General features: G+C 40.8%; 5 protein-coding genes across 9 annotated transcripts in view; all 5 read left to right on the forward strand.

The window, feature by feature from the left end:
- The first annotated feature begins 20,005 nt into the window (after nucleotides 1–20,005).
- On the forward strand, nucleotides 20,006–50,107 carry LOC141955916 (uncharacterized). 4 transcript variants are annotated; one of them, XM_074895583.1, is made up of 11 exons: nucleotides 20,006–20,499; nucleotides 29,931–29,990; nucleotides 30,993–31,083; nucleotides 32,536–32,604; nucleotides 34,478–34,693; nucleotides 36,156–36,230; nucleotides 37,812–37,910; nucleotides 44,910–45,016; nucleotides 45,726–45,845; nucleotides 47,316–47,445; nucleotides 47,829–50,107. In XM_074895583.1, exons 1-11 carry the CDS (start codon nucleotides 20,194–20,196, stop codon nucleotides 47,900–47,902), a joined length of 1,347 nt encoding a protein of 448 aa, XP_074751684.1. In that variant the 5' UTR covers nucleotides 20,006–20,193; the 3' UTR covers nucleotides 47,903–50,107. The 4 variants fall into 4 exon arrangements, with proteins under 4 accessions (XP_074751684.1, XP_074751685.1, XP_074751687.1 ...); XM_074895584.1 differs by having other exon boundaries at nucleotides 47,906–50,107; XM_074895586.1 differs by lacking the exon at nucleotides 37,812–37,910.
- A 7,053-nt stretch (nucleotides 50,108–57,160) lies between these two features.
- LAPTM4A (lysosomal protein transmembrane 4 alpha) lies at nucleotides 57,161–70,804 on the forward strand. Its single transcript, XM_074895588.1, has 7 exons — nucleotides 57,161–57,344; nucleotides 64,159–64,279; nucleotides 66,488–66,564; nucleotides 66,652–66,774; nucleotides 67,984–68,079; nucleotides 69,430–69,528; nucleotides 70,030–70,804. The coding sequence occupies exons 1-7, from the start codon at nucleotides 57,246–57,248 to the stop codon at nucleotides 70,102–70,104; spliced, it is 690 nt and encodes a 229-aa protein (XP_074751689.1). The 5' UTR covers nucleotides 57,161–57,245; the 3' UTR covers nucleotides 70,105–70,804.
- Nucleotides 70,805–72,870: 2,066 nt separating this feature from the next.
- On the forward strand, nucleotides 72,871–89,793 carry MATN3 (matrilin 3). The gene is made up of 8 exons (XM_074921942.1): nucleotides 72,871–73,081; nucleotides 75,050–75,619; nucleotides 79,206–79,328; nucleotides 79,750–79,872; nucleotides 81,121–81,243; nucleotides 83,215–83,337; nucleotides 87,126–87,233; nucleotides 89,021–89,793. Exons 1-8 carry the CDS (start codon nucleotides 72,919–72,921, stop codon nucleotides 89,074–89,076), a joined length of 1,389 nt encoding a protein of 462 aa, XP_074778043.1. The 5' UTR covers nucleotides 72,871–72,918; the 3' UTR covers nucleotides 89,077–89,793.
- A 2,335-nt stretch (nucleotides 89,794–92,128) lies between these two features.
- Nucleotides 92,129–139,789, forward strand: WDR35 (WD repeat domain 35). 2 transcript variants are annotated; one of them, XM_074895589.1, is made up of 28 exons: nucleotides 92,129–92,267; nucleotides 92,896–93,013; nucleotides 93,739–93,810; nucleotides 96,342–96,434; nucleotides 97,943–98,071; nucleotides 98,289–98,422; nucleotides 99,547–99,712; nucleotides 99,809–99,954; nucleotides 104,016–104,141; nucleotides 107,354–107,539; nucleotides 108,109–108,141; nucleotides 110,273–110,333; nucleotides 119,596–119,740; nucleotides 120,997–121,066; nucleotides 122,381–122,434; nucleotides 122,943–123,052; nucleotides 124,620–124,830; nucleotides 125,409–125,489; nucleotides 125,617–125,753; nucleotides 128,331–128,534; nucleotides 130,365–130,511; nucleotides 131,701–131,833; nucleotides 132,777–132,887; nucleotides 133,986–134,150; nucleotides 135,155–135,295; nucleotides 136,091–136,247; nucleotides 136,888–137,128; nucleotides 138,542–139,789. In XM_074895589.1, the coding sequence occupies exons 1-28, from the start codon at nucleotides 92,244–92,246 to the stop codon at nucleotides 138,687–138,689; spliced, it is 3,543 nt and encodes a 1,180-aa protein (XP_074751690.1). In that variant the 5' UTR covers nucleotides 92,129–92,243; the 3' UTR covers nucleotides 138,690–139,789. The 2 variants fall into 2 exon arrangements, with proteins under 2 accessions (XP_074751690.1, XP_074751691.1); XM_074895590.1 differs by lacking the exon at nucleotides 108,109–108,141.
- Nucleotides 139,790–139,923: 134 nt separating this feature from the next.
- Nucleotides 139,924–143,241, forward strand: part of TTC32 (tetratricopeptide repeat domain 32) — a 3,819-nt gene continuing 501 nt past the window's right edge. Inside the window, exons 1-3 of the mRNA XM_074895591.1 lie at nucleotides 139,924–140,078; nucleotides 140,155–140,315; nucleotides 141,370–143,241. The exon at nucleotides 141,370–143,241 is cut by the window's right edge and continues 501 nt beyond it. Coding sequence (XP_074751692.1) covers nucleotides 139,924–140,078; nucleotides 140,155–140,315; nucleotides 141,370–141,497 — 444 coding nt within the window. The 3' untranslated portion in view covers nucleotides 141,498–143,241. The remainder of the gene's footprint in view (nucleotides 140,079–140,154; nucleotides 140,316–141,369) is intronic.

Raw genomic sequence — 143,241 nt, forward strand, 5'->3', positions numbered from 1 at the left:
TGGCATCTCACCAGACAGAAGGAAGTGGCAGAGGAATTATCTAAGACAGTGGCACAGTCTCTTGTGGGCTGCTTCCAGACGAAAGCAAGACAAAATTATCCTCCAGGTTTGAGGCTCTTGCTGTCCAAGGAAGAGAAAAAAATACTAACAAATGGCTTTTGGTGAGCTACGTATCCGAGCATGTACCTGTAGGTAAATGCACGTTAAGTTGCTTGAGCTGGATAACAGTTACACTATTGTGAGTAATATCAGCTGGATTATCACTATTTCGCCACTCCTGCAGACACAGAGGATGTCAAGCCAAAATCGTTAGCCTTATCTGCTCTGCCTGTTTGCTCTTGTGAAAAGCAAGGGACAGGCTTTCGAGTAGGACAGGTTTTTGAGGGTTATTTGTCAACAGCTGTAACTGCTTTCAGCACAGTTCACACCCAAAGGTAGGTGAGCAAGCATTATTTTCACTTCCCTTGGAAATGTACTGAGAAATGTCTCAAATGAGGTTTTATGTAATGCAGCAATGTGGTACAGCACTCCACACGCAATCTACTGGACCTTGTGATTTAGACAAGCATGAAGAAGCAATGATACTTTATTAAAAGTTCACTCCTGCTTCTTCAGTATCACTGAAACAGAAAGTTTTACATGATCTCAGCATCAGGCATGTCAGTTTTCAATGGCAGCATGATGCACTGATGTGCATGGGAACTCCAGTTTCACAGCCAATGCATGTGCCATAAATTCACGAAAAAAATAGGCTTTCCCTATATTTATAGGGTCAGGATGTTGCCATGCATATGACTGTATTTTTAGATTTTACAACAGTTCCCTTCTGTGGGCAGAAGCCTTATTGCCCCCAAAATAAATATTACGAAACCAAAATAAATGCCAAGGGAATACAGGCTTCAATATAAACTGCCTAAATTCTGGTTCCTTAACTAACAGGTACCTTGCTATAATAACCACTGAGTCAGATTATGACCCTAAATGTTCGGTCATTACCTCCCTGGGTGTTGTGGGGAAAGTGGAGGCTCATCTCCCCAGCTGCTAATTCTCTAAAGTGTGTAGTGAAGTATAACACATGAAAGGGCGGGACTAAGCTTTACATCATTTTTTAATTCAACGACTCATTCATTCATATAAGATTTACGACAACATTATGCAATTTTGCTGTATGCAGTCATCAGGGGTGTGTAATGAATATATAATTCACAGACTAAGAGATTTAATAGGATGTAGATCATCTTATGACCATGGTCAGAAAGCAAACAGGGACTGTGCACCAAATGAGCTTGTAACAAAATCTGTTGAAGTCTCTGACTCAGTTGTTGTCTTACATAAAAGAGAAATGCTAGAGAATTGTGAAACCTTGTGGATTATGCAAGGAGGGAGTTTACTTTTATTGAATTTATAGATTTTTTTGCACTGCTAGTAGCTTTTAATTACTCATTACATATTGAGTGCTTGAAAATCAGAAATAAGAACTACAGGTAAATTTGTCCTTGATACTGCTTTTAGAGTAATGGAAAATTGAACCTACCTGTCCAGGTTATTTTATACCATGTCTTGATTTCAGCCGGGATAGAGTTACTTTTCTTCCTAGTAGCTGGTATAGTGTTGTGTTTTAGATTTAGTATGACAATAATGTTGATAACACACTGGTGTTTTTAGTGGTTGCTAAGTAGTGTTTACACTAAGTCAAGCATTTTTCAGCTTCTCATGCCCTGACAGTGAGAAGGCTGGAGGGGTACAAGAAGTTGGGAGGGGACACAGCCAGGACAGCTGACCCAAACAGGCCAAAGGAATATTCCATACCCTATGACATCATGGCCAGTATATAAACTGGGGCCAGTTGGCTGAGGGGAGCCGATCTCTGCTCAGGGACTGGCTGAGCATGGGTCAGCATGTGGTGAGCAATTGCACTGTGCGTCACTTGTCTTTCACAGAAAAACAGAATTGTCTAGGTAAGAAAAGACCTTGAAGATCATCCAGCCCAACCACTAACCTAACACTGACAGTTCCCAGCTACACCAGATCCCTCAGCGCTGGGTCAACCCGACTCTTCAACCCCTCCAGGGACGGGGACTCCACCACCTCCCTGGGCAGCCCATTCCAATGCCTAGCAACCCCTTCTGGAAAGAAATGTTTCCTAATATCCAGTCTAAACCTTCCCCAGCACAACTTGAGGCCATTCTCTCTTGTCCTATCGCTTGTTACTTGGTTCAAGAGACTCATCCCCAGCTCTCTGCACCCTCCTTTCAGGGAGCTGTAGAGGGCGATGAGGTCTCCCCTCAGCCTCCTCTTCTCCAGACTAAACCCCCCCAGTTCCCTCAGCCGCTCCCCGTACGACCTGTGCTCCAGACCCTGCACCAGCTCCGTTGCCCTTCTCTGGACACGCTCGAGTCATTCAATGTCCTTTTTGTAGTGAGGGGCCCAAAACTGAACACAGGAATCAAGGTCTTGGGCTTTATTTCACTTTCTTTTTGTTACCTTCCTTTTCATGATAATTATTATTATATTATTTTTACTAGATTTTATTTTTATTTCAATTATTAAACTGTTTTTATCTCAACTGATGGGTTTTACTTGGTTTTGATTCTCCTACCCATCCCACTGTGGGGGTGAAGGAATGAGTGAGCGGCTGCATGGTGTTTAGTTGCTGGCTGGGTTAAACTATGTCACATTTTAATTCATACATTTAATTCATACATAATATCATTAAAGAGAAAAGCAACAACAACAAAAAAATTCACCCATTTCTTCCTGAAATCTTGTCAAAGAGATTAAATAAACATTTCTCAGCAAACATGTAACAGCATTTTTACTTTCACTAGAAATGTTCTCCCACTTTGAAAAACTCAAAACTAATTATTTATGTTACCAAAGAGCATTTCAGAAAGTTCTAATTTACAGGAATTTATTTTCCAGCCTGCAGTTTACTGGGAATGCTGACACATTTTCTTGCAAATAAAAGGTGGGAAAAGGATAAAAATATAATATTTATTGCTAAATGTATAAAATCTAATAATAAAAACTTGACACATGGATTAATTGGAAGAAAAAGCTCTTTTTTTCACATTTAAAAATTCTAAATATATCATCAAAAGGGAAAACCAGAAACTTAAGTATGCCTCATTATCTTCCAAAGCTGTTCAGCACTAATGGAGTGAAAGATACAGTAATTTTAATTTTTTACATGGACATTCTGCAACCATTCATTTTATAGAAAATACCAGAAGAAAACCAAGTGAAAATGCTTTTGATAATGACTCACACTTCATGTAAAATGGCATAAGCACTTGACACAAGGAAATGGAAGGCAGGTCTGGGGAGCCATAGAAAGAAACATAATGTACTTTAGCCCAGAAAATTGCTGATTATTTCAAGTAATGCTGACCCCACTCTCCCTCGTCCCTTAATATAGCTTGTCCGTGGCAATGGCAGTCACTGGACTTAACTGAATTCTCAGTTACATTTGTGTTGCTACTATTGGGTTTCATTTACTTATTTGGTTTATTAGGTAGTTAACTAGTTGTGTGAAACTAAGAGTGGAATTTATATGTTTGTGATTATTAATACCAGTATTCCTCAATACTTGGGATTGTGTCTTCATTGATTTTATTGACCAGAAGGGACTACATAGCCTAAATTGTGGTAACAGGGAAAAAAAGGTATCACATGTCCCTGTATTTTTACAGTTACTGATTTCCACTTAGTCTGCACTCTGCACATCCTCAGGGTTGCAGCGATTGTTGCTGATGGCTGATCTCAGTTTAGTAACTGCATTTCTCTGCTTCTCATGTAGCACAGTGATGGCACATATAAACAAAGCATGCCAGTTTGATTTGCGTATTTTGACATTTCCTCTAATGTTTTTACATAATGAGAACAATAATAAATCACTACCATTATTGATTATTTGAACCCAAAATCCTTGGCCAAGCTCAGGAGTTGACTGTAGTAACTTCTTTCTGCATTAAAAGTGATGATTAGGTCTCTGCCTCGAAGTTGCAAGATGACTATAAAAAATAATGAGCATAACTTCAAGGTTTACTCCTGTAGCCAGGTTCTCCTGGTAGTCAGGAGGAGATGACAGGACACAGAAGGTGTTTTGGGGCTAGATATGCCCAGGTGCCATGTGAGATAGCACAGTGTCCCAGGCCAACACCATGACAAGGGTACTGGTGCCTGTGTTTGGACCTGCACCCTGCAAGCATGGAGTTTGCTAGTGCAAACACGCCCGACAAAGCCAGGCTTTCAGCTCCGGCCACCCACCCCCAGTAGTTTACAAACCAAGCCCCAAATTACACAAAGCTCACTCATCCCACCACCACATATTTATGCAGTCTTGCCACTCTTGAGCAAAGTTTTCAGTTGAGCGGTGAATTTGATGCTAAACGCTGAAGCAAAAATAAAAGGATAAGAGCCAGTGGCAAAATGTTGCAAATCCCGGCAGTCTGCGGTGCCTCTTGCTTGTTTGCCCCAGTTTTGGGTTACACCACGTCTGTGACTCAGCCAGGGAGAGTGAGTGCTGGGAGGGGTCGGAAATAAATGTGTTTGGAGGAGGAAACTGAAGGAAGAAGTGTTTGCTGCAGGGGAACAGAACGGTATGTAGGACTGTGTGGTTGAAATCCAACATAAGCCTCACGCAAGTCTAACTGCTATGATCCCCCATGACTGTCTTCTCATTCCTTAAGTAATTGAGGCTTCAGTTCAGCAAAGCATTTAAGCTCAGGCTTCATTTTATGCTGTCAGTAAGTGCTTTGCTGAACAGAGGCTTAAAGTATCAAGCTTGTTGCATGAGATTTATCCCACCTAATTTTAGACATTTACAGGGTGGGTATCTACACCAGAGCTAGTGACCCGAGGTTCTCCTCATTATTAATGGGAAGAAATAAGCATTTCTGGGGTGCTGTTCATTAGGCCTACTCTACCTTAGAATGAGAAACACCATTCAGTAGAAGTGTTTGCAAGCAGAGATGTAAACACCTACAATTCAGGTACCTACATTCATATACCTGAACCACAACAGCCTCTGATGACAGATAAGTAGAAAAGAACATACCAATTGGAAGGTATCAGGCAAATGCAAACCAAATTTTTACCAGCAAATGAAACTGAAAATTATTTTCTTGGTGAGAAAGCTAGTTTTAATTGTGTTTAAGACAAACAGAGGAAGAAAAGGATAGACCACTGTGATTTCCTTAAGGCATTATTTCTTTCATACTTTCATTGTCTGAAATTGCTCCTCTGCCTCCATTGGTTACTGAGGGTTCCTGCTCACTAGCCTAACTTTTAGAAAGTTGCAGCTAGGTAAAGTTAATCTCCTCTTGTGTCAGACAGATATTTTTGAATCCTAAACATTCAAGAAATTTCTGCAGAGTTGTTTGACTCAGAACCTGTGTTTCTCTGAACGTTGAAGACTGCTGTTCTCCTTCTGTTAGGCAACTGGGATGTAAACTTCTGGGAATTGCTGCAAATATGGGAATGCCTGGAATCCCTGTGGGAAATAACTGCAAAACCTTTAATTCTTGTTATCTCTGAGAGCACATATTTTTGTTTGCCTGATTAGCAGTGGGAGGGGATGACTGATTATGTGTTGGGCAGTAAAGCATCGCACTGTTTCTCTATTTGCTCGTTGTAGGCTGCCTCTGGGAAGATGCTGGCTCCTGGGCAGACACCACTGAACAGAAGAGCAGCAGCAGTCCTGGGTGTGCAGTGGTGGGGGGATCAGGGAATGTGTGGCAACTGCAAAACCAGCAGCAGCAACTGTAGTTGTTGAAAGTACAAAACAGCGGCAAATACACTTTTGTTAAACTTCAGGAGTTGGTGCTTAATGTGGTCTAATGCCTACAGCAGGAGTCAAGGATGCCTATTCAAGCACTAACTGAGGCAGTAAGTTAGGGGTAAAATTGCTTGACATTTCGTTCTATGAGCAGTGTAGACAGCTCCAAAAAGCAATTCATCCTATCCCAAGGAAAAGATTTTAAAATTTGTGCAAGGAAGTCACCAGAGCCTTAACCAAGGTGCTTAGTCCCGTCATTAAATGTTACTAATATAAATTATGTGCTTCTTAGCACTGGAAAAGTCTTTTTCTCTGCACTTCCATGACATCTACCAAAAGGAGGACCATGCTGAGATTGCTGCTTCTATGTGCCATCACAGGGCAGCTGATAACAGAGCTCTGGGCTCTGTGAAACCTGCAGAGGGAAAATTCATGTACAGGACCACAGCACGTCTTTCTCTTTTGATGTTTAAAGCTTTCAAATTCTAACACATGTTAGAGCTCCTACCATAAGCAATAGCCTGGGAGCTACATGGGGACTGAATCTGGTAAAGAGTTTATTTTACTTGGGGACAGATTCTGTCTGGGTATTTTGTGGGACTCGAAGAAGAGGAAATGATTCACTGACAAAGGGGGAACAGATGCCTTTACTCACAGTTTCCTGATCTAACCACTAGACAATTCCTCTAGCAATTCCTTAGTGCATCAAAAGGATGGATTAGTTTTCTTAATTCCTTAAACATCATGAAATGGTTGTCCTGGATTATACATCCAGGATTACCATAATGACTACTGAAGGAAGTTCTCTAGGTTTTATTCTGCAAGTTTGTAGGAAATGTGCCAGAATAAGTGTATTTGCCCAACAATCTTGTTGATGCTAATGGAACCAAAGAGTCTGCTGCGCTGCTTCTCTCATATGTACCCGGGGGGGGGGGGGGGGGGGCTTTGAGATAGATATACTCAAATCTCACTTAGTTCATAAAATTCCAAACATAACAGAACCTGGGTTTTATGCCTAATTCTGTAAGATTCTGGATGATGGTTAAAAAACACAAAAGGATTAGGTATGCATGAAAGCAAATTTAAGACATTACTGTTCAATTTTCAATTAAATCATTCTGGAGTTTCACTTTCCTTCCAGTAAATAGAATTTATTTGTATCTATGGCCACTATAAATTGTTTCTAGATCATATAAGGATAATTAAAAGAGTGCTTTATGAGGCATAGATGCCAAAAAACTTATAATTACATTTAAGCTGTCAGCTGTACTCAAGAGTCTTAAACTAACTCCGCTGCTACCAGATTGTCTCATATATGCAGTTTCTTTTATACATGATTTATTTTAAAGAGAAAATACACTATTTTCAAAACCAGTTTGCTTACGTTGCCAAATCTGTAGACTCACTCCACAGGACCCTCTTTCAGGAGCTTTCAGATTGGTAGCCCAGGCGATGTTTCCCTATGGCTGCCTTGCAGGCTGATTTTAGTTTTAGGACTGTGCCATCTGCTGTTGGAATTGCAAATTTCCCTGGGTCTGCACAGCGGGCAATCACCAGCTCCGCCTGTCTGGCCACCCGTGACTGTGATTTGTTCCTATGTGGGGGACAGATGTAGCGTGACTCTGTCTGACACCCACATCGGAGGCTTCAACCTTCCCAGGATTGTTTAGTCCGCTGTTTCGAAGGGCTCTGCTTTGGCACGGACATGTAAGGGCCTTCCTTTGTCCCTGTTGCTCAGGAGTAATTTTATCAAAGGTGGTATGACACACAAAGGATGCAGGGCCGTATTCTGCCATATTAAATTTTAACAGAAAATTGAACTTCCTTTACGCTCTTCAGTTCCATGAGCAGAGAAGTTGCACAGACAACCAAGGAATGGGTAATTTCAGCTTCCCAGCGTATTTGCTAGCTCTAGGTACCATTGTGATTGCTGTTGGCTGAGGCTGTAACTCCAGGTGAACTGAGCGGGGATGGAAGAGTCATGTTGGAGGCTGGCCCCACAAAATGAGGAGCAAAGGGCACCACATGTTCTCAAAGGTGGTGGGAACATCCCTTAGCAACAGGGGGATGCTGGGTCTCAAAAAGTGGTTTAAAACCAAGATACTTCTTAAGATGTCCTATGGCTTAGTCTGTCAGTGACTCTGCCTGATGCTCATGATGGGGCTACTGCCTAAGACTCAAGAAATTCACTTGCTCACAAAAGTGTTTTCCCGAGGTGAGGAAAATATGGCCCACTGGATTGCATTAGCCCTTTCTGCTTTTTTCTGGAAGAAGCTGTCTTGGTATATGAGTTAGCAACACAGTTACTTCAGCTGCATTTCTGATCACGCAGGTGGACTCTCTTCAGTCTCACACAATGGTCCTGTGGGTCCAAAATTTTCATCTCACTTAGGGCTGTTATTTGGGCTCTACTGGGCAAGAGGTCTGGGGTTGCAGGCAGTGCTCTGCTTTCAAGGTCTGATCTTCCAAAGAGTTATTTCCACACTCTTGCAATGGCATCTTAACATTCTGTGATGCCCTGACTCCTCATCCGTGTATTCCCACAGGACCACGTATTGAATGCTTTACATGCATAACGCACATGCTGTACTGTCTGCTGGTGGCTTCATGTAGCATGGAGTACCTCCTTGGGCAGTCAAGTGCAGACCTCCTCACTAGTACCAAGCAAGCCATTTCTTGGTCTGGAAACAGCACAGGCACATCACCATAGTACTGGAAATAATCCAGTTGGTCCTGTTGGGAGGCAGAGCTGGTACACTTGTACAGTAAGGAGTATCAGTGCAGCACCCCAGGGCAGCATTTCACCTTCCCGCGTTTGGAGCAAGCTATGACAGCTTTAATGTGGCAATGAATCATGTGGCAGAGACATGAACCAAATGTTCTCCACTGGGAACCAGTGCTTGGACACAGGGCTTGGACACAGCCAGCACACAGCAGGATTGGACCATAAGGGCATGTTGAATTCCCAGTAAGAAGTGCTAGCAAAGTTAAAAATGCCATCAGGTTTCTGAAAAATTAGTTCTTGGAATAAACTCTCTGCTCAAGTGAGTATTACCTTAGTTGGGACTTAGATTGGTGCCATGTCCAAAGCATCCAAGTCCCCTCCCATAAGTACTAACTTGGCAGTGGTGGTTTGGTCAGCAGTGTGATAAATGAGTCTGAAAATTAGCTGCTGAGAATTGAAATAAAGTACTAGTTTCTGTTCTTGGAGGTAGTTGAAGACTCATAAGTTGTATCTCAGAGGGGCTCCTTGTGCATGAGAACAAGAGGATCAAGAACAAGGAATGAACTCCAGCCACTGCCTTACATTATACTCTAGTTCCTGTTGTTCATATGCTAGTGGGATCACAGAGCTATTAAAAACTAGACCGAACAATAGAGATATTTATTACTGAAACTGCATTACAATCTTAACCACAAGTATCTCTTATCTGACAACATGAAAGCAATACCACTTTGGGAAAACTGAAAACAACTGTGCATTTGGGTAGTCAGATTCCTCACAAGAGTAACCCACATCCTCTTCAGCAGCATTTCTAAGTTCAAAGGTCTGCCGGGGAGGACTGGTCAAGGAAATCATCCCAAAAGTATTTTCAATTTAAAAATTTCAACAAGGGGCATCTTCCTGGCAGACACTGCAGAACAGGCACGCTGTGCTCCATACCTGTCGATGTCAGCTCAGGAAACCCATACAGATCAGGAAAACTCATACAGATGAGTTCCCCACAGGGACAAAGACGTATTTCAAGAGACACAACTGACCCGGAACTTTTTAATCCCATTTCTGGTTCCTGTTACAATTACATGTGACTGCTTCACATCACTATCATGTATATCTACTGACACTATTTGGGAAGCAAATGTCTTACGTTTTAGACACCAAATTATGTTAGAAGTTAGTTAACAGGATTTTGTTACTGAGACTTGTAGGACCTGGCATCTTTGGCATCTAGACTGTACAATGAGGGGGAAATATATGCCTAGGCACCAAACCAAGAAAGCCCAGCACAACACGCAAGAAGCTGTTTTAACAAGCTGGTTAGAAATACTAAGAGACATATGCCATAAATCCCATTCTGTTTCAGGATTTAGGCAGTTTTTAAGGCTTGTTTTTCTCTCTACAGCATGAAGAACTCCCAGATTAATAAGCAGCATTAATACTCACAGTTGGCACCACACCAGTTCTCCTTCAAGTACCTGGCCCCAAGGCTTTATGTGTCCATCCTAACATCAAAAGCTCCTGTACTGGAACAACTCTCCACTGGCCACGCTAGCCCACGGCTTGTGGGAACTTGCCCCAATGCTACTCACAGCCACGGGAAATTCAGAAATTAAAACTGAGGCTCACAGGGAGAGCAAAAGGTGGTGTTGTCTAGAAAACTGTTGACTCTTGTAGCCCATGGGCTGATGGAGTTTGGGGAACACTGATCTGAGGAGACAAGCAGATGAAGGATGTGAAAGCAAAGCCATTAACTCCTGAGCTGAAATGGCTTGGCCAGAGTTACCTAGCAGAGCTGAGAGGTGAACACAGCCCCCGAGGGGCATGTAAACCAGAAGGTTATGTTTTCTAGTTGAGAAGTAAATTGGAAAATATCAAGAACATTACAAAAATCCCTTTTGCAGACTGAAAATGTGGCTAATATTGCTGTCCCTCCTCTGCTTCATTTAACCATCTTAGAACTTGCTTCTAACTGCAAATGATTCATTTTCAGATAGAAACATGATGAAGTGTCAGCAGAGACCCTTGACACAACGATGGCCAGTACTTCCTTTCAGGATTTGAGCTTTTCCCACAGGACATGCCATCCACTCCAGCCCCTTTTTCTATGGGAGCTGCCTTCCCCCCATCCCCGCGCTGACTGTAACCTGCAGCCAATTAAAGGAGAGCTGTTAAAGAGGTTACAACATGCTCAAGACCTTTCCCAGTTTCCCTGACTTCACGAGGTTTTCGAGCGGGCCTTGGATCAACGGCAGGACTACAAATGAAACAGGAGGGCTGAAAGCAGGAGGCAGAATTAGCTGCGACTTTTTGACTGTGAGGGCTTCATCAAGAGCAAGCCATGATGGGAATCAGGCTCCTCCCGGAGAGAGGCCTCGGCGTCCAGCCCTCACTGCCGATTTCTCTTCTGTGGGTAGACCCGGGCATGGACCCGTCTGCCCCTCTCCTGCCTGTCCTGCCTTGCCATGGCTGCCTACCATTTGCAGCCTGGATTTTTTTCTCCTGAGATACTTTGCTACCCACATTCCCGAGCTAGGCTTAAAAATAGGACTGCCTCTGATCCATGCTGGGTAAACAGATTTTATTTTCCTGTTTTGCATGTGTTGAGTTGCATAATTTGCATGGCATCTAAAAATCACAGTAAGCTGTGGGCAGAACAGTTACTGACAGCTGAGAAAAGAGCCGTCTCATCTCTGGAGATGCCTTATACAGTGAATTTAAGCTCAATACCCTAAAATTAGGAAAATTTTATGTGAAAGGAACCTGGGATGTAGGGAACAGCTAAAGGACTTGAGCTTGGCTTAAACACACACCCCTACAGAGGCTTGAAAAATTACAAGATACTTTCTTCTGAAAAACACCTGCCAAATACAGCCTCCCTTCGGAGATTGCTGCATTATTTGAGAAGAAATGTGGAGGAACAAATCCCCATGGGACTCTCCAGAAGTGTTGCTGCAACAAAATGTTGTATTGCACAGCTGGCAGGGTGGTGTGAGAATGGAGTGATGAGATGGCTTTGAATGCTAAATTATGTCATGTTTTAAGAGACACAACCCCAGAACTTAAATGTTGCCAGTCTAAATTACAATATAGTTGTCATGGCAATTATAAAACGGGAAACCATTGCCATCATTGTTTGCATTGTCCCATGTGTTATGGTGAAATCATGGCTCCCTGGGTTATGGAAGGAGACAAAAACTGTCTGTTTCATCCCAAGAGGCTGTGGGTTTTTGTGCAGGGTGAGCAGAGGAGCAGCAACCCCAGTGAATCCCGCAGGTTGCTCTGACTGTGGCTGGATCCTTGGGGTGCAGCTCAGGGATCTAGATAAAAGAGCAATTTGAAAAACCTCGGGGCTTAGTCATTAACAGAGATTTCTTCTGCAAAGCCAGATCCAAAAGCTTCTTTGTCATGACTCCAGGCCTTCAACCTGGCTGCTCACAGGACAGAGTCTTCAATAAAGCAACATTCACATCCCAGGCAACTACCAACCATAGAGGAGACCCAGCCCTTTGCTGTGACATCTCCTTTAAAGGAACAGGGTCACACATTTTGTCTTACGCAAAGGCCAGAAAGCTCCCTGGGCATGAAAGGTTCACTCATAGGACACTTAGGAACTGGACACTCACTTCTGGAGACCAGAACAGTCCGCAGTGTCCGAATTTTTTGGGTTTGTCTCAACAGCAATGACCAAGAAGGATGATCTCCTTCAGGTATAAGGAGACCTGGGATTAAGGGAAAAGAAGACAAAGACCTGGTTACATCTGGGAAGCAGCATCCCCAGAAGTCTCAGGTCTGACATGCTGAGATGATTCACCTCCACTCTTCTGGACACCCCTCTTGAGCATAAGCTCCAGTGATAGGCCAACTGTGGGTACTTCACTGTGGTCTTTTACAGCCAGACTCACAATTTTTCTGCCTCCAATGTGAAAACATTGATCACAAACCAGGTCTGAGCAACCATCTGCATGTATACTGTGGGTAGAACAAATAGGCATGTACCTACAGAGCACCATGTAAATACAGCCTCTGTAAACTACTTATATTCTCAGGGTGTATGCCAGGAATATAAGAAATCAAATGCATTTATAATTATCCTTCATTACAGAAAGTGATACTGCAAACAGTGCAGAAGCAAATTTCAATCCGCTGACCACACCTGCTGTACAGATATGATGAGACAGACTGTCTGAAAGCAACGCTAATGCATCAGGGTTTTGTCTGCTAATGTTGTCATAATGACCAAGGCTACAAGCCAGTGCAACAACCATAAATCTCTTCAGTATCCTCAAAAAGATCTATCTGTAAGTGCTCCAGATTCCCTGTTAATCACAAAAAGATTAAACTTCTTCCCAACATTGTGGTGAGATTAGTCTGAGCTGACAAGATAGACTAAGTGCTGTAGAAACATTATTTCTCCTTTGCAGAGGAAGAAACCAAGTACAGGGCAGTCACCTGCTGGTAACCAACAAGTCCTGCTAGTCTGTAGATGTCATTTACTCTAGCAATCCAATCAATATTTTTGAATTGAAATTAGCAAACTGTCCAGGAAGCAGGAAAAACATGAACAGGCAGCTCCACTGGAACCCCCAATGCATTGGTGCAGAAAAGAGGCTAAAATGATTCCACAATGTATATACTAGGAACAAGTGAATGGGTTCAAGAGGCTGAATGCTACCTCTCTATACGACCAAAATAAGAGCCTCCAAAAATAGCATGAGACCTGGTGGAAATGCTTTTTGGTGAAAACTAGAAAGAGATTTAATATCTTTTATTTATCGGAAGTGAGTTTAAGAGGTAATGTACTTGTGACACTGAAGCACTTTCTTAGGAAGAATACAACAGCTACAAGAAGGATAGCTCTGTCAGAGAAAGTCACAGAAATCAGTGGTGGGAAACTGAAACTAGATAATATTAAGTTAGTGACAAGATGTAGGTTTTTTTCACGTGGAGGATGACTAAACATGGAAGAAACCATGAAGGATGTGGTGGATATGGTACATTTTTCAGACCTTCATGTCTCCAGATCAAAGTGGAAGATCCTCTGTAGATACGGAGGCTACGTGAGCAGATCTAGGGAAAACTTTGTGGCCTTTGATACCTAGATTGCATGAGAATATGAATGGTCTGAACACCATAGTGTAAGCCACACTTTTACCAGTGGATATGTATTCATGCATTTCTGACACTAAAGCCTCCTCGAGGGTAATGATTGCTTCCCTCCAGTGTGTCAGCTGCATCTCTCTGAATGCTGCTTTTGATAGCAATAAACTGTGTGTCATCACTAATTTACTCTGTGTTCACTGTCGTGTGCCAGTTGGGAACAAAGCAAGGACAGACACTTATCTTGATTTTAGGAGACTTCCTTGTAGCCATCATTATCTTGAAAAAATGCACGTGTGCTGCTCGTCTCTGATGAACGGACCTAGGAAGTTCTTAAAGCAAGAACTTGAACTGCCTGTCAGAAGAAATAGAAAATTACCAGCTGGTTTCCCAGACAGCTGGATCAGAGACACAGGCCAAACAGCACTGAGAACAAATATGCATGTAAAGAACATAATAACAGTCCTGCCTTCTGCTGCTAGACAAACTCATTTTTTTATTGTATAAAATATTTATAATAGTATGTTGTAGATTGCACTCAGCTTTTTTGTGGAGGGGAAGGGAATAAACTCTCCTGCCAGATTCCCAGATCTCCGCTGCTGATGGGATGTGCAGAAGACCTACCAGTGCTGCTATACATTGGTACAGCTCTGCACAGACTTTCATCCAGGGGACGAGTGGGTGCTAAGGGTACAAGATCGACCTGGGGCACTTAACAGCTTCTTTCTGAATTGTTTGACAGGAATGCAAACCTCTTTGCCTTCAGGAAAGCCAACTATGCATATTTTTATGTCTATTTCTGCTTTGCTCACAAGGCCTTTGATTTTATCTTTAAAACAGCCTTGTTTATAGTTCTCAAGATGATCATGTACTGCTAAACAAGTTCCTTTGTCCCATACTGTTGCTGACAAATCTGCTAGTGAAACAATTTTACTATTCAGTAACTTCAGTTTTGCCTCCAACTTTTTCTCTGTACCCTTTGAACTGACATTGTTGCATTAATGCCTGCTATGACTTTGTCTACCATGCATGTCATTGCTAGAGCCTATTAAAAGCAGTTGCAGCCGTGCTTGCTGCTGGCTTCCTCCTTCCTTTTGAAGCAGTTTTCTTTGACTGGTCTTAATTAACGCAGAAGCTGGGAAAGTGCCTTCTTTCCTCCTTTCAAGATGTTTTTGTTTCTTTGTTTTAATTTCACATCTTTAGCTGAATAGATGTTTCCAGTATGTTCTTTATGAAAATGAAAGGGAAATTGAAGCTTACACAACTTTTTATTGGTGAAAGAAACCCAGGCCATGTTTCTTCTTTGACTGCATTGCCATTGCGTGCTTATTTGACTCTATTTTTTTTTTTTTTCCCTATTCAGAAAAGCCAAGTAACATGATTAAAGTCCTCTTCCAACTTTGACTGTGACAGCAAACAAAGATGGATCACTTACCAACCAAATGAATCATGTACAGGAAACCAAGGCAAGTGTTAAACATATTTACTAGGGGAATCAGTTACGAATGGTATGTTGAAGATCTGCAATTAATTAACACCAGTTCCACGTACTGAAACAAGAGATTGAAAAGCTATTAGATAATTAGTAAAAATCTCTAAAGCTGCATTCCTCAAAGCAGCCACAGATGTCGAAAGGAAATTCCGGAATGTTAGGCCAGATATCAACTTGTCAAGGAATTAATCATCTTATTAATGGCAAATACCTGGCAAATACCTGGCCATGTGGGCAGCCATGCAAAGACCTGAATAGTCTGAACAGATGGAGCACTCCTCTGTCATTACTGATTATTGTCACGCTTTTGCCAGGCGTGCAGCTGGTACATTCCTCAGTTTCCTCACAGGTAGGCTAAACCAGCTCTGTAATTCATCAGCTTCACATGTGTCCATGGAAAGTCACTAGTGTACCAGGGCTTCAGACTGGAGAAGAAATGGGAAAAGCTCATGAATTAGACAAATATGCTATGAATACATCTACACAACAGCAGTGAACCTTGGGTTTCGGTGTGAACACACCTTCGAGCCTGTAAATAAGCCACAGGTTGTGAGATCAGCTCAGCCTGTAAATTAGCTTCATTACAGCAGAGCAAGAGGGTCGCAGCCAGGAGCAGGGCCCCGCGGCAGGAGTCGCTGCCCAAGGGACACGTCCTCGCTCTGTGTTTCATTACGCACAAATGCCTGAAATGGAGACCTGTGCTTTGATCTTGGCCGCGTCCGAACATCGTCCTGCCTGCGTCTGCAGAGTGTTCACCAGACACAGCTCCCAGCTGAGGGCTCAGGAACCAGCTACTGAGAAGAGAGCTGCTCCATGTCACTTAAACCGTGCAAAACCTCATTGTTTTCCATTAGTTACCCCAAATTCCCCACAGTCTCAGAGAAGGGAGGATGAAGCCCTGTAATTTTATGGGAAGGGTCTGTTCTGAACAGTCTGGTAAGCACCAGTTGCTTCTAGTAGGGAAGACACAGCTCGTTCTCTCTCCTTACTCAAGGCTTTCTGAGCAGTTGTTAGAAACAAAATTTGCTTGTCTTGTTTCAGCTATAGTTTTCTGAGCTGCCAGTTGAGGGAAGCTGATTAAAAAGTATTAAAAATGGCCAAGAGGTCTTCTCTCTGCTCCTCAAAAAGTGTTTTTTTTGGTGAGGCAGCTTAAAAGCTTCCTCTTTACATCTCTGACTTTGTTTGAAATACTAATTTTTCTATCATATCTGTTGCTGTTGCTTAAACATGAGCAGTGTCAGAGTAGGGCACTTAGCTTCCATGGGTGAATCCTTAAGTCTACTGCTAATACATCAGGTCAAGACCTTCTAACTTCTGTGAAAAGGTATTAAAACAATTATTTTGTTCCCTACTTTCTCAGAAAATTTCATTTTTTCACAATTCAACAGAAAATTGAAATAGAAGTTTATGCTTTAATTTCAGCTAGAAAACTCTGGTTTGCTTTTACCATGAAAACTGCCCAAATCAGGAGTTTTTGCTTTTTTGTTTTTAATTGTGATCTGCTTTTATCAGAATCAAAGTGGTTTTAGGAAACATTTAAACATTAATAAGACTGATTTTTTCCCCAGAAAAACTTCCAAAGTCTACCTTCATCACTTCAGCACCCTGAATGACTAACTCTGCATGCAGAAGCAGACGAGTTCGAATATATCCCATTAGGCATTAGCAACTGCAGTATTTTGTCAGTGTACATTAATTGCATTTTGATCTGCAACAAATAGGTGGTTCCAGCTCCTGATTATTTGACTTTTCTTCTGAGTCCGAATGGGAACAACTGCTCATCAGACATTTACAATTAGTTTATGTCACACATCAATGGAATCATAGAACGGCTTGGGTTGGAAGGGACCTTTGAAGTTAATCTAGTCCAACTCCCCAGCAATAAGCAGGGACACCTTCCACTAGATCAGGTTGCTCAAAGCCTTGCCCAGCCTGGCCTTGAACACTTCCAGGGATGCAGCATCCATTACTTCTCTGGGCAACCTGTGTATCACCACCCTCACAGAAAAGAATTTCTTCCTTATATCTAATCTAAATCTGCCCTCTTTCAGTTTAAAGCCATTACCCCTCATCCTATTACTTCACTCCCTGATAGAGTCCCTCCCCATCTTTCCTGTAGCCCCCTTTAAGTACTGGGAGGCCACTATAAGGTCTCCCTGGAGCCTTCTCTTCTCCAGGCTGAACAACCCCAACTATCCCAGTCTGTCCTCATAAAGGAGGTGCTCCAGTCCCCTGATCATCTTTGTGGCTTCCTCTGGAACCACTTGAGAATGTCCACATCCCTCTTATGTTGGGGACACAGCACTGCAGATGGGGTGTCACCAGACCAGAGTAGAGCGGGAGAATCCCCTCCCTCGCCCTGCTGGCGACTCTTCTCTTGATGCAGCCCAGGGTACAGTTGGCTTTCTGGGCTGCGAGCACACATTGCTGGCTCACAGTCAGTTTTCCATCCACTAATACCCCCAAGTCCTTCTCCGCAGGGCTGCTCTCCATCCACTCATCACCCAGACTGTATTTGTGCTTCGGATTGCCCTGACCCATGTGCAGGACCTTGCACTTGGCCTTGTTCAACTTCATGAGGTTTGCACAGCCTCGCCTCACCTCTCCAGCCTGTCAAGGTCCCTCTGGATGACATCCCTTCCCTCAGCGTGTTGGCCGCATCACAAAGCTTGGTGTTGTCAGCAAACTTGTTGAGGATGCACTCAATCCCACTGTCCATGTCACCAACAAAGATGTTAAACAGCGCTGGTCTCAGTACCAACCTCTGAGGAACAGCACTCGTCACTGCTCTCTTTCCTAAGAAGATCTAGAAAAATGTCTTCTCAGGCTTGAAATATAATTTCACGCTTTCCATGAAACATGACATCATGATAATTTGTGCTATTTTCATAGACCAATACTCTAAGTGATATGCTGTTAAATAAGCCTGTATTAATGCTAGAAAAAGCTCTAATATGGTGATGTTTATCTTTGAAAATAAATGCCATTACAGGCCAGCCACAGTAATTGCCTTTATTTTGTGGAGGAAAAAAAAGAAATAGAAAGGAATTGTGCAAAGCAGTAATCTCATAGTCAATTAAGCAATGCTGACTCCTGAAATGTCTTTCAGTTTATGTTTCCCTGGGAAAAAGAAAAGCAAACTAATTTAGACAGGCTAAAAGTAGTGATATTTATTTATGATCTGAGGTTAGATTGTATGGTTTTTAATAGCACAGACCTGGAGAGATGTATCTTCATTTTATGAGCAGAGATATCAAGACAGGGAAAAAATAAAAGGCAAGTATCAAATTTAAATGTTCTAAAACTAATGACATAACTGACATTTTTTAATTTCAGGGGAAGCCCCCCTGTCTCTGATGTTTGCATGTGACTACTCAGTCACCAGTTTAGGGCTCCAGATAGGTACAAGATAGGCATATTCTCAGAAGAAATCAGTATCAAGTCTAGGAAAAAAACCACCGACATTTCTGAGGTTTCAGACCACAAGATTAGTCAGTGCTGAAATTCAGAAGATAGGCAGGACAAGACAGGCAGACAGAAAAGAGATAATCTCTGGGATCCATGTTTAAGTGGAAGGTTCCCATCCCAACAACAGCATTCAAAGTATCACCATACTCCTGCGGACCTCTCCTGTGTAAGCATTTCTCCCTCCCTTCCGAAACCTGCTTCTCCCCATAAAACCATTCAGCACATCTTTTTATCGTCAATCCTCCTGTATTTTGTCTGGAAATTTCTAGAGTGCTATGACACCTTACTGTGCTTTCGAAACCTCGACTTGTTCAGGATGAATTGGAATTAGGCCCAGGACATGCAAATAATAAATCTTTCATTCCTGAAGAGCTGGTAATCCAGCGTAAGGATGGATAATGAGCCTTTCCCATTGCTGTCTCTTGCACAGGTGTGTATTTGGGGTTGAGCTCCAGTGCTTGGATCCACACTCAGGAGAGAGCATCCTCACTGGGTGTGACATAGAGCCAAGACAGGTAAAGGCCATTCCCTTACCAACCCCTTCTCTGTGCTGAGTTTACTATAAACATGACTTTTTATGCTGTCTATTTAAATAAGCTTTACTTACTGTCTTCCTAGTAGTAATGCCTCCCAACCCTGGTGAGTCCCAGTGAGTTTGTGCCAGGTGTGACACACGACAACGCTGAGACACACACTACTGAATGAGGGGTTTATTCCTTCCTTCATTGCTATTCACTGCTTATGTCGCAGAGGTTGTCTCTCTAGATTGGCCAAGATAAAGTACAATTTGTCTCTTTAAAAGAAGCTCTATGACTTTGAAAAAAACTTTCTGTGAGCATCACCTGCACTTATTCATCAGGTGGGTGGAAAAATTTTCCATCCAGCAAAGAAAAGAGGTCTGTGGTTTGAGGCACTCTGCTTCGCGTTCTGCTAGCGGTGGTAAGCTGTTATTTCTCTGAGGATCAGTACTAGAGAACACATCACGCGCTGCACGACATAGGCAATTCTTGTAATCCTCACAGGGATGCTGCTCGATAATGACATATTCGTAACGGCGCCCGAGAACAGAAGCACATTCCTGAAAACTCTTCTGTCTAGACTGGAGAATTTTACCGAAATGCGTCACTTGTGGACATCCCTGTGCGACCCCATCCTCAACCAAACATCTGCTCTCAAATTAATGCCGATGTCCGCCGCTCCGCTGCTTTGAACCGCATCGCATTCGCGGTAAATCTACCACTTCCATTCTGACATGGAAAAGACCCACTCGGTGCATTAACTCCTTCCTCCACCCTCGGAACAGCCCCCCCGCAGCCACCGCCGCCGCCCGGGGTCCCACGCCCCCCCGCGCCGCACCGCACGGCGCAACCGCCCTCACGGCCAAACCCTTCGCAACGAGACTCCCGTAAGCACCGACGTGCCCGCGCCCCCCCGAACCCCCCCCGACCCCCCCCGCTCCTCCGCCTCGACCAGCCGGTCCCCGCGCCCGGCGCGGCTCCGCAGCCGCACTGGTGCCCGCTCCTGGCTGCGGCAGCGAGCGCGGCTCCGGCACCAGCCTCCCGTGCGCGGCGGAGCGGAGCGGAGCGGAGCGGAGCGTCCCCGCGCCCCGGGGGAGCGGCGGCCCCGGGGGCGGCCATGCTGGGCCCGGCGGTGCGGCTGGCGCTGGGCGCGGGGGAGCTGGTGCCGGCGGCGGCGGGGCTGCCGGGGCGGCTGCTGGCCCTGCTCTGGCCGGCGCTGGTGCTGGCGGCGGCCGCGCTGCTGGTCCTGCGGGGGCTGCGACGCGGCCAGGCCGCACCGGGGACCCGCCGCCGCCGCCGCCGAGCCGCCGGGGAGGCGCAGGAGGAGGAGGAGGAGGAGGAAGATGGCCCCGCGGGGGCCGGCGGCCGGGCGGCCGGGGCGCTGCCGGCGCGGCAGCCGGAGGAACAAAGGCGCCCGGCGCAGGTAAGGGCGGCGGGGGGCTTGCTCCCTGCCCGGCACCGCGGGTCACCCAGGGACGAGCATCCTTCCCTCCCTCCTCCCCTGCATCTTTGCCTCCTGCCTGGCTTGCTCTCTGCAGCCCCGCCGGGCAGCCCGGGCTGAACCCCCGGCTTCCAGCCCCAGCTGGGCTACAGCCGTCCCATCCATCCCACCCCATCCCACCCCACCCCATCCCACCCCATCCCATCCCACCCCATCCCACCCCATCCCATCCCACCCCATCCCACCCCATCCCATCCCATCCCATCCATCCCACCCCATCCCACCCCACCCCATCCCACCCCATCCCATCCCATCCCATCCCACCCCATCCCATCCCATCCCACCACATCCACCCCACCCCACCTCATCCCACCCCACCCCATCCCATCCCATCCCACCCCATCCACCCCACCCCACCTCATTCCACCCCATCCCACCCCATCCCACCCCATCCACCCCACCCCATCCCATCCCACCCCATCCACCCCACCTCATCCCACCCCACCCCACCCCATCCCATCCCACCCCATCCCATCCCATCCCATCCCACCCCATCCCATCCCACCCCATCCACCCCATCCCATCCCATCCCATCCCATCCCACCCCATCCCATCCCATCCTGCACACCTGGGCAGCCTGTCCAGCCGCGTCCCAAACCTCTTTGGGCAGTTTAGGGGGTTCAACATTCCTCTCTGAGCCCTGTGGTGGCATCAAGGTTATGGTGCAAGGCAGCAGGTTGCTAGAGCACCTTAGCTGGCCAGGGACCGCTGGTATCGGCCTTTCTTCTATCACTTTGTCTAACACCATAACTCCATATGGGCTTGATCCTGTTTGCCAGGAATTAAGAAAACTCCAGTTAGTGTCCATCATATTAAGAAGAAAGACATGAGTATAGTATCTCTGCTATGTTATTAATACAACGTGCTAATGATGTATATTTACTCTGAATCAAAGCTTTGTTATTTTTGTATTAAGACGTGATAGTAGCTGTGAGCTGACGACTGTAGCCACCTTGTCGGGTATATGTTGTGAGTTTGATATGATGCACCAGGATGAAGTTTCCGTGTGGCCTTGTCATGATTGTGTCTCTTTGACTTGCTGTAAGCTGTCTGTAGCAGAAAAACTCAGCATAAATTACAGAAAACAATTTCACCAAGGTATTGCAGTGTGGAAAGTAAAGCTCTCGGGAGAACCTACTGAACATAAGTAAGTATGTACTTTATGCATCAAGCATTTCTGAACATTTTCATCTGTAATAGTATCTCCTAGGTCTCACTTCTGAGAAAGAGAGACAAAATTAATTCACAGGGGTTTTTTTAGGTGGGCTCTAAGTGGTTTTGTTCTTCATGAACACAAATGTGTCAAGCTTTCCATCATGACACTAGTTTTCAGGGCTTTATTATTTAGTCATGGGAGTTTTAACTTCTAGTTGTATTATATTTTAATAGGCTATTCCATTTTAGGGGATTTTATCTTTCATCGGTGAGAACAGAATCTTGGCCCGACAGCATAGGTATCCCTGAATTAGTAAACAATTAAAAAGCAATCCGAACAGAACTGCCCATGTCAAGGGGTGAAGAGGGATATCAGTAACAATTTTATTATAGCTTTATAATTCTCAATAGTAGATAACTTGGCTGCAGAACAAATTAAAATTTTGCAGAGCTACCAATTATTGGAGGCAGTGAGGAACAGAAAGGGGTGGACAGCCACGTTGTTGTCAGAGACAGGCCTGGTGCTGTAACGGTGTTGGGGTTATTAGTTCCAGCTGAAGACATTGATTCAAATAGATATTTTCTGGTCAGAGATGCTGTACATCACGGGCCTGAATAACAGAAAGCAAAGCAGAGGAGGAAGAGAGAAACTGAAGGGATAAATTTGTTAGATAGGAATCTGCAGTTTCTATCATTAGTCTCATCTTTTGCTGCACTGAGTGGTTCCTACTCTTCAGGGGCTAGAGTTTAGCAGTTGCATTTACACAGAGTAGCATCATTCTCTATATAAGAGCCACTGATTATTCTGTAAGTGCAGAGGAGGCAAAATATGGTCCTAAGGAGGTGGAGAATGAGAAGAGGATGGTCAGGAAAAATAACTTAAAAGATCCTAAAGAACGATAACCTGGGAAAACCATCTTACATGCTGAAATGAAAAAATCAGGCTTGTCCTCCCATGATGATACCCTGCCCTTTCTCTTCGATGTTTCTTTTGTTTTCCTTTCCCTACCCCCCTTCTCCACTGCTCCTTGTCATTTCCCATCATGTTATCTCTGTCTTTGGAACATTATATCCTTGAGGCAAAAACTTTTATCTCCTTACGTAAGTGTAAAATGCTGCATGCTGCCTTGGCACTTAGCTGGTGCAAGGATGCCAGAACAGCAGAACACCTTTAATATGCCAGAATTTGCATATGAAAATCTCTAGCAAGGCAGCATCAGAGATATTATTAATAACAAGGTCTTCCATCCATAGACATGGCCAATGCCATAAGCTGGGGTGCGCAGGTATTACAGGATGGGAGCCCCTCTCTGCTGCCTGCTGAGGTATGAAGCCAAGAGATGAATTGCCTCCAGTGCTCAGGTGTGTTGATACATCCCAGCAGCCAAACATCTGCATATCCTGGAGTTGTGGATAAGTCAAGATCTTAATTAAAAGAAACTAGGTGGTTAATTATTTTTTCAGTTTGGGAATGCGCGTTTGCCAGTGATTCCCAGCCGCTGCCCCATGGGTGGGCTGTGAGCCTGCCTTCCTCGGAATCTGCCTTACAAGGGCCGCTTGTTCCTCTGGTGTAGGGCTGAGCTCCTTTCCTCTGCGTGCCCCTATCCCCTGCAGCAGTGGGCAGCCAGTGCCTGCCCAGGGTGCCTTCACCGGAGGGTGCAGCATGCCCTTGGCTCTGTGCGGGGCTCCTTCCCACCCTGCAGCTCCCAGCCACAGCCCAGCCCTCCCAGCCACCTCCATCCAAATGCTTCCAAGGTTCAAGTCACTAAAATGCAACAGTGCACGACTATGTTAGTCTCTCCGGATGCCAGTGGTGCTGGCAGGCAGCTTTCAAGCCTTTCATCTGACTACTTGTTAGCTTGGCATACAGCAGAGTAACAGTATGGAGTGATTTCTAGTCTCAGAGCAGGCTGTGCACTGTTAAGACCCAGTCTGAATTTCTTTCGCAGCCCATGTGAAATAAGTCTGTTGAACAAACTTTGTTCAAATGGATTCATGGCCTCAACACAATCATACAAGCATATTTTGAATGTGAATCTTATTATGCATCACACATAACAAGTTACATTCTGGCTGTTGTCACACACAAAGAAATCTCCAGAAATGATGCTAGAGGTTGTTTAGTCATTTTCAAAATAGTCTTTTACCTAATAAAGAGTCTTCTAGGAAATTTCTAACAAGACTTGCTGAAAGCCAACCGAGCTGAACAAGATTGCTGTTAAGTTTGGGGGTTTGTGTTTATTCAGAGTTTTTGGGATGTTCTGCTAATTGGACAGTTCAAAATAAGAGCATTTTGCACAAATGCAGTGATACCATCTTCCTTAGGCAACTTATACGAATATGTATTGTCTTACACATCCCAAAAGAAAGCTTTCTGCTTTTCACAAGTATCTTTATAAACTGGAGATACTTTTTGCCTCTTGCAGGGGTGGCTTAACATCACCAGAACTAAAGAGCAATCCTCTCAGCTCTAGAGGTATGCAGATAGACCTTTTCAGGTTATAGAATGCTCTTCATGCCAATGCAACACAGTTGCACAATTATTTTCGTGCAGTTGTCTTGGATGAGAATTGAAAACTATGCTGGAAGGTGTTGGAGTTTGGTAATTGCCTCAAAATGGAACCTTGATCCCTTGTTGTAATGCTGTTCTAATTAATTCAAAGAGCAAATTCCAGGAAACTAATTTCTTCATCCCTCCTTGCAACAGTGGTTTTAATCTGCTCACACTAGGGAAGCTCTTCTCTCTTTCCCCAGACATCTCATCAGATGACAAGAGCAGCTGAGCCGAGGCAGGTGCCTGTCAGCTCCCCGTATTTATGGCTGCGGTCTATGGCCTCTTGTGTATCCTGGGAAGGCTGGCCAGCAGGAGCATATGTAATGTAGGCAGGAGCATTTTAGGGCTACTTCTCTAATTTTTCCTCTCAGAATTGCCTTTGGATATGAATAGCCACAACTGCAGTTCCAGCTCCTGCTACTTGTCATCAGCCTGTATTTGTTACCTGTTAGTGCTCAAGGGACAACTTCATCCCTGGGAATATGTGCAGAGGAGCAGGTTTTCTGTGCTGATGGCTCGGATCCTCTTCCCGAGGTTGTCGGAGCATCCACTTGATGGGAGCACCACCTCTTTCTTTCCTCTGCCAGGCATTTTAAACGAAGGGAGAAATTTCACATATTCCCAGTGCGCATGTGCCATATCATTCTGTCTATTCATTGCATGTGTTTCCCGTGTAATTTTCCCTTCCAACAGACTCTTTCCTACTGGGAACACATTTATCTGAAGTGATTTTGTCAGGGAAAACTTTGTATTAACATATATCAATAATAGCTATTAATAAGGTGATTAATATCTACAGTATCGATCACAAACCAAGATCCTGCTCTTTTTTCCCTCTCCTCTGCAGGTACGTGTGTGTAGTGTTGTGAGTAGGCATGGCCCAAAGAAGTGCATTTATGTTCCTCTGCCATGCATGAAGAGCCTGTTTCCTTTGCTAACAAACCCAATATGTTTTTGTGGGTTCCCATTGTCACCTTAGCGAAAACTGCCATTGTGTTATCCCTTCTCTAGCTATTAGGAATGAATGAGTAATTTTCTTTGAAGCTGGTGCCTTTCTGTCTCTGGTGGACTCCTGCTCTGCCTAAACCCCATCCTCTCTACTCTGACAAAAGCAGGCTTGTCCTTTCTCACTCACCTGGTTCCCATTGGCTTGGGAAATAAGTCTCTCAGGCTGAAGTCCATCATCGGCACAGGACCATGTGGCAAAGCCAGACTGGCCAGGATGTCTGCTTCCATTTATGAAAATCTGATTCAGAATTAATGAAACTCAGTGTGCTGCTTTATTTCCCAATGCATTTGTCATGCAGATTGCTCATTGTCTGCTGATGGAGCAATACAAGTGGTTGGCTGGCAGCAGCACTTTGGTTTGCTTACCCTGTGGCTGAGCCTGTGCTTCTGTGCACAAGAAAGGACCCATCTTCAGTGAGCAAACAGGGGACTGCAAGGGGTATTGCAAATATCCGACTCAGTGTGTGTGGTGTAGGGAGCAAAGACCAGATCTTCCAGAGGATGCTGAGAGAGATGAAAACATCCTGCTCAGTTTTCAGCTTGTTGAAGGTCTACCGAGAAAGCTGAAGAGTGCAGTGATATCTTGTTCAGTAGTAACACAGCATGCTTCAGGGACGTTATTTAGTGCCCTGGTTAGAAAGTAATTTTCTTTTTGTTCTTTTCATCCACATTCCACCCCCCCCCCTTTTTTTTTTTTTTTTTTTTTTAATTTAGTGCATGTTGGTTTTGCTGTACCAGTGTAGCCTTTTGGCTTAAGTCCACCACATTTATCTTCTGGTGTAACATACAATGAAAAAAAAAAAAAAAAAAAAAAAGGTGTAGTTTTTGTACTGGAAATGAGCACTAGGAAACAGTTTAATTGAAGTATTTCTTAAATCTGGAAATGGTTTTGTGTTCACAGACCCCCTGCCAGGATGGGGTAGTTTTGCTTCCTTTCATTTCCAGTGTCCAACCCACTTAATTTGAGTTTTCTGAAAGTGGTAGCTGAAAACAATTTTCTGAATCTTTATTCATGTTCTTAAACGAATTCCCTGATTTCCAATGTGTGAAGCATATAATAGCTCCCCTTGAATTTCATACGCTGAGTTTATTTTGTCCTAGTATCCCTCTGCTGGGGAAACCTTTGCATGCGGTCTTAAGGAAGGCAATTTTAAGCACCTTCCCCAAATGGGACAAAGGGCAGTTAGTGAACCTGAAGCTAATGTTCACACAATTTTTAATTAATCCTGTAACCACTTGGTGGTACTGAGATTTGAAAGCAGGTTTTCTGAGCTTATAGACACTTACAAAGGTGTTCGGTTTTGTAAAAGTCTCTAGTCTTATGAAACTATTGAAGAGCATAAAGGTAAGTGTCTCGGGGTACAGTTTTATGGTTTCAAATACATGATTTTTATATTAATCATTAAACCCAGTATTTTTTACATTTGAGGTGCTATCACTTTGCCGTCTTTCTTTGTGACTTTATGTAGAACTATATTAACAATGTAAAATAAACTAAGTGCTAGCTCAAGAGAATAAAGGTTTCAGAGCAATCAGAAATACAACCTTAGGTTACATAAAAAGGAAAAAAAAAGGCAGGGGGTGGGGGGGAAATCCTGTTCCACTGGGTCACGAACCAAATGGCCATGAACTAAAAATAATCTTTCTATTGTTCCACAGAATGTGAGTAGAAATTAATATGCTAAGTCTGATTCCACTAAAAGTCCCGATTCTGTTTCTCTGCATATATTTAATGTATTTGGAATTTCAGTGATGACTCTATACAGTCACTTAATGTGGTGGCTTTAGATGTGTTCTCCCTGTACAAAACTACATTTTTCATTAAGAAAAAAATTACCCTGACAAAATTCATTTCTCTTTAATGAGTCCATCAGGCTAAGTGCAATAAAATAATGAAAATTCCTTTTTCCTTTTCAGAATGGCAAAACGGCATGGTAAAGTGGCATGACTAATCCTGTATCCTAAGGGCTTCAAAAGGGAAGAATGGGGTAGGGTGGGGTTCCTCAGCCATACAGCCGGTTTACTGCCTGAAAAGGGGTTGGATAGAGGCAGGATTTGATGCAAAAGGTCAGGCTAGAATAATACCTTTCCCCTGAAAGGAAGTTGAACTCTGTAAAAATACTTGGAGGTGAAAGGGAGTTGTTGCTATTACTGAAGGGTGGTGGGGGAAGCAACAGATACTCCAGGTTGAAAGAAGAGCATCACCGGAGTAGTGGGGTATTTCGTGATCATCAGTCAGAGGTCTGGTTTGGTGTTTTTCTTGCACTCAGCTGCTCATTAGGAAGGATGCAACAAGGTTCAGGAGTCCCAGGCGGGTATTTAGGGCTGAATAGCCGTTCAGTCAGCATGAAGACCCCTGGGATACAGTAAATGCCTGTCAACAGTATATTTTTAACCTCTTAGTCAGTGATGGAGAGAGAGAGGGATGTCTGCCTAGCAGATGAAATATCATTTAAGTAGGAAATGTTGTGCTTGTCTGGTAAAAGTATACAGCAGTCAGATTGGCAAAGCATTAAAACAAAGTGCTGCAATTTTTCCAGCTTCTTGCTTGCTGTCATTTATATGGCGAGAAGGCCCCAGCTGAGACAAGTCTGTCAGAGCCAATATAATTTGTGTCTTCCCTAATTCTCTATTGCACTCAGCATTTTCCCTCTGGAGTTCTCCCTGCCTCTGTGAGGGCTCCGTACAGCCTCGGGCTGTGCTTACTTATGGCAGCCTGGGGGAGGAAGACAGTTGCATGTCCTTAATCTTGACACCTCCTCGTCTCTGTAGTCCCTCATGCTTGCAGAAGTGTCTTGATGTAAAGAGAGGCTAACAGAACGTGGGATGTCTCATCCTCTTCATGTGTCTGAAAGAAGGCAAAAAAGCATCCTCCTCCTTGCCTCACTGTTGGCAGTGCTGTTTCTTTTGCCAATGGTAGCAGTCTGAATGAAAGTGCCTTAATTTGGGAGGTCCATTTGCAAATCCTCTAGGAAATGGTGAAAATTTCCTTATGAGAACTGGGAAATCACTAGGGTTTGTTGAGATTGGAAAGGAATATTGGGCTTACATGTTGTGTGGCTTCAGCCAATCATCCCTTCTTGTATTTATCCCATAAGGTTCAGTTTTTCTGAAGTCCTGTGTCATATAGTGAAAAGTCACCCCCCAAAAACATTTTATATTGCATAAGAATTGTTGTTGGCTATGACGTGATCTATTTATATTTTCACACATTTAATTGGACAGAAGCATATGCTGAGAAAGACAGAATATTGTAAGCGAGTGGCTCAAATTTTCACCAAAATTCTGCTGGTTTTGTATTTTATGTCTGCCATCCTATGTGAGAAGCTGCTTCCCTCCCTGCTGCAGGCAGAGTGGGAATTTTTTCCTTGAGCAGAGCAGGATATGGAAAATGGTCTGTTTTGTGGTGGGCTTTATGGAGTGCGTCTAGTAAATGAATCTGAGCGTCTCAGAAGAGAGATGACTGCTCGGAGGAAAAAAACAAAGATGGCCTTGCTAACTGTTAAAAAATAGTGCTGGGTTTTAATACAGAAGTAATTATTTTACTAGTGAATATGCAAAAAATATAATTGTAAACAATTATATTGTTTACAATTGACAGCTAAGGGAGATGAAAGAGATGTGGACCACTTGGTTTAAGCTTCTAATTTGAAGGTGGTGGAATTACTGATGTAATCAGGCAGGGATTTTGGCTCCTGTTACTGTGGTATTCACTGGAAGACCCAGAATCAGTGTTGTCTGTGTGTTCAGAGTAGTATGTTGCACAGTCCGAAATTTTGGGGCTTCCCCTCCTAATGACTGCAGTGTGTCAGTTGAACACCAGCCTGCTAGGTCCATGCTACACCCTTGCCCATCACAAGCTTGCAACTGTCCAAGTTTCCAAGCCAGCACCTTCAGGGATGAAGATTTGCCAGCATTCAGGTGCCTGTCCAACTGTCTTGAACAGGGACTTCAAATCAGACCTTTCTGAGATTTGTGAATAATAGTTCTAAAATCTCCCAAATACCAAAGAGCTAAGCATTTACAGGCTGAAGGACTGCAGCTGTCTCAGCTGCAGATTTACATCCTCCCACCCCTGTAGCTGGAGGTTGGCCATTGAGAGTGAATTTTGAGACAGCCGAGACATTAATCAAACTGTAATTTGAAAAGTTCTTAAACTTTCATGATTTACTTTACAGGATCTAGGTAGGACAAAAGCTATGCTTTTAGTTGGTCAGATACACTTGAGGGGGAACATAAGATCCACCCCAACCAGTAAACAAGAATTACAATAAGCCTTCTCCTGTCTATGCTGCTTTTTTAAGACAGGCTTACCCTGTTTGAAAAACAACTTTGATCCTAGACAGATCTTAGGATAAACCACAAATATGTCTGCTTTGGAATAAATCTATGTGGGGTTTCTGGATTTACATTCATAAAGGTTTAACTAACACTAATTAATTTGGAATAAATTAATTCAGATTGGAACAAGGCCATAAATTCCAGCCCAGATTTGTACTGAAGGTTATTCAGCTGTGTGTTTCAGCCTATCATATGTATTATAGGAATGTATTAATCATATGCATATATATATTTACACATACACGCACATGCACATATAAATTCCATAATGCTTTTTTTACTGTCCATCTTCTAGGTTCCAGTGAATGGCCAGCTTATAACATCAGCCAACAGCAGAGAGAAAAAGGTCCTCAAGGTACCAGTAAGAATTTGAGAGTTAAATATTATCTTTCAAGAGACACGTTTTAAGAATGCTTCTTACTTGATATCCTTTTTAAAGATAATTCATTGTTTCTGTTGTTGGAGCACTTAAGAGATCGCTTAGGAACATAAGACCGAGTGACTCTCTGGCACAGTCACACTGTGGTCCTTGTCACTGCCACCACGAGTGGGATGGTCTCATGGTCCAAGCCCAGAAGTGGGAGCTGGGATCTCCTGTTTTTCAGTTCCAGGGACATTTCCTTGGATCTGGGCAAGGGTTTTCTCTTGGGCATTGAGCATTTTTACTAGGGTTGAGGAAAGTGTCTGTGTTTTACAGCCACTTCCAAGTGAGGAGCAGGCCCCCAGCTTGGGCAAAGAAGCGTGTTCCTAGCAGGGGTATCCTGCCTTGGAAAAATCAAGAACCGCTGTGTTAAAACTAGAACATTCAAAATTGAAGTCTTAAGATTAGCTCTACTGTTTCATCAAGCCATATGAAAATGGCCTCAGCCACTGCTATACCTTTCAGATTAGTGTAAACTACAGAAACCTTCATTAACAATAGGCTGTTCCAGGGTTGGGTGTTTTGCTTAAGCATAGGCAGGGTCCTAGCTCTTGTTTTCAGTGTGGCTGATTGTAAAGGGGGTAAGTAATTTTAGGTTTTACTCCTTTATAGGAAGACAATTAGGAATGATGAATGCAAATCTTACTATAGAGTAGGTGCCTGAATTAAAATGTGAGCTTTTTAGCCTAGCAGGCTAGAAAGGTAAGACAAATTTTGTAGACCAAAATCTGTAACATGCATTGGTTTGGAGTTTGCAATAAAATCTGCTCAGGAAGACTTCTGCACCCACTTATAGACTCCATTGACCTACTGCTCTCTAAGTACCACCATGTGGTCTCCATTTCAGAACTATTGCTCTGACTCTTTTTTCCTTCACGATGAAATGTAACAAATACCTGTTATATCTTTCTGCCATGTATCTCCTGTATTCTGTAGCCTAAGAAGAAGAGGAAAGCCCAGTGCTCAGACAAGGAGGTCCCAAAAGATCTGCTTTCTGTGGAAAAAGACAAACTGCAAGAGGAGGAAGGTAACAAAAGATTGGGTTGTTCTGTTATCTGATTTATATTACTGAATAATAACATGGGAAGAAATATGCTAAAAGCGAGGTCTTCTCTACTATTCTAGCATTCTATGTCATGGGGAAAAATTGCCAGTTTGAGAGCTATTACTACATGTAACTACACAGACGGGAACCTTGTGCTTTCCTGCCACATTTGTCAGGTACTTACTGCATTCACGTGGATGGCAGATCTGCAGATGAGGAAGCATCTCTGAAGTGGCCAGAGGTCCACTGGGTAGCGGGGTCCTGTCTTCAATGCTGTTACTCTAATCCTGTGGCCTCTGCCAGGCTGATACACAGCTGAAGCTATGGTCTTCTCAGGCAGTGTTTTGTTGTGCCCATGATTGAGGCTGCTAAAGGTGCTGGGGTAATATACAGCCAGTTTCTAGCATGCCTGTAAACAAAGCCAAGATCTTTGGTTGCAAGCAAATCTGCAGAGAAATCTAGCAGAGGCTAGCAAGGCTCAGACAGCTAGAATTTAATTGGAAAACACACTGCATCCCATGAGCCCCCCCTCTGCCTCCCCCCACCAAGGGTCATATTGAAAACAACAAATTCTAAGCTTTTCTGGGCTTAAAAGATTATAATGTGATTAGCGTGGTGGTGAGAGCAAGAGAAGCCCTTGCTGCTGTTGGACTGGAGTCCTCCCAGTGGGCCCTTGTGTCAGGGGCAGAGTGCCTGCAAGGCTGCTGGAGGAGAAGGGCAAAGAGCAGAGGCTTTCTTCAAACAGATGTTTAGGCTTCTTGAACAGATGAGCCAGATGAAATGTTTCATGTGTTACTGTTACTTGGACACGCTTCGGAGAAAGGTATTTGTCTTGGTGAAATCCAGGGACTGTGTTTTTCCCTTTATTAACCATTTGTGCCTGTCCCTCCCCTGGCTTCTTGGGTCATGGAGAGCATGTGGCAGAATGTGGCACCACTGGTGTGGATGGATGTGTGTGGAAATGGACTGCATGGCAGAGGGTCTCCATATTGCAGAACGAGTCTTAGGGTATGTTCAGGGCTAGAGAAAGCCCGTAAATTGAAGCCTTGCTTGATAGTTAAGATTTTCATGAACTTCTCTCTGCTGTCAGATATACAAGGCAACTGATGCTCTGTTGTGACATCTCCCCTGAGGGAAAGGGGTGTCACATCAGGCTGACAAAAGGACAGAAGAATATGTGCAGTTACATGAGTCAGGACACATGACAGACAGGTTTGTGATGGTGATTTCTTATGTAACATGTTTCTGCAGAGACAGCAAAGGCTGCACACAGGGGAGATGATACACAAGACCAGGGCAGCACTCGCTGCCCTGATGTTACTTTTACAGCCAGCATCAGAAACTGTCAGCTAGCTATTGACCTTGGTGCTAAGCAGTAAAGGCAGTAAAGGAAGTTTTTCGTTAACTTCAAATGAACTTTACTTTGTGTTGTAGGAGTTTGGCAGACCAAGATCAGCAGCCGAGAAAAGAGACATTTAAGGAAGGAAAGGCTGAAACAAAAAGGTAAATGTACAGGCTCAGTTTACACACCTGATACGGCTGGACTTGTCACCCCTTCTCACCTCCCAGAAAATCTTTCTGTTTGCTCTGTTCATCATTTGGCAGCAAAATCTTTACACTCATTTAGGCTGTTTCCTCAAGAAAAGACAGCTTTGGGAGCTCTTACTTGGGAGCTTCCCTTTCACTCCAGGCTTTCATTAAAACAGAATATTATTTCATTAGAACCCATAGGACTTGGAAAGCAAATGTCTGCTAGATCTGAGATCTGCTAAAGTTTTGAGGTAATATGGAATAGCCACTTTTGTGTGACTTGATAGACAAAGTTTTTTGACAATGGCTGTATAAAAACTTGTGTGATTTGCTCAGTTCCAAACAGGTTCTTTAATCCAGGCCTTCCTAGAGTAAACAGCTATAAAGAGGGGATAACTCTTATCCTAATGAGATAAAATGAAACAACGTTTTGTGCTCAATCCACATTTTTCCTCTGGGGATGTCAAAGTGTCTGCCATTCACTTCTGACTGTATACATTTCTACTCATTATGTTATAACATCTGTATGAAAGCAGGTCATGGAATGAAGGCATTTGGAAATGCCTTAATTAGCTGTGATAAAATGATTAATATAATAGAGAAACCTGAAAGTTTAATATGTTAGTGTAATTTAGAAGCTAAGGTAGAAGTTTGGAATTGGGAGACAGAGCTGGATAAATGTGGGTGTTTGTACACTGTCTGCAATAAGACTGTCTTAAAGTGCTCTGAGATGCTCTACTGAAAATGAAGATCAGGGTAAGTGAACAGCAAATTTTAATCTAAAAATATGCAGGGATTTTGGGACCACTTTATCATTTCGATTATATTGAGTTAAATATCAAGAGTTTGGATTCTCAAGAGTTAAAGATCCACGTGACAGGCTCTAAGGGCTTAAGAGGCTGAGGTCTGTGCTTGACCTCCAGCAGAGTAGGTTCGTCCACATTTGGCTTTATTGATGTAAGTTGTCCTGTTGGCAGGTAGTGCCAGCTGCCTGTGCAGAAGGTTAACCATGCATGGTTTAACACTGAGCCCATGCTGGCGTTAAGTTCTTTGCTGTCCCAGGGCAAGGGAGCTCAGCAGACTAAGTCACAGTTGAAGCACCAGAAGTCTTTGGTGGAATCCTGGGTTGTGCACGAGACTCAACCAGGTGATCATGGTGGTCCTGCTTAGTGTGGACATTTACAAAGCAGTGAAATGTGCTCTTCCAGAAAGAAGTCCTAACCCTGCTGAGTGCTGATTGCTGTTTCCTAGCAGGGAAGAAGCAGCAGCAGCAGCATTAAGGTGTGTGAAGGTGGAGTTCATGCCAGCAGTGGTCCCTTCCCCACCAGAGTCACAGGAAAATGGAGTCCTAAAGCGCTTTGAGAGTCCTTTGAAACAAAAGATGCTGGAAATTGTTGTTGTTATTTATAATATCCGTATGCCTGGCACTGATTTATCTAGCAGCCTTGAACTGCCAACATCCAAGAGGTTTGCTTTCTTTTTCCTTGGAGGTCCTGCTGTCCTCTTTCTCTCCCTTTACTGCTCAGGGTCCCCAGCTGGACTGGAGGCCTTGAGCCACCCTTGCAGTCAGGGAGGGATGCCCAAGGCCTCTGTGGTCTGGCGTCATCCCCTGTGGGACTTGTTGCTGGACTGTGTGGTGCCTTCCTTCTCACATGTTTGCTGCTTCAGTGTCCCATCCCAGGGGCTCTGCTTTACTGTCATTGTATCTGTAAATAATTTCACTTGGAATATAGCCATTACATCTGATAGGTTTAGATCAGGCTTTGCTCTGTTGTTTCCCCTGTACAAACTCCTCACTGTAATTAAAAATAATGATGACCCTGTGATAATGTTTATTCCTGAGAAGATCCCAGCAGAGCATCCCTGGGTAGCTCAGTGGTTGAGCCAGCCTTTGACTGGGATGAGAAGGGAGTGCTGTGGTCACTCACAGAGGACACCAGTGGCAGTGGAAAAGGTGTTGTCATTGCCAAGGCAGAGTGTGGGACTGCGCTGAAGGCCTCAGGAGCCATACGGGAAGAATCAGCACCCTCCCAGTCAGAAGAAGATGTTTTCTCCAATGTAGGTGAGTGTTGACGTTCAAGGGTTTCAGAGGAAAAGCTCAATGAATTACTGCATCCCCAGAGTACAGCCCCACCAACATTCACCCTGCACACACACAGTGTTGTTCACCCCCTTTGAACCCTGACAGCTGTCATTTATTTTCCAGAAATGTGAAAAGACAGGTCTTTATGGCAGGAATTTCTGCTGTGTTGAAGACTACCTGCTGGGTGCAAGTTGTTTTCTACCCACAGCTATTTAGTGTTTGGTTCCTTTGCAACCAAACTCTGTCCTTCCAAGGATGCTTACACCTAACCATCAGTTAGACTTCAGGGTGTATCCATGAGTTTCAAAGCAGTATAAGGCATGGTATTCCTAAGTCAGTTTGGGTATTTAATAGTGGGAAGTAGTCTGTTTGTGTCAGTGCTATGCTGTACCTACAGTTTGCCCAGCTTCCCAGCTGATTCACCCCTTGTTGGCATCCAAAAAAAGTAATTGAGAGCAACTTTGGGTATCAGTTGTGTTGTTGGAACATTCTCTGTGTAGCATAAGCTGGAGGTGGGAAACTTTGTCTCTAAAGCCTCAGACACCTTTAAAACAGTGAAGGGATGGATTGGCAGGTCATTAGGCTAGCAGTTAGGAGGTGCTGATACCAGCTCTCTCACTGGTATTTGATGACTTTTTGTTTCCATCATGGTTTAATTTTTAGGGCTAAGTTATGTCTCACATTGTATTTCTTCTGTGGGTGATACTGTAGATTCTAGAGCAATACCAATAATAAATAACTATGTGGTAATTGGACCTTTGTATCTTTCTTTATGTCTCTCTTCTTGCCTTCTTAGTGGGGTGGGAGAGTTATGAGTTAAAAGTTAAAGTGGTTAATACTGCTTCTTGGTTAATTTTCAGAAGCATTTGATTTTCATTACACTCTCACTGATTAATGAAGCTAGATGGCTGGATTGATTGGTATATAAGGCCATATGATGACTCACCTTCAGTAGCAGTAATCCAGTACTCTGGTGATTCAGAATATGGTTTTAGGTTGCCCTTACATGAGTTGTTTTCTCTGCTAGAGTCCTTTTTTTTTGTAAAGTATAGCGTTGGCAGAGGGAGGATGTTAGTACCATTTTTTACTTTAATGCTTTCAGAAGGCCAAATTCCAAGCTGACACATGATGACAACTTCTGCCATAAAGGGGACAACAGTTCAGATGAGTGAGGAATTTAATTAAGTCCAGAGAAGTGCCATGCTGGTGTGACATGCACTTTGAAGGGCTAAGAAGGGGTACATGGCAACTGGGCTGGACTCTGTCCATAGAAGATGATAATTTCTCCTTGCTTGATTCTCCTCTAGCAACAGCAGGCTTGGGATAGAGAGAACATGGAAGGGCTGTAATGAGATTAGGAGTGTCAGGTAGAAACTGCAGTCGCCAGCTGTGAATGTGACATCACATTTTGGGTTACTGTTTGTTTGCTTTTTAAATGCAGGAACATGGGATATTGCAGAAGTAAAATCTTGTCCTGTGACCTTTGGGACATTATCAGAGCTGTCCCGGGAGTTAGGTGAGTGGTCTGTCTTTGAACTTCTATCTGAATTCTTCTATTGCTTTCTTAGGTGCTTGGCTTAAAAGTACTCTCATTGCTCACATATGGGTCTTCTCCCTTGGAGCCACATTTCATTAGTCACTCTGCCTTGCAGAGCTTGCTCGCATCTGCAATCCAGAGTACCAGCATTTTAAGGAGTGACATCGGAACATTTTATTGAGTGCTTTCCAAACTCATGTCTCATCTTGGAATAAATAAAAAAAAAATTGCCTCCCCAGCAAATTCTTTCTGTTAGGTTTACTTGCATAGAAGGTTTCTGTTGTGTTCTGATGACCAACAAATTCAGAGCATTTCAGACTGAGGGAGGGAACAGATGCCCAGGTTGGAGAGGCCCTGTTAGAGGCTGCCTAACCAGCAGCTTCCTCTCCAGCACAGCGAGGGATTTTCAGCTTGAGCCTCTCCATGCATGGCATCGAGAAAGATGGAAGATCTCCTGGTTTTGCATTAACTTGAGCCTCATTTCTGGACTTTACTTTGCCTCTATGCAACTGTCAGTCCTTCTCACTGCCTGACTATCAGCACTCCTGGTTTATACATTCTCTGCCTACCAGAAGCTCAGATTTGTCTGGAGCTCCAACTACCTGACGAATGCAAAGTCTGGTCCTGAATCTTTTAGAGATGCTAAAGGCAAGCATAGATACATATAGATAGACATCCATTCACAAAACAGCATGTGCATTGTAAGCCAGAATGCTGAAGTTTGCTTCTAAAGCCTGGCGTGGTAATCAATATAATACACGCCATATTTAATCATCTGTTTTCCAACACTGCATCCAGGGATTCAAGCAGTTCCTGAACAGGGAGAAATATTTGTTAACATCTGCATTTATGCAAAAAAATAATCAAGCTGATACAGAACAAAACTGCCTAAAAAAGGGAAATATTTAGGTGAAAGGAAGAAAGGAAAAATCCGAGATGTGGAAAAAAATCTGGTATATGAAAGAATTTAAGAAAACAGTAGTCGATTATGTACAGGCCTTAGAAAGGGTCTAAGAGGGGTCATTCAGGGAGGCATGTGAATCCTACTGGTTGTTTTAGTTGTTGAAAATAATGAAAAATAGGTTAACTTATTTTTCCTTCAGCAGCTCTCATCTGTGCTCTTTGTTGGAGTAATTCATTTGGTAATTATGGATTTCTGTTAGAATGAGCAGAAGCCCTCTCACGGAAGGTGATGTGAGTTGGAGCTGGATACATTGGATACAGCTTTTGTTCTGCAGGAACTATAGCTCCCTTCTTACTTTCCCAACAGAGATGTGTCAGCAGTTTACATCTCCGAATATTGTCAGTGTAGCCACTCCTGAGTGGGTTGCTTTTAATAACTTATGCATGCAGTGTCCTCGTCCAGCTTTCATTAATAAATCCATTGTGCTGATCAGCACAGATTAATGTGGTTTAAATTACATAGGTATCATGACATTGTGAGCAGATAAAGGCACAGTTAATTGGTTTTAATAATATGAATATACCTATGTGATTACCTTTTAGGTTTGGGGTTTTTGTTTGTTTTTACTTTTTAAAAAGACACTTTCCTGTATGCAGATAACGTGAAGAGTAAATCCTCTGAGGACAGTCCTTCCAGATGCTGTTGGCACGCCAGCTCGACTTTCCTCCCTGCAGATGATGCATGGCAGGGGCAGGGTACACCTCTTTGCTCTTTTCCTATTGAAAGACAAGTGTACTAATGCTGATATTCTTTTCAGTCTGTTTCCTAAGTCTCAAAAATGAGGCTCCACTTCCCATGTGGCTCATTAGCACAAGGCTAGTAGAGGTAAGGGAGAAATTCAGTCTGAGTCTGGTTTTGGGCAGGTGCCCAAAGCTGCTGTGAGCTTGGTCAGAGCAGTAGGCGCCCTGTGTGGGACCCTTGAGAAGGACAAGAATGTGCATTTTATTTATGTTTTTACTTATAAGGTGACAAAAAAGGGATGCAGTAGGTACAGTCTTGTTCGGTGCATACTGCTGTGCAAAGTGTAATTAGAGCTTCAGGGCAGCCAGATGAGCTGTAGGGAGGCTGTCTGAAGGCTCCTGTAGCCCAGTGTCCTCTCTCCAACAATTGCACATAGCAGCTGCTGGTGGATAAGCACAGGAACAGGGCAAGCACAGGGCGATCCCTCCCCACACCCAGCAGAGAGTGGTCAGGGACTTCCTGAGCCGGAAGCAAAAGTATGGGCTCTGTGCTTCAACAAAGCCCCACGTGTTAGCAATCATCTCAGATTACTGAATTTGTGAAATGAATTCAGAGTTGGGTTTGGTTTTCATAACTGAAGCATCGTGTTTCCCTCCCTCCCATCACTGGGTGGGGAAGGTGGAGCTGAGTGGTCCCTTTCCAGGCAGCCCCCAGCCTGGGCTCAGTGGGGTGGCCGCGGAAACGCCACAGGGAGGACAGGGTGCTGTGAGAGCATGAGGTACCTTTGCCAAAACTTAAAATTTCATCTGTAATACCCAGAACCCAGATGCAGGATCCTACTGCAGTGGACTGGCAATCAGGATTTCAGTCTTTTCATGACTGGTAATGTGTTGGGTATTTTTCTTCCTTTTAGAATCTGTTTGAAAGGCCATCATGAGTCCTGAGTGGCTGGAATAATTTGGCATGAACAGTGGTGGGTATTGGATGGCCTTTTCTCTTGACCTTTTGGTCAGGATTGAGTGAAGTATCTATTTATACTCCTGTTGAGAGGCCTTACCCTGCTCTTGCAGGAATGATGGCTGTCAAGCCAAGCCAGACCCCTTCTTGCTCTAGCTGCTCTGATTGCCTTACCTATAGGAGGACCCAGAGTGGCTGAATGCATTGAGGAGAAAAGACTGTGGTCATCTTGCTTCTCTGCCCAGCAGTAACTGAGACTCTGCAGCAGACACACCAGTTTGGCCAACACAGGAATTTATAAATAGAACAGTTTGCTTTAAAAAAAAACCAAAAACCACACAAAAAACTCCAACACCAAGCATTCCCTTCCCTTAGCGCTGTGTTTGTTTACCCCCACGTTGCTGCTGGTGAGCGCCCGGCCCTTTGTAACTTCTGAGCCCAGGCTTGCCTGTGCGGGAAGGAGGGAGGCAATGTAGGTACCTCTCCAGCAGCGTTTCCTTGCATTGCATTTAGCACATGTCACACTTGGCACACTCTGGATTTGATCTTCAGTTGCGAAGACAGGCAGAGCTCCCCTTTCTCGGTATCATGTCTGTCTGAGAGCAGAACAGATAGGGGCAAATTCAGCAGCTTGCTCTTGCAAACATAGGAGCAAAAGTATTTTGATGGAAAGCAGAAGTGGAAGGATTTCTGCCTGCCTTACAGTTTCTTAGTAGTAGTAATTTTTTTCCTTTGAATCATCAGCCTTGATATTGATGCAGAGGGGAGTGTCACAAACACATATTCCCTGAATTTAGATGAGGTAATGGTTGGCATTAAGGTCTGCGCTGCAGGCAAAATGAGCTCTTTGACAGTTAAACAAGGCCTGTTAGCTCTTGCAGGCCTGTGAACTAAAAAAATGCCATTCATAACCTGAATATGAGCTGGGGTCATTTTATCAAACCCAGATCAGTACATTTAATGAGTCTCTTTGTTCCATGATGGGCTGGTACAGAAGAAGGAGCTGGATGCTGGACTCCTGCCTCTGCCCCAGCTCACGGAGCAGCCTTGGCCAGCTCCCTACTCTGCACTGGGTTATGTTTTTGTGAAGTACCAGTGGTAATAACAACAGCCTAACTCACAAAAGGTTTGAGGCTTAAGTGTTGTCACAGCTGAAAGCTTATATACATAGAAAGAGGGAGGGTGTAGGTAAGGGAAATGAGTGGTCACCGTGATATGGGAGTGTTTAAAAGACTGATAACTTGGGCCGGTTTCAAAACAACACACTGCTAGGTTGACATTCATAATGATATATATTGACAATGGTCAGTCTGAATCATTGTTACATCAGGAATGTATGCCCAGTTCTGGGCTCCCCAGTACAAGACGGGCAGGGACATACTGGAGTGGGTCCAGCAGAGTCCATCATGTGTATGAACCCCTGATCGGGTGGTTGCCACTAGTCTGCCCGGAGAGTGTGGGCAAGAGGCAGTGAGTGGGTAAGAAGTGAAGTATGGGAAATTCCATGTATATGTAGGACAAAGCTTTTTCTAATGGTGAGGCTGGTCAGGCAGCAGAACAGGTTGCTCAGAGAGGTTTCAGAGTCTCCACCCTTGGAGATACTCAAAATCCAGATGGCTACATCCCTGAGCAACCTGCTGTAGCTGAGCCTGCTGTGAGCAGCAGGGTGGGACTAGACAGTCTCCAGAGGCCCCTTCCAACCTCAGCAATTCCGTAATCCTCGTTACAGGATCATGACTCTGTCATCAGCCATTGTCTCTGCATATTCAAACAATCAGTCCTTAGCAATCTCAGCCTTCATTAGCTAGGGCTATTCAGTGTCTTGGAGCTGAAGCCACATGGTTAGCACTGATGGCTGCAGTTCCTGCAGTCCCACCGGGAGATTGAGGTGGCCAGGACTCTTCCATGAGAAAAAGAGGCCCCAAAGTGAGGAACTTGTTTCATCTTCATTTTTCCCTGCTCATCATTAGTGTTTGCATACTTTTCATCCCTGCCACAAAGACAAAATAAAGAGGGGTGAATCTCTTCTGCTCCTGGCATAATTCATGTTATTTTAGAGCCTGGGAGCTGCTCTGGTTTCACCAGGCACCTTTCTTGCTTGTTCTGCAAGGTTGTTCTGGCTCCTCCTGCTCTGCCTCCTGTGCTCCACTTCAACAGCTTTACTGCTTGCAGGTGTTTCCCAATAACTGCCTTTGTGCACCTATACCACACGGCTGCTGCTGCCCCTTTGGTGACATTTATGTACTTATGCTTAGCTGCCTCACAAAACGCATTATAGTCTGTGGCTGGTTTTGCTGTTACAAAGTGTGTGACCTGCGCAGTGCAGCTGACTGGGCTGTTGTAGAGCGCTTGTGTCTGGTTCCAAGGCCAGCAAATACTAATTTTGTCCTGTACGTCTGCTTCTGAGTGCAGTGGACCTGTGCTTTGGCAACAGTGCAGGGCAGTCTCGTAAGATGCACATTCACAAATGCAGTGCATCTCATGACCATAAGGGCTGTCCTTTTACCTGTGACTTGGCATCTTCCCAATGAATCCTTCTTGACTGCCAAGGAGATTTTCCCTGAAACCTTCAGAAAGCTCCCATGTCTCCCAACTCCTATCCTTCCTTCTGTCCTGGGGTTAAAATGAATTTTAATTCCTTTGTTTCGTGGGAATAAGCAACTTCTTTCAATTAAAAGAAATCTTCAGTCTGGGATTTATTTGATATTTTTGCATCTACTGAATTATGCTGGAGGAAGGTGCCAAATGAGGGCCTCCCACATCCAGCTGTTGGTAGTAGAAATTTTGACCTGTAATACATAAATACAAGACTGGAAATTGTCTATCTATTTGCGCTGAATGGATTTCACTTGGGCTACAAGTGAGGGCTCAGAAAAGATCTGCGCTAGAACCATGCTCATTACAGCCAACTGCCCTTTGCAAAGGGATGGGATTTCTACAGCAGCCACAGAAGGACTTAGCACCATAGACAGTATGGAGTCCACTGATGATTTTGTGCTGCCAGATGAAGGGTTGCTTTCCTTTAGGTTTCTGCTGACCATATTGGAGGAGATCGTGCCAAAGAGGGATGCTGATAGTATAGGAACTGAACCTACTTTTAATCCCCATCTTGGTGACACAGTTTTGCTGCAGTAGTTTCCAGTTTTGTTTTCTAGGCCGGATAATTAGGTTCAGCCTGTAGAGTACTCTACCCTATCTATCAGCTGGCATAGAGAACCCATTGACTGTGTCCTCTGACCAGATCCTGCTGCTGTGGGGCCCTGTTTGCCTGCTCCCCAACACCTCCCAGGGTGCAGCCAGCTGCTCCTTGGCATTGCCCAGGCAGCTGGAGACCAAGGGCATTTGGGTGGTTGGCACTGGGATGGACTTTCTGCCTGCAGAGGTGCTGGCAGCCTCCCTGATTTCTGAAGACACCTTCAACGTAGTGCCCTTCAGGATCTTAGAATTATCTTCATTACCTGGGGTATGTGGAAATCACCTTGGCCCTGAAATGTGTGCTGCAAATGGGACATGTTTACTGCCAGCAGGGAACAGAAAAATACAGCTCTGTGTGGAGCTGTTGGGGACAGAGGTGGGTTGCAAGAACCTAGTTGAAAAATCGAATTTAACAGTACCACTTTTGTAAAAATGAACAGCAAGAATTACCGAGAAGTTGGTTTATAGATGTGCTGGGAGACATCATCTGCATTAGTGCCAAAGCCATCAGGGGAGCAGGAATACTTGCTGCTGCACAGCACATTCCTTTTTGTGTTCATGGTTTTCTCCTACTGAAGGAATTACTGACCAGTTTTAGCCTGTGAAAGAATTTATGACCCAAGTATAACTGGTTGCTGATTTTTAAATATTAGACAATATTCAAAGTTTAAAACCATTCCAGGAGATGTCACTGTAGAAGGGAAATATGCTACACAACAGGAGAGGTTGTAAACCAGGCCTGTAGGATAAGTACATTTAATCCAATTTTCCCATCAAATCCAACAAATTGTAAAGATTCTTATATTGCACTTAATTTTACTCTGAGTTGATTTTAAACACCCCTGGGATATGGTGCTTTGGGAAGACTAATTCTGAGACAAGGCAGAGTCACTGCTGCCTGGCCAAGCCTCATGCCTACCTGCATGATGAGGGCAGAGAAGCATGAATGTAAGCCCACTGCAGGAAGTTGGCCATTAAAACTATTTTCGTGCTTAAAAATAAATACATAAATATATTTTTTGAGAGATCAGAAGTTAAGTGAAAATGACAGTCATGTTTTCCAGTGTGTCTTCTTTAAGTGACAGTCTGTTTTGTGGCAGAGCTGCTGCCGTGCAGCTCAGGAGGGACTGCCATTCCTGAAGTCTTGGTGCCATTTCACCAGTCCCTGTGTCATGCCAGGTACCTTTGTGGTAGCCAGAATTTGCATCCTCTTTAGCAGTAGCAGCATGGTTTTGCCTTTATTTTTTGCTGCCATGGCACACTTGTAGTATATTGGTGCAGAGGCAGAGTGTGCACTGCACAGGCTGAGGAGCTGGGACTTGCTGTGTCCTCACCCTGATGGACCTTGTGTAATAGTTATGGGGTGGGGAGTGCAGGTTGGGTATTGTCTTCAGCCACGACAGCTAAATTCTCCAGAGTTTGTGAGCCAGACCCTCAGATAAATGGGAGAAGCAGCAGAAGCTTTTTGGTGATGCTATCCCATGATACAGCTTACACAAACTATTCTTCAGACATTTGACTCATTCACGTGTATTGTGCATCTCTCAAATATAGACGCATTCATTTGCCTAAAATACTTAGACTATAATTTTATCGGAGATTGCATGCAAAAATACTTGTTCCTGTCCCTTTCGAAGAAGGAAAGAAATGCTGTCTACGTACAGGACAGGGATTTTAAACTGAGAAACTTGAACGATGTTTATAATCATGTTTATAACATTTGGCAGCGAACTTGACAGAGCAACATTTTGGAAACAGTCTTCTTTTATCATCCCCAGAATGCTTTTAGTTTTGGCCCTGCTTCGACTAGAAGTTTATCCATCTAGCTTTGGACTTTTTGTATTTGTTCTTATTTTAAGAGACGTGATCATCTAAGAGTTATTATTATATGTTGTGTTTTCAAAGTCTTTCTCCCTGTTGGGATAACATTTAAGATTGTTACATTCAAACCACTAAAAAATAATCAAATGGTCCTTTCAACATCTTATGCTGATTTATCTGTGTTTTTGCACCTCATTCAGTTTGAGCAAAGGAATTGGACTGGTCTGTTTTGCCTTCTTGCCTGAGGATCATTTGCCAGTGCTTTGTGGAGAGGCAACTGAGGGCTTGTGGCCAGATTTTCAAAGATACTAGATGCTGTCAGCTACAGAAATCTAAAAGATTTTCAAAAGTTTTTTGCCTAGCCCCCACAAAATGATCAGAATTGATGCAGGCTAGGTGTTACCTATTTCATGCATATTTAGAATTGCATGTTAGGGAGCTTTGGAAATATACGCTGTGATGGTGACTTTCTGGCTTATGTTCAAGAAAAGAAAATGGAAAAGGAAGATGAAGTCAAGAATGCACTTGATTCTAATTTTTTATAGGAAATAAAACACCAATGAGCATTAACAAATGCACAAATACTTTGCTAATGTTACTCTTCCATACAAATAATTGCCCTGAGGATGGTGTGTTGCAGTGAGTGGAAGAGCCTGCTGAGTCTGCCAATGTTTCTGGACATGCCTGAATCTTTCTCCATGAAATTAGAAGAAAATGTTTGACAAGTCATGCTATTAGTTTTATAAAGCTTCTTTTCTTGAAGCATAGGCTGGAAGGGATGGAAGGTTTTTTGTTCCTGCGTGTGTTTTTCTGCCCTTTAATTTTCCTCCTATCCTGAAGAGTGCAGTCACTAATTGTGAATTAGCAGTCAATGTATAATTTTTTAATACGTTGAAGACACATGTGCATACATGCACATCCAGACATCCCACTGGCAAGCAGAAAGATGACAGATATTCTTTGCAGCATTTGTGTGACTAGTGTGAGCCTGGGAAGTAGTATGGATTTGAACATAACTCATTCATATGTCATCCTAATAGAAGATCCTTCAGCAATTGACCTAGACTCTGACTGGAAGGCTCCCATGGAAGAGTGGGGAAACTGGACAGGAGATGAGGAGCATCAGACAGAGGACAAGAAGGAGAAGGTGAGGCAGTGGCGCTGATGACCAGGGGAGACCTGCTCCACTGGGGTCAGTCTCAACCAGACTGGGGTGTTGAGTCCACCCCTAGAGCTGGGCTTGTCTGGTTGGGAGAGCTTTCTCATGCTGGGATGAGGTGCTCGGCATGGTCACTCCCCTGACATGTCTGAGATAGCTGGAGCTGGAGGACACACTTGCAGGATGTGTGAGATGATTTGGGAGTTGGCTGGTTCTGGGGGTTCATCATCTGGATGGCATTGCTGTCCTGAGCAGCAGATATCAGGTGTTTGCCATCTCATGTGAATGCACTCTTTCTACTGCTGCTGACCTTCCTGAATACCTGCGGCTTAAAAGAGGTGTAGAGTCCACAGCTGACAGCAGCCTTCACAGCATCCCAGGCAGCTGGGACATATTTATTTGAGAGGGTTTGCTGATAGTGATACCGTCATAGTTTGGGTGGGGAGGTAGAAGCAGAAGGCTTGCTGTTTAAATGCTTTCTAGAAGCCCAGGAGAATGTCCTTCTTTGGCAGCAGTGCAAAGAGCACGCTGAGCTTTTTGCAAACAGCTGCCTTAAGCTGAGGTGTGTACCTTACCCATAGCCTGCTTGTACACTGTCAGCACACACTCCTGGAGATAGTAATTTTTTCTGAAAAAAAAAAAAAAAAAAGAATCAGCCATCTTAGGCCTCTTCTTATAAAATATCTGATGCTTTCAGGAGTTACCAAAAGGCAAAGCAGCCATTCATTTCTGCCTTTCTGGACTGGAAAGCAAAACACAGCGGAAGAAGAAGAAAACTGAAGTGAAGGAAGCAAGGGGTGGAGCTGGACTGTGGCATGTGAGTATTTTATATTCCCAGGGTAGTGTCTGGTTTTCCAAGAGCAGAGGGGGATGTCTTCTCCATTAAGATGATGTGACCTAAGGGGGAATTTTCTTCCTCTCCATCATCTGGCTTCCTCTTCTCTTTTCTCCCTGCCCTCCCATAAAAGAAGGGTGAACACAGTAACCAGTGAGTTTTTGCAACATGGTGTTCCCTAACATATTTACAAAACAGTTTGATTTTGCAGTGCAGAGAGGAGCAGATGGCTTTAATCATGGAAGAAAAAATGCTTTCTCAGGCAAATGCACTCCAAGTTCAGTGTACAACTGGTCTGTGTTTTAGCTATGGCAGAAGGTCACCTGGAGATATTAACAATGAATGGTTCCCAAAAGCCAGTGAAGATAAAGGTAGACTAACGTTATAGCAGTGAAAAGCTTATTGAGAGTAAAATGCCTGAGTGCAACAGAGAAAGGCTGCGGAAAATGTCAGCTCATTTGGGGTGGGAAGTACAAAGGAACAGTGTTGACTGGGTTTTGGATCAAGTCCTTGGCTGTGATGTCCTTGCTGCTCAGTGAAATGAGAAATGGTGGAGGGGTGGGACCCCCAAAATGTCCTAATTATTTTTCATTCACTTGTCACTGAATATGTTGCTCTGGACTCATACAGCTGTGTAGTATCATTTGTTTTCCCCTCACACCCACTGTGGTCTCTCCTGATCCTTGGGACAGTTTTGCTCCCTGGACTCATGATGCTCCCATTTTAAGGGAGAAGCTTTTAACTAACTGACCACAATCCACATGGTCATTAGGACAGCCCATCAGTTACCAGAGTGCTGTCAGATCACTCTCTCTTGCATGTCCAGTTTTTAGTTTTAGTTGCTAAAGCAATTAGTTGCTTTAGCTTTGTCCTTAATGAATAATCTTAATAGTGCTGTTCAGACTCCTCAGCACAGCACTGTTTCTTCTGGCATGTTTATGATGGGCGAGGAGGAGCTCATGTTGCACATCAGCCCCAAATGTTGGTGTCTGCTGCTGTGCAAGCTCATCCCTCTAAGATGGACATTAAAAAATTAAATTACTTATGAAGCCAGATATACAAAGGTGCTCATCACACTCCCTGTGCTGCCTCTAGTATTTCTGTGGACTGTGGTCATTTAGCTGTCAGTGAGTACATCTTAGTCTTCAGTCTCACTATACAATTACAGTATTTTCACCTCAATATATCCTGCTGTTTTTCTATTCACTGGGGGAAACAAGGGGAAAGATGGTAATGAAAGACAATTTCAACACTTTAATCCCTTCTAAAACAAATAAACAGCAGGTAGGTAGATGATGTGCCAGAATATTCTAATAATTTAAAACCTAATTTGTCCTGCAGTTTCTTTAAATACCCTAATTCCCCCCAATAATGACATTTTCTCTCATATTTTGTACTCGCATATGCTTTGTTTAACTCATATGCTTAGTGAAGCATATTGTTTCAATTAAGCCCCAGCAAGGTTTGGAAACAAGAATGGAAGAAGGCCCAAGGGACTTGATATCTACAAAACATAGCAGTGATGCAGTCTGTGCTTCCTTAAAAAAATCCTTGGACGTTGCTAATAATTCACCCAATAACGGTAAGCGATTGCTTTTACACATCTGATGAATTTTGGTTTCAGAATAATGCTCAATCTGAGAAGTGTTCACAGATGCATTAAGTGAATATGCGAATGCTTCTCCTTTAGCTGTATGTGTTAATTCTTAGAGAGGCTCTGTTATATTTCTTTCTGTGACAAATACCTGTTCCTGCTCCTGCCAGAGTTAATGAGCAAAACTGCTATTCCATTTAGTGGGAGTAATTTTTGCACAGTACTCTTAAATTTGAAAAGGAAGCAAATGTATGTGTGAGTCAGAGCCCACTTAAAAATATTCAAAGCCCTCCCCATGATTTTGGATTATCCTTGTTAAGTAGGTGGCCCTTGTAAAACACATCTAAGAACCCCAAAATACCCTTCTTCAGGCAGAAAGCCAGCAGTTCCCAGGGACATGATTGCACGTGGAAGGTTTGTGTACTGGCCCCTGTTGTTTGTATGACAGACATACCTGGGAAAAGGGAGAGGAGGAAGAGGAAGAAAATGAAGAAAGAGACTTGAGGGAGCTGTGCAGCTGCCAGAGTGACAACCCAATGGGGCAGGCATGCCGATGAGCTGCAAGGATTCTGCTTTCTGCGATGCTGCGCTGACCCCAAAGTAAAGAGAGGCTCTAGGAGACCTCCCAGCGGGAGGAGGAGAAGAGGAGCAGTGAGCCAGAGAGCGTGAGTGTGTGAGAGAACGGAGAGAATGAGCACGCTGTGCACAGGAGGTGGCGTTGAAACAGTGTGGCTGTTCATTACAAACTGCTGCCCTTAATTAAAAGCTGTTGAATGGATTTTGACTGGTTGCATTAAGTCCTTTCAGTTTTTCACTGTCATGTTGTTTGTCAACTTGTAATGTTATATGCCATTGTAGAAATGGTCAGGATATACCTGACCGTGATTGTACTTAATTTTCATGGAGGGTCCACCAGCTAGTCCGGTCTCCTCTGGCATTTTTGCAGAGATGCTCATCAACAGACTAGTAATGTACAGAAGGAAGTACTGTTCAGAGACAAAGGGAGAATAAAATGGATTGTTCACAAACCTCCTGAATCTTTTAAATCCTTGTTGGTTGATACAGTCAGCTTTTTGCATCATACCTTGACATAGTTATAATTTTCACCCCATGTCAGAGTACCTGGCTCCATAAGGGGAAATTTCTAAAGGAGGTTTTAAACTTATTTGGAAAGATGGTCTAAACCCTTTTTTTCTCCTCAGATTTCATGGTGGGCTAAATTTTAAAGTCTATGTGTCCAAAGCATGTTGCATTTGTACTTATAGTAGACTGAAGTAACTTTTTGAAATAACTTTTCTTAATCCGATGTTTGGAAGTTTTTATCATTTTGTTACTTAAATATTCTAATATAAACTACATTTGTGAATGAAATTTTTTGAAATGCCATTTTAATATTTATTGAAGAGTGTGTATTTCTCATTGTCAGAGGGTTTGTAATATGGAGGAGGGAATGTGTTACAGCTGAATATTGTGGTTTATAAATAACACCAAGCTGAAGCCCTTTATCCCTAGAGGAGCAGCAGCTTTGGTGGTAGCTGTGGGATTTCTTCAGATGGTCCTGAGACTGTGCCTCCACCTGACCCCTCCTAGAAGTGCTGCCTTGAAGGATGAGATAGTGATTGTCAAATCTCCATCTGCATTTGACTTTGTGCCTTTGGAGACTGCGTGGGAAGATTACGTTATTAATGCATGTTAAACGTACGCACGTTCAGTTTGCAGGCATTGGGCTGATGCTATGAAACTCATTTCACACAGGACACTGAGTAACCAGGGATGATAATGGCTTTAAAGCCCTACAGCAGCACTCCTGTTTGCGTCATTGAGCCAGAGGAGAGCTCTGTGCTTCTGCCATCACAGTCACCCAGTCCCCAGTGCTGGCTTGTCTGAGGTTTACCTGCAGCTCAACACTTTTACCTGATTGCCTTCATCTGTTGCACAGCTGTCAAAGCAGCTGTATCCTTCAGAGGGGCAATTAGTTGCAGCAACGTATTTGTGTTTGGAGTTTAGCTACTATATGTTAAAGGGCACTTCTCTTGTACTGCGATTTTTGGGGTAGCTGACTGTACAGCATGCCCTGAAATTTAGCACAGCAGGATTGTTTCAGACAGACAGGTAAGGGGTAACCTTAACTGATGCCACTTAGCAGCCCACTAAGTGTCTAGAGTCTGCAAGTCTTGGTGTTTGTGTCTCAGTGTAGGAGAAATATAGGCAGTTTATGAATGGACTGAATAAACCAAAGAGCTTTTATCTGGAAAGTAACTGGTTTGGAGCAGATGCATAACAAGAAAATACATAGCCTCACTGGAGAAACAAGTACAGCAAGTTCAAGGATTTAGAAGATGTGTTAATGAGTATGTGGGTAATGAGTAAAGTTCTGCTATCTCTGAAGCCAATGGAAAACATTCATTGACCTCATTGGGGCCAGGATGTTGCCCAAGGTCTTTGTTTAGCATTGAAGATAACCTCTGTCATCCAAAAAAAAAAAAAAAGGAGATAAAGAGAAGCTCACCAGATTGGTAGACTCCAGATTGCTTCCTCTTTTTTTCTCTATATCTGCTTGCAAACTTTTTGATGTCTGTGTAATTAAATTTTATTTCAACATGTGACAGTATTTCAAATGTTCATTGTTTTTATAATAAAAAGTCAAAACTTTTGCCCAAAGATAGCACTCATGAGTAATTTTATTATGTGTGTGAGTAAGAGCCCATGTTTTGGGGTAAAAACATTTTCAAGCTTCTAAGGAGGAACTGTAAATGTTTTTTAAGAGATTTCCTTCATTTGAACCCTTTTATGTTTAGGAAATTCTCATGACATTCTTCTGTTGAGTCAAAGAACAACCACCACCTGTAACACTGACGAATTGACTGTGGTGCTGATGACAAGCAGCAGTAAATTATTATTACCAGTTTTTCTGTCAGATCATCAGTACCACTGTTACTGACATCAGTGGTATCAGAAGACCTGTGTTCTTCTGGCTCCACTGTTTCACAGACGGGAAGTCATGACTGTATATACACATGGGTGTATACAGTAGTTTATTGTAGCACGTTATTTAACACCACACTCTAATGCAGGCAAAGAAAATACACTCCTACGACTAAATAATGTTGATCGTAGTCAAATAATTGCAAAGCTCTCTTCAGGGCTAATTTGGAGGCAGGGTCCTGTTTGTGTGATTCATCTGCTGTATCGGTACCACTGCTGCAAGTAGCGAGGAAGGGTGTTGGGTACCGTTTGGTTGATATGGCTGTGACAGCGCCAGGAGCCTTTCTGCGCTGCATCCCCCAGCTGCTGCTACATGTCTCCCAGGGGTGGGAAAGTCTGAGAGTCTGGTTCCTCAGTGAATGGAGTGAGTTTAAAAATCAACCAAACCAAAACACAGAGCACTCGGCAACTGCTGTTAACTTCCATTCTTTCACTTCCTAGACCTCAGACACTGAAAAACCATCACTCAGCTTAACAGGTCGATTTTGCAGATGGCCAACACCTTTGGAAAGCAGACCTTTGAGCCCCTTATGAAATTCCCCTTCCTTTCATCACTGCATGTTCAGGCTACTCTCTGGTTTCTGTGCTTTTAAGACTTGTGCTCTCTTCTGTGAGAATTAACCATTTGGAGCAGATCATCAGGCTGCTATGCTGCTTCTGGCATTGAGAGTGTTAAACAACTGCACTTGATACGCTCATTCTCCCAGTCGCTGACCTTTACTAGCTGGAGACTAGCCTAAGTCCTCAGGAGATACAACATCCCTACAACAAGCTGTAGCATTGCTTGTGCTATAGCTGAATGCTTTTATTCTCCACGTAACTTATCCCTTAGAAAGGGTAAATCCAGAGTAGCCTGTCTTAAGTCATGCATCAACCCAGTGTAGTCTAATTGCCAGTTCATGGGTCAGATCCAGTTGGCTCCCCTGCCTTCTCCCTAAGCAATTTATTAGTTACTTGAGTGGCACATGCCTCAGGAACAGCCAAAAGCTCTCCCTGCGACTGCAGACAGCCCAGCGGCTGGAAATCAAGCCTCTGGAGCAGCCTTGGCGTGGGAGGTGGGATGAAGTGTGGCTGGGAGAACACCTATGATCTGGTTATGAGCAAGCAATTAATTGTTACAGCAGCAGCTGCAAATTATGAAATACACTGCTTTAAGTTTCAACTTTCTCTTAAACTCAGGCTGCTCTATTTTTGTAATGATGCTCTTTCTTGTGGGAAGCCTTTTGAAGGTGGAAGATTGGCTCTATCCCTAATAATAGGGCCATATCCATAAGCATGGGTCCATGAGACGGTATCTCAGGCATTAAGATGTGGTTAATGCTGTAATTGATGAACTCCTGACCTATAAAGCTGTGTTTACTCACAGACTGCAGTATGCAGATGCAGAGGCTGAAGCTTTGTTTCACACTCAAATGCCAGTGTAACACCATCAGGGTTAAGTGGGCCAACTGCTGAGAGGAATTTGGCCTGCTGTTCCATAATTATCTGCAACTGATCATTGTAATCATCTGTAATCATCAAGGTTCCACCCAATCTGCAGATCAGTGGCACAGCTGACATATCTGCATGAGCTGAGTATCAGGCAGACATGCTAATTGCTTGGCAGAAAATAATTTATTTACTATAATAACAACACAGGCCTGCTCCATAATACCGACTATTTTTTAAAAGTAGCTGGGTCCTTGTGAGGAGAGAGGGGGTTTAAGTCATGGGCTACAAAGAGCAGATATAGGAAATCTTGTCCTTCTGTGATTGTACTGAACCGTGCCCAGGGGTCTTTTCAAGGCAAATTGTACTTTCCAGTATGTGCCATCCCTGACATTCAGCTCCGCAGATATTCTCATCTGCAAATGAAGCGTCCTCCCATACGGAAAAGACACTGTAATGCATTAGTCTCAGAAACAAACTCCCTGTGTCTTCTTGGGAAGAGGCCACTGTAACAATAATTGACTCTTGTATCATCCCATCAAGAGAATATTAGAAACTTGGTAAACTTTATTTCCCGTCAAATTTTGCTTTCTCTTTGCATGCACTGTTTTCCTTTGGTGGTGGTTCTGCGTAGTGCAAGTTAGAGAGATGTGATAAATTACTTTATCGAGCACTTGTGGCCACAGCAGCTGCCTGCCACTGTGTTCCTCCTGGAAATCTTTGCTGACGTCCCAAACTGCAAACCCACTCAAAGAGCCACTGTGTAAAGAAATATCCAGAAGGTAACTCTTCCTACTTCCCTGAGTGGGTAGCGTGCAGGTCCTCAGGCTCCTCCTGTTCACCCTGCCTTGGCAGGGTTCGTGGAGAGGCAAGTCCAGGCTGAGGGCTGGAAGTGGGAGACTGCCAGGAAGTACAGGACCGTTCCCATTTCCAGCACTCACATTTGGTCATGTGAAAGTACTGAGATATCTGAAATTGCAAGTACCATTTTAGATTATGCTATTTTTAGAAATTTTTATATATTCTCATCTCTATGAAGGCTGATATAAATGAACCATGGCTCTTTGAGTTTAACAGATTTTGATTCTCTAAATGAATACAAGAATTTTTAGTCAGTTTGATATTCAGCAAACCTGAGTGTACAGTGAATAACCCAGAAACAGTCTTGTGCTAATAAAAGTTTTGCGTCATGCTGTCATATTTTAGCTGCTTTTCTAACCCTGACTTTCTGATCCATCTGTTATGAGTTAAAAGGTTTGGAACTGAGTTAAATTGACTCTTGCTGGTAAAAGATAATTCATATTGTTAACAGCAATCAACTAGAACAAAAAGTACAGAAGCTTGGAACATTACATTAGGTATCCCTATGTGATGCTGATTAATTCAATAAACAAAAGTAAAGTCCAATAACCACAAAACTCAACATAATACATTCTTATTACTTTCTTATCTCTTTTACAAGAAACTACTGAATCTCTGAATGAGCTTGTCTTCTTCTAACAGAATCCATTTTGGAGAAAAAGGCTGTAAAATTTGTTAATGCTGACTTCAGGATAGCTAGAATTTCACTGTGTGAGTCACCAACAGGAAAGTTTCCCTCTCATTAATATGTTAATACTTTGCTTTTATTCCAATACATTCTTATCTTTTTTAAGGAAGCAAAAAGCCAATCCATGCTCTCTGTCCAGATATTTTTCACATCTTCTGCACCAGTTCTATTGATTTTTCTAAATTCTGTTGAAGGGATCTGATGTTATATAGTGCAGTATCTATGTAAATACATCAGTTTCTCTGTGATGTTCAAAAAACCCTGCTTTTTTGTTTTGGTTGTTCAGTGTGGAAAATAAGTCTGAGAAACCAAGTCACCTTTTCTCTTTATACTTTGAAAAACTTCATACTTTATAATGCAGAGTAGCAGACACATGCACAGAGTTGAGTTATAGAAAAAATTACAGAAGTAGCTTGTTACTGCCCTCATAGTCAAGCGCTTTCCACTTGGGACAGAAGAGCTTCAACATGTGTCCTGCACTCCACCTTTTATTCCCTGGCAAAGAAGCCACTGGACAAGAGACTTGCTGGATGTTTCCATCGCTTTCACTGGCCTTGTGGTGTTGGTCAGATCAGTTCCTTTCACTGTGCCTCAGTTTCCCCAACCTCAAACAAGACAATATTTTCATTATAAAGTGATATGAACTCTGCTTGTGGAGGTTATGTATGATTATCTGCTCATAGTCAGTGGGTTCCCCCTCACACACACAGCAAATGCTGAAGCACAATAGCATCTCATCTTTCATAAGCAACCTGGCAATAGTTCAGTGCATGCAGAGGAGAAGTAGTAATTAAAGCTTAAGTCTAAACCAACATCTTCCAGGATAGACTGAAGAATGGCACAAAAGGGAGAGACTATGGAATTACAAAAATCAGCATAAAACAGTGCTGTACTGTTTTGAAATCTTGGAGATGTTGAACTTAATTTTGTGAAGAAGCTGAAGGAGAGTGCAACCTGGCCTCTTGTTTACCTGATCCTAGCTGTTCTGCTGTCACATGCATTATTTTCAAATATGATTATTCAAAACAAATTTGTGTTTGGTAAAACACTGCCAAGCCCTCTTAAGACAGAAATTCAAATCTCCTGTCTAGACATGGATTTTGAAAGACCTAACTAGTTTGGCTAATGAGGAACACTGTGATATCAAAACTCCTTCCCTCCCTACCTGCTGAGACGGAAGGAGTTAAATGTCATGCTGGTAAAGGAATCTGAACCATTCTTTTGCAGCTGTTTCTGACTTGCAGATATACTTTCTGCTCTTACTGATGTGGAAGGGGATGATTTACTTCCACAATGTCAAGGTCGTCTTGCTGTTTGAGAAGAAAAGTTTATCACCAGTACACTCTGTCTCTCTGAGATTTTGCCCTGGCTGCCATGACTGTAAGCTGAGCCCTTCAGAATTTTTAATATATTTAGCCTCACAAATCCTCTCTGAACTAGCAAAAAGGAGAGAATTATGGCTCAGAAATAAGGAAATGTCTTGCCTGAGGTCATCTGGGCCGCTTGTGGCAGGGAAGAACTGGAATCTTTCACAGAGGGTATGACTAAAATCATTAACCTATTCTCTCTTCCCCCAAGTACAGGAAACAATGCAAACATTCTCTAAATACTCTTTTGATTTTTTTTTTTTTTGGTGATGGGAGGAGGAATCAGAAAGATTTTTTATGCCCGCTCAATGGTTCCACATCAGTCTATCCTACTGTGGAAAGCTGCTTTCTGATGTTAAATTACATTCACATTATTCTTCCCTGTATCTATCTTGTCTGCAGGGTATAACAAGCAGTTGAAGCTCAAGGGGATCGTATCAATTTTTATTCTGAGCCTGGCTGACAAAGATATGAACACTTAATTAAGATTTCTTTCATCTCATTAAAATAGCCCTGAAGATCTGAGCCTGACAGTGATACTAGGGAAGGCAAAGTGTCCAACTGCAAGATCTTAGTTGGAACACTTTAGTTGCTCTCACTAACCGTTTGAGTTGAGAATGGAATCTAGGTGTTTCTAACTGGATGCCCTAACTCAAGCCAGAGGCTCCTGCTTTCTCTTCTGACTCACTCTAGTCCTGTGAATGCCTCTTTCACACAAGAGCAGACCATCAGGAGGGAGAGCCTCTCTCAACTCTGCAGGAACAATGTCATCAATTCAGGCGTGCATGCTGCAGAAACAGTTGGCTTAGGCTTCCCGATGTGCCATCTGTGAGAAAACTGGTTTTTAGATGACTGATTACAACAAAATGCACATTCCTTTTCTATTTATTTATATGCATGCCTGTATATTGATTAAAATTAGTCCGGTTTTGCTACATTAAATCAGAGTGTTGATAATTAAGCATCTGTGCACAGGGCTGAGAACATTAGGAGCACCAAAGAAACAAACAATAGTTTATAATAGGATCATTAGAGGAGTCTTAGCAGCACTTACAACATGTTTATTCAAAAATGAAATATGCCCTAGGGAAGAAAAACACCAATTATGGAACACAGGGGATTTAAAATAAAAAGGTCAGTTTTAAAGCCTTCAAGTAAATAATTTCAAACAACTCAGCAGCAGCTCACATTTAAAAATAGACCAAGTAGCTAAACCAATAAAATGTGTTAATTGTATGATCTGGAATATATCAGAAGGAGAAGTACAGTCACCCTCATTACTTCTTCATTGTTCAGAGTGAAAAAACTCAGTGTTAATACTGACATATGACATACATCTTGAGTATATATGCACAGCAAATATTTATGGTTCTGTGAGTGTCTCAGATTGATTGTACACAGCCAAGAAGGAACTACTTGCAGCTGCACCACGATTAAAATAAACTGTGTGCATATCTCTATCAACAGCTTAGGTCTGCAAAAACCACTGGCTGCCCTTGTGTCAGAGGAAGTTTATAGGTCCTGCTCCATATGGGAATAGGAGACCTTGTGTCTAAGCGGTGGAGCAACCTCTTATCACATACACATACTTGGATTTATACCCATTACTTCTAATTAATACATGTATCCAGCAGCACCTGCAATCTAGCAGGCCTAATTAGGTATTATTATTACGCACTCACAGACACCGACTTCGACACACAAAAAAAAGCACCTCTGTGGACTAAAACCCACCTCTTCTGTTTACCCTCTGCTCACATATCCTTTTAGTATCTAACACACAGTGTTAAGAATTTAATCTGAGGAACAGAATAACAAAAGGGTTTATGCAAATGAAATCCTCTGCAGTACTGGCTGAATTTCAGCGAAAGCCGCGGGATGCTGGTAGTATCTCAAGGCAGGCCACTTGAGGCTCAACTAAGGAAACTACTCTAATTTTTCTTAGAAAAAAGGGGTTGTTGCTGGACAACGCAATTTTCCCGCAGGGCTCTGGCTGCCTGCTCAGAGGCCAAGCACCAGCTCTGCGCCCCGGCCAACCTGCACCGACAGTGCGTGGAGAAGCACAGCCAGGGGCCTGCCCCTGCGGGATCCGCCCCGCGGAGCCTATGGCGGGAGGAAGGGCCCGGGCCCAGCCCCAGCACGGCGGCCGGGGGGTTGCCGACACCCGCCGCAGGCCGGGCCGAGCCCCAGGTGAGCGCCGCCCCGCCACCGCAGGTGAACGGCAGGGCGTTGCCCCAGAGGCCCCCTGATTGGTCCGCGGCGCCGCCAGTCGCCCGTTCCCGCGGCAGCGCGCCCGCCCTCCCGCAGGCACACCCCCGCGCCCCCGCTGTCGGCGGCTGATTGGCCGGAGCGGCGGTGACGCGCGCGCGGGGGTTTAGCGGCCCTCAGCTGGAGGGGGAGCGGCTGGAGAGGGCGAGCGGCGGGGCTGGGAGCGGGAGCGCGCCGTGGCCGCTGCTACCATGACGTTCAAGCGGAGCCGGGACCGGTTCTACAGTACCCGCTGTTGCGGCTGCTGCCACGTGCGGACCGGCACCATCATCCTGGGCACCTGGTACATGGTGAGAGGCTGGCGTGGGGGGCAGCCGGCGCCGCTGAGGGGGCGGCGATTGGGGCGGTGCGCAGCGCGCATGCGTGGGGGCTCTGCGGGCGCTCGGCCCGGGCGCGGGGTGGGCAGCGCGCATGCGCCGCGGTGGGCCCCGGGGGGGAGCGGTGTGCTCTGGGGGGGCCGCTCGGAGGGGGGGCTGCGGCGGTGGGGTCCGTGGGGCTCCCCCTCTCCTCGCCTGGCGAGCTGTTGCCCTTCGGGAGTCAGCTGTTGTCGTGTCAGCTGTCGCGATTGTCCCCTGTGCCGCGCTCTGCGGGGGGAGCTACACGAGTTTTCCGGAGTCACCCGACATGGTTCGAGCCCCTCTTTCTGGGGTCTCTTTCGGGTTTGCCAAACCCAGTTGTCCCTTGGCGGCCTCTCTTGTGATTAGAAAAAGAAAACGAAGCATAAGTTCAGGGCGTTTTAGTGTAGCTCTCGAAGGAGTTCAGTTACTGTGCCCTTTCTTGGACTAGAGGGATAGACTTTTATATGTTTTAAACAGTGCTGAACGTGTCCTTCGTAAGGCAGGAGGTGCTAACGTTTAGGGGGACTGGAATCGGGGATATGCTGAGAATAGGATGATAAAATGTGGCTCCCCGGAGCGAAAGTTGAATGTCTTCAAAATGAGCACGGCTTCTGCTTGTTGAAGAGCTTTGTGGAAGGGGAAGTTTGTGGTTATTTGGTACTCTGTGTTCTTAGCACAGTGGTTGAGGAGCAACACAACAGATTTGGTTTCCGAAACACCTCTTGTTTGACTGGTGGGCGCTTTTTATCTGAGCGAGAGCTGGGGTGGTGAAGTTGAAATATTTGATAGCTTTGAACTAGAGTGGCATAGAAATACGAACACATAGCAAGTTAAGGCCTGTAGTCTTAACTTCTCTTCGTTCCCTTGAAGGGGAACTGAGTTCCCCTGTATTCGTTTCCTCATCTTTCCTTCCCCTCACCCTCATGAGCAGTAACAATGTGAGAACAGTTTTAAAAGTTGCATCGTAGCTTTTTTGTTCTTCTGAAGCTGTAACCGAAGCCTGTGTTCTCGTTTACTCTTCCCCAGACTGTAAAAATTGCCAAATTTTTATGGCTTGATGTGGAGGAACTGTTCACAGAAATGGCTTTTAAAGGCATAGGGATTTAAGTTTGTGGAGTTCTATGGTTTATCTTCAGCAAGTATGGGGAGGTCCTTTATTTTTTTTTAAATCTCTTTTTTCTTCCATTGAGAAAAAAATCTACAGGCAAACAAAATGGCAGGAGAGAGGAACAGGAGAAAAAGCAAGGTGTGGGGGTGGGAAGTGTAACAAAACCCTGGGAAAGGGATATTTTTCTCTTTTTCAAAAAGAAACTTGGAAAAAATGGTTTGGTGTTGATTAAGTTCTACTGTTAGTTCATGTAAAATAGAAAGGCAAGTTCTACTGGAGTATTGAATATGACTTTTTCTGGAAACCTGCATAACTTCCAGAAGTTTTAAGCTATGCTGATGGAAGGGGATCAAGAATATGCTTCTGGTGAAAGCATAAATTGTTAATAGTAAGGATATGCTTGTCCTTGTTATGAAACAAACGGACCTTACTGCCTTCTCCACTTTTGTTTCCTGCTTGCAGGAGTATGTAGAAACCCAAGAACTCGGTGGGGGCACTGGGCAGGGATTGTTTTCCCAGGTCTCAGACCTGGTAGTACTTGCAGCTTCCACCTGTCTTGCTGTGCTTGTTTTATCTTGTTGCTTGGATGCAGCACCTCTTTCTTGTTCCTGAAGCTGTGCAAATACCTGTAGTGCTTATGGATGGTGAAAAGTAAGCTGGTCATTGATGAAGCTCATGTCTTCAGACGTGGAGTGGTATCTGAGGCAAAGTGTTCCTTTGATCTTGTCTAACTGCAAGGATTCAGGCTACTAGAGGGGAAAAATACAGTTGAGTTCAGGGTAGCAGGGTGCATATGTGAAGTACTTCATAGCTGTGTTTTTCTATAAACTGTGTCAAACACTTGGTTAAACTATGCATTGAAAATTTTTATCCAGCTTTTCAGCTGGGAAAAGGTGCTAATGCCTTTTAACTCTGACAACTGTTAGCTGTTTGAGCTGAAATAAGGTCTTACCATGAAGTCTTAGGTAGTCTTGCCTAATGCTTTAAATCAGAATTCAACTATAATTCATACCGTTTGAAGGTAAAGTACAGTTTGGACAGTGGAAATTAAATTTATCTTTCTGCTAACAAATGTAAAAAAAAAATAAATGGCCTAGGGTGTGTCTTTAGACATGTTAATTAGTGCACCATTTAAGTATATCACTAACTTCAGTCTTTCAGACACTAGTTTGTGATAAGTATTTCTAAATTAATTTAATAATCTGTGCTTATAAATTAGTGGGACGAATAGTAACTTTCGGTGTGAGTGTTTTTTTTTTTTTCGAGGGGGAGGTAGCATTTTAGTGGGTGAGAATGCTTAGTTCAACAATAGCTTTGTGTGACTGAAATTCTTGGTCAGCCCGTATTTACTGGATAGCCTGTTCTTGTGCTGTGCAGTCCTGAAGGAATTTGATACCAAACGTAAAATGGAGTATCGTAGCAATAGACTCCAGATGTTTTAGTAAGATAAGAATTTCAGCTAATACATGTGCATTTTTCTTATGTAACCATTTCTTTAGGCATTTTCCTGTTCTTTATTTGTATAATCTTAAACCTTGCATCTAATTAAATCCTCACTAAAACAGTTATTGCTGTCCTTGTGTGCTTCTGTGAGTCTAGAGGGAACAAGGACATTATCTTCTAAAATGTCTGCTGTTGGTGCTGTGTGATCACACTGCGTCTTAAGTGTTTCTCAGTCTGTATGCTGCTACTGTTTCTGATAAATAGATAAAACCGTATTTCCAAAAAGATGAGTTAAGAACATTTCTAGCAGACTCATACTTTAGTTCCAGGACTAATATAGTTTGGTTTACTCTGCAACACCCACTACTGTTCTGTGGAGGAAAGAAAAAGAAACCTCCTATTCCTAGTGCTATAATTGCAAACGGGTGGCTTTGAAGCTTGTTTCTTCCTGTAAACTTTCTTATTAGGCACAGCGCTTTCCAGAAACAGGAAGCATGAACACTCCACTGGCAAAATCAGATCAGAGTTCAATAAACAGTCTAAAAGTAATAGCATTGTTTTGGAAGGAGTGGCTGTTTCATAGTGACAGCAAACTTTGGCGATGGAGTCAAAATGCTGCAGTTGCTACTGGTTATCAGGAGGGTGAGGATGATCTCTGGAGTAGTTTGTTCACTGAACAAGATTTCCAGAAACGAAGGAATGTAACTGGTCTCAATCTAATCTTGACAGTACTAGAAACTCTGAAGTACCCTATTTACTATTTTTTGGGGTTTATGAATTCAGTATAATAAAAACAAAAAACAAAACAAAAAGTCTGTCTTGGTTTGTTTCTCCAGGAACATTTTTAAGGAAAAATACTGGAAAAGTGAGAGAAAGATGAGAGAGTGTAGTAGTGCAGGGCAATTTCACTTTTCTTTCCCACTCATAAAAGGAAATAAGTAGGAATTCTTGTTTATGTCCAAGACTTTTAGTCATTCAGAGTGCTTGGGGAAATACAGGCTTTATGTTCTGGCCTCCAGAGAGATGAAGCACTTAGATGATTAGGCATTAAATGTATACCATGGAGATAAAACTCACTAATTAAAAAGCTAATGCTTGCTATGGTCCCACAGTCTTTTGAGTTCTGATCATACAGGGAGCTAATATTTCTGTTACCAGTTTGCAATAAATGCTGACTTTCTACTTTAATACAGCTATTAACTTTTAAATTTTTTTACATATGCTGCACCAAGCTTCCACTAAGTTCAGTTATCCCAATTATAAGAGTAAAACATAATTCCTAAACTACTACAAAACTAAAGCTTTTTCATCTTAATGGAGCCATCCTTTGACTACGAATTTGAACATGCATTTTGTAATTTATTTTTTGATTATTTGTTGATTTCCTAACAAAGACTAGGATGGGGACCTGAGATTTCTGTTATTACTGGCTTGTTTCAAGCTGGTCGTTTTTTTGGTGGGTGGTGGTGGTTTTAATCTTCAGATTACACTGAGACCTGTGCTGTGTTTTTTCTGACTTCTGCCTGTAGACCATTTGTGAACACACCTTTTATTTGCAGGGAGTATATTATTTTAAGCTCTGATGGTACCTTGCAAGCCCAACCATCCTCTTGCTGCCAGTCATGTTGACTGTCAAGTTGAAACAAGCTTTGTGGTCGTGCTCTTATCAAGCTTCTGCAAAAGAAGAATGGTAGTAGTTAAAATAGAGGCTCTGGCTTTGTGCTTAAAAGGACTTCTCATTTGGAGTTTCTAGTTGCTGGTAACTCTTAATTGAAATCCATATGTTGAATATGATGAATTGCTCAGTGCTGTGATATGACTGACAAATAGCAGTAGTGGAGTACTGGAAACCCTGGTGTGTTAATTGGAAGAGGTTTGGGTTTGTTGCTGTTCAGGGTTTTTTTTAAGTTAGTATTTTTATTCTGTCTCACTGATTCTAATGGGTTGGATTTTGAATGACTAATTTTCTATTTTACTTGCATGACATTTCAGGTTCAGAAAATAAAGCTTGAATACCTTGAACCATACTCAGTAACTAGTAAAATTACTCAGCACTTTTGTAAGCTAAATTAAGACCATGGATAGGATGAAGATTAAAAAAGTGACACATGTAGGATCAGTCTCACAATTCCAAAGTATTCAAGTTTTTCAGTACTTCTATATTATTTCAAGTGCTGCTTGCTTTTTATCTTGAAGCAGATAGCCTATCGTGGCAGTTAAACTCAGTGCTGAAATAATAGTCTTTTGTACTCAACTTTATCACAGTTTAAGTTAAAATGATGACTGTGTATAAACAATAAATGATTTAGATACAATTGAACATGTCTCTTTGTGTTTTATGAAGTAGAAGTCAATGTTTTGACTGCCTGAGATCTGAACCTTGACATAGGCTTTTTAAAACAATTACAGAGCAGGAAGTTATTTTCCAGAGTACGGGTTGATACTGATGGTTCACGTGGGAGGAAATGGAAGGCTTGAGAGTATATTGAGAACAGAAAGCCAGAGTACAGAAGGATGAAACAGGAGTGGTGAGGAAATACAGTATTCCATACAGCTGAACAATGATGAAGCAAAAAAGATTCAGACAAGTGGAAGATGAGCAACTTGACAGTTTGTCCTGTATGAAGTGTCTTGTGAGAGGGGAAAACGTGCTTCTTTCTGGGCTAAAGATATTGGTGGCTAAACTTAGTTCTTTTGTCAGCTGTACTAGTTGTTATATTTTACATTACAAGGCATAAAATGGAGGATACAAGTGGCTGAAAGTAGCTGGAATTTCTAGTAAGTTTGTATAATACATGATGACATAATAGCATTTCTGCAGAGCGATCAGCTTTGATTTCACTAAAGGGTTCTTTTTAGCAGAAAGCATAAGCAAGTTTATCATCATCATATCTCTGAAGTCGGGGGGAGGGGGGGAAGAGAGAAACCCAAACCCTTTAAAAAAACCCCCAACCTTGTAGGAACTGTGAGTCTTTAAAAGCAAATTCCTTTTAAATGTTCAAAAACTTTTTTGCCTTATTGAAAACTCCAGTAATTGTGCATAGACTTGCCACTATTATTATCATCGTGTCCTGGAATGAAGCCACTAAAAGAAGAAATATCTGGCAAATATTCTGAAGTAGTAAGAAACTGCAAACCACTTTGTTTTTTTCTTTTGAGACTAACTGTAAAAGATCCTGCTTGTAGTGGTGACAGTGCTGAATACTGATTGGAGAATGACAACAGCTTGAAAATACCATCGTGACTTTTTTGTTATGAAACCTTTTTTTCTTTGGCATGTCTCTCCAGATATTAGTAATAGAAACTATGCCCCTGTAAATCTTGATTAGGTGATAAATGCTGTGAAGATAATTTTGCAGAGGCTTAAGCTACTTTTGACTCCTTGAGCTCATACTGTTACTGAAGGTGTTTCTGGTATGTACCAGAATGGGGAAACAGAAGTAGTCTTCAGTGGCAGTGTGAGGAAAAGGACTGATAAGCACATAGCCAAATTTTGCTTACAAATTTTGGGGTTCAGTCTTTGTGTGAGACATTTTTTAACTTCACCTGTGCTTATGTAGCCTTGCTGGTAAGGACTGATGAGGTTTTAATAAATGATCCAGGAACAGGAGAGAGACAGTTCTCCCTTGCTTGTAATTGTTCCATTGTAGCAGCAAGCTACATTTAAGGGTTAGAGCTGTAGTGGAAGTTTTTTCTCATACACTCAGTATTTGCTGTGATGTTTACACTTGCCCCCCAGCACCGTTTGGTAGGGTGTAGTGTCTTATTTGTGCATGAAATTAACTCTGACTTTCAATTTCCTGCGGAAAGCAGAAACTTTCCAAATGTTCCTCATTGTGTCCGTTGTTTTACCTTTTCCTTCCTGGCCTCTTTTAACTGTTTCCAGTTTTTCGGTTCACAAATCTGTGCATTTGTCATGCAGCATCAGTTTATGCCATTTGAATCCCTACAAATCCTATTCATCCTCTTAATTTGCAAAGTTATTTAGTTGTGATCCATTAAAACTGGCAAGTGTTCAGTGCTCTTCTGGTTGTTTTAATAGTGATTTAACTAAAGCAGCTTAAATTTTAATCTTAAATTGTGGGTTTTTTTTCTGCATAGAGGCAAATTAAAGAGTTTTTTTTCTAACTGAAAAAAAGATTTATTAGTGTGTCCTTGAAAAGATCATAGCTGTTGCAGTGTAAATAACCTTTAGGTAACTGTGATCTTTCTCAGGTGGTGAACTTGCTGATGGGCATCTTGTTGACAGTAGAAGTGACTCATCCAAATATAGTGCCAACTGTTGATATCCAGTATGAAGTCATCGGAAATTACTATGCTTCTGAGAGAATGGCTGGTAGGTGTATAACTCTTGATTAGAAAGTAAAGTATGCAGTATCACACTGTATTTACCTTACATTAGTGCATATATATGTGTACAGCTTTTAAATATAGATGTCGTCTTCTGAATTTCTCTTTATAATGGATTTGAATTTTTCTATGTGATTAAAAAAAACTTTTATGGAGTATCATTTTTATTTCATATTATTCCTAAGCATCTTAAATAAGATTTCTAAAGATTTCTTGGCCTTCTAATGCTTTGAGTGTTGAAGTATGTGTGGAACATCTCTAATTCACTTGTTCCATAAACATTTACTATCCTTGCTGTGTCAGCAAAACAAAAAGCAGAAAACTATTTTTAAAGACTCTGGGAATTTTTGGTGATCCCATATTTAAGGAGAGAGCTTACAGCTATTGTGTATGAGTTTACTAAGAAGAAAATCATGCCGTTTTTCTAAGAAGTAGAAGAATTGGGATGCCAAGTAGTGGAGTGAAACCAAAATATTTATCTTAGTTTAATGTGTCAAATAAACAGAGGAGAAAGCCTCATGAGCAGAATTAATCTACTTTCTACTCTGTTGTAATAGATTACGTGTATGATATGCACAAGTGTAATTGGTGTAAAACTTTTGTCTGTAGTGACCAAGCTTTTTAACTGTAGCATGACATGGGAACTTGTGTGTATGCTTTGTTTTCTTGTTTTTAAATGTGCAGAAATATGTTTTGTGTGGCACTTGAAATATGTCCCATCTCAGTCTGTTGTATTACACTACAATTTCAGGAGGGCCAGATCCAGTCTAGAGCAAAGATAAATAGTACAGCACAAATCTGGGTTTTGTGAGTTCTGGTTTACAGTCTTCGTGTTAATTGTTCACAGCCTGAGCTAAGGATCTGTCAGTTCTGACTTTTCATTACTAACAAACATGAGTTACAAATGAGAAGCAACAAGGACCAGATACTTCATAAAGCCAAGATATTAAGTAAAATTACAACAAGTATCTGTAAAATGTCATATGTTCTGTAACAAATATTGGTGTACTTGGTAGCCTTACACTTACGTAACTGAGAGGTGCTTTTGAAGTTGAAAGTGCTTTTCTGCTCTTACTGTAAAATGGCTATCACATGACTTTGACTTAAAGGTTCTTGTTTCCCATGTTGGGATATGTACTAGAGGGTTTTGTGTGCATGAAGGGATATTAAAATTTTGATTGTGCATGTGGATATCATGAGTAACAAGTCCTCATAAGAAAACCACTCATGTTGGTTATTGCTGATTACTTAGGGTGCTCTAATCTGCACAACGCGTTTCAGACACAGGAGGGCTGCCTCCTTGATGCCATCTGTGTATGTAGATACTATTATCTTGTACTGAATTGAATACGTAAGTCCTTCTACAGTGTATCTTTTCAAATCAGTTGCAGACTAGAAAGTTATGATTCTCAGATCATATCTTTCAAGCATGGGAACCACAAAAGTTTGGCTTCAGTATTGCTAAAAACATTAGCTTACCACATCTATAGACTCTCAAGCTGATTTCTTTCTGTGTGTATAAAAATTTAAACTCTGCTTGCTGTAGGGGTATAATCTGACTTGTGGAAAGCAGCTGTGCTTCTGTCATCAGTAACTGTGATGCACAAGGAGAATCTTTTATCATTCAGTTTCCATGAGTGTCCTGGATTCTGCTACCATTTGGCTTCTGTTCAGCTGTGACTTTTCTTGTAAATAACGGGATACCTTCCACACAGTGACTTCCTGTTTTCCTTAGTGTTCCTGAAGGAGCAGTGCTGATCCCACTGCCAATGACCAAATTATATAATCAAACCATTTTAAAGTGTAAAGGTTTATACTGTGCTAGCTTTGCTTAAAATTATTTCCAGTTGTAAAGTTGATCACCCACAAACTTCTAGCACTGACATATATCACTAATCAGCATCATTATGTTGCATTGCTGTCAAAAATATGTTAGGTTGCAAACTGGTGTGTCTGAGCTTTATTCAGGCTTTTGATTAAAGCAGAGGGATTTTTCCAAATGCCTGCTGGTTTTCTTGAACCAGATTTTTTTCCATTAGGAGAGATCTGAGTTACTCAGTTCTGACGCTGCTAGTTTGCACAGATGAAGCAGTTGAGAACAGATGATTGTAATGGATAGAGCCTGGGTGCCTGTCAGCTGCAGTGTGACAACTTCAGGAAATGAGTGATGCTTATTGTTTTTCTTTTAATGCAGAAAATGCCTGCGTTCTATTTGCTATCTCCCTTCTCATGTTCACAATCAGTGCGATGATGGTGTATGGTGCAATTGCTGTAAGTATATTTATAGGCCGTGATTTTAAACTTGCTACTTGAATTTTTAACTACCTTACAGGCCTGCTCCTTTTTTCTTTTTCTTAGCATCGTGTAGGCTGGCTGATCCCATTTTTCTGTTACCAACTCTTTGACTTTGTGCTCAGTTGTCTGGTTGCCATCAGTTCTCTAACCTACTTGCCCAGAATCAAGGATTACCTGGATCAGTTGGTAAGTGTTTGTTTAGCTTGAGTTGCTATTTTACATTTGAAATTAAACTTGGGTTTAGTTGGATAAATGTCTGAGCTATAGTTACCTTCCTGTGCATAAGAAAGAGGAATTCAGACTGCAGCAGCCATAAGGGATGACGGCTAGGGTGGTTATGAGAATGAGAGTTTACCAGAGGTGGAGGGGCCAAAGGTATCATTGTTCCCTAAAAGGAAAGTCAGAGAGAGTAAAGAAAGAATTGTGATGGGAATTGTTGGTTTAAACTTTTTGCTACATTTGCATTCAAAACAAAGATATTTGTAACCCTTTAAGCAGTGCAGTTCTGTGGCAGGCTTGCTACTGCAGATTAAAAATCAACTCTTACTTGGTGAGGAAGAAGAGTATAGGTAAGGATTGATAATAATGTAGGTTCCTACAGCATTATGGGATGGTATTTGAGATTCTGAGGGTTCCTTTTCACATTCTATATGACTCTTATTTTGCGGCAATACCTTCTAAGGAAACTGTAATGGACTTTTAACTTTGTGTTTTAACTGCAGGATGTCTCAATAGATAGAATACCCTATTCAGTTAATGGGTATCACAGTCTCTTTCTCGCTGGTGCTTTGATCTGATCAAGTAGATGTTTCAAAAATAAAATCCTTTTTAAAACAGACGTAAACAAAAAAATTTAGGTTGCTGTTGAAGAGAGGCTTTGTTACTGTGGTCAGGGAAATAGAAGAGTCTGAAATCTGTAAAAGCTCTTTGTTTTGGTTCTTCTGAAGTTTGGGGGCAACTTTTCTCCTTTCTACTCTTAACACATACATGTTACTGGTTGGACTGACAAGAGGTAATGAATGCTACATCATTAAAGAGTTGCAGAGGACCCTTGTACAAATGCTGTGCTGCAGCTGTTAAAAGGGAAATGCGTGGATATCTGTATTAGCATGAGATTGAGGAAGTGACCGGGGCTGTATAAGTAGCCCTTTTCTGTAGTGACCTGTACTTGCAGGACAGAGGCAGGATAAATACTGTGCTTTGTGGGAGGATAAAGAAGCAGTTAGTGAGAACTGGAACTTTTTGTTGTTTCTGGGGGAGCAGTTTACGCAAGAGTTTGTTTCATTTGGTGTGAAGTTTGGATGTCCTATCATATTTGTGACTGTGAAGTGTTTGTGCTTATCTCCTCCCTTTCTCTCCCTTCCCCCCCCCCCCCTTTTTTTTTTTTTTAACTAGCCGGATTTCCCTTACAAAGATGATCTCCTTGCCTTGGACTCCAGCTGTCTCTTGTTTATTGTTCTGGTGTTCTTTGCTTTATTTATCATTTTAAAGGTAAGTTAAAACGTAAGCATGTCTGAGTTACTATATTAAGATGCTGTCAATCTGAGTTAATTCTCAATGTTGAATTAAGAACTCATCTCACTTCTTAATCCTGTGTTAACCTCTTTGAGCATAATTGTTAGGATGCTCAATTATGGTATGGCTTGTCTTACATTTTATGTACTGATGTCTTCAGTTAACTTGTTTGTATGCAGTGGGGCATGTTTACACAGCTCTGCCCTTCCTCAGCAGGAAGTAGGAATGTACGAAGACTTCGGATACCATCTTTTTGCATATGTGGAGATTAAATGTAGTTAAGCTTGTAGTGAAACAATACTGAGTTACTGCATACAAGTTTTCTAAACAAAATTTGTAAAATATCTCACTGTGCCTAACAAACCAGGGTGCATGTTTTGGAAGGAAGATAATTGAAGGAGGAAATGCATAGGTTAATTCAGAGCTGCATCTTTATTCCTACTGAAGGGTGGTATTACCAGTTATTTTCTTAAGATCTAAATACAGAGGCATTCATTTGAATTACAAAAACTGTTGTGCAGACAAATGAGTTGGTAATATACCTTGGCCATAACAATATTCCTTTATTGCATTCAGATTGAATTTAAGAAAAGAGTGAAGCAATGAAAAATAATTTTACTCATTTACTATACTTTTAAGAGGAATGTCTGACTGGAGGGAGTGGAAGCCTGATAAAATAGATATTTTTGTATTGGTTGGGAAATATGGTACCTTGTGTGTAACCACGTATTAATTTGCCAGTGAAAAATTCAATGTCACACAGTTTGAGGATTAGATTTTTTTTTTCCTCATTATTAGAGCGTGATAGTACATTAGTACATCTTCCTACAACAGTTAATGTTGACTTAAAGTTCAGGCTACTTTGTCCTACCATCTTCTCTTTGTTGCTTGGAGGGGTTTGTGCCCTCTCCTTCACACTGGTGCCTGGACACACGGTAATGCTAACTCAGGGATGAATGGAAATGTGCTGTTGGCCTGTCCTCCTCCTCCTGGCAAGTTTGGACCGAAATCCACAGAAGCATAAGCCAGTTGGGGATTAGTTTGATTAGCACTGCTGAGGCAGATAGAGAGATTAGTTGAATGGATCTGTGAATTCTTTTGCTAAAACCTGTGTGGTTCATACTCTCTGAGTCACTGTGATAGCAAAGCTAAATGGGGAACAGGAATGGAATAGGTATGTGGCTAAATCTGTCAAATAGCAACCATTCCTCTGATACGTATTGACTGATTTATGCTTTTTTGTCATATGAATGTAATCCAGCATCTAATTTCTGAATTAGCTAATGCATATGAAATCTTTAAAAAGAGAAATATATTTTCTTTCAGGCATATCTAATTAACTGTGTATGGAACTGCTATAAATACATCAGCAACAGAAATTTGCCAGAGATAGCTGTGTATCCTGCTTTTGAAGCTCCTCCACAGGTAAAACCTCTTCCTGAGATAAAAGGAACCATCATCATTTCATTTTAAAGTAGGAAACCACCATATCCTTATATGTTTACAGGCCTTGCCCAGCTTTCTAAACAAAGACTGGAAGGATTAAAGTTAAAGCAGCTAATGTTATGGTGGGTTATTTCCTAGTTACATAGTGCATAAAATAGGAGGTTTTATAGAGAAAAGTCTTTGAATGTTTTTCCTGCAGTAAAGTGTTCTGATTGCACCAGTCAAAACCTTCCTTGCTGCTCTGCAAAACCAAGAGACGAGACAGTGGGGTGGAATGAATGACCTAGGGTTAGGTTCAGTGGAGCAGTAAACTATTGTTCCACCTCCTTTCACTTCCTCAGTGGCTTACTAGAAACAGCAGTAAGTTCTACTTAAAAACATTTGCCTGCAACAGAGAATTAAGTTGCTGATCGGGCATGTATTTTTTTTTTTTTTCCCTAAACCTTCTGCATTAATCTCTTCAAAATACCTTCTCTTTAGTATGTTCTGCCGACCTATGAAATGGCAGTGAAGATGCCTGAAAAGGAACCTCCACCTCCCTACATACCTGCCTGAAGCAACTGTTATGTTAATTAACATCTGTACCAGCTTCCTGGGGGTTTTGTCTTAATCTTGCAAAACTGCTTAAGTAATAGAAATATTCAGGGCTTTAGGAGCAAACTGTTCTGTTTAAAATATGTTTGATATAAACTTACTAAGCAAAACACATCTGGGAGTGATTTTGTTTGCTTTAATTTTTGTTCTCCTTAATGCTCTTAAACATTTTATTGCCTTAGGGCCTTATACTGCAAGAACTTATGCATGTGACTAACTTGTGGCTTTTAATAATACCAACTGAGCCAATCTATGATTGAAGTTAGCTACAATTATAAGTGTCTGCAGGATCGTGCCCTTAATTTATATTAATTTTTTGTAAAGTAGTTCACAAAGACAATCTGATCGTGCAGCAAAATGACAGTTTGCCTTTATCCATTTTTTGGAGGGGGAAGGGGTTTGAATGTGGTATATACGTGACTTTTTTACTTTGCACTTTTCTCATATGTTATCTTACCTTTTATTGTGGTTTTTTTGGTTATCCTATGTCTTGAAACATCGTATTTTTCAGGAGGAAGTGAGGGTGGCACAGGAAGTTTATTACAATGTACTGCAAGTGCAAGAAAAATAGAAATGTTGAAGATGGTTGCATGCTTCTAATCTTATATGTATTTTCCTCTTTGTGATAAATGATACTTAAATAAATCTTTTACAAAATGTTTACTGGTAGAGTTGGTTGATCTGTTGGATTTTAAGTGTTTCAGTGTTCTGCAGATAGTCTCACATACATGTAGTTTAGCCAACACTGGCTTCCTACAGGTGTTTAAGTGGTTGATCTGTGTTCTTTAGCAGAAGTCCTCCTGTGGGTAGAGAACCTGTTTCCCTTAATGTGTAAGCTTGTATTGCAGCCTTTTCAGGTCACATACTTGATTGTCTTCTACTTGTCTGATTGCTATTTATACATTAGCTGGGAAAAGGCAATTGTACCGGAGGCTTCTAGCCCTTGGGGCAAACTTGATGTCTGATGAGCCGAGGCATTAAGAACAGGACAGACACCCAGCAGGACTACATTATTCACGGTGGAAAATGTCCAAAGTTGTTGGACAGATGCCATAACTTCATAAATGTTCTAAAAAAACCTCTAAAACAACTACAAATGACAACTTTCTACTCTTCCTTCTCTGTAGTAAGAGGTAAAAGATAAAGTAATGATCTGCTAGTCTATCTGAAGAAAACATGGCTTTCTACTTTGGAAGACAAAAGGGATCTGGGATTAAACTCTGGAAAAAGGGGTTAAAATTGGTATAGCATACAGGTTTTTGGTTATTCTGGTCTGTTCAAGAATGTACCTCCTTGTCCCCCTGACACATTTAAGAACATCTGCTGTTGCCATGGTATCTGTTATAGTTTCCTTAGTTTTCCGTTTACTTGAGGTGCCACCCACAAGAGCACGTGACACTGTGGTGCTGTACAATGTTTTGGGCTGCTGTTGGGACAGTGCCTTGCTCATCCCCTTACCCTGTGCACCCCTGTGTGTTGGCAGCTGTGCTCAGTTCCAAGTTTAAGGAACTGCATTGGATCTGGGTTCAGACAGAGGCTCCGAAACCAGTGCATCTTTACATGCTGTCAGGCTGTGTACATGTGACTCCTGGAGGGAGGGGGGGGGCTGACTGGCTGCATGCAGCTGGGGTGGTCCAAGAAACACAGAGCTGAACTAGTGGGGTATTGTGTGATACACAGACACTGATCCCAGAGCGTATATGGCCTGGATCTATCTGCACCCAAAGAGCCGGTGTGTGCTCAGAATGAAGCCAAACCCCTGCTCCTTCATGAGCAATCTGACCAGGAGTGGGCACCAGAGGAACCTGAAATCGTTGGAGGGGCAGGGAGCTCCGGCCGGCCGAGGGGCTGGCTGTTAGGCTTCCCCAAAGGTGGGTGGGCGATGGTAGAGGTGAGCAGTGTCTGGCAGCAGCAGGCACGGCTTGAAATTGGTGTGTGCGTGCTGTGCCCAAACAGCTGCAGCCCCCTCCAGGACATGAGAGCCGTTGCCCTTCACCGGGTCCCTGTCCCACGCAGTGTGCTGGTGGTGCCTCTTCCCTGTGACTGCGACCGTGGCCTCTTCCACTGTGCGGTGGAGGTAGCATTTGCCCAAGTGAGTCGATGCCTGTCTGTGCCTCTACTGGTGGTGGGTGTGAGGGTGTGGTGGTTCCTGGGCCAAATCGGGGCTGCCTGTGCCCCTTACAGAGGTGAAGATGGTCCCACGCTCCGACACCTCGACTGCAGGTTTGGCAAAGGTGTCTTCTAAAAGGCTGTGCTGGAGGTTGGAGTGGATTTGTGCCATAAACTCTGCTTGCCGTTGAAGCTTGCTGCAGCTTCCCCTGGGAGCTGGCAGGATCTGCCGTGCCAGGGAGCAGACAAAATGCCCTGCGTTAGGCAACAACAGGGAGGGCAGGTCCTTGGGCCGCGGAGATCACGCTGTGAGCTGCGTCACCCATTCTTTGCAAATACTGCCCTGGAGATAAAGCCTGGAGACTAGAAGTGTGAAGTTACCAGACCTGGGTCAATTCCAGCGCAGGGAGAAGGGGTATGTTTGTGTTCCAGCCGGAGCACTGTCCGTGCCGTGCCGCGCGTTCCCGAGGCTCAGCTCCAACCCTTGCGGCCCTTCCCGCTCTGCCGGCAGCCCGACCCTCCCCGGCCGCCGGCCCCCACCCCGCGGGGGAGTGGCGGCGGGGGGAGCCGATGCCACCTCGGTTGTCCCTCCCCACGCACCCTCCCGCCATCGCGGCCGGCAGCTTTAAATGCGGCGCCGCGGGCGGCGGGGTAGGAGTCGGCACGATGCGGCGGGCGCTCGGCACCCTCCGCTGCCGCCCGGCGCTGCTGCTCCTGCTCCTGCTGCTGCCGCCGCCGGTGCTGCCGCTGCCCGCGGCGCGGGGCTCTCCGCACCGCCTGCGCCGGCAGCCGCGGCCCGGCGGGGGCCTCTCCGGGAGCCGCGCCGCAGGTACCGGCCTGGGAGCTGCCTCCTGCGCGGGGCTGCGCCCCCGGCCAGCCCGCACGGCGGCGATGCCCTCCGGGAGGCGATGCCCTGCCCCGAGGCGATGCCCTCCGGGAGGCGATGCCTTTCCCCGAGGCGATGCCCTCCGGGAGGCGATGCCCTGCCCCGAGGCGATGCCCTCCGGGAGGCGATTCCCGGACCCGGCTGCCTCGGCACCGCCTGCCATTGCTGCCCCTGGGCTGCTGCCTTAGATGCTTCGTTTTAGGAACGATTAGGGGAGAGTTATTCCCCAGGGACATCCTGCTGCAGGGGTCCATGGACCACTCCCTTGTAGGCAGAACTGCCGACTACTTTTTTTAGTGCAAAGCTGGCCTTGCTAATCTCTAAAACCTACATAACTCCTCCCTACCTGTGTTTATTTCTCGAAACATCTGTTTCAGACTCAGAAAGATCAGGCTGATGAAAAGGTGTTTTTTTCTTAATTTAAAAAAGAGAATTCCAGAGCCTACAAATCTTGGATTTGGTCTGTCTTTTTTTTTTTTTTTTTTTTTTTTTTTCTTTTGGCATGACAAATAGTGCGTGTTTTTCTTTCATGTCTTAAGCTACACATGCATGCGCAAACATTTACTATTTTCTCAGCTTCTCAAAGGGCACAAAGCCATTCTTCTAAGTCCTTATGCAAAAACTGAGTTATGGGATGCATGTAGAATTATATACCTGGACAGAATCCTAGATTCATCCAGTGCATTACTCTGCCGAAAGACAAAATCAACTCTGCTGTTGTGTTTCCTGATGGAAGTAAGATCTATCTCCCTGATTTGATTTTTTTTTCTCCTGCCTTTTCGCTTGTACAAGAGAAAAAAGTTTTTTAATGCATTGGGGGAAAAAAAAAAAAGGTGCTGTTTTCACCTCTACTTTTAAGAGATTGTGAAGACTTAAAAATTTTTTTTTAACTGGAATGCAATAATAGAAGTTAACTTGATAGTAGCTGGGAAAGGTGTGTCCAGTTCCCAAAAAGAGCTCTTCAGGGAGTATATTCAAACAGAACACCTCAAATTTTGCTATTTAATGCATTGTTGAGCAGGAATGTGTCTTTTGTAGAAATATTGTGCTTCTGGGTTGTCTGTTTTTCATAAACCTGCAGTACAAATCCATACCTTGATCAATGTCAGGTCATGTTATCAGGACTGAGAGTGTACAGCTTAAGTTTCCTGCTATTGCTGTCTTGATTATTTTTCATCTTCCTGGAAGTGATGCTTATCTCTGATCTGAGCTATGGCTTTTCTGTTTCAGTCTAGATTTATGCCAGTGAGGAATTTTAGCAGCTAGAAAAATTGGTGTAAATGTTAATTTTTTACATGTAAAATTTCTTCATAAATAAGTTCATTTATTTCTCTGCTCTAGAAGCCTTTAAACAGTAACAACTTCTAAAGAAGCTTTTATCACAGCATCATTTTGTGTCTTTTTCCTGTTGCTCTTTATTTCTTCTTGTCTGAACTTCACAACACTTTGGATTGTTAATCAGGAATTTATATTGTTACTATACTAAAAAATATTGTTAGGATCTGTTCACTACATAGCTAGTCAGTTGTTTTACCATTTTATTTCTGAAGCTTATAAAAATATGTAAGATGAAAAAGTAAGTACATTTATATATCATTGCTACACTTCTGTGTTGGCTGTTATAGCAAGCTACAACCCTTTGTTGAAGGAATAGTGACATATTTTGTGGGTTCAAATGTGGACCTATCTTTTAATGCTTAGAAATGTTCAATTTTTTCTTACTTGTCAAAATTAATATTTAAGAATTTCTAATGTGTTGCTCACTGTAATTTTAAGCCTCTTCCTCAAAAATCAAGAGTGCCAACATTTATCTGGTAGGAATAGTTTGCCATGACAGCTCTCACTGCCCTAGGGTGAGAGCTCTGGTCCTGTGTAGGAGATAACTGAAGTGTTTTCGTTCCTTCTTGACAGACACTGCCTGCAAGAACCGGCCCTTAGACCTCGTCTTCATCATAGACAGTTCCCGTAGTGTCCGACCTGAAGAGTTTGAGAAAGTGAAAATCTTTTTGTCAAAAATGATTGATACTCTGGATGTTGGTGAAAGAACAACCCGTGTGGCGGTCATGAATTATGCTAGCACTGTCAAGGTGGAGTTTCCCCTCCGGACCTACTTTGATAAAGCATCTATGAAGGAGGCTGTATCTCACATTGGCCCCTTGTCTACTGGCACAATGACCGGCCTTGCCATCCAAACTGCCATGGATGAAGTCTTCACTGAGGAAATGGGCACCCGGCCAGCAACCTTCAATATCCCCAAGGTGGTCATTGTTGTGACAGATGGACGACCACAAGACCAGGTTCAAGATGTGGCAGCAAGCGCCCGGACAGCTGGCATTGAGATCTATGCAGTTGGGGTAGACCGGGCAGACATGCAGTCCCTGAGGATAATGGCCAGTGAACCACTGGATGAACACGTCTTCTATGTGGAGACCTATGGTGTGATCGAAAAGCTGACAGCCAAATTCAGAGAGACTTTCTGTGGTAAGGTGGTCAGTCCAAGAAGGTAGTGTAATTTGGCTCCTTTTGGCTCCTACTGTGGTTCCACTCCCTGAGAAAGAAGGTTTTCTTTTTCAGAAGTGTTATGTATCACATTTAAATATTTCATTTGCCATCTGTTGGGCAAACAAGCCAACCCTTTTATTCAGCATAGGCCAAGCAGTGACCTTTAATTTTGAATAGTGATCTTACCATGCAAGTAACAAGACCTGATTTCAGTGGACCTCCTTGTGTGGTTGGACTGATTTAGTGCAAGAGAAAGCACAGCAATCTGGCCAGGATTTGGCTAGCTCTGTTTACTGACTCTCCCATAGCACACACCAGAGCTGTGCAGTCTGCTCATTCTTTTTCCCATCTTGCTGGGAAGTGAGGAGAGTGGAAGCATGGTGCTGAAGGGCTCTTTATAGTTCTGGAGTAAGAAAATCAGTGTGGCAGGTGAACCACCGTGCTATCTTGAGCAATTTGATGCAGGATGAAGTGCCCAAACACAATGGCAGGTCATCTTGGGATGGGCTTTCACTCTGCAGGCACTGCTGGGCTTTTTCAGTGTGCCAGACTCACACCTTTCTCTGTTACTCTGAAACTTGATTTAGATAGGGAACTGTGGGACAGGTTGAATTAGCTTGGCCTTTTCAGGGCTGGTCTTGGAAAAATGCTGGATGTATATGTAGTTTGGACTAGAACTCCACTAATGATGCTAGGCCAGTGTGGGTTGTTACTGTCATTGACAGAAAAAAAAAGGTCATGTATCTGGAATATTTAGAACTGCCTATAGATAGCAATGACACAGCCCTACTCACAAAAATCAAACAGTGACTTTTTGATAATTAAACTTGCATGAAGTAGATTTTTCTAGAAAATTTGTAAGGTAATTACTTGTAAAATAACTCTCCAGGAAGTAATGGCTAAAATCAGATGGAAAGAACATTGGAAGAGAAGTAAAATAAGAACTATTACCTTGGGAACTTAGTTGGCAATGGATTACTTTGTTATTTCAGAGCCTTGTTAAAAATTACCACCCTACCTTTTGAATAAATTCGGAGTGAATAGACCTCTTTTTCTAGGTGTGAAATAAATGTGTAGGGTCATCTCCAGATAGGACACTTTGCCTAATAATTAGCATAGGAAGTGCCTTGAGCCTTTGCCAATCATATTGTGTTGCTGATGTGATCAGATCCTCTCCCTAGTAGCTGGAAGGGGGTACAAATGCCCACCTAGCTGGACAGGTATGTGTGCCGTGAACATAGCACTAATTTTCCACCTATGCTCTTGCCAAAGCAAGTCCTTTCATAGCACTAAATAAAAATCTCTTGTTCTTAAGAGTAAACTCAGTGTTTATTGTGCCGAAGCATAGAAATTAGGCCCATACTAAACTGGAGGGTAAACCAAAGAGAGCTCACAAATATACACTTCCAGTGTAACCCTGAGTTGCCTGCATGCAATTAGCCAGAATCTGTGGGATTCATGAACAAGAAGAGGGTAAAGGGAATAATTTTTAAAGAGGTTTCTACAAACCAAATAAATCTAAGAGGGTCTTGTAAGACAGTGTGGGTAAACTGGGTCTTTTCCAGCTCCAAACTGCTTTTTGGTCAGAAATCTAGACTCACCAGTGACAATTAGGATTTTCTTTGCTTTGGCCAAGGCAAATAAATTTGTTTGTAGGGTGAACTGAAAACAGGAAAACTAATGTTCAGGGGCAAAATAGTTGGCTCAGATCAAGATCTTGATGTCTTGAGAGCATCATTCAACATGAGACCATCCTGGAGGTAGAAAATCTTAGCCTTGAATTGGTGTCAAGGGGAGGCTTGACTTTCCTACCACAAGAATCTGTCCATTTGAGTCTGAGCTTCTCAGTTATGCTTGAAAATACCACCCACAGATTTTGTTCATAAATCATGGAGATGAATTCTCTTATTGCCAAGGGTGTAGCAGAATGAAAAGATGGAAAGACAAGGCACACTTTCTATCAGCCTTATTAGGGGACACCTAGATCTTCCATGTGTTAGAAAATAGGAAATGTTGCCTTCCATTCAGAAATACATGAGAAGATTCAAGCACTCTTGCTTCTCATTTCTGTCTTACCACTATTGCTTTGGAGTCTGATTTTACCAGTAGTTCGTACCCACATTGCAACTACTCATCTGAGTAAAATCTCAGATAATAACAGACTTGTGCTTCCCCTTTTTCTCCTTTTCCCCTTTGTTTCGTCCTTCTTTCTTTCGTTCCTTTCCCCTTTTTGTTCCCCTTCCCACTTTTTTCCTCCCCCTTTTTTTTTTTTTTTTTCTCCCCCCTTCCCTCTCCCCTTTCCTTTTTTCCCTCATCTAAATTTAGTAATCTAAAAATCATACAAGTTTCAGTGGGTATCTAGGTTTCCTTTACAGTCTGTGGAGAGAAACAGGGGCATCTTGAAGTGACCAAAGAAGCAGCAGATCCAAAGATAAATATACTTGAGAAAAACTGGTCAGAAGTTAATTAGTTATGTAGTTAGGCCATCTGTGAACGAAAAGACTGTCAGCACATGCAGTGCATTCCAGAGACAGACCTGCATTACAACAGTCAGTCTGCCCTGTCACCACAACACACATATCAGCTGCCATCCATCACGCTTCTTTTCGTATCACTGTTTTTTGCTTTCTCAGTCTGATGAAATAGCCTTACTGTTTGCTGGGGAATTAGCTTGTCCTTGAAAATTGAATCTCATTTTGTAGTTTGCACTTTCAGCTTCTCAGTTCTCTGAGGTTTGAATATTATTTGTGTACTGTCCTTCAATTAGGAGGTTCACATACCTGCAAAGCTACCTTACTGTGGAAACTTTCTTCCACATCCTCTTCTGGTTTTGACTTTTTGAATCGGATGGATCAAGGCAGCTGCAGCCCGCGCATACCCCTCTTGCACTGGTGGGTTTCTTTGCTGGACCAGCATTACGCAGGGACTTCTTTCATCCCTGAGAAAACAGTGTGTTATCCTAGTGCCTCCAAGTAATTTTTCTGTTCCTCCTGGTCTTGATGGTCTTTCTGTTGTAGTTTTGGTTTAGTTTATTTTATTTTGCTTTCTCTTCCATTTCAGTTTACATGTGGTTTTTTTTTCACAGTGCAGCAGGAATTCATAAATCAGGTTGTATGCCAATGATCAGAAGTTAGTAAGCTGCCAGACAGTGACTGATACATTTTGGGATTATTTCAACCGGTTGTCTGTAATGGAGAGAGATTGGCTACAAAAAGCCAGAAGGTCCTTTTCATTGCAGAGTTCTCATTTCCAGTGTAATCTTACTAAATGCTTAAAATCTCTCCCTGTTGCACCCTTTTCAATTCATCTTGTCTTTCTGACACCTCAGGTGGTGAGTTATTTCACTGCAGTTGTTCCAGTGTCATTTATGACCTCTTTCTTTCCTCTGGCTACAGAATGATGCAGAAGATGCCTGTAATTTTTTGTGACAGTGACACAGCACTGACATTTACTACTGCTAATCCAGCAAACAGCGCAAGATGTACTTTTGTAAGCATAAATTATTAATGACTGTTTCTTTCCTTTGGGATGACTGAAATACCTTTTCTGTAAATATCCTTTGTAGCTGCAAATGTGTGTGCACTTGGGACCCATGACTGTGAGCAGGTCTGTGTGAGTAACGGCGGATCCTACCTTTGTGATTGCCATGAAGGCTACACTCTGAATCCAGATAAAAGAACCTGCTCAGGTATTATTCTTTCTGTAAATGTGTGCAGCTAGAAAAACCCCACTTTTTAACACCATAATTGCATTTAAGAAGCTACTTGTGTACTACTGTTGAAACAGTGAACATCTGTATCTTCTTTAATAGTAATAAATCTAATAATAAATAAAAATCTGCTGCAAGTAATGGTGAGTAGTTTGACTCCATCACAATCCTTTTTATTATGCCTACAGAACCATTCATTAGGGCCAGATGCCAAAACAAAGTCTTCAGATGTAGAAACTGTATGGATATTTTCTCCTACCACTTATTCTAATTCCTTCAATTACTGTTACCATTTCTGGGCTGATTCCAAATCAAAATATATTCAAAAATGTGAACATGCACTTCATCCCAAACTACTTTTTATTAAAAATGAATCGCTTCTCTCATATGCATCTTGCAGCTGTGGACACGTGTGCACCTGGAAGGCATGAGTGTGATCAGATCTGTGTGAGTAACAATGGATCCTATGTCTGTGAATGCTATGAAGGCTATACCCTGAATCCAGATAAGAAGACTTGCTCAGGTAAGAATTAAAGGCTACTTTAATATATGAAACTCATGGAGAGATGGACATGTTTTCTGTGAGTTGCCCTCATTACTTCTAGTTGAAAAATTGCTTACAGACATCAGCTCTTAAAATGTGAATTCACTTATAGCCTTTTCCCTTGGTTCCAGTAACAATCAAATTCATCGTTCTTTGAATGTGTTGATTTTCAAATTTCAAATTTCAACAATTTTTCAAATTGTTGAAAAATGCAGTTTGGCACTCACCTACCATTTTATGCTTTTCACAGTACTTCATAAACATCACTTAGTCCCTGGGAAAGGATGAACCTATTTCGGAGATGCCCACCAGCACTGTGTCTCCACTGGAGAATGAGGGCCACTAGTCCACAGAGAACTTAAAACCTGATGATTTTCCCATGTCCTCTCCACTGTTTCTGTTGAAACTCAGGGGGTTTTACAGTTTGTTGCTTCTGCTTCCAAAGTTGTGCAGGGCCCCGCTGTATAGAAACCCCAGTCTTACACTGGCAGCAGTTTATTCCTCTCCTACTCCTTGAATTGGCACCCTGAAAAGTTAACCTATTATAAAAACTTTTTTCCCTCCCAAATACTTCTCTGGAGTTATTTCTTTAAATCCAGAAGTTCTGAGCAGCACCAGCCTTAGGGTAGCTATTTTATAACTGGTAAGTGTATCCCTCCCTTTGAGAGCCCTTGAGCATTTTTCTCACTAAAGTTTTCACTCTTCTTATTTCTGAAGGGAGAACGTAATCTTCTAGAGCTCCTGCTTTTTTGTATATGTCTCACTAGGTTTTATATCTCTCTGCCATTTAATAGCATTTCTGTGTATCATGCCTGGCTTTTTGTGCCTGTGTTCAGCTCATGGATGAAAGTATGAAGTTAAATTTGGATCTACTATAGTTACTGTTAATATTGCAAGGAACAACTTCTGCCTTGTCAGTGGCAGGTTATTGCTCATGTCAGTATGGTGTTTGAGCTTCATCCTTACTGGGGATAGTCAGGACTGTTAAAATTGCTGAGAAAAATCAGACTTGTGTGAGATGTGTTATAGTAATGTCTTACAGTCCTGCTATCTGCCTCTACTAAATAATTAGTAACTGAACTCAGCTGTCTGGAGGATAATATAATAATATAGTAGGGCACTGGTTGAATCCTAATTAAATTGTATTTATAAATGTTGAAGCATTTAAAATGCTTGAGTGTCTGGGAGGATTAATAAGTTTGCTTTCTAAACTATGTTTCACCACAGTCATGGACATGTGTGCACCTGGAAGGCATGATTGTGCACAAGTCTGTCTGAGTAGTGATGGATCCTACAGCTGTGACTGCTATGAAGGCTACACTCTGAATCCAGATAAGAAGACTTGCTCGGGTAAGACCTGATCAAGGAAGTATTGTATGTAGCTAAAAGAAAGTAGCTTTTAAAAATCAGGTTAATTTACATTATTTTTCTAATAAATTATCCAAGAGTTTCTGTAGAACTCCTGAGAACACAGTGCAACTTTATCTCTTCATGTGTCCAGCAGTAATTTGAGAACTGCGACTCTTTCACAGGTGTGAAAATTGTAATTGCTATAATTAAAATGCCGTTTGATGTTTCCCTGAGGACTTCACAATAATTTTACACTGATAGAGCACAAATTACCATATCTACCTAAGAGAGGGAAGGATAATATATTTGGTGGGAATTATGTAATGTGCACTACCCGTGTCACAAAAATCTTCAGCAAAGCAGCACAAGGGAATGAGATGAAGAAGAGCAAGGACTGTGCTGGGAGAGAGATTACAGTCTCTATCAACATGAGTGTGATCACTCTTTTTGGTAGATAATGTTTGGACCTTAAAAAATACTCCAGCCTTAGAGCTCTAGAGGAAATTTTCTTTCCCAGTGCTGGTCTCTTGTGGAGAACACGAGCATAGATATAACTGGTACTTAAGGATGTACATGTAAGTGTATAGAGTATATAGTACCTACAGATTAATACGTATTCTATATTATTTTCACTTGATTAGTATTTGAGCTTCACTCTTCATTTCTTTGGCTGTCTCACTGAAGATATATTTAAGCAAAATCCTTTTTTTTCACTTCCATCATAATCCTTTTCATTACTGCATTTTGGGTGACAAAAGTGCTGAACCAGTGAATTGCTTCCAATTACAGGAGTTTCCTAGGCAAATCTCTCCATCTCAAAGAGGCAAAGCCAGAGGCCCTCAATATTTCTTCCTGCCTAGTTTAGAAGTTGATTTTGCAAATACAGTTCCTAAGACTAACTCTCACCTGGCATTATATAGACACAATAAACATCTGTGGGGGAATGTGAATTCAGTTAGGCATCCTCTTTGGAAGTCTAATCCCGAACCTCCTTTCATAGCACTGATTATCCCCCTGCATAGACAAATTTCAGATTATTTCCCTAACATGCTTGTTTTTTTTTTTTCTCTTTTGAATCTCATTCTGCAATAGACTGCTAATGATTTTTCAACCATCCAGGTCTTTGTGATATAATAAAAGTAGTCTAGGTCCAGGTGGGTCTTTTCTCCCTCCCTTCCCCTCCCTTCCCCTCCCTTCCCCTCCCTTCCCCTCCCTTCCCCTCCCTTCCCCTCCCTTCCCCTCCCTTCCCCTCCTTTCCTCTCCCCTCCCCTCCCCTCCCCTCCCCTCCCCTCCCCTCCCCTCCCCTCCCATTGTTCTTTTATTTTTCCTTTTTTTTTTTCCTTTTTTCCCTTTTCTTTTTTCTTCTTTCATTCTTTCTTTGCTTGTCCCTTACTGAATCTCCCTACTGCAAAGATATCCAAATATGGGAACTCCTTCTAAGCTTGGCCTTTCAGAGATGATGTGTTAAATTTGGCAGAAAACATCAGCCTCACACATCAAGTGCCCACTTTGTAACTGGCAGCGAGTGCCATGTCTCTTTTTTTTTTGCTGCCATGTATACTCTTCTGTTTATGGTCTTTTCACTCCATAAACCAGTGTCTTATCCAACTCAATTAGAGCTGAAATAATGCCAAATACTCTCTTAAAATCCACATATTTGTCCTCTGAAATTCCTTTGGATAATTATTTTGTAACTGGGTCACTGCTACTTTGGTTCCTTTTTCAATCTGTTACAACTGCAAAAAAAGTGTTGCCAGTGTTCCAAAAATTGTATTAGTTTTGTGATGTTTATAGCCAGATAAAAACACACTCTGTATACCCTGCAATGGCTAATAGCATGCTGACATGTGATAATAACACCATGGTTTGAATCCAGATGAAGACATGTTTGGAAATTGGAATTATTAACATCAACTAAAATGAAGTTTGGGTATTGATTGATATTCTTCTCTTCTCAAATGGCTTCCTCAGCTGTCGACATGTGTGCACCTGGAAGGCATGACTGTGAGCAGGTCTGCGTGAGGGATGATCTGTTCTATACTTGTGACTGCTACCAAGGCTACACCCTGAATCCAGACAAGAAGACTTGCTCAAGTAAGAGCAGATTGCTGTTCCCTATGCCCCCATGCTCTCTCCAGATAAGTACATCTATTGACATAGCTCTCATTAGTAGGTTAATGTATTTAGACCTGTTTGAGAAACTTACACACGTATTCAAGTGTTAAAAGACAGTTCTATGTCACTCTGCCTTTTCCACTTTGAGCAATATTTAGATATAAAGCACTTCATATGCAACAATGCTAGTAACTGCTTACCATTTGGTCTTTCTTTATTATCTTCTAACAAAGGCTTTCACTGTATTTAAAAAACCCCTCCCGCAATATTCAGCAAACCCAGAACAGAGAAATATTGAAGAGGGACTAGCTGGGGTTAGTCACACAGTCACACACTTTTCAGTACTGCAGAAACTGCGTACCACCAAGCAGGAGACAGCTTGAGGTGATGTCCTCCCCTCCAGGCTGAATTTCATTTTGCTGTTTGTTTCTTTAGCTTCTCAGGGACTTTGTGTTATAGTAAAAATGTAATAATTTTAGAAGTGTTTCTTTCCTTCCTGGTCTCCTTACTGTAAAGTTGTGTACAGGAAATTTTTCCTAGCATGCCCTTGGAGGTGCTCTGGCACTTCCCCTCTGGTGGTGTTAGGCAGCTGTGGTCGGCGTGAGCACAGACTGTACAGAGTAAGGACTGAGGGACACCCCAGTAAGCCAATTAGTTCATCTCACTGCTCCAAGGCAAGATCAGTTACACATATCAGTAGTTCCCGGTAAGATTCATGTAGGATAGGCTCCCAGCATGGAAAAGCATTGCCATTGGAAAGCATTAAAAAAATGGTTATCTTGTTTTTGGATAACTGTTTCTCCAAAATGCATTCTGTAGGCACTGACGTATGTGCACCAGGAACCCATGACTGTGAGCAAGTCTGTGTGAGTAATGGTGGATCACATACCTGTGACTGCTATGGAGGTTGTTCAGCTGTTGGCAGAATCTCTGCACCATTTGATGTAGAATCATAAGTAAAGTTGGGTTGGAAGGGACCTCAAGAGTTACCTAGTCCGATCGCTGGTTCAGAGCAGGAATAACCTGTCATTACATCAAGTTCCTAAGGATCCTGTGTAAGAGCAAAGTTATAAAATAGGTGGATACAGCCAAACACCATCTGCAAATATAGTAATTTTTTGTAGGTCTGGTCTTCTACATAAATGCAGTGTAAACACACAACTCTAGCATGTTTTGTATGACTTGTTTGGCATCCCAGTGGCAATGGGAGCATCCAAGATTTTGAATATCAAATACTGGAAGACTCTAAATTTCACATAAAGACTGTAGAAGACTTCAGGGTACCCTTGGCAGTTGCCAAAGTTGGCTGGAAAAGTAATTTTTTTAAAACAGACATAATCCAAGGAGGATCTGTATCTGTCATTGGAGAATTTAAATGCAAATGTAAAAAATTAACTGGCAGTTGGTTGGAAACCAACCATGTTGGTGTGATATTTTGAACTGGCCTTCCTCCAGCTGACTCTTGAACAGGTCTTCTTTGTACATTGACCATAAAGCCAGTGGAACGTTCCAAAGGAGGGAGGTGAACAAATACGGGTTCAGTGGAATCAAGGAGACACCAGTTTCAACATTGGCTCTAAGACAAATGAATTTCTGCACTGCTAGAAATGAATCTGTTCATAGATTTTGCAGTTTCCCTGCAAAATGAAAATATCAATGGCATGATTGATAAATAAAAAAAGAAACCAAAACAATTCAGAAAAAAAGAAAAATTGCATCCAGGTATAGTATTTCTATTACTTTACTGTTATAATGCTCACATAATTTGTTTGGTATTGATCAGCTACACATTTATGTATCTGCATAAAAAAGAATTGATTAATCTGCTGTCGTTGCCTTTGCAAGTGATGTCAAAAACATGTATAACGAGACAGGTATTACATAGAAGTAACACCTCTTGATAACTTGTTGAAAGGGTATTTCATAATTGTAGGCCCTCTTTTAAGAAGGCTTTGCCTTTGAAAGCTTATTATTATTCTGGTCTCAGATGTAGACAATAATCTCACCTACAGTAACTGTGCTTCAGTAGCTGTTGATGTTTGTTCTTAGCCTGCAGCAAGGGGTGCAGCTCCTATTTTCTTTATGGAGAGAGGTTAAATTCCCTTTCATGTAGCTAAGATCTCACAGCCATCAGCTGATGCCTGATGTTTTTATACCACAATGAAATTACCACCTGAGCCCTTTGTGATCATCCCTGGTTTTGTGGTGGATTATAGAGAAAAAGGAGTTCCTGAGGACAGCTGAGGTGGGTTCCCTGTAAGTCTGGAAGATTGAGGGCAAGACCTAGAAACAGATTCAATGGAACCACTGCGGAGTATGGCAATGCTTGCTTTCTCTGAGGCTGGTGACTTCTCTGTCATACTGACTGGCTCCTCCATTAATATTGCTGTGTCTTTCTACTAGATTTTAAATTCATTTGGGCCTATCTGAATGCTGTTGTTCACCCATATTCATGTGACATTGGAATAGACTTCTGCTCACACCTCTTGAATCAAAAATAATACTCCTTATGCATGGATATTGCAAATATTATAAACTAAGGGTACTTGTAGGGTGATACACATTGATGATTTAGCTGAATCTCTACTGCCTAGTATTTAAAATTAATACATGTGTTTCTGCTTTCATTTTTGTATTACTTACCAAGTGGTTAATTCAATTCTTCTAATTCCTTCCCAAGCTGAGACTTTGGTATCTAAATTCCAGCTCCATCTCAGAAACTGATGCAAACTGCCCAATTTCTGACACTGACCGACTCTTTATGTCTCTAAAATCACTACATGCCTTCCTGCTTGGCTTGCAAAACTCCTGGAGGCTTAACTTTGGACTAATGCGTTCTCAGAAGCGTTGTGTTTGGGAGTGATGGGTACCCCAAATGCCATTACAATCTCACTTTGACAGGGCAGCAATCTTGATCTTCTGTAGATAGACAGATTTAGATTCTATTTAGATGCGTTTACATGTGAGGAAGAAATTCTTTACTGTGAGGGTGGTGAGACACTGGCACAGGTTGCCCAGACAAGTTGTAGCTGCCCCCTCCCTGGAAGTGTTCAAGGTCAGGTTGGATGGGGCTTTGAGCAACCTGCTCAGAAAGATGTCCCTGCCTGTGGCTGGGGGGTTGGACTAGATGACCTTTAATGGTCCTTTCCAACACAAACCATTCTAGAGAAGCCCAGCAAGTTAGTCATGGCCTTAAATACATCTAATTGAATAGATTCTGTTTAGTGATGCCAGTGGCCTTCCTGTGTGGATAGTCTGATAGTCAAAGTACTACTTACAAGATGGAGACCTGGACTGCAGGTTCTTCTCAGTCTGCATCACCCGAACACACTCATTCTGCTTCCCAGTGTGTCGTCCCTTTTGGGATGGGGGATATTCTGGGTGAGAGGGAGAGATAACAGGGAGAGATGGGGGAGGCTGGTTGGTCTCTGCACCTAGGCCTCTTTTAAAATTTTGTTCAATTATGGTCTAATTTAAAGAGTGCAGAGGATCCAGGTAGGCAGGCAAGGAACTCCCTGATCTGCCTCCTCCCCAGTTAGAGTCATGTTCTCTCTTGCCTGTCCTGTTTCTGGACTATGACACTCATGTCTCTGGCTACACACTGGCCTCTGTTCACTGCTTTCCCTCCTTCCTGACTGCCCTGGGTTGCAGTGCTTGCCATAGTCTCACAGCATGAGTTCAACTCCCGTTGCAGAATCAAGCATTTTCCTGGGATTTAAATGTTTGATAATTGCCATAAATACTCTAAATGCTGTTTTCTCTCTTAGGAGCCGTAACGAGCAGTCTCGTAACAACAGAAGAGTCCTGTAAGTGTGAAGCTATAGCTGCCCTGCAGGACTCAGTCACCTCGCGCCTCGAAGCTCTGTCCACAAAATATATCCTTTTTCTTACATGATCTTCTGCATTCAGCTCTTTACTGGTATTTTAGAGGTAGCTGTTTTGATACAATCCAGGGAAGGAACATCTCTCAAAACAGAAAGTATTTTCATGGTGATTTTAGAAATGTTATGGAGCAAAATCTTGGTTGTTGCAAATGTTTTCAAATTTTATTGAAGGGCTTTAGTATCAAGATACAGATAAAATGCATGTGCCCATGTCCCCTAGATTATAAATGCTATGTTTAACATCAAGCACTGCTCTATTCATATTACTTCCAGATGGCTTTTACTGTTATAGCAAATTCTCAGTTTTGAGCCCCCCTATTATGTTCCAAAATTTTCAAGACAACAGGCAGTGTGACAACAGTCCCATTAGCTGTGGTATTCCTCTGAATCCCACCTCTGCAGGGAAGCACTGTCCCAAGCAATTTTCATGCATCTTCTTCTTTTCCATGAAAATGTGCTAGCCTATTAATATCCAGCTGCTGGGATATTTGAGAATGGGAGAGCTGTGAGGCAGAGTGCCGAGGCTGGAGGCACTAGGCAAGCCTCAGGTCCACAGGACATCCGACGTGCAGGCTGGTGGGTGCCAGCTCTGCTGTGCTGGAATTTCCTGGCTTCATTTGCTGCAGTGTGGTGCCTGTGGCAGTGGAGAAAAATGTGGTCAGCCCCCAGATTAAAGATTGCATAAACATGTAGGAGAGAAAAAAAAAAAAAAAAAAGAAAAAAAAAAAGTGGCGAACTGTGTGGTACCACAGCAAGCCTAAATGCTGGAATAAATGCCCTCAGATGGCACAGCACGAACTAATAACTGGAAATTAAAGCTAGGCAAGCTGTGATTCATCAAAAGGCACATTTTTTAGAAGAGAGAGTGGTTGATCACTGTGACAATTTACCAAGATTTCATCACTGGAAATTTCTGAGACTGGATGCTTTTTTCTGTAAAAGGTGCTCTTGTTCAAGGAAGAATTGATTTAGGAGAGCACTATGTCTATGGTTGTCATCCTGATCCCAGGAGCTTCAAAATCAAGGAAGAGTGGGGTATTTAGAATTAATCAAAGAAAGAGAGCAAAGCAGGAGACTAGTAAGTTTTATATGTTAACTCATCATTTATATAGATAAATGAATTTTATGGTCCACCAAAGTTTCTGAAAGGCAAATGAAAACTTCTGCCAAGTTCCCAGTTCTTGAATAAATTCAAAGTTATTTTTATAAGGTCTAATTGCAAATCCCTCTTCTTGCAGTGTGCCTTAAGTTCAGTTTATCTGCCTGGGAAACATGAACAGAAGAATCTATTTTTCCTTGGATTACAATATATAATTCCAGGAAAACTTAAGTAGATAAAACTGAACACCAAGATAATGAAACCTGTAATGTCATCTTAATAGTAGCATGTCCTTCAGAGAACAATCTTTCTGCTAAAAGAGCTAATGTTAAGCAAGAAAATGTGGTGGTTTCAAGTTAGGAATATATTACAGAGAACTGAGGCTTTTTTCCAGAGTTATTCTTTGTTGTGCAATTTGTATCCCTAACATCTTTCCAAGACAACCTGGGGAAAGCATCAGAGACAATAACTTGGTCCAACTCCTTCTGAGAAATTAGGGTTGTAGAGATCATTTGGGAAGTTGCCAGATCTTGACAGATCTCCAAAATGGTTTGGAATCTCTGGTTCAAGTTGACCTGTGTAGAAAACAGATTGTTTGCTGAAAATGCAGCAGTGAGAAAGTTTATGAATAAACTAAACATTATAGACAGCTATTTTATTGCCCTTAACAACTGACCACTAGATGAAGTGTCTGAGAAGCTGCAGGTGTATCAAGGCAGACAGCAGGTTGTCTGAGCTATCATTCTACTTATTTTTAAAATAATCTTTCAGAATCAATCCTTTTTGTTGTGTACAGCAAGCTTTATTTTGATGCACAGCTTACAAAACAGCAGTTGTTTTTTTATAGTTGACAAGTGTCGAGAAGACTTCAGGAAGACAGCCTTGAAAATACAGTGACCCTGAGGATCTTCATGTACAGTCACTTTATAACCATAAAGCTACCTATACCTGCTGTGCTTCAGTTTGTACTACAAGTAGTACAGCAGGCACTGCTTTTCTGCAGTAACTGCATTTTTATTCCTTTTTTAAAAGTAAATATAGAAAAAAAAAAAAAAAGAATGGATACATATATCACATTATATAAAACTGTGAAATGGCAAGGCAGAGTAGAAAATGTGCCTATGTCTTCTGTCCATTAAATGGGAAAGTAAGTTGGTGTCTTGTAACTTATTTTAATAAAGTATGATATGCACACAGACACTGGAAGTTTTCTTGTATATAACTTAAAGGATATGTGTTATGAAGTAAAGATTTTAACAAAAACAAGGAAACAAATCCTCAAAGATAAAGGGGGCATAAAGGGAAGAAATTCACAGAACTAAACAGAATACTATCCCTAAGTCACATAGTTGGAAAAAGAACCATTTGATTTTAAAACCTACAAGTCCTTGTTAATATAGATAAAAGGTTTAATAGTAATTTCAGGTATTAATAAAGTTGTTTAACACTCAGAAGGATGAAAGATGTCCTCCAATTTAAGGTTTTTATCCTGCAAGATTTACTTATGTTATTAGTTATTCCTGTGGTCATATCACAAACTCTACTGAAAATACTTATGCCAGTTTGGCTTATAGGATAAAACACACAAGTTAACAATTAAAAAATTTAATTGTTAAAGGAATCCAGTTGTTTTGCACACCTGGTGTTTATAATCATCCAAATGCTTTAGAAACTATATTTAAATAAGTTGGAGTCAAAAGTATGATTTTTTTTTTTAAGAATTTAAAAATTCAACATATTTTGTAGAACTTTGCAATATAATTACACAAAATATTTTATGACTAGCTGGTATGTCAAGGACATAATATAATGACATCTATGCTTGCTTCATGCCCTGGACCTAACAGATACAAACAATTGCAAGGAAAATTGGTGGGCAGAAGTTGGGTTATCATGTTCACAGCACATGCGAGTGGGACTTCAGGTATGTCTACAAAGTAATGTTAAGTTAGACTATAATACTAAATAGCACAGGTAAACACAGAACACAACTTCAGCAAGGGCTAAAAATGAGACTGTAAACTCTCCAAAACTGCTGGATTGGTCTGTGGTTGGTATTTTGTGATGTGTGCCCACTGATATTCATTTGCTGTCGTTTGGTTAAAGTTGGTGGGGAACAACTTAGCTATGCTACATTTTCTTCCTCAGAGTGCTGTATATGCATATTTTTTCTGCAAGTCATGGAGTTTTATGTCCAGCACTTTACTTTGCTTACTTTCATGTCCTCTGCTTAGACGTGGGTATTATACAAGGATTTATAGGGCCAGAAGTATGCCTTGGCCTCTGTAATTGGTAAGAATAAACAAGCTGTAAATCTAATGCAAGACTTTTCAACTTCTTGGCAATTGGGAGTGGATGACATCAGTCCCATTTACACTAAGGCCAGTTGTCAGGTGAGATGTATCATTATAAACAATAGTGGAAAATTGTCCCGGAGGCCAGATGTGTCTTGCTGGGCAGGCTTTGTTTCATGCATTAGTATTCATAACTCCATTTTACATTACAAATGGTAGTATTTACATTCAATTCTTCTGAGCAATTATACTGTCTCACTTTGTGCTTGTGAGCACCAGGTAAAATTCCAAGGTGATATAAGCAATTTCTTTAAAATAGGACATACCAGCATGTCCTATTGACTGAAGCATAGATGTATTTGTTGCTATGGAATGAGTAATTATACTGTTTCAATTATTGGGTCAGTAGCACTTTGACTAATGCAGAGACCTGTTAGGAAAAGAAATAAATTCGATCTTTTATTTTGAATAGAATGGAAAGGATCTACAATGATCATCTAGTCCAACTGCCTGGCCACAGGCATCTTCTAAATTACCTTTAGCTATCTTTTACTCAGCTCTAAAATGCTTACAGGGCTTCAGCCAGCTTTGCTTTAGAGTTCTGTCTTACGTATGTGCTTCTAAGTTGGAATCAGTCAAAAAGCTGGATGCCCAGTGCTCCTCACTGTTGCACGTTCATGTAACTTCAATAAAATGATGTGACGATAACCCATGGCTTGTTCTATTTCTCTACATTTCCAGATAGGCTCCCTGAGAAGAGGGGAGCAGCACTAAACTTGACGAGACACAGGTTTGAGAGCTCAGCTTTGTCATGCTCCACCTTTGGCACTGAACAAATTGCTTATATTTCAGTGTCTGTGTTGTGGGTAACTGCACTATGGAGTGTTTAGCCCCCGTGAAAGAAAGGGGGATGATGCCCTGGGAGTCATGCCACCTCTGTTTCTCCTGTGTCAAGAAGACAAGTTTTTATAGCAGGATGCAGGAGACACAGTACAGACTTCTGTACATCCGCTACAAATCAGCTTTGGTGTGGAAATTGTTTTGCAGCTGTGTCCAACCCAGCTCGGAGTCAGTGCTGCCAGAGCCAGGCTGCTCCTGAAGGCCCCTGCACCCCTCTTGCGGGTCCAAATCCAGGTTTGATCCTTCCCCCAGCCCACCGCACTGCTCAGGGTCAAGAGCTTTGCAACAGCAGCCATGGGGCTTGTTTTACCCTTCCTCAAGGCATTGCCATCGGCGTATGGGACTGGCTGACCAGACCCGGCGGTGGGTGCTGGCAGCGTCTTCTGAGGGCGCAGCAGGAACGGCGTCCAGCGCCTGTCCCCTCAGCCACAGCCCCCAGTTACCTCGGAGAACAGTAACGCTTGGGGCAGCTCCGAGCAGGCCGCCTGCGGGGGGGCGGGCGGCGGCACGTTAATGGCGCCTCCCTCCCCCCGCTCCCGGAAGTAGGGGAGCGCGCGCCCGCGGCGCACTTCCGGCGGCGGTTGCCAGGGAGACGCGGCTATCAGGGAGGCCGCGCCGGGCCCGCGGGGAGGAGCGGTGCGGGCCGGCATCCCTTTGATGTAGAGCTTGCTTCCGCGCATCACCGTGCCCGCCGCTCGCTCCTCCAGGATGTTCATCTACCTGTGCAAAAAGGTGCTCCTGGGGCACGGAGGAAGGTCGGGGCGGCGCGGGGCTGGCAGCCCGCGGGGCAGCCGGAGTTCGCCGCTTTCCCCCCCGCCCCGGGACCCCCGGGGCTCGGGGGCGCGGAGGCCTCGGGACGCTGAAGGGATCCTCGGGGCTCCCTCCCGCTGCCTGCGGCCCTGCTGTCCGCTGGTGGTGCCGCAGTGGGCTTCATCCCTGCCCAGAGCGCTGCCCTGCTCTGTCCTGCCTGCTCCCTCTCGGCCTGGGTTTGGGGCTTGGGGTTTCTTTCTATAGCTGTCTCCGAAGCAACTGCTCCCCAGGAGAACTGGGGTGTAGCACTTCAGCTGGGGACCGGCTCGTCGCAAAGCCCTGTGCGATCCCTCTCACCTGTGTTGTTGCTTCTGGCACCTTCTCTGCCCTGTTACTGCACGTGTTAGATTTCCCTTTTCTCAAGTGTTGTGTTGCGCAGTTTCACTAGTCCTTGTAATTCTAGTTGTCTTCTGTCTCGTTTTGCATGTACTGATAAGACATGTTTATCTTGTGTGCTACCATATAGGTGTCTTTGAGGTGTTCAAACAGACTTTTAAAAAACCCCACGATTCTTACAACTATGTAGATATACAAAATATTTCTTTTTCAGATTGCAATTCCTGGTAATGTTCGATTAAGATGTATTTCCTGGAATAAGGATCAAGGTTTCATAGCCTGTGGTGGAGAGGATGGATTACTGAAAGTTTTAAAATTAGAAACACAGACAGGTAAATGAGGGTTTTTTTCTAAGAACAAAATCCACCACACTTCAGAGAACATAACTCCTTCCACAAGTTACCTGGCAATATTGTATGTTTTAGATCTGTACATAGGCAATGAAGTGTTTGCATAAACATTAAATGTGCTGTCACTTTTTTTGGAATACTTTTCTTCCAGCTTGTCTTATATGACACACAATTTGTCTACCTTTTACATCTGAAGTTTTCTTCAGTGCTTCTCTTTCAGGGCATATGTTTCATCCTTGTTCTTTTTGGCTTCCACTTATTTTGGAACTTCATTTTTTTTCTTGCTTTTGTTTGAAAGTTCTCTACCATCTTTACTATTTTAGGGAGAAAGTTGTGGGTTTTTTTTTTTTCTAATATACGTGTTCCAAGAAAAGTAAAATTTATATATATATATATATTCAGATTCTTTTAAACCTCTCTGAATTAACAAAGTGTGATAACTGTGGCTGCTGTTGTGGGTTTTGTTTTGTTGTTTTTTTTCTGAAAAACTGCTAGACCATAAAGAGTATATGAATTTGGATGTCAGATGTGAATAGCAAACACATTCAACTGAGGGGTGGAAAATTCATCCTGCAGTTACCATTTACATATTTCTAGGGGAATAATTTTATCTGTGTAAATAGTGATTAGAGTTGCAGTATTGATAGAGACACATCAATATGTATGCTTTATTAGGTTTATTCTATAGCTATTTTTGTTATTTTTAGATGAAGCAAAAATAAAGGGACTTGCAGCTCCTAGCAATCTTTCTGTGAATCAAACTCTTGAAGGTCATAGTGGTAAGTGTCTTTGGGCATTTAGTGTCCTTTTGCTTACAATAAAAAGATAGAAGATTTTGTGAAGTTGATACAGTAATTTTGCTGTAACTTCTTATTATAAGCCTGAAATAAAGATTATCAGTATTCACCTCAGGTGTGTAACGGCTTGGCTATCTATTTTTACCAAGTTATCTGATGAAAGACCTACAGTTGATCTTTCATGATCTGTGAGTGAATTACTGGGTTGAGAACCAAACTTATCTAGACTTAGCTCAGCTCTCCTAGCTGATACTGTATGTGTGATGCAGAATGCATGCTGCACAAATCAAGCTCTGCTCTACCTGTTAAGATTTGGAGTCTGCTTATGGGTTTTGCAAGTCTGTGAAGTTTGGCATTACAGCCTAACTTGTGTTTTGTATTACCTCAGGCGTTTCTTTTTTCAAATTATTTGATCCCCATTCATTATCCTGAGAAGGAAATACTGATTTCTATTCAAGTGGATGATGCTATTGTATGTGTTATATTACAGAGGGACTTTTTAAAAGTTTTGCAGTGCTATTGGTACAGTACTTGTTATCTCTGACTTCAGCATAGTTAATCTGGAAGTGCTACTGCTCAGTTGTATGTGATTGGAATGTATTTTTTGGTATTTACATAAAAGATCATGATACATTTGCTCCCATACATTTGTTCACATACTGCCCTGGTAGATGACAGGTAAAGAATTCTTTGTAGCAGAAGAGAAAGGCTGAACTGATGGGCAGTTGATGCTGGAATTGCTAACTGAAAGAAACAGGGATGTTCTACTGTGTTGGGGTTTTTTTGTTTTTTTAAAAAAGGGAAAAATTTTTTCTTACATCATATATGTAAAGTTTTAAAATCTGTGTGATAGGCTAAAATCAGAAATGAGACTAAATGTCTTAAGCATTTTTGCTAGCAACACATACGTAGATAAGACTGTTTTATAGTGTCTATGAGATTTGCTTGTATTGTTATGGTAGCTTTACATTTTCTTCTGAAGAAATCAAAATTAGTTCAGTAAACCTGGTCTCTGCCTTAAATATGTCTTTTCCCTTTATTGACAAATTACAGAATATGTAAATATGTAGAGTGCAGTACAGTATACAGACAAAGTTTAGAGAGGTTAGGAAACAGGCTAGAGAAGGATAGTGTGTGAAAGTAAAAATTGAATGCAGGGAAATTAGATGAGGAGTTAAACTCTTGCATGAGAAATGTTAAATGGTCATCACCTGTGGACAGTGGGATATGAAGAGAATGTCAAAATCCTTACATCATTTGAAGAAATGGTCTTTTTATGAGGATTTGCAGTTGAAACCTGCCAACAGTCAGGTTATTTTGGGGGGCTGGTTAAATATGACCAAAAAAATGAATTGTGAGGAATTGATTTTGTGGATGTTTTGAATGGATGTCTTAAATTCTGAAATAGATTACTGTTACCTTCAAAAATTCCCAACATTCAGGATATCTTTGCTTGTATCTGCTGATAAAGGTCATGACTGAAATGCTGAAAAATGGGAAGGATATGGAAGAAATGGATGGCTAGTGGTGAGGGCATGAAAGATTATGATGCTTGAAGTGGCCAAGTTCATATCCAGTGTTGTACTGTAAGATACTGTTTAGAAACGGGTTGAAGATATTTTGAGTCAAGTCAAATATTTGAGTATGATGGCCTATGAGATTTGAGGGTCTGAAGAAACTCTGTCTAGAGTGCTCTTTTTGGTAATCATGAGGGAGATTTTGTTTTAAAAGTGCAGCACTACTGAGGATCAGACTATTAAGAGGAAGAAAAAGCCCAAAACTTACGACAGTAAAGTTTTGTCAGCTTCCCAGACTAACAAGTCAGAGGCAGTCAGGAGCTGCAAAACTATGATTTGAGTTTTGTGTGTTGAAGCAATGTTCTGAGCTGAATTTGGAGAAGGTGTTACTCAAGTGAGTGAATACAGAAACAAAAGGAGCTGTTTATCTGAATTTTAAAAGAGGAAACAAGTAATACAGAAAGAATGCCTAAAAATAAATCAGAGTCAGCAGTGCAAATTTCTGAAAGGCTCCAGGGTGATTGAGTGATTGGAAGAGCTGGGGCAGTTCAGTTCGAGGAGGGGAAGGCTGAGGGGAGACCTCATCACTCTCTACAGCTACCTGAAAGGACATTGTAGAGAGGTTGGTGCTGGTCTCTTCTCACAGGTGATTAGTGACAGAACACGAGGGAATGGCTTTAAACTCCAGCAGGGGAGGTTCAGACTGGACATTAGGAAAAAAAATTTTCACAGAAAGAGTGGTCAGACAGTGGAATAGGCTGCCCAGGGAGGGGGTGGAGTCACCATCCCTGAGTGTGTTTAAGGGTCGTTTGGATGAGATGTTGGGGGATATGGTGTAGGGGAGAACTTCGTAGAGCAGGGCTGATGGTTGGACTCAATTATCTCAAGGGCCTTTTCCAACCTGAATGATTCTGTGGTTCTATGAATAAGTTGGGTGTGATAGTTTTATTAACCTATTTAAATGCTGTAAATTAAAAAATTTGTATCATTTTCTAGGTTCTGTGCAAGTGGTGACATGGAATGAACAGTATCAAAAACTGACTACTAGTGATCAAAATGGACTCATCATTGTGTGGATGCTGTATAAAGGTATTCTACAGGATAAATTTGAGATGGGTTAATATTCCATGTTGTGAGAAATCTTTTTTTTCTTTTTTTTTTACAGCAGTTCTTTTTTGGTCTTTATTTTGCAGCCTGTAAAGCTCAAAATAGATTTAAAACAATTTCCAAGTTTTTATTGTAATACTTGTCAACAATTTTCATAGTGTAGTCACATATAAAAAGGCATTTGTTCTGCAAAGCTACCTTAGGAGAAAACAATGGTTCTTAGCCATATGCTTGGTAAACTGCTTTAAATTTCTCATTTTCTTATCTCTGTTACTTTATTCCCTTGGAGGAAAATAGTATATTGAGGGGAAAAAAAAAAAAAAAAAAAGAGCAGTACTTCTTTGTGTAGGTTCTGTTCTGGGTATCATTGTAATATTTAAATAGTTCTGCAAAGTTCATCAAGCACAGACATACTCGTAGAACTACAAGAACTTAGCAACCCTGCTTAGAACATCAGTTAAGTACTTTCATAAAAAACAATCTTTAGAAATGTTTGATTAAGGCAGTGAACTAATATGACTAACCAGTGTATTGCTGTAATTGGCTTTTATTGTTCTTGACCTTTTCACACATACATGTACTTCTTTAGTACACTTAAATAGATTTGAAAGTCAACAAACCTCTCAGTCAAATTAATCACTTTCCAACATGTGTGGGAAAGAAAATCAAGGATTTTCTTTTTGTCTTGAGAGTGTTTGTTTAAAGAAAAGTAGAAACAAATAAAATCTCAGCTCAGCTTCTCATTTCAGGAATAATGTCACTTGATTAGTCTTTCTGCCTGATACGTAGTGGCTATTGTCACATAAATTATCTCTATTTTTAAAAGAACCAGTAAATTCCTTAATGTATGTTTCTATCAAAGAAGGTTGTTTCCTCTGTTTATGTTTCCTGGTGTATTCTTGCCAGTTCTGAAATGACATAAGCACGGATCTCTTCCTGTAGGGCCCCTCTTGGACTTTGGCTCCTCTCTCCTATTCCTCATTTGTCAGGTTCTTCTTGGAAATAAATAGCTCACATCTGAACACTGGGTTTCATGGTAACTATGTCAGTGTAGTCTGGGGGACACTATAGCATAGTCTTGCTAGAGTTTTACTGAAGAGGGAGAACAACTTTGGTTTTAATTATTTTCCAAAATTGACTGCTGCTTCTATAGGTTTTTGTTGTAGATTACATTGTAGAGTCATATGTAACACTGTCTCATGGTTACTTATAAGCAGACCATTTTCAGATTTCTCTGTTTCATTGCACACCTAATTTGCTTGCTTGGTAACTTCTATAAACTTTTTGTCTGTCTGTATTATGTTTTATTTGGTGTTTTTAACAACTTCAGGAATTCATATCACTAAGAAATGTCATTACCATCCTATACATGTATCTCTTTAATTGAGAGTAATTTTACTGTTTAAATTCAGTGATTTGTGTGTATTGTGAATCCACTAGAGGATCGTCAGATCAGAAGTGTAACTCAGTTTTTCATTCACTATTAACAGGTGCTTGGTATGAAGAGATGATTAACAATAGAAATAAATCTGTTGTTCGAAGTATGAGCTGGAATGCTGACGGACAGAAGATCTGTATTGTATATGAAGATGGAGCTGTGATTGTTGGATCAGTGGATGGTAAAATTTAAGCTCTACTAATTGTTGTGGTATTACATAGCTTTTGTTTTAAGTATTATGTACATAGTGGCCGTTTCTCTAGATAAATACAATTAATAGTTACTTTCTAACTGTTGCTTTGACTTTCTTTAGCTGTTTTAGTTTTTACATTGGTAACCTGCATCCTGTTTTTAATTTTGTGGTTTGTTTATTAAGTACAATCAATGTTCTGTTACAGGCAATCGCATCTGGGGAAAAGACTTGAAAGGTACCCACCTGTGCCATGTGGCCTGGTCCTCTGATAGCAAAGTTTTACTCTTTGGAATGGCAAATGGGGAGATTCACATTTATGACAATCAGGGAAATTTTATTGTAAGTTAATGGTGGTATAATAAAGTTATTAACTTCAACAGGCATAAAAATGTCCTTCCCCTTAATTTATTTAATGTTTGTTTAATTGGTGGACTTTACTGAGAACGGGACAAAGTTTTTATTCCAGATTATGCACCTGAGCTTTTTAATATAAATATTTCTTTCTTGGTAGCTAAATTAATATCACATCAACTAATGCCTTTTTGCCTTGCTATAGTTATTGAAAATATAAAAATATGTTTGGTGTTACTAAATAATTAAATTAAGCTTATGTTAAAAGTACTAGTGTGCTTTTAGAACAAAGCAATAGTTTGTTTTCCTATTGCTCCTGTCATTCTTTATTACCTAAGGAATGTTACATGCTTCAGAGAAAACCTGGTAATAAGTGGAAAAATGAAAGGAAGTAACTTTAACATTGCTGCATTTCTGTATTGCTGCACTGCTGTAAATTACTGAAATTCTTTACATAAGTTGTTGTTGTTCCTCCTGCTCTTCCCCCTCCTTTTATCAACAATATGTTTGGTTGTGTGTCCTCTCACTCTCTGGCTTGGTGTTGTCTCCTGTCTGTCCCCTTCCCCGCCCCCCACCCCCCAGTAGCCTTCCTCAAAGTAGTCCAGATGCACTCTTAGCTTTCAGAAGAAGCCTTTACCTGTGCTACTAGATGTACAGGGATAATTGTTACAAAAGCAAACTTACTTGGTATTATAATTTGGGCACTTATTTTTTTCCAATTATTCAAGAGACATTTATCAAGAAAAAACTGGCAGAAGGTTTTTTTTTTTAAAAAAAATCTTGTGGCAGGAATGGCTTGAAATGACTTTCAATTTTTGCAAAGTTCTGGTGGCGTTCCTTGTGTGTGTGTGCACGTGTGTGGTGATTTGGTTTTTCTTTGTTTTTAAGTTACTTTACAAAGAAAGAAAATGTCAACATTAATGTACTTCTTCGTAGTTTAAATACATGTTTTCACGTGTCTGATATGGCTTTGAATAAGGAAGTTTTTCAAACTTAAAATTTTGAGATGTGAAAATTCTTGAGTCTTTTGCAGAGTATCAGTAGGGATATAAATTTGTTTTCTTCTGAACTGTGTATGGTATATGACTAAACGATTAACCATTCTTGTCTAGGTGAAAATGAAACTGAGTTGTTTGGTGAACTTAACTGGAGCATTCAGTATTGCTGGGATACATTGGTATCACGGTACAGAAGGCTACATTGAACCAGATTGTCCTTGTCTTGCTGTCTGTTATGACAATGGAAGATGCCAGATAATGAGAGATGAGAATGACCACAGTAGGTGCAAAATGTGGGCTGCTAATTACTGAGTTACTCTTGACCCAATATGTCTAGTTGTGTTTTTATTATTAATGTTTATTTCTTAAAAACTAGATCCTGTTTTGATTGACACTGCTATGAATGTAGTGTGCATTCAGTGGAACCACTGTGGAAGTGTTTTGGCAGTGGCAGGCTCCCTAAAAGCAACTTCTCAAGATAAAGATGTAAACATTGTGCAGTTCTATACTCCGTTTGGTGAGGTAAAAATATTTAATATATTTACATTTAAAAAAAAAATCTTAGTATTCTGTGTGGTCATTATTGGTGGAATTTGGATGCCAAAATGCAGGTGTTTTAGTGTGTTTAACATGCTCTAAGGTATCTAGGATATCCACCTGGATCTGGAAAGATGACACAGGACCAGGTACACTTTTAGAACAGCAAATTAGTTGGCCAGTGTGAAAATCCAAGTGCATCTGGTAAAACGCTAAATGATGGGATATGTGCAGTGTCTACTCTTGAACACCTAACTCAATACCTGAGTTCAGACTATAGTCAATAGGCAATTTGGAATGCTTAGGCAGCAGTTAAGATGCTAATTTAACATCTGTGTATCAAATCTGGATGTACTTGTCTTTCTCTGCTGGCTGTGTAAGACACCTTGATATCTCTCGATTAGGAGTTCAAAATAAGGTAGTGAATGCTCCCCTCTTTTTATGGAATCAGTAAAACTGAGAAAACGGCATCTCTTATCAGGGAAAGCGATGGCTCAGAAACCTCAGAAAAGGTAAACTGTTTCTAATCTTCATTTGTCTGTTGGGGATATTGTTTTGTAAATGGTTTTTGTACTTCCTGTCTTTTTTTATAAGGTGTTAAATGCTCAACAGTTGAGAGACAACTTTCCTGTATATTTTTGTTCATGGTGCTACTCTTGCCTTGCAAGGTAATTTCACCTTCCCTCCTAGTCACATATCTAGAAATCAGTTAAGTTAGTGTTACATTACCAGAGTGTGAGGAATTTTGTTCCTCGTACAGAGGAGGAACTGCTCAGCTCTGGGGGTAACCATGATAAGGACAGAGCTGTGAGCTGTGGATTTGTGCAGTGAAAGGGGTTAAGATCCAACATCATCTGTAGGGGTTTCCTTAGCTGAAAATATTAAATGGAACCAATAATGTTACATTTCTGGTTGCTAATGTCCTTCAGATTAGGCCTGGCTAAACAGGGACCTTTGGCTGGCTCTCAAGAACAAAAGGAGAATCTATTGCCTTTGGAAGAGGGGCCAGGTCTCTCATGAAGACTATAAAGATGTAGTGAAGTGATGCAGGGAGAATATTAGGAGAGCCAAAGCACAGCTAGAGCTTGACCTGGCTACAGCTGTTAAAGATAATAAATGTTTCTGTAAATTCATTAACAACAAAAGGAGCATTAGGGAAAATCTCCTTCCTTTATTGGATGCAGAGGGAAGTATAGTATCAAAGGATGAGAAAAAGGCTGAGGTGCTCAACGCCTACTTTGCCTCAGTCTTTAGCAGTGGAACTGGCTGTTCCCTGGACACTCAGCCTCATAAGCTGGGAGATGGGGAGGGGAAGCAGAATGAGGTCAGCACAATTAAAGAGGAAGTGGTCAGAGACCTGCTGCACCACTTGGATGCACACTAATCTGTGGGATCGGATGGGTTACACCTAAGGGTGCTGAAAGAGTTGGCAGATGTGCTCGCCAAGCCACTGTCCATTATTTACCTGAAACCATGGCTGACTGGGGACGTCCCATTGGACTGGAGAGTGGCAAATGTGACACTCATCTACAAGAGAGGCAGAAAGGATGATCTAGGAAACTATAGACCTGTCAATCTGACCTCAGTGCCAGGGAAGGTCATGGAGCAGGTCATCTCAGGTGCCATTACAAGTCATAGAATGGACAACCAGGGAATCAGGCCTAGTCAGCATGGGTTTATGAAAGGCAGGTCCTGCCTGACAAACCTGATCTCCTTCTATAACAAAATGACTCAACTGTTGGACAAGGGAAAAGCTGTGGATATTGTCTACCTGGATTTTTGAAAAGCGTTTGACACAGTTCCCCATAGAATTCTCATAGAAAAACTGGCTGCTCATGGCCTGGATGAGCAAATGGTGTACTGGATCAAGCACTGGCTGGATGGACAGTCCTAAAGACTTGTGGTCAGTGGAGTTAAATCCAGCTGGCAGCCGGTCACAAGTGGTGTTCCTCAGGGCTCAGTGTTGGGACCATTTCTGTTCAACATTATCTTTATTGATGATCTTGATAAGGACGTAGAGTGTATCATTAGTAAGTTCACAGATGACACCAAGTTAAGCGGAAGTGTTGATCTGCATGAAGATGGGGAGGCACTACAGAGAGATTTGGATAGATGGGATCGGTGGGACAATGTTAACGGGATGAGCTTCAACAAGGCCAAGTGCCAGGTCCTGCATTTGGACCACAACAACCCCCTGCATGGCTACAGGCTTGGGGAGGTGTGGCTGGAGAGCTGTCTGGAAGAAAACGGTCTGGGGGTTCTAATGGACAAGGAGCTGAACATGAGCCAGCAGTGTGCCCAGGTGGCCAAGAAAGCCAACAGCATCCTGGCTTGTATCAGCAGTAGTGTGACCAGCAGAAGTAGGGAGGTGACAGTCCCCCTGTACTCTGCACTGGTGAGGCCACACCTGGAGTATTGTGTCCAGTTCTGGGCACCTCAATACGAGAGAGATCTCGAGGTGCTGGAGTGAGTGCAGAGGAGGGCAACGAAGCTGGTGAAGGGCCTGGAGAATAAATCCTCTGAGGAGCGATTGAAGGAGCTGGGACTGTTTAGTTTGAGGAGGAGAAGGCTGAGGGGAGACCTCATCACTCTCTACAACTACCTGAAAGGACATTGTAGAGAGGTTGGTGCTGGTCTCTTATCACAGGTGATTAGTGACAGAACGAGGGGGAACAGTTCTAAACTCCAGCAGGGGAGGTTCAGACTGGACATTAGGAAAAAAATTTTCACAGAAAGAGTGGTCAGACAGTGGAATGGGATGCCCAGGGAGGTGGTGGAGTCACCAACCCTGGGTGTGTTTAAGGGTTGTTTGGATGAGATGTTGGGGGATATGGTGTAGGGAAGAACTTTGTAGAGTAGGGCTGATGGTTGGACTTGACGATCCCAAGGGTCTTTTCCAACCTGAATGATTCTGTGATTAACTGAAACACATGTTCCAGATTCTGTATCTATTGTGTTTAGAAGTAAATTACTTAATTTTTAGAATTGTTTTGTATGAGTTCTGATATTTAGGGACAGACTTAATTTTTTGGAAGATAATATCTTCTGTGTATAATGTGTGACCAGGATTTGGACTTGATATTTGTATTTGGCATGAAATAGGTACTAAACTGTGTAAGTTTATTTGGCACAGTTTATTTGGGCACAAAGTTATGCCCTCAAAAGGAAAGTTAGATCTAAGCATAAGTATCAGTGTTATGCTCAGTAAAATGTATTTTTTTTAAAGCCTAAGATTATTCAAAATCTTACAGTAAGTGGTAATGTATCCTCTATTACATCTATATTATTTGCAAACAAAAAACTTCTCACAAACAAGTGCTCTGTGGGACTAAGTTTAGAACTTTTGAAAACATTTTTTTCATTTGTTTCCTTCATTCAACTTCAAATTCCACAGCAAAATAAATATATATCAAAAAGATGGAAAGTGTATATTTTTGCTAGTTCTTAAATTGTAAATAGACATCTGTCTTTCTTAGACTGTTTTTGAAAGGGAATAGAGAAGAGGAAAATGTCCATTGCCTCACTGCACATTGTGTACCTATGCAGCTAATTCATTGTATGCTCTTGACATAGATTAGCTATAGGTTTTTATTTGTTTAAACTATCAGCTGCAGTTACAGGTGCTGTATATCAACTGACTAATACACTTCCAGCATAAATAAACTTCTGAGGCATATCATGTATCAGGACTATCGTTATGTTTGCTTTAGTAGCAACTGAAATTATAAAGGTAATTCAAATTACCAATCAAAGGAGAAATGTTTATATTGTCGTTCTCCATCTATTATTTATTTTTGTAAGTTTGAACTATCACAAAGTCCTGTTTTTTTCTCTGACAAAAAAGAATTCAGGCAAAAAAACATTTATGGCACAGCATGTTAAATATCTCCCTCTTTGTTCGCATGTGTATTGTAATTTGAGAGTCATTATGGGGTACTTTAAAGAAGATCTGCGCTTGGTTTTCATTGACAGGCAAAACTACTGTTTAGTATTTTCGAGTGCCTATTATAAATTCAGAATCTTTTTCTTTCCTTGTTTTAAACAAGCATTTGCGCACACTGAAAGTTCCTGGCAAACAGATATCTGCCTTGTCTTGGGAGGGAAGTGGACTGAAAATAGCACTAGCTGTTGATTCTTACATATATTTTGCAAACATTCGTCCAGATTACAAGGTATGTAGTATCGTCGCACTTAACTCTATTAATAGGCTTCCTGTTGTTTGTTCTCTTTCTGAACGGGTTGAAAAAGTAGCTTTCTCTAATACATAAATCAATACTTACCTTACGATTACTGCTTGATCAACACTACTGACTTGAAGTTTTAGTGGAATGTGAGTGTTTGTCCTGGTGATGGAATGACTTAGCCGTTGCTTTTATAATGAATGTGTGATGTTATTTGCATACGAAGGAAATGTATGCTTTGTTAATACTTACAGAATTGGGCATGATTGTAAATTTGATAGTAACTGAGGCTGTCATGTAGGTAAGGCTCCAGTGTTTTCATTGCTGTTTTGTTGAACTGAGTGAGCTAAGTGATACAATGGAAATTGTTTGATCTTTACTTTTACTGTGTCATTTTTCTGGGTGGTGAATTACTAGTTTGAACCTGGAGAGTTGTGTAGAAACCTGAAGAGTAGAAATATGTGCAGCCTGAATAGTCTTACTTCCTACCTATATTTCAGTTCCCAATATACTTCTTACAAGTGTGTATTCAGCTAATTCTAATTAAAGTTTTTTATCTTGTCTACTATATGTGGTTTTTTGGGTTTTTTGGGTGTTTTTTTTTTTTTTTGTAAAGAGTTAGGACTATTTCATGTAAATTTACAGTTTAACAAAAAATACCAATTACTGTCCAGTATACAGTATTGTATACTTTTTTTTTTCCAGCACAGGATATATCTTCTTTAATCATCAGCGTGTAACCACTGTGATTAAAGAGAGCGTAATGTGAGGAACATACTGCAGCTGTATTGAAAAGTATTGTTCCACTTTGTTGTGAAAAATCATTGGTCAGGGAGATATAAACACAAATCTGCTAGGAAGCAATCTCAAATCGTTTGTTGTAAATCTACTGGCAAAGACTTTGGAAATTTGAGCTGGAAATTAGTCTTGCAGGAAATGCTACCTAGTGTTTATTCTGGGAAATGTGTAACAGCTGGAACACAAGCCTATTGCTTTTTCTTGAACTCATCAGTATCTGTGAGACCATGTGTATTTCAAGATCTGGCACAGTTTGCAAGCGAATATATTTTGAAGCCTTAGTTTTAGAAACTGCATGTGTAAGCTCTCTTTTTTTCTTTTTTTTTTTTTGCTGTGGGTTTTTTTTTTTCCTTTTGCACATTTAAAGTGGAAAAAGATATGCTCAAATTAATTTCTTTCTGCAGCAAATAAACTCTTAACCTGTTGGTAGTATACTTGGTTTCAATGTTAAATATTTTTATGGTGAATGCTATGTGTTGTCCTTCAATAAATAATGCACATTACTACTGCTGTGTTACTGTATATCAGTAACTCCCTTTTAGGAACTAGATATTCTAAAAGGTAACACTCATTAAATGGTAGTGATGCAAAACTGTCATTAATTTAGGCTGGATGGGAATTAATGACCCAGAGATGAAGTGTTAGTATCACCTATCTACTGAATAATCTGTTTTCCTGTATTTTTCAAGTATTACCATAATAAGAGAAAGGGGGTTTTAAATTAATATGACAGTAGAAAGTATGAGTTGAGCTGATCTTTGTTTAAACTCTTCATGGTTTACACGGTATATTTTTGGAGTTGTAATACTAGTTTAGAGTCTATAGCTCTAGTTATGTTTCTTCTGGTATGTATTACCTTGTTCAAATCTATGTTGGATTACACTTTCTGTCCTTCTCATCCAGCATTCTGGGGTCCTTTTGCTGCTTCTTGAAATCAGTTTTAGATTTTAGAAACACTATTTACAGTTTACAGACTTGTTACCTCATAACTTATTCTTTTCATATAAATTTTGAATATTCAGAATAGTATAGGTTCCAGATTGCATCTCTGGAAAGATCCTGTGGGTAGTGCTCTTGGTTGTCAAAACCGACCTTTATTCCAATGCTTTTATTTTTCTTCCTGAATCCAAAATGAGCATGATTTTCTTGAAAATCCAAGTAGGTTATATCAGTTGGGTCTTCATTCACATGCCTGTTGTCTCTCTAAAAAATAATAAATGAGGTATCGCTTCCGGGGCTGAAAACATGATGACTGTCCTGTGTGATGTATTTATCCATGTTCATCTAATTTTTTCTTGTTACATCTCTGCCTTGTGTGAAAGGTGGATTTACTGATTGGTGATTCCCAGAATCATAATGCTTTTTTACATGTACCCACTCGTCTGGCTGTACTCTGCAGCATTGTATTTGAATTCCCATAGAACTCTACTTGAGCGAAAACCTTTGGATTCTGACAATTTACTACCATTCAGTTTATAGATCTGTTCTAAAAGTTCTTTGCTGATACTCTGGTTTATTGTCTTGGTTTCATTCCCTGTAAAGTGTGGGAACCCTTCTATTTAGCTCTCTAAGAAGCTTTCTCCTTTCTCTAGTAAATGCTGATGCAGAGAATTCTGTTAGTTTTTCTACAATTGCATCATCATCCTTAAGTGGTTTGCTGTATATCTTGCTTATTTGTCAGCTTCACCTCCTTTCTGAGATATTTTCTGATTCTGCTGTGTTAGAAAGGGTTTTCATTATTAATTTCCTTAATTAAATCAGTTAAACGCAATAAAATATATCTTCATGGGTTTTAGTGTTTGGATATTCAAATTCCTCTTTTGCTTTTTTGCCCTTTCTCCTGCTTATTACATGAATAATTATATTCTTCTGGGGAGAAGGGGGGTGTTTTCTCATGTTACTATGGATGATATAGGTGATACGATTTATTATAGTGCTCTAATATAATTGCTTATTTTTGTCTGTTTCAGGAATTGCACTGTTTGAAGTGTTTTATTTCCCTTGGGAAATGAACTTCAGGTTTCTAAAGCAATAGTCATAGACCAAGCATTTTCATGGCACAAACCATTATTGCAGTGGGTATTTCTGTGTACCCACTGACCAAGGAAGAAGCAAGGGGAAGTGAGATCTTGTCAGATTTTGAGATTGATCCTCCAGTTCTGATTGCAATAGGTTATTCTGTGTGATGGGAAGGCTGCTTTTGCCAGTTATTATGCAGATAACTTACAACTCTAACAGAGGTTTGTTCACATACATTTTGATAAGTTCATCACTTGCAGGTAAAGAAAATAATTGAATACTGATTGTGCATATGAAATAAACACTTTCTTTCATAGCTGTGAACAATTTATTATTCAATTCTTATAATTTCTGATAGTTTTAATCAAAATTGTCTCTCTTGGCAGTGGGGTTATTGCTCCAATACGGTTGTTTATGCATATACCCGACCTGATCGTCCAGAATACTGTGTAGTCTTTTGGGACACAAAAAACAATGAGAAATATGTGAAATATGTGAAGAGCTTGATTTCTATAACAACTTATGGAGACTTCTGTGTTTTAGCAACCAAAGCAGATGAAAATCAACCTCAGGTAAAGTCTTTCTTTTAATTTTTACTTGAATTGCTCTGTTCCACATCTCAGTGCTTTACAGCCAGAATAAGATGAAATTAACATTCTGAATCTGCCTCAGTGTGTCACTTGTCATTTGACAGAATGGCACTTGAATGGGCTCTGTGTTTAAAAACAACCCCAACAAACAACAAAGTAATAGCAAAAATGTGCAAAAGGGATTAAGTGCCTCTGTATTTTAAGTCCTTGTAGCCATTAGTAACTTAATGAAAACTGCAACCTTCCACATTAATGTTTCTATAGAAGGATTTAGAATATTTGTTTAAAGACAAGCTGAAAGCAGGAGAGTATCAGAGTGGTAATGAATATTTAATCAGTCAGAAGTGGAAGAAAGGGAGAATTTTTTAGGTGATATACGTCACATTAATGCAAACTGCTCCATTTATTTTAAATGTAGTGACAAATGATATGATAAATGTATCCTTTGGTTAATGTCTGTTCGGTTAGCGTGATGCTAACTGTTACATGATTTTTCTTACTGCGTTCACTTCTGAAATATTTTCTATATCACTTGTATATTGCTTACAAAGGAGGAGCATGAGATGGAGTCAATTGGTGCAACGGTAAAAAAAAAGCTTTAGTACTACTTTGCTTGATTGTGCAATAAATGGTATGCTGTCATATGGATTGAAAATACGGTATACAAGGCCAAAACCATCTGGTGAAATTGAGTGCAATAAAATGAGATTTTTCTGGGTTGTATTAAAATAGGAAACAAACAGTGGAGGGACAATGTAACTTTCTTGAGTTAAAATAAGAGATTTAATTTCAGCATCTGTAAATTACAGATAATGAGCATCTTTCAATTCTTTCAGAAGGGCTCCAGTGTAATTATTAATACTGTGGGGGGCCAAGCTTTTAGGAAATGAACAAGCTTATCTTTTGGATAGCAGTTCATTAGAGTTGCTTTCTGAAAAAGAGTTTGGGTTTTTTTTTTTTTTTGCAGTAGATTTTGGTTATTCGAATTGTGATTTCATGATGGAAAAATATATAGCAATAGCTGATGGAGCAAAAAAGACTAATTTCTGCAGGAACTGTTTAAAGGTATTGCAGGTGGATGTGAATGTCAGTAAGTTATGAAGAACTTAGTGTTGATACCCATAGCAAGGCTTGAGCTTTCTGCTTTGATTAAATTGGACAATGCAAACTCCCTGTTCCTGGCACCATGTGCGTAGATCACACAGCCTCTGTGTTGGATACTGTTACTCCATCACCCCTCAGCAGTTTCTGATCTACAGACTTAAGAGTCTCAGAAATAAGTAGAAAGGGAGTAAGAGAGAAGTTAATTAAAGAGTGAATGTTACAATAATTTGCCAGAGAAGAATGAATATAAACATAATGGAAACAATAAATAGTTTGAGAAACCAGGTGTGGTTTCCTACAGAGGTGGAGGCTCAACATATTTTTTGGAAAAGAGAAATTTGAGAATGCAGCTGGAAAGTTTCAACTCATGAACAAAGAAATAAAATACTGTTTTGGAGTGGTGTTTATTGGTGGCAGAACCAGAAAAATAAATTTAATGAAAATAAGTCTTTGTTCAGATCTTTTTCTTTGAAAGAATGAAGTTAATACTATTACCAAAACCCTAAGTTGTGCCATTCTCAGGCAATTAATAAGCTATCAGCCAGTTTAAAGGGGTAAGCTGTACAGTTGCTGTAGTCTGCTACCACAACGACATGAGTTGTTCAGGAGGTTAAAAACACTATGAAGAACTAGTTATCTTCCACTTCCTGGAGAGTCAGGATAACAGTTCTTAAGCGATTCAAGTTTTGGTAGTCCGGTGTTACTTTTACTGTAATGTCTTCAGACTTTAAAAAAACCCCAAACTGCTACTTCTTATTGAAGACATTCGTATTTCCCTCTGCAATCATCATAAAGCTATTTAATCGTTGATTTAGGCCTGGAAAAATAAATAGATCAGCAACAACAATGAAGCATTAATGTCTAGGTCACTTTTTATTTATTTGCATCTTCCTGAATTTAACAGACCAACCTGAGGTATCTGTGTTATGACAGCCTTCCCAAGCAGGACTATGATAAGAGCAATATTAACAAAACTCATCAGTTTTGTAGTATCTGCAATACTGCATGCAAGGCAGTATCACAATTCTTTTTCTTGCTCATAATTCTTCACACATCGTAACCCACTTGGAGGTTCAAAGAGATCGAGGTCTGCAAAGGGTAGAACAAGGGTCCTAACTTCTGTGAGCTAGGGAGGGGGTCTGATGCAGTTTATTAGATTACCTTTTGCATGAACAGCTAGGTGAGAGTTGAGTCACAGAGAAATTACTGGTGTATCATGCTAGTAAATAATCACAGTACAGTATGTGGTTCACGGAGCAGGGGGTGAGACACTGGCTGTCTTTCCTGCCTGCTATCTGTGGACTCTGGTGGTGGTACATCCTATGTATTGTATTTTGTCTGGTAGATTTGCTCCTTTGCTTAAAACAGCTGATCATTTTCCCGTTCTGTGTTTGTCTTCGTTTATAGTGCTAATTGGCAAATGCCTCATTACTCTCATGCTTATGCTGCTTTGTATTTATTGCAGTCATAGTCTCTCTGTTTGCTGTTGTTGATCAGCATTAGATTGTGTGAAATGTGGGTTATGAGAGACACCTTCACAGAAAAGCTTGTACAGCTTACTGATTTTAAAAAAACGTGGTTGTAATGAGACTTGCTTTTATTTCCATACAGTATGTGCTGGTTCTCTGCAATTCTATTGGCACTCCCTTGGACCCAAAATATATTGATATTGGTAAGCAACTTGTAATAGTCTTATTCCGTTGTTTGTTTTTCTAGTCTTTATAACAAATTTATTATGCAAGTCTGTCGTTCAGTGAAGCAATCGCTGTGTGGTAAAACCCCTAGCATCCAAATGTGACCTCCCATTCTATATGTGATTGTAACTATTACTTTATATTGGCTTCTCACTTCTAATTGGACTCCCCCTAAATGTAATAAACATTAACCAGGGGTTCCCATGTTGTGGACTGTAATTTGTATTGGAAATAACCTATTAATTTGTTACTAAAAATAGTAGTTTATAGAACCAGTCCTGTTCCTTGTAAAAACTGGCTAAAATCAAACCAATTCTTCCAGTTAATACAAAGTATTTACAGCAGAATTAAAAAAAAATTGTTAGTTTTTCTATGGATATTCTTGGTGATTCAGCTTTTCCTTCACAACAGTGCTAATTCAACATTTAAAGAAAATGTACTACTTTTTTTTTTTTTTTTTTTTTTAGAGGATCTAGTTTCTCAGAGCAATTAAAATAGTTTGATCTGGACTTTCATTTAAAAATAACATGTTGCTGCTTCCCAAATATATTAAAGATCAATTTCTCATATTTCAGTGTTGATAATATATTTTCCTTATCTTCCTCACAGTTCTTTTATCTGAATAGTTTCAGATTATAAAATAAAAATCCAATAAAAATAAATAATCATTGGATTGTAACAGAAGTACGAAAGTGCCCCGAAATCCTGAATAGATCTGAATCCCAGACTTTCCCTACTGCTTGTTTACTGCTTTCAGGGAGTTTTGCAAGAGAATAAAGATCATTGATTTTTCCCTTCAAACAGATGAGGGAAGTGCAGACAAACTGACAAATTGGCTTTTTGATCGATTAATTGACTTTTGTTATGGCTTGTGCTCTATTTTTGGTTTGTTATCCAAGTAGATCTGAATTTGGATTCAGGATAGACACTGTGAACTCATTTGCAGTTTTCTTCTTCAAGCTTGATTCTTTGATTTACTCTTCTGTTTTATTGAAAGGCTAAATCATTTGTAATGAAGTTTTAGCAAAAGTATTTATTTGCTTTTGAATGAGAGAGTGTAGATATTTAAGTGAAAAGTAAATAGTTATTTTTAGAACCTCTTAGCTAAAATGATGGTTAAGTAGAAGGTGTATTTAACAGTAGATATCTCATGTGATTCCACTGTGTTAGAAAGGTAGGATACACTCTACCACTGTTGTGCTCAGTGGTATAGCACCTTCTGAGCACAGTAAAATGCTTAGGGAAAAAAAAAAAGAAATTGTGCGTGGTTATGGATGGTTATATCATGTGCAGGGGAGCATAGCCATATTGGAACAGGTTGAGGATAAAAACAGATTGCTTTTTGTAAACCTGGAAGAATTCCTCCCCGCTTACCTTACTAATGTAAAGGTGTCTACTTAATATGTGTATATAGCTTTGGAACATACGTGATCTGATTCTGCAGAAATTAAGTTTAATTTTTGAACAAACCAAAATCTTTTCCCTACTTGTGCCAAAAAGAGATGTAGCTATTATGACAAGAAACCTCACGAACTTTTGTAGATGTAAATTGCCTCCTAGAACTAGTGTTTCATTCTCTCTACAAAAAGTAACTTTTCTGTCTAAATTAAGCCCATTAGAGAAGTTAGTTCCAAGCCATAGTGCTAATACTTGGTGCTACTAATAAACTAACAGCCATTCTGTCTTACAAAATAGATGGGAAAAGTGTCTAGCAAAGTTCTGGTAAGACAGAAATGATGAGGAAAGTAAGGTGAAGAATTGTAAAACAAAGAAGTAACAACAATTCACAGAAGAATGTAGGTAGGAAAAAAAAATTAACCAAAGAACAGAAATAGTTGAGATCATAAAGATGACTATTTGCTTAAATTGGTGCCGCTAACCAGTTTTATTTTTAACTAAGTTTGTGTCATTTTCTAACGTTGTTCAGTTTTTCAGTGATAGCAGGAAGAAATCAGCTGTGAGTCAAAAAAATGTATATAATGAAATTCATGCCCTATATTGTAGATCATAATTAAAATGAAGGGTATCCTGCTCTGATGAATGAGTTTGACTCCTTTGTCCTATAGAATGGAGATGAAATATTGTGGTACTTTTTAGTCTCAATTTCTGTTTATGTCAATTTGATGCCCTCTTGCCACCTTTTACAATAGGGGTGGCACATGAGGATCTTCAGGACTAAAGTGCTCAGGAAATTTAATACCAAAAATTTTACAATGGATGGGTGGGAAAAAAACCAAACACCCCCCACCCCCCCCCCCCCCCCCTCAAAACCCCCCAGCAACAAAAACTGAGCAGAGCACTGCAGTAAGATGACATGGTGGGTGGTAGTGCTGTGCGTGGGGTGTCTGTTGTGTGTCCCCTGTCCTGTCCCTCCTCCTGATCAGATGTCTGCACTGTATGTGCCTACTAGTCGCCTGGACTTAAACTTGACAGGTGGGATTGGGGTGGTGGGAGGAGGATTCCGGGATTTACAGGGAGTAGTTGATTTCATTTCTGCAGTTGAGATCTAAAGTAAGTTCAGTGAATCATTCCTGAAAGGGGTCTTTTTGCTTTCCATTGGGTACAGAGAAGCCCGGGGCAACCAACTCATCTCTATCAGAGATATCTAAAAATAGGTGAGACAAATCCCACTCAGTCAAAATTAGCTTTGCCTGTACACCTCTAACTCTGCACTTAAACTCTTTTCTTTGCATTTTTCTAGTGTTTATGTGAGTTTTCTAAATCTATCTGTGATAATTTTATTTATTTACATTATAAACAAAGGTGTAAGTTTCTGTGTGATTACCCCATTATGACACATCTTCAGCTGTCTGTATGCAAGAAAAGAATCTTCTCTGGTGGCTGAAAACAGTTAAAGAGAAATGCTATTTAATTGAAAAATGCTGCTGCTGTTCCAGCTGTACTTGAACTGTGCTGAAGGGATTAAACAATCTGGAAAAAGCTGCTCTTCCTTTAGTTTAACTAAGCTTCCTGCAGTCTGCTTGTGTTCCCTCCAGCGTCAGAGGGTCAGTTTAGAGCATAGATTTACAATGCTCTTCCCTAGTGCGAGCTGACTTGTGAAGAAGCTATGCTGTATAAGCCTTCAACCTCATAAATGTGCAAATAGTTGAGGTTAGGAATATTTGCATTTTTGAGTCCTGAAAAATTTCTGTAGTCTCAGTAGTTCAAACATAACAAACAAGCTTTTGCCTTTCTGTACAGTAAACACAGCCAAAGAGTCAACATTTTTTAAAAATATATGCATCCTGTAAGACTCCTTTAAAGTTATCCCACCAAATTTACAGAAGGGATTGAAGATGAAAGTGAAAAGCAAACACCTATAAATGCAATGCTTTTGGAACACATTGCGCTGGTTTTATCATAGTTGCTTTTCTTTTTTGTAACCTTTAAGGATACAACTGTATAGAAAAACTTGAAATACTTATAAGGTCAGTTTGTGCAATGTGTAGACACCAAGGTCTTTAATATAGAGTATATCATGCTGTTTATCACAGTTGGAGCTTGTTGGCAGTGGAAAGTATAATTGTTTCAGTTTGACAGGGTGCTGAACTTAAGCAGCTGGCTGACCTTGCTGAGGTCAATAGAGAAGACTTTGTAAAACCTTAAAAGCAGAAGAAGGCTTTTAAGAATCCACTTGGTGCATCATTTTGGACAAAATCGTTATCCCTTTGTCAGGTTCATAAATGAAAATATAAGCTTTAAATCAATTATCAGGTGAGAGTAATCATTATTAGTTTAAGATATAAGCAGTACAAAGGTAAAATTAACATATATTTTATTCAAGGATGTCTTTAACTTATGTATTATCTGTTGGCGAAATGCTATCAAAACAGTTTTTCAGGTTACTCTTGTTTAGTAAAGCAATACATTGTTGCATTGAGTTCTGTCTAGAAAATAATTTGCTTAGGTGATTTTTGTTTTGAACTCTTCTTGTTCTTGTTTCAGACTTCGAAGTACCATCTTTCAGAGTGGTTTGACAACATTTAGGTTGTTACGTTATTTGATTTTCATAAATGCTTACAAGAAATGCCTTCTCATATAGTAGGATGTTCCTTAACAGACCACTTGCTGTGTGCTCCTGGCTGTTCTTAAGTGGGCGCTCTTGACTGCCATGAGTCTCAACTTTTTTTTTTTTTTTTTTTTTTTACTGGCTGTAATTACTGCAAATGAACACACAGTATCTTTTAGTTTTTTATCAGACTGCCCCTTGTTGGAATAGCAATCACCTTTGTGCTCTACTGAGCATGGAGATTTTACTCCTCCTTGAGACTTTGGTGCCCTGCAGGTCTCTTGGGCTTTGAGTTGATAGTGGAGAAAAAAGGTTGCTAATCTAGGTATGCTAAGTAGCTGACAAAGCATTTGAATTATACATCTGAGGACATGTGTTAAGGCACAATTTGTACGAATTTTCAATTTATAACACTTTATGAAATTGGTTGAACAATATTAATGTCCTAGTGATAAAGTAAATGTGACAGTGTGCCATGTTTGATTCGCCCCCAGGAGATGCAAATCTTATGCTTTGGGTTCCAAGTCAATAGTTCAAGAAGGGCTCAAAAAAAAAAAAAAGTCCTTATTCCCTTTGTTCTGTTGAATTTTTAATTATGTCATTAGCCTTCTAATGCTTGTCTCTGCTAACAGTGGCAAAAAGGATTAATCCGCCATTATCTGGTGAAAGGCTATCACTTCAACTTTCTTTAGACACTGATGGATGGCTACACCTTAAAGCTCTTCCTCGCGTTGCTCTTTATTTTGTTCAAGGGCATTTTTCTTCCTGTGCTTCCTGTGCCTTGTTTTTAGGGTCCTTCACAATAGCTAGTGTTTGCTAGCCCATAACTTAGTCTTTTCTCCAGTGTCGAGCATTATTATGTTCCATCCTACTGAGGTACAAAAATTAACCAACACAGTTTCTTCTGTGCTTGTTTCACAGGCTCACAGGGTTTCTGTCAAAGTCCTTTCATGAATAACTAAATATAAACTACAGTAGGTGAAATAGCTTCTTATATAATATATTTTTTAATGGAAACACAGCAGATGGTATCTGCTAAGAAAATGTCACTCAGCCTGGATTATATCATCTTCTTACATGCGCCTTGAAGCACTGATGTAGTGAAGTGTTGGGTTATCTTTCACATGTCTGTTAGCACCTGGTGAATTGAGTACAACAGCCTGACCAACATCCAGGTGGATTAAAGGCAGAATGCTGGGGTCATTCCTAGGGGTCTTGCCTCCCTCCTGGATGCCTTAACAAGGATGTCTGAACTACATGTGAAACAACACTTGAATTGCTGTTACTTAAAGTAGATAATTTTAAAGTAAACTAGAACTGATTTTTAGTATTTGTTCATGTTCTGTAAACTGTGGTCAATCATAAGTTGTTCTGTGTGCCATTCAGTCATCCCTGCTGCTGTCTGACATTTCTTCTCTTTATGGACTAATGCTTCTGGAGATATTCAAATCAACCTCTAAAATTAGGTAGATGTTATTGATCAGACTAAGTTTGTCCCAGTTTCTCAGGAACAGCCTGTAATAGGTTTCTATGAAAACAACGGTTTAATCTTGTGTCTGTCAGATTGCTTCCTTTCCATCAGATTTAGATGGGATTACTTATCTCTCTTGTGTTAGTATATTATATTTCATATACTAGAAAGTGTTAGATTTTTCATGCAGTGAAGGAATATTGTAATGCATTGTTTGTTTTCCATCTATTCCTTTTTAAAGAAGATTAGACATGAAAGCAGGTGTTTTATAACTGTTTTAAAGTGAGATGGAGTGAGTGTGGATGAAATGCAGACACTGCAGAAGGTTATTTGAGATTCCTGAATATCTAAGAAGTAAAGTTTCTCTCCTTCAGGGATGAGGTTTTATGAAGGATCAGTGAAGAGAAATGAGGTGAGAAGAGAAAGAAGGGCCAGAGAAAAAGTAAAGGGCAGTTGTTTCACATGTTGGCGTTGTTTTGCTGAGATGATGTGTTTAATCCTTTTCAGTATTCAGTCACTGAAAAGTAAGGCACCTGTTTAAATGTTTTTCATACATATTTTCAAGGTCTGAAAATTAAGTGTTGAGACATTAATACTGAAGTTATGTATCTGCAAAATCAGTGGGAAGAGCTAGACAATCGAAGTCCACGTGTTTAGCATGGAAAGCTGCTATGCAGTGGAAATGCTTGAGCAGAGGAGTGTCCAAACCTCTTGCCTGCTTCTGACATCAGGTGATAGCTTTTTTTTCTGCTTAATAGTCAGAGCATGAATTCTGTGAAGGGCATTTATGCCCAACTTACTGTTGCCATCACTTATGCTAAAATCAGGGCCACTGTAGAGGATGATAATACCTCCCCCACAAAAGGAAACTAAGTAGTTAAACCAGCTGCCTGGAAAGGGATTCTAGATCTTCCTCAGCCTGAAGGGATTGAAATAAGCATCTTTCCCAGAAAAGGACAAATCCCATTCCTTCCTTCTCTGCCCCAGCAGCAGCCCAAACTTGGACTGGCTGGGGCATCCTTTCCTTGTGTTGAATCTATGCTGTTATGCAGCCAACAAGGAAAGCATTTTAGGAGCAGAGTGTAGCCCAGAGATTAAGGCTCTGAGGTGAGAAAGGAAAATAGAACAGAATAGGATACTTCCCGTTGGAAGGGACCTACAACAGTATCTAGTCCAACTGCCTGACAACATCAGGGCTGACCAAAAGTTAAAGCATGTTGTTAAGGGCATTGTCCAAATGCCTCTTAAACACTGACAGGCTTGGGCCATCAGCCAGCTCTTTAGGAAGCCTCATCCAGTGTTTGACCACCCTCTCTGTAAAGAAATGTTTCCTAATGTCCAGGCTAGACTTGGATTTTCATTTTTCTTTCCACAGATTTTTCTGTTTGTGGGTTTTTTTGTGTTTAATGACTGTCCAGTATAAAATGCTAAAGCAATTCTAAAAAAAGAAATCCCATATGTCCTACTTTTATGCAATTGTTTGATCTATTTACTCAATTTGGTAAAAGCATCAGTTCCCACATATAGATACTGTTCTTCCAGATGTGTCTTTGAATGGATCTGATCCTGATGATGGTTTCTGTGCCGTGTATGCCTCTCCCTGCAATTTCATATTTGGCTTAAACCCAGTCATCATTTAGCCTGCTGTTGCAAAGAAGGCCCTGCCCTCCATGCTGTCTGCTCATTCCTGCCCTCTCCAGCATTTGTGATTTTCTTTTTAATCCAACTTAAACTAAGCTTTTGTTTATTTATTTTTGGGGTCAGTTAGATAAATGAACTGATCCAACTTACTCTGTGGTCAAGCTACTGCTAGAGCTGATATAAGAGAAGTGGCAGGGAAATGTATCGGGTTGGTGTGTGGAGTTGTTTGGGGGTTTTTTGACAGTAACTCTCAGTTTCTTAGGCATGTTCATAAAATGCCTAATTGATTGCATTTCTCTGGATAAAGCATAGATGTGTTGCCATCTTGTGTCTGGATCACAACAGAGCTTATGTGAACATCCTTTTTTTCCCAGATAGGGGTACTTTGAAGTATGCACAAATGAGTAAGTTTAGGTTCCATGGAAGCTGTAGATCAGAGAGGGAGTCACCTGGTGAGTGTGAAGAATGCCCATGGCTTTCAGATGTGGGCTTGATTTAGCATTGTCTTGGAGTTAAGTGTTTAAACGTTGACTAAGCTGTGTCCAAATATGAGGCTTAATATGATTTGAGCAAGAGGAAACCTTCTTCCCTCACAGGTCAGGAGATTGTCATGTTTCATTTTTAAAGGCTAAAAGAATTGATTCTTATGGCATGTATAGCTGCAAGGTAATAAAAAAAACAGAGAAAAGACATAAAATTTATTAATGCTGTTAAACAGAGGAGACTGTATCCTTCAGTTGTATGTGACTAATTATTGAAATGAATGTGTTATAAGTATATGAAATACACTGAGTTGCGTATAATGTAAACAACTGTACTGCTCACATGTTAAGCATCATCAGTAAGCCTTCTTATCCAGTATTTACATTTATACTAAAAAGTATTCTGCAGACACTGGGTAGCTTACATAATCCTCTTGGTTTTAAAGAAATAAAATCCGTTCAACCAATCTTCCCCCATCTGTGTCTCATAGCACTGCTCTTCTTTATGGCAGGCTTATAGCTCCCTCCAGAGTTCTGTTCTGTGATAAAATACAGGAAAGAAATGAGATTCACTGTAAAAGAATCAGAATTTGTGCTCACAGCCTGTTATCTGTACGACTCAGTGTTTCACTCATATGCTGGGCTGAACAATTCTTTTGAATTTTTCTGTTTTGTCTGATAGCATACTGATTTACTTGTAGAATTTGAAGACATTAGGGGATTTGCTGAATAGGGTGTTACATTTTTCTGTGCCTTTTCATGTGCATTAACCGGTTTTCAGAAAGATGAAATAAAGGCTTGTAAAAGAGGAAAAAAAGCCACAATACAGTCAAAATAGCGTATTATGAAGAATAATGTAATGGTTTGAGTGCATAGATTTTTTTTTTTTTTTTTTTTTTTTCTTTGTTCACTTAACGTTGACAGCAGGAATGAGATACTCAGTTTATCCATGTGTTCTAAATGGGCTTAGGGCTAAAGGAAAGAAAATGCCCTGCCTTCGTACACTGTGATCTTTGGATGCAATAAAGTAACACTAAGTGCACGCTTTGCTAAATATTTACCTTGCTGCCATGCAGATAAAGAATTGTTATTTGTCCCAGCTGTTAACTAAGATACAAACAGCATTTCTAGGTCTTGTCTAACTCAAAATTTTGTTGACATTTTTAAAGTGGTTCTAATCAAGGAATCTCTTCTAGATTGTCAACTTCTGAGTATTTTTTTGTATTTGAATTATTACAAATATGTCAAATATGGAGGTATTTTTATAGATCATCTTAGAGTTTTGAGATATTCCTGAACTGATCATTAACCTGAAAATTTGTCTTTGCACTTTTGATGTCTTCTGCATTAGCACATGGAAATTTGCTGAAATGATAGGGAGAAAAGTGTTAATTTGAAAATCAGAACTTGTAAAGAATTTCTTTGTTCTTCTGAACAAGGCCTTAGTGAAATTTCTTAGCAATTAATGAAAACTGGTGCTATGTTGTATGTGGTGTGGATTTTGTTTTGGGTTTGTTTGCTTTTTTTCTTTTAACCTATGGAGATATGGCTTCATCCATCTGGGAGAAAGTTTACAAATTAGCATCTAGTCCAGTACTTGCTGCTCTAATTTTACAACCTTTTGGGTTTTGTAACAGGGCCGTTGTTTGTCACAATGACCAAAACGCATGTGATAGCAGCTTCAAAAGAAGCATTTTACATCTGGCAGTATCGTGTGGCCAAGAAGCTTACAGCAATGGAAATTAATCAGGTAGCACGGACCAGAAAAGAAGGCAGGGAAAGGTTTGTCTTCAGGCTTTGTCATTTTTCTTCCTTTGCGTTGGTATCATTGATACAGGTGGATTCTCCCATGCCTAAAATGTGAACTCTTTTGTTTTCTCATTTTTCTACTCAGCTGTGTTGACTTGCAGGCTTGTAAGATTAAATACTAAAGAACAGTTTTTCATAACAAATGTATGTTTGTTACCCAGATCTCTTAGACTTTCTGGATTAGTTCCTGTTCAGTGTCTCCATTTGCTCACTGTGTGCTTCCCTTACAGAGCTACATGTCTTGATGCTTTTTTTCCCGCTCCCCTTTTTCTCCTCCATACTCTCAGTTTCTAGGCAGCTATATTCCCTCTGATAACTTTAACTGCTGCTTGCGTGTCAATGGCAGTAAGGACATAGTCTGTCCAGCTAGTTCTTTAAATACACTTGTGTCTGTATCATTGATGTCTAATGCCATATGGACCTTTATCCTCTCGAACTAAACAAGCCAAAGTTGTCGACATCTGTTTCCAAAATATTTCCTTCTCAGGCACTCATGAGCGGCTTTAATCTGTCACCTCCACAAGCTTGCAACTTCGTTACAGGTTTCTTTTATTTTGTGGTTTTTAATGTTTTTTTCCATAGAGATGCTATAGCATCTTTCTGTAAAACTACCATCTCCTTTCACCATATATCCATAAAAATTAGTAATTATTTGTGCGTGGTGTAATAACTTTCATTGTTCTAGTACCTGAATGTCCTAGCCTTGGACAAGATTGTAATTCGACAGAAATACTGAAAAAGCAAGTAGTTGTAATTCAGTATAAACTATGATTTTAGCATTCTAAAACCTTTCCTAATGCTACCTTTTAAGGCAAAAGAGAAGTTATGATGAAGGATTGAATACAGTAATGCGTAAGTTTTATGGATATGAAGGTGAAGCTCTTCGTAAGTATGGAGAAGAGCCTGAGGAAATACAGAAATGCACATTTGCAAAGAGACAGTTGGAGTGGTTGATGGTTTGCAGGAACTTCTTGCTGCAGAATTAAAGTTTATAGATCATATAGGAATATAGACCATCAGGGGCTGTGGAAGTGAAAGCAAGTATTATATCTTTATATCAATACAAATTGGGGTTATCAAAGGGGATACTACTGGAACATAAGAACAGGCGTATTATTCTCTTTTCCAATTGCAATGGTTTCTTCTCCAAGGATTGAAGATACCTGTATGCTATCAAAAATTATCCTTTCTTTGGACTGTCTTTTTGTTCTAACTTTCCTTTTCTACAGGATTTATCATATTGATGACACTCCTTCAGGATCTGCAGATGGACACCTTGATTACAGCAGAGCTATTGAAGTGAGTGATGTTTTTAACTAGTTTATTGTGGTGTCACTGGTAGCTTGAAAGAAAAGTAGTTACCATTGTTCTATTTATTAGTAGAAGTGGTCATATTTAAACTTTCTTTTACTTCTATCTTTTGTACATAAGTATTATTTTTCTCCCCTCTGGTTAGTGCATTGTTACTGTGTCATTATGTATTGGTGGAAGCTATATATACACCAAACTGTAGGTGGTGGTGTTTGAATTCAGCTGGCAGCCAAACACCACACAGCCACTCACCCTCCCCCTGCCCAGGGGATGGGTAAGAAACCTGGGAGGGTAAAGGGAGACTCATAGGTTAAGATAAAAACAGTGTAATAGTTGTAATAAAATAAAACAGTAATAGTAATAGGAAGCAGAAACGGGTGGCGCACAATGCGATTGGTCACCACCCACTGACTGATACCCAGCCTGTTCCTGGCTGGTGATCCCGAAATGCCAAAATCCTGCAATCACAATCCCAGAAGCGAGAGAGAACCTCCTTCTTCCTGGCTGCCCCTCCCTTATATACTGAGCATGACGTTACATGATAGGGAATATTTCATTGCCCAGTTTGGGTCCGGTGCTCTGGCCGTGCTCCCTCCCATCATCTTGTACACCTCTGCACAGGCAGGACATGGAGAGTTGGAGAGTCCTTGATCTCTTAGCAACAACTGAAAACTTCAGTGTATTATCAGCATTCTTCTCACACCAAATCCCTTACTGAATCCAAAACACAGCACTGTTCTAGCTACTAAGAATAATAAACTCTGTCCCAGCTGAAGCCAGGACAGTAGGGAGCATAGAAGTAGTATATTTTGGGGCCCGGTATGTAGACACCTGTTGTCTTGTTGAGAAGCAGCTTCCCTTAATTAAACAAAGTATAAGCTTGTTGAAACTCAATAGCCCTTGTAATATTTTCTAGTATTTTCAGCCTTTTTCACTTTATGTATGTGTGTGCACCCACCTGCTTTTGTACTTACCAGTATACCTAAAATTAATTACAGGCCTCAAGTCGGGGATAGTTGCCTTCTTGTGTTTACTATTAAACACTTGTTACATTGTGGGTTTCTTAGTTTTCTGGAGGAGGGGCAGGAGAAGAAAGGAAGCTGTTAATATTATTGTTATGATTCCCATAACAAAGGCTACTAATATCATAAACCATCCATATACTGTATACTGGCAAGGTTTGATAGCTCCTTTTCATGTGGATACTTAGCAACATTTAAATAAAACTTTTCTTTAGCAGTGCATTCTTACTGTTGCATTAAAAGCCATATCAATATCCATTTTATACTTGTATACTTCTAGGGAACAAGAGATCCAATTTGTGCAATAACAGCATCTGATAAAATACTACTTGTGGTAAGTTACATGATTAAAATAACTCCTAATTGCTTCTTGTGCTTGTAGGCAGGGAATTCTTCTGCAGTGTGTTCATAAGCAGTCATAATTTCAAAGCATTTCTGAATTTAGAATTTACACAGATGAAATCTCTTTCTAGACGTCTTCAAAGGTAACTTTAACGGGTTCTTCTATTAACCTGGACTCTTCCTTTAGGAGGGATAATTCACTAAGTGCTTACAATCTTGAGTACAGACTAGTAGCCTGAGTTAGTACTTATATGTAGGGTTTGATAAAGTCCATGTCAGCACTTAATTCTGTAATCTGAGTTCTGGGAAGTCTCTTCTAGGCTGTATGTAAATGCATGAACATTTACAAAGAAATTTTAAGGTGATGACATTCCCTCTTCCCACTTCTGCTCCGTCACTTATCCAAACCCACTTTTGTCTAGGACAGCATATAAATAAAAAATCTTGAAGAGTTTATTGATGGAAAAATTCTCTCAATAAACAGGCATTGTTTTTTTTAGGGAAGAGAATCTGGCACTATTCAGAGATACAGTCTTCCTAGTGTTGGTATAGTACAGAAGTATACCCTGAACTGTCGCGCACATCAGCTGTCTTTAAACTGCAACTCCAGGTAAGTTAGGGATTTGCTTCTAACGCAGGTATCTGATTTTAAAATAAACCACTACAATTTGTGAAAATTCTAATTCTATGAATGTATAATTATTATTATAATTATGTACTAATTTTACTTTAATATAAACTATTGATTAATTTTTGGCTTTATTAATGTTTGCTTAGCCGTTTATTTATCACTAAATAATTACATCTAACCAGTCATCAGATTGCTCTGAGAGACTGTGTTAGTAAAGCTCTCTTGTGTTTTAAACTCTTTAGGGTGTGTGTGAAGTTTAAGGAAACATACACACAAAAATATCTTTGTTTTATTAGATGAACCAAACATAAGCTTTCTGTGATCATGACACGAATTGACAAAATTATGTCATAACCTGAAATTTTATATCTCTAAGGCTTCCTTCTATTTCCATGTGCTTCTAATGTGCTTCGTTCATCTCATGTTTATTTTCTGTTGTTATAAGCTGTAGCTGGTGGCAATGCTTCTAGCAAGACTGGTTTTCCTGTGCTTCAGCTGTGCTAATACTGAAGTTGCTTTCTACTTCACAGCTATTTTTTTACAAGAGAGTGCATGAGAGTCTTGGCAGAAAAGGCAAAAATATATTGCCTAAAGAGGACTTGTAAGACAGTTTTAATCGCTTCAAAGTAACTTTATAATTTCAAATAAAATTAATAATGCATATGTAGATTGCTCACCTTCTTAGGTATAGACCAAAAATGGATTGCTTCACTTAAAAGGCAAAAGATCTAGTCAGAGCTGCAGTAATTTTATTTTGAAACCAAGCTGTCTGCTTCCTAAATTACTTTGTGCTAGTGAAAAAGGCTCAGATCCATAAGTGTTTTGAAGTTAACTTTCTAAATTGTTTTTGAAATTTTAATAGGGATTAAGGGTGTCTAAATATCTTTCAATATTTAAAAATGCTTTTAAAATGGCATTGTAGTAAATACGGGCTACTGTGATTCACTGAAGACCTTATGTAACTGGAATTTTTCCAATGTAACCCTTTAGAAATTGTGTTTTTTCCTATATTTTAAAAAACTTCAAAGATTAATTGGATTATACTTCATATTGTCTGGAAAAAACCTGAAGAATAACCTTTGTAGAAATGTAAGAAGTCCTGTTTTAGAGACTAGCGGTCTGCATCACCGTGCTGTCTTTTTAATTTAAGAATCTGCTTTATTGCCCCCTAAATAATGAAAACAATTTTGTTTGTTTGTTAATTTTAGGCTTTGGCAAGGGGCAGTACCTGCAATTTATTCAACTTGATATCTGAAGTAGTAAGGATCTTCAAAATGTTGGATGAAAAATGGGCATATTCCAGAACCTTTACAGGGGCAGATCCTGTATGCGAAGATGAAAAACTTCTTTCCATATCTCTGGTCTCTCTCTGCTATTCAGAGAAATGAAAACCACATCATCTCGCTGAATCTATGGAATTATACTAATATTAGATTAAAGGAGAAATTTGGCATGAGTGTGCCAGTTTAGCGAACTATTTCAGATTTACAACCTTGAATAGTATTATTTAGCTGTCTTATTTTTTTCTTTCTTTGTTTTTCTGTAGTCGTGTTGCTATCATAGACCTTTCAGGTGTTTTGACTTTCTTTGACTTGGATACACGGGTAGTAGACAGTACAGGACAGCAAGTGATAGGTGAGCAGCTGAAACTGGAACGCAAAGATGTCTGGGATATGAAATGGGCCAAAGATAACCCAGATTTGTTTGCAATGATGGAGAAAACAAGAATGTATGTTTTCAGAAACTTGGATCCGGAGGTAAATATTAATTTATGTAAACTACTAATTTTACAAATTTGCTCTAAGTTAATGATTCTGTGTTGAATAGTATTATTTTTGGGCTTTACTGTTCAATTAGGCAAGTGTTTATATAAATAAACTTGCTTCTGGAAATCTCAAAATCTTGTCAACTCTAATGTGGGAGTGTTGTTTAGAAACAAATAAGTAGAATGAACTATCAGTCCTAGAAAGATAAATATGCTGTCATATTTTTCTCAAATGTAGGAGATATTTTCAGGAGCATATTTCTTGTATGCTTTGGAAAATATAACACAATTTTAGTAAAGATATTTGTAGAACACAGTTCAGCTGAATCTAAATATTGTCAGGTGTTCCTTTATTTCTTGTAATTTAGTTACAGAAAACATGAGGATTTTTAATTATGTTTGTGTATATGGAATTGTCAGTAATGTTAATGATTTTAGTATTTATTTCCTGTTGAAAATGCAATTAAATCCTAGGTTGGAGAAGAAAGTATCTTTATACCTAACAGATTTGGTTAGGATTTAATCAGACAGAATATAAGTTCATTCCTTTTTAATTTATTTAACTTTAAGGAACCTATACAAACTTCTGGATATATTTGCAACTTTGAAGATTTAGAAATCAAATCTGTTCTTCTGGATGAAGTATTAAAGGTAAGTATAATTTTATTTTGTAGGAAAAGTTGGTGTCTGCTGTAATGATTTAAACAATAGATATCTATGTTGGATCAAAGTAGAGGTGACATGGAATAAAATTATGTTTCTTTATCCATTATGTTAGAATCCTGAGCATCCTAACAAAGATTACATCGTCAATTTTGAGATTCGGTCATTACGAGACAGTCGAGCATTGATTGAAAAAGTTGGTATTGAGGAATCTTCTCAATTCATAGAAGACAATCCACATCCCAGACTTTGGTAAAATCTCTTTATAAAACAACCTTGTTTAAATTTGTGTTCTTTTGTATTCTTTTCCTGTTCAGACAGATCTGGTATTAAAGTACAAAACCTCAAATCTAAACCAGCCAAAGCAGTATACACTTTCAACAGAATCATTTAAGAAAAAGAGAAAAAAAAAAAAAAAAAAGGCCCAGTGCTCAGCTGTAATCTTAAGGGCTGCTATTCTAACGGAGAATGTCTCTTCATTGGGCTGAATCACCTCTAGAGGAGTTTTAGTGTTGAGGGCAGGCCTAAAGGGAGCCTTGCAATTGGTGTGTTTGGGCAGTTTCAAGCTGTGTGGCATTTCACAGTATGGAAGAAAGTGACGTTTTTGTTACTGAGTATTTGAGAATTTGTGTTTAAAGAGATGCTGAGCAAGTGTTCATCAGCAGCCATCTTAAAAAAGAACTTGGGGCCAGTGCTTTCCCAGGCTCCTAGTTCTGGAATGCAAAAAAGTGGGCTCTTGTACCTAAAATGGAAGGCATGCTGTGTGTGTCACAGCAGTGGGTACAGGGCACATCCTTAGGACACCTTTTTGCTCTATGCTGTATGAGTCTTAAAATGCAGCGCTCCCTGCTTTTATGGGCAAATCTAAATGAAATGAAAAAACTGTCAGAAAGCTAACTTTAAGTTGGTTAAACTAAAATTCAAATTGCTCATAAGTTGAGAGGGTATTTATTTATTTAATAACGAACCTTGATGACAAAGACCTTAAAACCCAGTAAAGGGAACACATTAGAATTATAACAAGATAAGAACTATTTGGAAAGGCCATAAAGGACAGAAATGAGAAGGGCTGGGTATGTTAATCATGTTGCAGCATTTCAGAAGTAATCTGAGAAAAGGAGATGTTGGCATGTTTAAACTAAACATGGGCTCTGCTATTAAACTGAACTTGAAAAGCCTGCACAGCAAACATGTAAGAGTCAACCTGTGAAAGCAGGAACCCTGGAAATGTATTAAATATCCTGTGTCATTATGGGCTGGGAGAATTAGTGTCTCGGTAGATAATTTAATGAAAAGTCAGTAGCAGAAACTAAAACTTCATTGATGTTACGTCTTGAATGATGCCAGTTCTCTTTAACTCTCTGGAGATTGTTTATCTGTACCTTTCTTAAGTACTTTTGGCTCTCTTTTGAAGCTAACTGATTTCTTGCAGTATTGGATGTTTGGCTTGATTCAAGGGGGGTGTGAGAGTTCTCTGTTAATTCTGACAGCTAAGAGGTGAATTGCTGAAAGACTGGCCAAGATAACTTGTTTTAAAAGTTTGTCCCAAAAAGCATTCCTTCCTATCCAGTTGTGCTTTCATCTCCATAGGTTACGTCTAACTTTATTAGTTTGAGTATGTAGAGTAAAATGTTCATTTTGTGAGTCTTCATTTTTACTAATATCTTGAACTAGCTGAAGATTTTTTTGAATTTTGAAGACAGTCATGCATTTTACTAGTTGCATCTATTTATTGAATATAAAATGAGTATTAGTTTTGAAAGTCTGTCTCAGTAAAAGTTTTGTATCATAAAATTACAAAATATAGGTCAAATGCTGTTCATCTTGCTCCAAAATTGCCATGATCTTCATTTGCATTATGTAAGGAAACATATGGTATGTCACATATTTATACAGAAGAGATGGATTAGAAGTGCTGGATATAAAGCAAATATCTTATAGATCAGAACAGGACAGTGCCATTACTGCTAGAATCCAACAAACAGGATGATGTGTGTTGCAGATCGATTAAACTTGCCATACTTTTTTTTCTTGGTTTTATTGATGTCACTGATGAGCACTTGAGTTGAAGTGTTACTAACCTTCTCAAATTGGTACAAAAATACTGCCTATGCATGGTTTAGGTCACTGACTACAGCAGTCATATTATTGTTTTTGTCAGTGCCCTACTGCACTGACTTTGTTTCACCATGCCAATCAGCCAGCCTAATTTTACCTAGCCTTATTTTTGCAGAAAATTGAAGAGCTCATTCAACCTGTTGATGGATGTAGGCTGGCCTGAAGGTAGAAATTATCTGTTTGCAGAACTAACCAATGGAGCAGTACCAGAACAAGGTTTCTCAGTCTGCTCTGCTCTCCCAGACTGCTATCCTAACTGGACAAGGAACATCCAGGTGGATTAGAAGGATAATTTAGTCTTTGTGGCCAATTTAGTTGGAGGCCTTCTGACTGAGGCTGCCCTCAAGGCTTAAAGTTGTGATATATGCATAGGCAGAAATATCTAAATGGAACTGCATTGAGACCAACAACGCATTTCACGTAGGACAACTGTAATACTCAAACCCTGTGCAGTCCTCCCAAGCCAATGTCTGTTTGAACAGCTGAACAAAAGAATATTAGCAATTATTTGAACAACTTTCTCTAAGAAAGTACTGCATAGATCACAGAACCTACTGGGGACAAAAATACAACTGAAATAGGATTAGTTAGTAAATAATACAGTTGCAGTAACTTGAATATCTTCTTTAAATAATGACTAGTTAAATGGATCCTCGTTTAATTTACTTTATAGCTGCTTTTCCATGTTATGTTGGGTTTTTTTCCACACAGGCGTCTCCTGGCTGAAGCTGCTCTTCAGAAGCTGGATCTGCAGACTGCTGAACAAGCTTTTGTACGTTGCAAAGATTATCAAGGTATTAAATTTGTGAAGCGTCTAGGCAACCTGCAGAGCGAGTCAATGAAGCAAGCAGAAGTGGCAGCCTATTTTAGCAGATTTGAAGAGGCTGAAAGAATGTATCTGGATATGGACAGAAGGTAATTGCACGTAGTCATTTCAGCAGCAAATAAAAGAAAAAAAAAGTCTGGGAAAAAGGCTTGCCTTAATAAGGAATGGCTGTTCTAGCACTGAAGACTCTACCAGTTTCTGGAAAGACAGAAAAAGATCAGATGGAGATAATTTTGTTGTATCCATAGATAACCAATTCTGTACGTAAATCAGCATGTTCCAAACTTTGCAAAACCTCTGCTGCTTTAGGTAGTGCTGCGTTTCATAGAAGTTTTTTCACAAGTATTTTGTTGGTATTTCAACTGGGATTCCAAAAATACAAATAATCTTAACTAATGTTTAATTTATGTACTGTTGCTCTTAGCTAGTAGCCAAGTATGCATTCTTTCCAATTACATGTACAAACAACGGAGTTTTTAATGAACTGTAATGTCTGGATAGACAGAAAGGACTTTGGATGAAATCGTGGACTAATCAATGGAATTTTTTCTCAGGAATGAAAATAAATAAAGCAAAATTACAATATTATGGGGAAATGTAAATTAATGCTAAGTAATTAGCTAGAGCACTGTCTTTACTGAAAAAGGGTAATGAGAAATAATAAGCAGCATTTGTATGATGTGGCCTGTAGGTGGTGGTCAAACATGAATAAGCACGAATCACATATGCACATGTGAAATTTTTAAGCTTTGATTAACAGAGCCATAAAAAAAGTAGGGAATGATGGAGAAAAAAAAATATTTATTCTTTCATACTGTAAGAATGAGAAACCTTCCTCTTCCCCAGTAAGGGTGGGGGAGAAGGCAGGAGCTGTGGAGAGATGCACATTAGAGCCTGGTAACGGAAAACTTTCTTGCACATAATTAATTAGCTGATGGAAGTATGCTGGTTTGGAGAGGTGAACTGCCTCATAAGCACTTCAGTCACAGTACAACATCCATTTTCAGATACGACATGTTCCCTTCCACATGGCTGAACAGAAATTTGGCCCTTATAGGATTCCAGAAGTCAAAGACTTTTATAAGGTCAATACAGAATTCCCATATGTGTCTCCTTACCACTATAAAAATCTTGATAAGGACCTACCATAAATCAGGCTGAAATAAGTCTATTTTTCAACTTTAATTTCTCTTTTTTAAAGATGCTCTTATTTAGCTAACTGCACTGACTTGCTTTTGCCTTCCTTAACTCACTTCTAAGTTTAGGGCATTATTAAAAGAAGTGTGTAGATCTCTCTCATTTACTTTCTATGCACCTGCAGAATTACTTCTATATGAAGTAATATAGAATTATTCTACATGGTGGAAAAAATGTGCCAGATGGACTCATGGTGGGTCATATGTATGCATGAATAAGGAAAGACTATTTCGGAGTCCTTTCTCCTTCATTTAAAGTCATCTTGAACCTGAAAGAGAAGTCTCCGAGATCCGTTTTTTTACATCTCAGCTTTTGCCTCCATTACTCCTTGCTCCTTGGCCTTTCTCCTCCCCTCTCTTCTGCTTTTAGCCTTTTCTAGCTGCTGCCATCCATTGTAGCAGTCAGCAGTGAAAGATAAAGAATGGCATACAGAATAAGGAAACGAAGTAACGTCAGCCCAACTGTTTCACCAGCTGCTCATTTAACTCCTCATACAGGGGAATGGTTAATAGGGAAGTGTCTATGTATGATATAACATGTGAGCTCTCAGCGTATTTGCTTTTATGGAATACTGTTTAAATTGCAAACAAGATATTTGGGAACACTGTGATACCTGTGTTGTAGGTTATGAGCAAGAAAATACTTTTGGATGCTTTTCTCAAGACTTTTGTTAGTTATTTGATTGTCTTTGAGTTTTTCCTGCTATTTTCTGTTTATACTAGAGATCTTGCCATTGGACTACGGATAAAACTGGGAGATTGGTTTCGAGTATTGCAGCTATTGAAAACTGGCTCAGGTGGTTCAGATGATGCCCTGCTTGAACAAGCATACAATGCTATTGGAGATTATTTTGCAGACCGTCAGAAATGGTATGTTCTATAGAGGAACTATTAAGAAGGAAATTATAAAACTGATAACAAGACTTAATTTATGAGGAGGGACAGGCATCAGGAAAGTCAGGATGCAGTACATGGGATAATTCTGGAATAGTGAAATTCAGCTCAGACCTTTATGGTTCCATTGCTGTACGTACCTTTAAACAGAGAGCTGTCGATCAACTATCTAAAGAATGAAGGTGATAAAAATCTCAGTTTTGCCAGAAGTTTGTGCTTCAAAGGAGGGCAGGGGAAGAGAAATATCTATGCAGTTCTAGTAGGCTGGATATAGAACGTATTAAAGAAAAAAAAACCCAGTTAAAAGTAGGGGAGAATTATTAAACATTGGTGAATTTCAAAAGTAACCACAAGCTTTCTAGAATGCTTAAACCCACAAATATTTGAAACATCCAGAGTTCTCTCTGACCTGGATCTGTCTCCAGCTATTGCCCAAACTGGCCACCCAAGGAAGATTTTTAAGAACAATGTATGCATATAATGGTATTTCTCCAGAACACATTTTGAAGTCAGGTACTTACTGAACCAGAAGTGACATCTTCGTAGTTAATAACTTGCAGAGAAATTTTCTTTCATTAACTTTTTCTTGTTGCCTTCTAAGCCCATGTAAACTTTTAGCATCCAGAACATGCTGTCTCATAGAGTTCCTCAGCTCCACTATGTATTGGAACTACTCAGACTATATTATCACCAAGAACTTGGGTCTCAAAGCAGTCGAAAACTTGTGCTTAGATTTTGAAAGCTGATTTTTTAGATGTTTTCCGTAACTTTGAAGAATGGTGTTGGAGATCTTAGTGCTTGTGTTTTAAAATATGGAGGCACAATAGTAAAGCCTTTTTCTGAAAGTTTAATTGTAAGTTGTTGTCCATTATCACCCATGATCTGTGCAGATGTGGAAATACAGTTTTAAGATTCCTTGACTTCCTAACTTTATGCTAGTCAGAGAATCAGTCTTGCTACTACTTCAATATAATGATTGCTGAAAATGATAACTTTTAGTGCATTTTAGAAAAAAAGTTAAATTCTAGCTACAAAAGTTCTCTCGAGCGAAGTTACCTATTTAAAATAATGCAATTTTAAATTTACAAATGCAAAAAGCTTACACAATGAGAAGCTTCACTTCTGCTTATGTATCAGAAGCCACCACTTTTTTTTTTCTTATTAGGTTAAATGCTGTACAGTATTATGTACAAGGACGAAACCAGGAACGTTTAGCTGAATGTTACTACATGCTAGAAGACTACCAAGGACTGGAGAATCTAGCTAACTCACTTCCAGAGAATAATAAATTGCTCCCTGTAAGCAAAAGACACCTTTATTTTTTTGTTGTCTTATGCTCAACTATTTATTTAAAATTTCCCATCTTGTGAGGGTTAAGAAAGAAAGAGGAAAAAATGCAGTATGTGACCTATTCACTTAAGCATAATGGTGTTACTTTGATACTGATCTCTAATATTACTGTTGTTTTCATACTCCCATTCTTCCTTTCCCTTATTGTCCAGGTTCCCCAGAAAGATCTGATTATTTATCGTAACTTACGGCTACATGGCTAAGTCATAACTTACTGCTCCCCTCCACAAATTCTGGCATTTCTTTCTAAAATAGCTGTGCTTCACTGAGAAGTCACTCCTCGTGGCTGGACACTTTAGCTTCATTTTGTCATGTTCCTCAAAGTCTTCCTGATTGCTCTCCCTGGTTTAACTTCCTGTGTGGTGGCTTTGTGGGAATGCTAATGTACAATGAACACTGAAGATGCTCTGCTGAAAGGAGGGGAAGTAGGTGGTATAGCCTGAAATGACCTACTAAGTAATAGGTAATTTAAAACTATGGTATGTTTGATTAATCCAAAATGCTTTAAAAAATGCAAGAAATGCCACACTCATTGAATGCCATTTTCAGTCGTTTGAACAAAGCAAGACAGCACTTTATTTTTAATCTCTTTTCAATAGCAAAGTTTTGTGAAATACTCTAGTAAAGAACACAGTCCTTCTGGTATGATTTGATTTGAAAGAAAAATTTTTAAATAGCTTTTTTTAATTTAGAAGCAGTGTGTGAACGTAGCAACACTGTTCTGCCGTTTTACAACAGTGCGTGTTGTCTTCACAGAATCCATGAAGCAAACAACCCCTTTCCCCCAACTTCTTGGAATTGAATTAAACAATGACATAATAGTATGGCAGTTGCTATGCAACGTACTAAAAATCTGAAGTGAATTTAACATGGTGCTGATGCTTTTTGCAGGATATAGCTTATATGTTTGTAAGAGTGGGGATGTGTGAACAAGCTGTGTCAGCCTTTCTGAAATGTAATCGACCAAAGGATGCGGTAGATACCTGTGTACATCTCAACCAGGTAAAACAGCAGTAGATAATCTGCTTTACCGATACCAATTTAACAGTGAGATTTCTGTCCTAATGCCCAGTTAAATACAAGTCCTTGCTAAGTGTCTGATGATTTGTCATGATTCCTGGAAAATATTTCAGGGCTTCAGCCAGTTATCTGAAATTAAGATGAGACCATTGGAGGGATAAAGGTATGTGCAACAGTGCTACTTCTGCAGGTGTGTGGTAAGCATGCTCAGCACACAGACATTCCTGGCCTTTGTAGAGCTAGGCTGTGCTTCCTCCTGATGGGATGGGAGGGAGACCAGAGAGCTTCTGGCTGCTCATTTTCCACGTTCCTCTCCTTGTACAGATGCAAATGTATTTGTGGCTGCGTTAGGATGTAGCTAGAAAAGAACTGATCTGAAAAAATGATCTGTATGTTTACAGCTAGGGCTGTTCTCCAGTACGACTTACCTGTGCAAACGTCTGTGTCAACACAAGTAAGAGAGAAACTGAGGATGGTTATGAGCAACTTAATGTATGGGAATGGCAGGACTGCCTAGTGCTGGCCTTGTGTGAACAGTTTCCTGGTTTATGGATCTGAAGGGCTATTAAGTATGAGATTCAGCTAAGTTTCTCAGTACTGTCAAACTTATGACCTGGGGCAAACACAGTAGCCAAACTGCTGAAGATCAGGAAACTTCACAGACAAAATTAGGTGTATAGAAGGATAAGTAAAGTGTTATTGTTTAAGCCTTAAGCTTATGGGCTGAAGTCCTCTTTTAGACATGCTTTTAAGAGTCTGGGTTTTTGTAATACCAGACGTGTTGAAATCCATGTGTCCAGCTATGAGCAGCAATGAAGTGATTTCGCAAAGCTTTTACCAAAGCAGAAGCAACTGCTTTGTATGTGGTTTTGGACAGAGGTCCAGCCATTTGTTTCACAGGCCTTCTGTATCACATGATTTGCAATGATGATAGCATTTGCATTCTCCTGCTCTTTACTTCAATTTTATAGTAGCCTGGTTCTAATGGTGATGAAGTTGCACACTATTCATGGATAACCGGCTTGTTCTGAGAACGTATTTGAAAAAATTAGGTTAATAATTGTCTGCTTTCATTTCTAGTGGAATAAAGCTGTGGAGCTGGCTAAAAATCACAATATGAAAGAGATTGGATCCTTGTTAGCCCGATATGCAAGTCACTTACTGGAAAAGAATAAAATCCTTGATGCGATAGACCTTTATCGTAAAGCAAATTATTTCTTTGAAGCTGCTAAACTCATGTTCAAGGTACTGCAGGTTTTATTTTTAGGTCAAATAACTAGGTTTTGAACTAGCTCTTGCTGTTTCCATGCTATTTTTATTTTCTTGGGGTTATTTTAGTGTTAACAATGTCCAGGCAGTAAGCAAATTGTTATTATACAGGATACTGCAAGGATGAGTCCAACTCCTAAGTTCAGGTATATCTGAAATAGTTACCCTGGATGTCTTCTGTAGCCAGTGGAGAGGACACTTGCAGGACACAAGTCGTCTGATTTATTTTGAGACTTTCACTTCAGAATGATATGAACTACACCTCAGAAAAGGTCCTGCTGCACTGCATTGCCTAGTAAAGGAGAATAATAGACTGGCCTGGGTGCAATGTCTACATTATTTTATATGTTGTGTGGATTGGTTTTAACTCATTCATTTTTAAAAATAGCAATGTCATTAACTAGAAGTTAAATTTTGGTATTGCTTCAACTGGTACCTTCAATTAGAAACTGCTGGGGTGTGCTTTTATGATAAAGATGTTGCTTAGATGTGGTTTGGCTGCAGAGATTTCTGTACATAGCTTATAATGTCTGTAAGAGTGATATGTAATTTTTACAGCAAATATAGTGAAAAAAGAAATAAAAGTTACTTTCAAAAGCCAATCTTTTCTGGGAAAACCATCAGACCTTACTGAAAGCTATGTATTTCTTAAACTACAGTGTTTAAACATCCCTTTTTTAGTTTATATTAAGTCAATAGACTTATACATGTTTACACTGATTTATCCTTCCTGAGAATCTGGCTTTATATAGTTGTTAGCTAAATAAATATAGAAAAATGTGCATTCTTCACTTTGACATTTTCATGTATAGTTTTGTTTGCAGTCTAAATTATTACATTCAAATGCAGAATCGTTTTTTGGCATGACTTCCTAGGCTTGTACAAGCATGCAGTTGTTCAAGAGAATGAAGTGACTCTTCTAGTAATTGGTTGTGGGGTTTTTTTAAATCTACATTAAATTCCTTGGTTTTGTTTTTAAGATTGCAGATGAGGAGTCAAAGAAAAGGACAAAGCCTCTGCGAGTTAAAAAGCTTTATGTATTATCAGCCTTACTTATAGAACAGTGCCATGAACAAATGCAAAATGCACAAAGAGGAAAAATTAAAGGAAGAAGTTCAGAGGTAGAGTGTCTTTTTTTTTTTTTTTTTTTTTTTTTCTTTCTGTGTTCTGGTATGTGCTACCTAGTCAGAACAAATAAAGCTATCTTCATGTGAGGCTGTTATTTTTAATAATCCTTTTTCCTGCTAAGAACAAAGCTTTCCTTAAAGCAAGTTTTTTAAATGTATGGTTTATTATTTTTAAAACATTTAAATCATATGTATTAATAGATACTTTTCTTTCTAAGTTTAATGTATTTTTTCTTAATGTTTTCACTATATCAATGAAAATCATACTAAGAAACTCCAGAATTATTTTTTTTTTCCTACGAGACTCTCAATTTCCTTTTGAGTAAGTATCAATCCCGAAGAGAGATCTGTGATTAGGTTAAGCTATGTTGGCTATAATTTAGTAGGGAGATGGCTCCAGATATGGGGGAAGCAAATGGAAGAAAATTTTTTTTTATGCTCACACTTTCATCTTCATATGCACAAATGAAATAGTTTAAACAAAGTTTTGAGAGATTGGTGTTGAAATGCAGTATTAATCCAAACTATGAACCAGTCTGCAGATGCATACAGAATATATTTGTACACATGTATATGATATTTATCTTTGAAAATCTGCACCATATGTTCTGCCTATGCACTGTATAAAATGCCTAACAATGTTCACTTAGGTCCATGTATTTGTATTTTTCCTAGTTAACACAGAGTGTGGTGTAATCACCAAGTACAGAAAAGTTCTTTTCATATATCCCCATTTCCTGCTATATCTGTTCCATATAAAAATTACTTGTGATACTGCTTTGTTTTCAGACTGCTTCAGCTTTGGCTGGTTTTCTAGAAGAAGATGTTCTTTCTTCAACAAACCGCTTTGCAGACAATGCTTGGCGAGGAGCTGAGGCTTACCATTTTTTCATACTTGCACAAAGACAGCTCTATAAAGGTTCTGTAGATGCAGCGCTTAAAACAGGTAGGATTTCATTTTTAACCATGTAAAGAAACTGTTCTAATTTTACAGATGTGCACAGCACATAATTTATAACTGGCACATTATTCTTGCTAGATGCATGGAATTTAAAACAAAACCATGTAATGAATTGAATATGGCTGCAGTCAAGATACCTGAAAAGTGTTTTCTTGGAGATGATGTAAATCTGACATCAAATATTACCTGGTTAATTTGCACAATCTCTGCAGATGTTCTGCTGACTGTTTTGTTTCTTTCTTTAAATTATAAGGCATGCTTGAATTCACATCAGATCTCCCTGTAGAGCTTCATAAAAAAACCTTGTGGGAGTTAGAGAAGCAAATAGTGCCCTATACTCTGTCCAAGTAATGAAGGTCCATTTCATATACTTCCAACACATTTTTTAAAAAAGTGTCTCCAAAAGACACTTTAATTTCCCAGTCAAATCCCCTTTTATTTATTTTTAAGAAGCGTTAAATCACGCATGCTTCACAGTCATGTCAATTAAAAGACTTCAGTTCATTGTGTCCAATTTGTGAGATTAATACTGCCTACTAGTAGGAAATATTTCATACAGACGCTTGCACTTTACAGAAAACATGTAAAAACTTCCATGGATTTTTTTTTTTTTTTCATTTCTTAGCTCTTCATTTGCGAGATTATGAAGACATTATCCCTGCAGTTGAAATCTATTCCCTTTTGGCACTCTGTGCATGTGCAAATAGAGCATTTGATATTTGTTCAAAAGCCTTTGTTAAGCTGGAATCTTTGGAAACTCTTAGGCCAGAGCAGAGGCAACAGTATGAATACCTTGCTCTAGAGATATTCACAAGACATTGTCCAAAGTATAACAAAAAATCTGATCTGGATGACGTTCTTGAGAGGTGGGTTTATGTTTATATGATATTATAACAATGCTAGCACTTTTTTCTGCTATTGTCTGTATTTTGTGTTTTAGCAGGGTTTGTGTGACCAAGGTAATAGTTGCTTTGCTATTTAAATCAGATATTGGGCAAAAACGATGCCAGCATTAGCCAGTTTGCAGAAAGGGTAATGTAACACTATTTTATTTGGGAGAATAGGCACTGATTGTATTTGAGGAACTGGACATAAAGTTATAACTTCATCTTAATTTGAAATGCATATGGACAGAGAATGGGTGTTTTAGGCACTTTGATAAGGTGTGACATGCCACTAATGTTACTGTTTGCATCACCATTAGTGGTAGAAGGCTGAGGCTCATCACTCTCTACAGCTACCTGAAAGGACATTGTAGAGAGGTTGGTGCTGGTCTCTTCTCACACTCCCAGGGAATTAGTGACAGAACACGAGGGAACGGCTTTAAACTCCAACAGGGGATGTTCAGACTGGACATTAGGAAAAAAAAATTCACAGAAAGAGTGATCAGACAGTGGAATAGGCTGCCCAGGGAGGTGGTGGAGTCACCATCCCTGGGTGTGTTTAAGGGTCGTTTGGATGTGATGTTGAGGGATATGGTGTAGGGGAGAACTTTGTAGAGTCGGGCTGATGGTTGGACTCGATGATTCCATGGGTCTTTTCCAACCTGAATGATTTTGTGATTCTATGAAATGTCAACAAGTGAATATTTAACCATTATTAACCAGTGAGTCCCCAGTCTTTTGAGATTACCTAAATCTAAATGATGTGAAAAGATGAATGTGTTAAATGAAGAAATTAGAATATGAAGGGATGCTTAAGGGGCAAGTCCTTGCAGTGGCTATACACACAATGGTGCCTTGGAAATGTTTCCTGTGAACAGCTTGGGATTTGTTGAGTATGGAAATTGTGAATCAGTTTTAATGAATAGGAATTTAACCTGTCTTGTTTGATTTTACTGTGCAGATGTACAGAATCTCTCTAGTGGCTTTTATGCTGACTCTTTGGAGGAATAAATGTAATAGTAGTGCAGGTGTCTAGTTGGACCTTACCTTTATATGACCTTTACTGCTCCTTTCCCTTAAATTTTTACATCTGCTGGCCCGGATCTGTTGACTGTATGGTTCTGGGGCTGTGCATTTGTGTGTGAAGATCTACGTTAACTATGTTAACAGTGAAGGGTTATGTGATTTAATAACTTCTAATCAAAAAATGGCTCACATCTGAAAAGAGAAGCAGCATCTTACAGATCAGCTTCACAAGTTTTGTATTTAGCTGTAGGTAAACAATTGGGTATTTATGCTGGTTTGCAAATTTCTAGAAAACAAGTATTTGTTGCTATTTTAAAACTATGTTTTTATTCTTTCATCTTATTTACTTTTTTTTTTTTTTTATAACAGTGGAGATGAGAAACTGCCTGTATGTGTTGCAACAGGTGACCCTATCCTGGAGTGTCGATTCTGGATGTGCAGTGTGTGTAAGCATTCTATGAAAGCCAAAGAAGCAAGCAATTATAACTTCTGTCCTCTGTGCCACAGTAGAGCATAGCAGAGGATAAAGGACTCTTCATCCTCATATCTGTCTCCTAAAAATACTCTCCAAAATGTTACTGATGTACTATATTTTAAAATACAACTCAGGTACTGTATTGGAACAGATAGTGCCACTATTAGAGAAACATTTAAAAAACCAAACCCAAACCCCAAAACAACGAACCAGAACCTACAAGAGAAATCTTTATTAGTTTCTTTTATGTGAAGAAATGACTGTTTACTCCATTTTTTTGGTTACGTTTTTTTACAAAGGTGTAAAGTAAAAGCATTCTTTTCCAATTGTAAATTGATCCTCATTTCAAAACTATGTGAATTGAATGTAGGTTCATGCTAATACATTTTACTCTGAGCAAGCTCTAGGTTTGGGTGGTTTTTTTGTAATTCCAAAGGAAATTATTGGGTTTTCTCAAAATTTGCAAGTTTTTGAAGGAAGTAATTCCTGAGTTCAAATAATGTGATACTAGTTCTGATAATATTTTTATATTATCAGGAAATAATTTTTTCTACTACTGTTTTATTAGAGTGATGGTACCACTTTAGGCATACATTTGTGCTGTTTCCTTTTGCCAAGTGTATTTAAACCCACTATAGCAATAAAGGGCTTACAAACAGCAATCAGTGCCACTAGTCTGCATCTGTGTTATTGAGCTTTGGTGATGCCTTCAACCACTTAAGGAAACCTCTGTGAACTTTTAAGATTGGAATCTGGTAATGAGATGCTATTTTAAGTAGCTTGAAGAGAGCAGCTGACATCTGTTGAACAGATTTCAAGAGTCGAACTGTCATCCTTGTTATACACGAAGGTTTAAGGAACGCTGGTTTACGTAGAACTGCGCTGTTCTATTTTATTGCTGGACTGGAGCCTCTGCTCTGGCAGCGCCGCAGGCCCGAGCCCACACTGAGCTCTGCCCCAGGACAGCCGGCGCTTGGCAGCCCGGCAGCAGCCGCTCGACGGGGCGGAGAGCAGGAGCCTCTTCTGCGCCATCATCCCTCACGGCGAGTAATGCCCCTCGGTCAAGCTCGGGGAGGGAAGCACAGGCCCCCTTTTGCGTAACTCTGTGAAGCACTGCGGGCTTGCTGTCCTGGTCTTCGGGCCGCTGCTTTGTGCCGCCGCCGGCGCTGCCGCCGCCGCTCGGGCCCCGCCCGGCCGCTGCCGTGCCCGTGACGTCACGGCGCGCCCGCCCCGCGTGACGTCACGACGCGCCCCGCGGCGCGGCGGAGGCGCTGCCATGGCGCGGGAGGCGGCGGGCGGCGCGGCGGAGCTGCTGGCGGCGGCGCAGGCGCAGTTGGCGGCGCGGCGGCTGTCGGCGGCGGAGGAGCTCTACAGCCGCTTCATCGCCCGGGGCGCGGGGGCCGCCGCCGGGCCCGGCCCCGCCCCCGCAGGGTACGTGCCCGGGAGAGGGGCGGGGGGGAGGCGCGGGGCCCGCCGTAACGGCCGCTCTCCCTCTGTCCCCGCGCAGCGCCGGCCGCGACCTTGCCACGGCCCTCAACAACCGGGGGCAGATCAAGTACCTTCGGGTGGAGTTCGCCGCCGCCATGGAGGACTACACGGCCGCCATCGAGTGCCAGCCCGCCTTCGAGGTGCCCTACTACAACCGGGGCCTGGTGCTCTACCGGCTGGGTACGGGCCGGGCCGCGGGGACCCCGCCGCGCGGTCGGTGACCCGGAGCAGGGCGGGGTGGTGTGACCCGGTCCGGCGGCCCGCCACCCTCCCGCCTACCCCGGCGCGGCCTGGCCCGGCCCGTCACCGCCCGCCCGCTGCGGAGAGAAGGCAGGGAGCTCTGCTAGGGCCGATTAACAGCCGAGGGCGCGGGTTTATCTCAGGATTCACCCGCAGCTGGAGGATAATCCCCGCCGTTTTACAGGTGGAGGGGCCCGCCTGACACAGGCGAGGGAAAGGCGGCACACCACAAACGTAATGGTGCAGGCGGAGGCACGTTTTTGTCAATCATAGGGCGTGTCAGCTACCAGTCTGCCCAGAGTATGCAGCTAGATAGCTATATATGTTTGTATCTCTGCTCTGTGTCATTTGAAGTGATAATATTCAGGGAAAAATAGAGGGAAAGACAGTTTCAGTTCTGGAAAAATTTGCATTAGGGCTAAAACTGGCTAATTCCAAACACTGCCATTAAACCTGAGGTAAAGCATCTTTCTAAAGCAGGTGTGGCCATAGGGAGCACAGCCTTCTCAGCTGAAGTCGGCTGTCAGCCATCTCTGGGGAATTCGCTGCCCAGGTTTTGAATATGTTGAGAGAAAATGTTGCCCCTGTTGGTTTTGTTGGAGCTTGGCAATTGCAAAGTCAAGAACCAGAAGCTGAGGGACTGTAGAGAGCACCAGGAGAATGGAGCCTGACCAAGGGCATTGGCTTGAAGCAGCATGCCTGCGGGGTTAAGGCAGCCTGCCTGTTAGTTGCCTGAATGAGGGACTTCTGTCTCCTCTTGCTTCTCAAGCTGGCGGAATTGAGCCTTAAGCCCATTTTAAGTTCAAAAATACGTACTGAAGAACTCTTAATTCCCACTTGGGCCTCTGGAGAATCCAAATGTAGCAGGTCTAGTAAGTACAGCTGCTACTTTTTGTTAGTGAAAGTATTAGGAGGTATTCTTCAGTTGTGGTTTGTGAGTTTGAGGAGTTACGGAAAGATAATTCTTTCTTCCTTTCTTTTTTTTTTGGGACAGGATGCTTTGATGAGGCAATAAAAGATTTCAGGAAAGTATTAGAGTTAAACCCCCAGTTTGAAGATGCTGCACTGAGTCTAAAACAGGCTATTCTTGATAAAGAAGAAAAACAAAGGCGGGGTTATTGAAGATGCAGCTAGTGGTGTGAGAATGTTTTGATAAACACGTGATTTTTGTCATTGATGGATGAAACACAAGATCATTTACATCTGTTACGACCTACTGAAGAAACCTCATTCTTGGGAGAATTAAGTTAAAAATGGATTATGATTGCAAAATGAACTTTTTGGATATTGTTAGTGTTGAGGAAAAGCATAATGTTAAATCTCTGTGAGATACTTGTACAGATTTTGTACATAAGTACTTCATAAAGATGTTGGAAGCTCAGTAACAGCAAATTAAGTCTGTAGTTCTCTTATTAAAATTGTTTCTGTACTCTCTGACAGATTGTTTTAAACAGTCTTTCATGGGGAAGAAAAACTATATAAAACATTTAAATACTTGAGATTGGAACTTGTGAGCAATACAGTGATTTTAATAATGGCAGTGTTTGTCCACTTCTGAATGTAAATTTGATTTAAGCTACAAGTGCAATGTTAATAATAAGGTGTTGTCCTTGAGATGCTAGGGTAACTGTTTTCCTTTTCACTTCAGAATGTTTCTGTATTAAGAAACATTTAACAGAAACAATGAGATCTTTTTAGGTAACGCCCCCCGTACCTTGTATGAGGTATAAGAATGTCAGTCCTTTATACATTCATTCACTCCTAGAGGTAGTTTTACATTACCGAAACAGGTGGGAACAGAGCATACCTATTTTTTGTAATACAGTTGTAAAAGTATTGGACAAATTAATAATTGAGTGAATAAAAATGAACAGATACTTTTTAACTTGTGATTGTCTGTAAAGAGCTTATTGTATAGAAAGTAGTTGGGCTCTTCACAGTAGGAATTATGGCCTTCTCCTTGTTCTCGAAAAGGTCAATTGCTTGGAAATTAGAATGTGAAATCTATCGGATTGAACTGGCTGTGAATACCCAGGCAGCTTCATTTCTTACGTGACAGGAGGGACCATTGCTGAAATCTATAAATCATCGATAAGAAATACCTTTGTGTGTTCATTGCAATACAAGTTCTAATGAAAGAAATACTCTTTGATTGCTCACGTGGGCATTAGGATCTTTTTTTTTTTTAAATAAATCATGCTGATGACAGCTGTACATCTTACAAAGATGGTGGGACCCTTTGGGTAAGTCCTGAGAAGAGACTTGAGCCTCTGAATATCTTCCCCGGCAGCCTTACTGAGATTGCTTTCAGCTTTGGGGTGAAATGCTACACTAGCCACCATGAGTATTTGGAGCATGGGGCTGAGAAAATGCTGCATTTACCTCTCTTACTCCTGACACGTGACAGCAGCAATTTTGTAGTTATATAAATATGATGCACGATACGGTTACATCCGTTTACAGTTTGGAAAGCAGGCTGTGATGTCATAACAATGACCATTTTGTTCAAAAATTTAATTTTGGACTTTTCTAGACGTACTAAGCACGTGCTTTGCTTCCATTTTTATATCTTAGTGGTCTGTCTCCAAAACAACAATGTTTTAAGGACTTGGCCTGTTTCATGCCACCTCATTCTCAAAAACTGGGAAGTCATACCAACCCTTGGTTGATGGTGAGAAGATGAGCTGGAACTAAACCTGTTCCTGACCGAACCATGCCAAGAAAATTAAAGACAGTATGACTGGTTGAATATGACCTGTGGAATTTTACTTGGAGAGGAGAGATCACAGATGTCGTTCTGCCCAGAACACTGTTTAAATGCAAAGATACAGATAAAAATCAAAAGATGAACAGCAAATAAGTATTT

The sequence above is a fragment of the Athene noctua genome, chromosome 1 (genome assembly GCF_965140245.1).
Source record: "Athene noctua chromosome 1, bAthNoc1.hap1.1, whole genome shotgun sequence".
Taxonomy (NCBI): Eukaryota; Metazoa; Chordata; class Aves; order Strigiformes; family Strigidae; genus Athene; species Athene noctua.

Coding starts and splice junctions, on each gene's coding strand:
- LOC141955916 (XM_074895583.1), top strand. CDS start 20,194: ATGCTGGGCCCGGCGGTGCGGCTGGCGCTGGGCGCGGGGGAGCTGGTG. Junction 29,991..30,992: donor GAGAGAAAAAGGTCCTCAAG/GTACCAGTAAGA, acceptor TGTATTCTGTAG/CCTAAGAAGAAGAGGAAAGC. Junction 31,084..32,535: donor CAAACTGCAAGAGGAGGAAG/GTAACAAAAGAT, acceptor TTTGTGTTGTAG/GAGTTTGGCAGACCAAGATC.
- LAPTM4A (XM_074895588.1), top strand. CDS start 57,246: ATGACGTTCAAGCGGAGCCGGGACCGGTTCTACAGTACCCGCTGTTGC. Junction 57,345..64,158: donor TCCTGGGCACCTGGTACATG/GTGAGAGGCTGG, acceptor GATCTTTCTCAG/GTGGTGAACTTGCTGATGGG. Junction 64,280..66,487: donor TGCTTCTGAGAGAATGGCTG/GTAGGTGTATAA, acceptor CTTTTAATGCAG/AAAATGCCTGCGTTCTATTT.
- MATN3 (XM_074921942.1), top strand. CDS start 72,919: ATGCGGCGGGCGCTCGGCACCCTCCGCTGCCGCCCGGCGCTGCTGCTC. Junction 79,873..81,120: donor AGATAAGAAGACTTGCTCAG/GTAAGAATTAAA, acceptor GTTTCACCACAG/TCATGGACATGTGTGCACCT. Junction 81,244..83,214: donor AGATAAGAAGACTTGCTCGG/GTAAGACCTGAT, acceptor TGGCTTCCTCAG/CTGTCGACATGTGTGCACCT.
- WDR35 (XM_074895589.1), top strand. CDS start 92,244: ATGTTCATCTACCTGTGCAAAAAG. Junction 96,435..97,942: donor TGTGTGGATGCTGTATAAAG/GTATTCTACAGG, acceptor CACTATTAACAG/GTGCTTGGTATGAAGAGATG. Junction 104,142..107,353: donor ACATTCGTCCAGATTACAAG/GTATGTAGTATC, acceptor CTCTCTTGGCAG/TGGGGTTATTGCTCCAATAC.